The sequence below is a fragment of the Haliotis cracherodii genome, unplaced genomic scaffold (assembly GCF_022045235.1).
Source record: "Haliotis cracherodii isolate W230 unplaced genomic scaffold, xgHalCrac1.p SCAF_4, whole genome shotgun sequence".
Classification (NCBI taxonomy): Eukaryota; Metazoa; Mollusca; class Gastropoda; order Lepetellida; family Haliotidae; genus Haliotis; species Haliotis cracherodii.
Genome location: NW_027266297.1, coordinates 52159101 through 52303279, shown reverse-complemented (window position 1 = coordinate 52303279; position 144179 = coordinate 52159101). Strand labels below are relative to the sequence as shown.

The 144179-nt window shown below is 41.5% G+C and overlaps 6 protein-coding genes across 9 annotated transcripts in view; 4 read left to right on the top strand and 2 right to left on the bottom strand.

Annotated features, from left to right (window-relative positions):
• Positions 1-9768, top strand: part of LOC139478764 (protein SREK1IP1-like) — a 22400-nt gene extending 12632 nt beyond the window's left edge. Inside the window, exon 5 of the mRNA XM_071261378.1 lies at positions 7876-9768. Within this exon, the coding sequence (XP_071117479.1) occupies positions 7876-8125 (250 nt within the window). The 3' untranslated portion in view covers positions 8126-9768. The remainder of the gene's footprint in view (positions 1-7875) is intronic.
• Positions 2193-2856, bottom strand: LOC139480124 (uncharacterized). Its single transcript, XM_071263152.1, has 2 exons — positions 2571-2856; positions 2193-2352 (listed from the first exon to the last, which is right to left on the bottom strand). Exons 1-2 carry the CDS (start codon positions 2839-2841, stop codon positions 2210-2212), a joined length of 414 nt encoding a protein of 137 aa, XP_071119253.1. The 5' UTR covers positions 2842-2856; the 3' UTR covers positions 2193-2209.
• A 22601-nt stretch (positions 9769-32369) lies between the features above and the next one.
• Positions 32370-41630, top strand: LOC139479093 (alpha-(1,3)-fucosyltransferase C-like). 4 transcript variants are annotated; one of them, XM_071261852.1, is made up of 4 exons: positions 32370-32436; positions 33318-33800; positions 36333-37492; positions 39746-41630. In XM_071261852.1, exons 3-4 carry the CDS (start codon positions 36395-36397, stop codon positions 39800-39802), a joined length of 1155 nt encoding a protein of 384 aa, XP_071117953.1. In that variant the 5' UTR covers positions 32370-32436; positions 33318-33800; positions 36333-36394; the 3' UTR covers positions 39803-41630. The 4 variants fall into 4 exon arrangements, with proteins under 4 accessions (XP_071117953.1, XP_071117954.1, XP_071117955.1 ...); XM_071261853.1 differs by lacking the exon at positions 32370-32436 and having other exon boundaries at positions 33234-33470; positions 33595-33800; XM_071261854.1 differs by lacking the exon at positions 32370-32436 and having other exon boundaries at positions 33234-33470.
• A 24855-nt stretch (positions 41631-66485) lies between these two features.
• On the bottom strand, positions 66486-82108 carry LOC139479478 (mucin-3A-like). The gene is made up of 6 exons (XM_071262325.1): positions 82085-82108; positions 78002-78920; positions 76279-77744; positions 69056-69159; positions 67193-67281; positions 66486-66544 (listed from the first exon to the last, which is right to left on the bottom strand). The coding sequence occupies exons 1-6, from the start codon at positions 82106-82108 to the stop codon at positions 66486-66488; spliced, it is 2661 nt and encodes an 886-aa protein (XP_071118426.1).
• LOC139479888 (uncharacterized) lies at positions 68431-97569 on the top strand. The gene is made up of 2 exons (XM_071262808.1): positions 68431-68618; positions 93163-97569. The coding sequence occupies exon 2, from the start codon at positions 93163-93165 to the stop codon at positions 94624-94626; it is 1464 nt and encodes a 487-aa protein (XP_071118909.1). The 5' UTR covers positions 68431-68618; the 3' UTR covers positions 94627-97569.
• An 18393-nt stretch (positions 97570-115962) lies between these two features.
• Positions 115963-117216, top strand: LOC139479477 (uncharacterized transmembrane protein DDB_G0289901-like). Its single transcript, XM_071262323.1, has one exon. It carries the CDS (start codon positions 115963-115965, stop codon positions 117214-117216), a length of 1254 nt encoding a protein of 417 aa, XP_071118424.1.
• The last annotated feature ends 26963 nt before the right edge of the window (positions 117217-144179 follow it).

The window sequence follows — 144179 nt, the reverse complement described above, 5'->3', positions numbered from 1 at the left end:
TTGAGATCCCAAGCTGGGGGGCAGAACTTCTTAGTCTGGTCCTCCAGTCGAAAATCTTGGACCATTGCAAAAAGGGCTAGGGACAATGATAGCCTGGAACTTTTAGCGATTTTGAGGACAGAACTGAGCGTAGCAAGATAGGTCGCAATCATGGAACCAGCCAGGTGACAGGATTGGCAAAGGAAAACCAAAAAATCAGCCACTTGTGGAACGGTGGCCTCCACTGGAAAGATGTGCCTAGACAAGCAGAAAGCCTGGAACGACCGCCACTTGTCATCATATAGGGAGCAAGTGGAGGAACGATGAGCTCTGGAAACAGCCACCGCAGCAGGAGCTGAAAATCCTTTAGCGATCAGTGACTTCTGGAGACATGCCAAACGTGCAGACAGTAACCTTAGGGGTCTGGATGCGGTTGTCTGGTGTGAGGATTGAGCAGCAGATTTGACCACGCTGGGAGAAGCAACAGGGTTCTTCAGCGAGCTGAAGGAGCTTTGGAAACCAAAACCGGGCCGGCCAGTATGGGGCGACCAAAAGCAGATCCAGAGGACAGGTCCGGGCCTCCTTGTGAATGACGTGGGGGATCCACGTTAGGAGTCCCCAGGCGATTGCACAAGAATCGGAAGGCTTCCGGGTGGAGCATCCACTCTGTGGGGCACGGATGATCGGGTCTTGACAGGGAGTCGGCTAAGACGTTGCGACAACCTGGAATGTGACGGGCTCGTATCAGAAAAGGGAGACTGTCAGCCAGATGAAACAAGCCCCAGGAGAGAAGCAGATCGAGTCGACCCTTGCTTGCTGATGTAATACACCACCACGGAGTTGTCTGCCTCCTATGTCCACGACTGAAGTTAGTCACAACACCATAACTCTGTGGTTACGTGCTGTCATTCTTCAGGCTTATTCGATCGCAAATCTGGATCCACCGAAAGCAAATAATCCTCACAAGATCAGGGCGCTAGCCTCTACCATTACTCAGCAATTGTTCTATTAAAACAATCGTGGAAGTATGTTTTTGGAGGTCCGACACAGTTTTCGCCAGTCATTATCTTCACGAGACTCTCGAGGACGTAGAAGGTGTTCATAGTTTTGGGCCGTTGGTTCAAGCCCAGCAGGTTACCAACCCCCGATGCAAATAATGAACTCGGCCTATACAGAGCCATTCCAGTTTCCTGTGCAGTTGCTCAGATTTTACCAGTGGAAGAATATTAGATGTTTGGTTGTCTACAAGGGCGCTATGACGTCGTAAGTAAAGGTTTAGCTGGTGAGCTAGTTTTGTCTTTATTTGTTCCGATGTGCAGAGTGTAGTATATGGTATCTCTAGAGCTGGTTGAGGCCTATCTATTGTGTATGAAGAAGGGGAGGTATAAGCAGGTGCTGAGAGGGAGGTTGGTGAGAGGCAGCAGGAATGATGACTACATCACTGACTGATGCTGCTTCCTGTCCTTGGTACCTTCACCACCACCACAACCAATACCACCACCCCAGTCTGTTGCCCCACCCTGGTGTATACATGAGTGTCACTTTACCTGGGACCTGCATTCTGCTAGGGCTGGGCGCTCCACTTGGAGTCAGTGTTCTGCCTGGGACTGGTGTCTACCCAGGAATTAACATCTACATGGGAACAGCGTTCTGATCAGAAGCAAAACAGATAATCGACCATGGCGTATAGCCTGACATGTTAGAGTAAGGATGTGACAGGTGATATGGGATTAGTGAAGAGGGCACAGTCTAATCCAGATGAAATCTGGTGCTGGTTACAATAATGGACAGGACAACCCAGACAAGAGGTTAGTCACGTGATATGTTATTTAATGACAATTACAAGGAAAGTCGCTTGTGCATTTCTAGCTTTCTGACTATGCACACATTATTTGTGACTTTTGTACATTTGAGTCAAGATGAAACTTCAGTCAACTTCAGTGTATACATGATCAGATCTTATAAACCTCTAGTGACGTCACTCTATTGTCTCGCCAGGGTCTTCTTTTACCGACTAAACCTCTACTGGTAGTTTACAGGGCATTCCCAGGGTAAGCCCCGGGCTTTCTGCAAGAAATCCCGGGAGATTTTCTACTGAAAGCCTGGTTTTTGTCCCCAAAAATACCCTCTGTACCTTTCTGCATGAAAAAAACCCAACAGAACATGGCTCAACTATTTATTGATATTAGATGAAATTGAGTGTCACAGTTCGATTTAGTTTGTCTTCAGGTCATTGGTCATCTGCTCTTTTCGGATCAGCTTCTTCACGTGATGGCGAGTTCATTTTTTTCAACATACTAAGTATGTCAGAGACCGTTGCCTTTTGGTTGTCAGAAGTTCTCTTGTAATTTCGAACGGCGTCGCTCCGATGTCCTGAAACAAATTGTTCAGATTACTGAAAGTATTACACATACAGCATACAAATACACTTAAAAACTATTACAGATTCCAAAAACACCAATATTACCATATATATCATAAATAAAAAAGAGCATCTTACTGGTTTGGAAAAAATATTTCTTTGATATGTTATGACTTTTGCTGAATAACAATTTCTTATTACTGCAGGACTAAAATGTTTATCAACCTACCGGTAATTTCGCAAATCATTTGTTCATCAACGTCACCTTGATACAATCGAGTGGCTGCTGTGGCTCTCAGGGAATGGTTTATCTTCATGCCCTCAATACCGGACGTCTTGCACAGTCTTTTGACGGTAACTTGTAAGGTTATTTCACGCTCGGAGAGTGGATCTCCTAAACGGAATTTAAAGTCATCACTTTCCTTGTCTTCTTCAGCACAGGATGCCGATTCTTTAAAAACTGACTGCGTCAGAAATATATCGTTGTTGTCTGCGTCCATCCTCTTCAGTGGAATTCATTCGACTGGCTTGAACCACATGCGCTCATTGTTACAACGGGCCTGAATCACGTGCGTCACGTGCAGCGCGCGGATGTACTCCCCGCGTATTGCAGTTAAACTCTCAACAGTAAATATCAATGAAGTCATGTTAATACCAATTAGTAAAATTATTTCTAATTCATATTATTTGATCAGTTCATAAGTGAGATCAAAAACTTGCCCTCGGTTTTGTTTGGGAAGTATGCCCTTTCACTCCTCCGCGGGCATACTTCCCAAACAAAACCTCGGGCGCGGTTTTGATCCTACACGTATCATACGTGTATCTAAATAGGACTCCAGGACTCCAGTAAAACAGTTCCCAGTGGAACATTTGGTAGCTAACCTTGATACCTATGGTGGGTACCAGGGTAGGGTTTGTACTAGGGTACCAGAGTAGTAAATCTGGACTTAATTCCTAGTTGTTCCATGCTGTAAATAATCCTTGTTTTTTGTGCCTTTTGCTGTCCCCGAAGAAACTGGCCATAACTTCTCAGTAAATCTGGAGGCTTTAAACTTCTTGTTCTCTTTCAGATTAAATCCTCCTTGGGGCACTTATTGCATTTTCCTTGCTCAAGAAAATCTACATGACATAGTTGTAACCATTTTCCTTAATAAAACATGTTACCACACAAAAAACTTCGTTTTTGTATGATATACGACCACCCTTATGGGGCCTCACCCCCAACAGCGCCTCACGCCAGGGGGAGCAACTCTCACCCAAATCACTTTCCTTATGTCATGTGTAAGAGACAGACGTGTTGATTTTTCACACAAGACAAAAATAAGAGAAATCTATCGTTCCACAAGAACCATGGCTGACCAAACTGTATGTATGGTACATTTCTTTCATTGCAAAGGCGTAATACCTCGCATTGTGAAGTTATAGAGTTGTAATTATACGCCACGTGCATGGTACCTTTGAATTCAAATGGCCGTAATGGCGTCCATATTGTAGTTCCACGGGCTGATACATGTAACACCAAGGCCATTAAGAAACGGCTTGGGGTTATGTTATATCATACAGCATTGGTCTACATTTTTTTCCTTTACAAAACCCAAGGTGGTGTGTTAATTCATAAACTACACTTACCTTTTTTATGGGTTTTACACCTTAGCGCGTAACACGCCCCTTTGGTGTGATAATTATACTACGACATTGGCTATTAGTATCGCGTTACAAATCGCATTCTACATTACGCCTTTGCTTCTAGTTTCACAATTTATGCACATATCTTTCCGATCTTTATATCGCACTGATACACGTTATTACCCTTCCAGCCCACCTCAGAAATTATGGTCTTGTTTACAAGACCTTCTAACTGTGTACGGGTTGTTCTAAGACAGGCACGAACGCTGCCTAACATTGCCTTTAACCCCTGGGGCCCCCAAAAAGAGACAAGTTGACTTGTTCCACTTTAAAGAGGTCTATTAAAGGCGGTGGTAGATATCAGATCTACTAAGACATCCCCCCTCCCCATCTAAAAAGGTTAAAAAAAGCTGCTGAGATTGTCTCCCCCGCTCCCTCTCCGGGGGCCGGGGGCCGGGGGCCGGGGGAGAAGGCTCGAGGGTCCCCGTAGTAAGCACTGCACCCTCTCCTGCACTGTCTTTGGCAGACTTTTCTGCGTTACTTAAGTCGCCGATGGTGTCGATGATAGAGGAGGTGAAGTCTCGGCTCCGGCAGGAGCTACGGGCTTAGCCTTCCCCTTTGTTGGCGCCAGACAGAATCTAGTCTTCCTAGTGGCTAATTTCAACACGGTGAGAGGACGTGTATCTCTGTCACAAGATATCAAGTCCCTTAAGCGCAAGTCACACTGCTCGTACATGGCCCCAGTTACTGGACAACATGGCGGTGACAGTGGATTTGGTCTGGCGGGTGCGCTTTAGAATGAGTCCCATTCAACAAGCACTCCGTCGACTTTGGGCGAACTCGGAAGATCTCGTGACTGTGCTCGAGACTCCGTAGTGGCTCATTACACACCTCCAGTGTGGGACCGAGGTCGGGAATCTGTCTCGGGTACTTCCCCTGGACACTCCCGTTCCGTCTCTCTCAGTTCAAACAGACGCGTCACTCTCCGGCTGGGGAGGCGTTCTGAATGATCACACTGCCTCCGGACTATGGTCCCAGCCAGAGATCAAACTGCATATCAATGTGCTAGAACTGAGAGCGGTCAGGTTGGTGTTCCAACGCTTCCCGGATCTGCTTCGTGGCCAAGTGGTTCGTCTAGAGATGGACAACCAAACGGCGATGACTTACATCCGGAAGCGAGGGGGAACGGCTTCTCCGTCGCTTCGACGAAAGACGTGGCAGTTCCTACTTTAGTGCGACACTCACGATATCAGGGTGCTACCTGTTTATCTCCCGGGGGTGGACAACGTCCGTGCGGACGCTCTGACTTGCCGGATCCTCGCTCCTCACGAGTGGAGGCTTGACCCGGGGATATTCGGGATTTTCTCCCTGTTATACAGGCCGTTACAGGTGGATCTGTTTGCGTCTGGGGTAAATCACCAGACACCAACCTTCTGCTCCTGAGTCCACGACCCGAGGTCGGTGGCACCAGACGCCTTCCAGCTAGATTGGACAGACAGTTCTGTGGGCATTTCCCCCAGTACCTCTGATTTCCAAGGTCCTGTCTCAGCTAGGCACTCAGCCTGTGCGACTGATTGTGCTCCTGGCACCTCTTTAGTCGGCGCAGAGTGGGTTTCCAGTAATACTCAGGTTTCTGGCTCAGCCTCCTGTTATATTACCTTTACGACCGGACCTCCTATCCCAGAACGGGGCCCTCCACCCGAATCCCAGGATTCAATGGGTGGCTTGGCCACTGTCAGGAATCGCCTCCAGAAGAGCGGACACAATACTGGCTTTGCGGAGGGATTTGACAAACGTTCAGTACGATAGATAGGCCTGCTATGCGCCCTGGTGTGTCGATAGAGGGATTGCAGATCTTTTTTCTGCAGATCTCGTATCCGTGCTTGAGTTTCTCCAGTCGCGACTATATGACGGCCTGGCCGCATCAACAGTCCGAGGGTACAGCTATCGCAGCTTTTCACTTCCCTGTCGACGGGGCACTTCTGGGTGCACACCCATTAGTGCAGCGCTTTTTAGCAGATGTGGACAGGATCCGACCGCCTCTCCGGCGGATCAATGCCCCTTGGGACTTGTCAGTCATTCTCAATTGGCGTTCCTTGTGGTGGTAACGTCCGGCAGACGGGTAGGCGACATTCGTGTTATGTCAGCCGATCCCGAAATTACTGTCTTCCATGCGGTCGATAAATATCACCGGGACAGAGTCAGTTTTCGACTACCGGACTCTTACCGTCCTGGGGTCGCACACGATTCCACGTGAACGACTCCTATTGAGCTACCTGCTCTTTCACAGCCTTCCTCGTCGGGGACCACTGCAAGACATGCTCATGTCTTGGATGTCCGCACAACTCAAGGCCTATATCAACAGAAATATGGGTGTCCGTAAGGATAACCAACTATTTTGCTGTTACGGCGGAAGGAAGGTTGGCTCACCTGCGAGTAAACAATCTATCTCGAGGTGGATAGTTTCAACCATTTGTACAGCGTATACGCTTACAGACAGGGACCCCCCTACCAGGTTTAAGGCTCATTAGGTTAGAGCAGTGGCTGCGTCAAAAGCGTACGCCGCGGCTCTGCCCATTGAGCAGATCTGCTCCGCGGCTATTTGGAGCCAGCCGAGCACGATTCATCAAACCTTACCAACTCGACAAACACTCAAGCGAGCATACTCGGTTTGGTCAGTCAGTTCTCCGAACTGGGCAAAGTTCTAATCTCTAGCCGATTGAGCATTCGAGATTTTAGACAGTCCTCCGGTTATACTTCTCAGTAATGGTCCGGATTTTATCTTCTGCGGTCGATAAATATCAGTCCTTACTACTCGATAATACTCGTATTTTGCGCACGCACTCCTTCGATCCTCGGGGACCCTCTGGCCTAGCTCAGCGCTGGTTATAGTCTCTCGTGATCTACGCCCCTATATCACTTGTTCAAAAAAAGTGTGGGGGTGTGGGAGGTGTTTCGAGTTCTCAACTTATGACAAGCCGCAAAAACAGGCTTTATCATAATATATGGTCGACCACAGCCTGTCTCTAGCCCCTGCCTTTCGACAGTGGTGCCTCACGATAAGGTTGGTTCCATTTATTGAACTCAATTTTTTATTCTGTTGAATAATCAAATACGATGTATTTATTTACGCCTGTTGCTGACGGATGCCACTTCCTAGATTATCTTTGGGAGTCTGTCTTGATGCAATAAGTGCCCCAAGGAGGATTTAATCTGAAATAGAATTTTACAAACCTGTAGAGGTTTTGAATTCTCTGATGAAATCCTCCTTGGGGCACGGCCACCCACCTCCCCACATTCCGTCAGCATTTGACATATGGAAAGTGATTTGGCTGAGAGTTGCTCCCCATGGCGTGAGGCAACGTTGGGGGTGAGGCCCCATAAGGGTGGTCGTATATCATACAAAAACGAAGTTTTTTGTGTGGTAACATGTTTTATTAAGGAAAATGGTTACAACTATGTCATGTAGATTTTCTTGAGCAAGGAAAATGCAATAAGTGCCCCAAGGAGGATTTCATCAGAGAATTCATAACCTCTACAGGTTTGTAAAAGTTTTGGGAGACCCAAAGTGTTTCCACTCCATCTACAGTGATGGGTCCAGGTCTCAGTACTTGTCATGTCATGTCATGTCATGTCATGTCATACCTGGCTATGATGAAATCTTCTTGGTTGTGATTAGATCTGATTAACAGATTGAGAGGTGGTGAGTGTATCATTCGTTACATCCAACAGCATTCTAAGAACCTATCAGGCACAAACCTCTTATCTCTGTAGATGTTTATAAAGGATTATTTCTATTGACCATATGAGAAGCATGTGGTCTCTGCTAACTCATGGAGTGTAATGCACCTATTGGTCCATTCAGACAGGGAGGATATATTCATTGTTTCGTCAAATGTATTTTGCAGATCCAGGTCAAGATCTCCAGTCAGATCTAAGAAGAAGAAGAGTCACAAGAAGGACAAGAAGAGACACAAACACAGGCGGGACACTCGCTCGTACACAGACACTGATTCAGATTCAGACACTGACTCAGACACTGAACCTGACTCTGAGACGCATTTTAGAAAGTCCCACAGCAAGCACAAGAAACATCATAAACACAAACATGGCAAGCATATCCGGAAGTCAGCGAGAGACAGTTCATACAGTGATTGAGTGGGTCAGCACGTCCAGGTGCTACATGCACGTCAGACTGAGTCAGTGTCTCTTGGTGCTATGTACATGTCTGATTGGGTCGGTCAAACCAGGTGATGTGTGTACACCTCTGAGTGGGTCAGTGTGACCTGGTACTGTATACACCTCTGACTGGGTCAGTGTGTCCAGGTGCTGCGTGTACATCTCTGACTGGGTCAGTGTGACCTGGTACTGTGTACACCTCTGAGTGGGTCAGTGTGACCTGGTACTGTATACACCTCTGACTGGGTCATTGTGTCCAGGTGATGCGTGTACATCTCTGGGGCCTACTTGTCCTACTTGTTACCTAGTTGTTGGAGGACCAAGGAGAAATACTGCAGTGAGAGTGGAGATTATTAACATAAAATGCTTTACAATTACATTGTTTCAAGTTGCAAGGACCAATCATATGTTTTGTATTAGAAGTGATATTCACTGCCTCTGAACAATAATGTATGTCTGTCATGTTAATGTGGTGGGAATTGTAAAACATGTTGCTGGCTTTTTCACCAATTATTTCTAATCACATCTGTGACATGAATGAAGCCTTATGAAGACCAGGGTCTCAGCACTCCTCCCTGTATCAGATAGGCTCACTCAGATGTTACATCTCAGTTATTCACTGTATTGTTGCTGAGCATATTTTCTGGTGCATCACCCTGCGAATTTTGTCAGATTTATCTGAAGCGAACCAAAGGTTGTAGTGAGCCTCATGGCATGTTGTCCATACATTTGTCTTGTAGTAAACATTTCCCTTTACATCTCCTCTAGAACCCAGAAGCCTATGAAGATGAAACTTTTTGCAGGAGATGTAACATGAATTTATCATTTTTGCCCTTTATTATGGTTGGCCCAGTCGTCTAGGGGTATTCAACTCTCTGTGCAGAGTTGTGTCCTTCAGTTGAGCCAGAAACTTAAGCTCATGGGTTGAAATCCTAGTTGGCCCTTATTAAATTTCTGGGTATGCCAGCAGCATACCCATGCTCATGGGTTTCATCAAAGAGGTTGCAAGACCTGTATCACATTCCTCCAACATCAAGCGGACGTACTGTGATAGACATTAAATACTGTTCAGAGCAACATTAAGCCAAACTCTCCCGCTAATAGGTTTTGGTACCCTGGGATTTTTATTTTTATGGCATATTATTGTGAAGTATTTATGCTATTTTGTTGTATTGAAAGTACTCTTGATTATCATGGTTATTTTAGACCTAGTTTTACAGATATTCCATGAAACCTTTTAGTGAGCTGCAGAGCCTTGAGGCTCTATGTTGTTTGGCTCCAATGTCTGTTTTCCCAAGTATTGGCCGGGACTCTTTCTTGGGGAAGATTTAACTTTCAGATTATGTTTTCCTGAAAGTGACAGGAAATCTTTGCATGATATTGGCTGGCATAACTAGCAGGATCTATACAAGAAACATTCAGTGAAGGAACATGTTTGTACAATCACTTTCCATGTGTGCTGTTGTAATGTTCTCATGTTAAGTGTTATTTTTGCATTTTAGTTTCATTTTATGATAACATGTCATATATCTGCCAAGGTTTTAATATGATTTTAGTCAAAACTGTTGATTACAACAGAAATTAATTTTGCCACTTTTTTGACATTTTTCCATGTTACACTTACAGCTTTTAAATAGAAAATTATGTTTTATATGAAATGTGATTGCATCTCTTATCAAATAAACATTTGTCACATATAAACTTGATATTTGTTGTCCTTGCAAAGTTTACAGTGGAAGGATTACAGGGATAAATAGTCAAAAGGTAACATGGTGTATTTAGAACATGGTTTGAGAACATACGGGTCCACTTGCACAAAATGATCTTAGTGCTACAACAATCATAACTCCCTCACACTAACATTGACTTAAGATAGTCCTAGCGCTATGATTGCTTTGTGAACGTGGGCCCAGGAATGCTTTGTATCTAGTTGTTGATATCAGACATCCATTGAAACAGCAGGGTGGATCTTCCTTCAACCTAAGGCCTTCGATGGGTTGGTGGTCAATACAAAGTGAAAAAATAACATCTCAGAATTTTGATAAGCAGCATTTGTGAAATTTTGGGTTAGCTGATATGTTAACCAAGTAAGGAAAATAAACACACCTTAGTGTGTCTCTCACCAATACTCATAACATATTGGTTGAAACCTTCGCTTCTCATATTGAAGACCATGGTTTGATTTCCAAATGGGTACAATGTGTGAAGTTCATTTCCAATGTCATGTGGTGCAAATTTGTTGGAATATTGCTAAAAACAACATAAAAGCTTACTTACTACCAAACAATAGCCTTGCTGTCATGCTGGGAGTACTTATCTACTGTCATGCATGAAAAATCCCACATCCTGTTACAATCGCTTTCCTTGTAAAGCAGGTTTTGAAAAGGCTTATGACAGCAAGTTAGATTTCAGGTAAGTACAAACTTTAGGGCTTTAATCTGCCAATAAAACCAAGGAAGACCAAGAAATGCTTCTCATGACCTGAATACTAGTTTTTCTGGTTCAAGTCCATAACTGGATACATTCTCAAAGTAATAATGGGATTAGTAGGTCAATACTACTACCATTAAGGTTTTGTATATTTTGCAATTACTGGTGGAAAGATGACAATATGTTGTGTGTTTGCTGTCAAAACTTTTTCTGAAAGTCACCTTCAATGGAATAATATGGGATGTAAAGACACTTGATGATACATATGTCTGTGACGTGTAAGGATGTAAAGCCACTTGATGATACATAACATCTGTGACGTGTAAGAATGTAAAGACCCCTGATGATACATATACTGTGATGTGTAAGGATGTAAAGACAATTGATGATACATACATCTGTGACGTGTAAGGATGTAAAGACACTTGATGATACGGTACATATACTGTGACGTGTAAGGATGTAAAGACACTTGATGATACATACATCTGTGATGTGTAAGGATGTAAAGACACTTGGTGAGACATATACTGTGACATGTAAGGATGTAAAGACACTTGATGATACATAACATCTGTGACGTGTAAGAATGTAAAGACCCCTGATGATACATATACTGTGACATGTAAGGATGTAAAGACACTTGATGATACATACATCTGTGACGTTTAAGGATGTAAAGACACTTGATGATACATATACTGTGACGTGTAAGGATGTAAAGACACTTGATGATACATACATCTGTGATGTGTAAGGATGTAAAGACACTTGGTGAGACATATACTGTGACATGTAAGGATGTAAAGACACTTGATGATACATCTGTGATGTGTAAGGATGTAAAGACGATGATACATACATCTGTGACATGTAAGGATGTAAAGACACTTGATGATACATATACTGTGACATGTAAGGATGTAAAGACACTTGATGATACATATACTGTGACATTTAAGGATGTAAAGACACTTGATGATACATACATCTGTGACATGTAAGGATGTAAAGACACTTGATGATACATATACTGTGACATGTAAGGATGTAAAGACACTTGATTATACATATACTGTGACATGTAAGGATGTAAAGACACTTGATGATACATATACTGTGACATGTAAGGATGTAAAGACACTTGATGATACATACATCTGTGACATGTAAGGATGTAAAGACACTTGATTATACATATACTGTGACATGTAAGGATGTAAAGACACTTGATGATACATATACTGTGACATGTAAGGATGTAAAGACACTTGGTGATACATATACTGTGATGTGTAAGGACTGTGAGAGTGAATTAATGGAATTCTTTTCTCGTGAGATCCAGGCATTCCCTCCTCTCTCTGATTTTGGCTAATTGTGGTAGGTTACCCAGTGCAAAGTCTGACCGTTATGTATGCTTTGAAAAGCCAAATCAACAGGAACCACAGCTTCCTATGACTTGAAAGCTCTGGGTGGATCAGTTCTTGTCCATAACTTGCCTACTACTGAAATTCGCACATGCGATTACTTTGGTGACAGTGTTTTCATTCCATATCTCATGGGTCAGCTTCAGCATGCAAGTAGCCTTGGAATTCTGTGGGATGCCAGTCAAGTGGATGGGTGACCTGTGTGCTTCTCAGGATAGAGAATAATTATTTCAGTTCTTAACTTCAAATGTTGCAGAATAACTATGGTCAGAAGCCAAAGCTGTCTATTAACATCAGGAGCAGCTGTGACATTCAAGGGCAGCGAATCTCTCACCTTCATGACAAATTGTAATCACGAGGAAGCAGACACAAGGATTGTCATTCATTCTGGGCATGGTGCGACCTCACTGTAAATGCGTACAATGGATACAGATGTTTTTTCATCCTTACTGGAATATTTCATGACCTGATTGCACTATAATCCTACGCAGGTATATGGGTTGCCTTTGGAATGGGAAAGACCTTTGGCTACTTTCACATCAATCAAATGTGTTCTTTAGGGAGAACTACACCTCGTGCTCTACCAGTGTTTCATGCCTTTTGTTGGTAAAAAGTAAAAAGTTATTCTGGCAAGCTTTGTGGGTTCTAGATGAAGTCATGGAAACCTTTGTGCAACTAGCCCACCATTCATTTCAAATGCTGAACATAGATTCTGGTCACTTCCAAATGCTTGAGCGTTTTACATGTCCTCTGCAATTAATCAATAAGCTGAGAATTGACATCTTCTGCCACAAAATTCTACCGATGGACAAGCTTCTTCCAACTTAGGAAGCCTTGCTACACGATACAATTTCCACCCCCTGAAGGTTTTGGGTGGACAAAAGTTGGCACAACATGAAAACCAGTTTTGATGGATGTAACTCACCCAATGTACATGCAAACCTAAATAATTAAGTTTTAATATTGTATTGTAAAATATTAAGCCACGCCCACCGAATCGGACTACTTGTATTACTACGGAATGTCAGGGAATCCCTATATTACAGTCGATGGAATTCCCTTTCTGCTCACGTGTATCGTCATGCACAGGACATTCAGCAAAATCCATGCATGTGCATTGTCAAAACTACCCTTCGAGACCGAAGGCCGAGAAGGAATGAAACAGCAAACGTGCAGGCTAGCTCGCCTGGGTTCCACAAATCCCATGTCTTCGGGTTTCATTTCACACCCCATTTTTCCAACTTCCCGTTCTCAGGGAACTAATGTTTGAATCTGGCGGTAACTGACCATGTCATTGGAAACAGCCGCCTTTCGTTACAGTCTGACTGCTGCAGTTCTTCTTGCCCTGATTGACATGCCCAATGGGCATTGTTTTGATGTCACTCTCCGTTGATTGGCTACTGACTTTGTGGGTGTGTCAAGTTATGTGCACAAATTAAACAATCACCTGATTCATGTCACGCACACAGTATGAATTCCTACAATCAATCTCGTCATTTTTGTCTGCTTTGATATAATGCATCTCAAAAGAAACTGTTTTGGGTTAAACTATTGTAGATAGCACATGTTTTCGTTGTCGAATTTAATCATTATTCCTGCATCCTGCACATGTATGAATCTGCGTCGCAGATTCTGACAAAAGTTTGCACATCGGCTTTTCGATTCATACCTCAATGAACCGAAACAAATCCACAGTAACTCCTTAAATGCATTACTTTTAAATACTTTCGAGCTTATTTGGATTGCATACCACTTTGCAGATGCAAATGTTCTGAAATGTAGTCATACACTTGTGCTTCCTTAACATCCAAATGTATGACATCGTCTGTCTCCATTAGTTTTAAGTTTATTTGGTCTTTTTTACATTTTCTTTTTCCTCCTTTCATGAATGTGAATCATAATCTCATTATAAGTCAGAGTATGACAAGACCTTTTATTTGATATATAACATGTCACAATTGTGAGTAAGATTAAAGTTTTCATTAATCTTTACATTGCCGGGAAAGTGATTTGGTGGCCATTTTGGATTGTAGTGGCTACTGGAAGTTACAGATATATTTTAAGGTGGTTCCTACCACAAAACTATTCAGTATGGGTGGCTGTATCAGTGTGTCAAATTTGATGCTTTTATCCAGCTTGTAACCAAACCTTGGTTAAGTCCATTGATTAATAAGCATTTACCGCTCTAGCCATCAGTTTGGTTAGGGCTCTTTTTTTAGACATGTTGGTCATGTGACTAAAAGATGTTGAAACTAAAAGATCTCATTGAAGATATATATTGACGAAATATACAGTTTTAAATGGCGGAAATAATACCGACCTTATGAATCACATTATATTTGCTGGTAAAAAATATATTCATGTATCAAGTATTTAGAAAAGTTAGTTTTATTAAGATATTATGTGGTATATTCAAGACAGAAAGATGTATTGCCAATAGAAATCATTGTACTTAAATTGTGTGTAGGTGTATAAACTCAGTAGTGTTCATTCATCTGATACTCAATACATATTGACATAGCCAGAAGTCTACAGTGAGACGTGTATAACTGATACAGCTAATTCTCCATGTATACAGGGTTATTTTGCTTGGCATTAAAAATGTTCATGTATATGTTTTTCAAGTGACGAGTATGCATCTAATTTTTTTTCAATAGACATTCAAGTGAGAACTGTTTACATAATTTTGTTTGTATTGTAATGCAAAATATTACCTGAATATGGTTAAACATATAGCTATGAATTAGCTGTGTTTTCTCAGTGAGAGCCAATCCCTGCTGTAGTCGTAAGATATGTAAAAATTATTCACATTGTGTACTGTGTCATATAAAGCTTTACATCTGACAAAAAAGAAAAAAAGAAAGGAGAAAGAAGAATGGTTGTCATAACACTGTGTCACTCCTGCCCAGGACACCACACCTCATATGCTAAGGACACACAAAGACATATCAAAGAATACACATAGTATCAACTGCTTCTTCTACGGGGACTCTCGGTATTTCGTCAGAGTTATCACTATGTTATATTGTCGTGTATACAGTTAGATTCAAACTCAATTCCTTTGAGCAAAAATATACTTCCGAAATGCTGAGATACGCAAGTTCTGTTCCATGTTTTGTATTACCCGCCGTTCCCTCTTTTAGGCAATCCCGCATTCGATTTACAGACGGCCTTTTGTGACCAAATCTGAGATGGTCAGTTTAACTTTCCTTTCACCTGATTATGGGTTTGTTTTGGAAACGGCAACTCATTTTATAGGATAACAAGGCTGTAGTTTTTCAGGGTAGACTGGCGTTTTCGTTTGTTTATTTTGAATGCCGACGTCAGTGAAGTGTGTCCCATTTATAGTGTTGAGTTGTGCACACAACACCGGGTGTTATAAACAAGATCGAGCATGACCTTAGTGCCGTTACCCCGCCTGGATTTTATTTTTATAGAAAACACTTTTATTTGAATCATGAAAATACAAGTTGGGGACAAGTGATACTTGTACAAATATTTGCAACCTCCTACTCACCTACAGCAGCAGAACATCCATAGAATGCCATGGCCAGTAATGAGCCCAGACCTTTCACCCATTGAACATGTGTGAGTCAACGTCATCGGCCTCCAACCACGTTGGTCAGGTGCTACAATAGGAGTGGGACAGACTCCATCAAATCGTTATTGGGAGACTCATACGCACTATGCCTGGTCGAGTGAATGCATGTATGACAAATCGTGGCGGCATAATGTACTACTGATCCAAAAACATCATTTTGAAATTTCCCATCTTACCTCAATAACATCTGGTCATACTTCATTACCTGCTGTAATGTGTTCATTATTATCATACAACTTTTACTAGAAACTAATATTTCTTACAATTTTGGAAATTTTAAGTTTTTCTAGAAAACTATCTTCATATTGTGGACAATATAATAAAACATGCCTTTCCTATACTATAATTTCATCCGTACATAACGGTCAGATTCTCTCTGCAACTCTAAGAGGTGCTACACCACATATAGAACTTGAAAGGGCCTTTCTTGGAGTTCTAGCAAGGGTTTTGTTTGTTCTTTAACGCTGCACTCGGCAATATTCCAGCTATATGTCGGCAGTCTGTAAATAATCAAGTCTTGACCAGACAATCCAGTGATTAACACCATGACTACGCAATCTATGATGACATGATCAACCCATCTTCTCGAAGCAAGAGAGTTAACTGACTGTGATATATATACATTAGTCGGTTACCTCCCTTACCTCGGAAAGATTCCATGAAACCAAGTCAATGAACCTGACTACCTGATCCCGTTAGACAAGGGAGGATTTTGTGTACATATGGTTCAACACTGTTATTAGCTTGAAACATACAGTACGTCCTAATGTATAGCCACTCGTCCCAATATTAGTTCAGTTTAAATAAAGAAAGACTCCCCGAGCAAAACTGAATCGCTGCCGAGGTTATACATCTTCCAGAGGCAAGGGAGTAGTAGAGGTAATGGGGGTTCTGGCTCACTTCCACTGGAGCCAGATTCATATACCTATACTGCTACTACAGGTAGCATTTATTATGTGTAAATGATTATGTGATTCAATGATAGTCATGAGATTAAACTAAACTGGCTCTAGCTCACCAATACCTGGGGCCAATCATTGCTTTAGATGAGCCTAAATGGTAATAAAAATATTCTTCATTATTTTTATCGATAAAGCGATATTCAACATTTTTGTTAAGTTCTTCGTTCATTATACTAGGAGACCAGACTATATAACTACACTCTTCTTGTAAATTGATAAGAAACAATTGATAACCGTATTTGGTTTTGACATCACTGATATAATAAAAACCTTGTTGTAGTTCTCTCCATTTAATAGTTTTTTCCATTATTATATATATTTATGTAAGCATTTGTCTAAATGTGATCAAACGATAGTAAGCAATCTATTTTTAATCTCCAACCAGTTCTTTGGTTTTGGCACGGAATAATTGACGCGCTTGTTGCCTCCCCTGTTCTATGAACTTTTTTTTCTCATCCTCGCTAATACCATTGGTCTTACGAGATTTTGATCGAATCTCCTGCTTCATTTCATTGTATTTGGTGAGTTCCGAGAGCATTAAACGAAACTCATCCTCGGATAACTTACAATCGGCCATTGCTGTCGAAATATGATTCTCAATGCTGTTCAACTTTGCTTCGGCAAGTATTCGAAAACTATCGTGTTTTAATGCTTTCTTTTGCAACCTACGAGAAATGAATTTTATCGCTATTCCTGCCAGTCACGAGACTCCGGCGGTTATTTCCATGCCGAGCACGATAGGCGCGGCGATTATAGTTGATAGTAAACCGACACCGGCTACACCGAGTCCCATGCCAGCCGCTACAAGAGCGGTGTCAACTCCGTCCAGAGCATTCACGGCTCTGCGATACTTTTTATACAATCCAAGTCTCAACTCCCTATCCTTTTCTATTCGATGTTTTATGTCGCTTATTTGATGTAATCGAAATCCATCAACAGTTTCCATCTTTTCATCGAGCGCTGGATATAAACTCATAGTGTATATTACGAATATATAATAGTCTTTAATTTGTCTTGCTTAAATGTTTTGAGAGTATACATCAACCTTATCAAATGTATATTATACGTCAAGAATATCTTAGAAAGAGAAATACTACCACTTTTAATAATTTGAACCCCCTCGAGGGTTGTAACGGGTGATGCTCCAACATGAATAATACTGCAACGTTGACGCTCGTGTTTCTTGAGCCATTTAATCGATAGACCTGGTAATATTTCAAAGGCATCTACCGGTGTATCTCCGAACAAGACTTCAATAATAAGCGTAGAAATATTAGGTATTGCACTCAAGTTAACTTTAATATCATCGAATTCAGCAATCAAATTTAAACTAACATTTTGGATTGCCGGACGTCTATATAACATATGACCTGTTTTTTCTGGCAGGGGAGAGACTAACACACTTTTTCGTTTTGACGGGATATAGGCCGCGAGTACGATACCACTATTTATTATCTTAGTTAAATTATGTCCCTTACCCATCATCACATAAGGTCGGGTAATGGCGATATTCAGTAGCCACTTGGTGTTTGCTTCGACCATAGTCCATTTATTCTCACTGTTGAAAATAATATTGTACGGAGTGGTTTTAAGGAGTCTACTAACGTCGACATCGCTTAAATCTTCTAGATTTTCCGGGAATATAACTTCTTTCCGCTTGTATACATTATTGTGTAAGTGTAAAGCGTATAACTTACCATTGCTACCAGGTTTACCGAATCCTTCCGTGTCTCCGAGATCGAAAAGCGCAATTGTATTACATTGTCTTATCGTTCCATGGCCTGATGCATCAACCATTGTTTATAATATGGAGTGTTACACTTAAGTATCCTATATGTACAGGTTGGTGTTTTACATCTAATACAGAAATTTTGAGGTCTGAAATAATACCACGCTTTAATTTTTTATATTGTAATGACGAGAAAGATTCCGTTCTACCACTATTGTATTTTTCATTTTTCACTGGAACAGATCTGAGCAGAGTTGAAGGACTTTCTAGTTGAATATTATCCGTCGTGCTTATTTGGTCAAGATGGATGAACAACTCTTTATAGGGAACTAAATCGGGTAATGTATCTCCATCAGATGTTGTACTGAATAATGATAAACCCGATTGATCTAATACTACTTCCCGTGTAAACCCAAGCGTAAATGCTAATTCCATGTAAATCCATATAACTTTTTCTTCAGTGTCGATTTTCACTATCCCATTCGACTCATCTTGTGTTAGACTAATTCCATTAGGCTTAAAAATTTTATCATTGAGTGAACATATACTGTAATACCCATCAGGTTTATGATTGTTTTTTTCAATAAGATTTAGTTTATTTGTTATAGTCACATTATTATTACCTTTCGCAGCACTTATATTGGTCCACCTCGGGTAATATGTTATATCACATAGAGCTACTTCAAGTTGTCCATCCGAGTTATCGATTGTATGAAGCAGTTCAATAGACTGACCATTTGTTATTCCAGGGAGTGTAACATACATATTAAATATACAATGATGATATATCATAACTTAAATATGAAATCAACTTACATTACTAATCAATCGATTATAGTAACTGCCTCCGGTGCTGAGTTTACCGTTAAATTCCACAATATCTTTGAAAAATACAGTTTCACGGCAACTAATGATACAATGGTGGACGATTGGTTTAACCGTCCGATGCAATTTTGGCAGAATCAGTTAAACTTTGCTGTATGGTGTGCCACAACGGGATGTGGCGTATCTGTTAATGCCCCAGGATTTAAACTATATAAGTCTGTTATATTATTTCACGTGTACTATCAGATTAGACGTATACTTAAAGAAATTAATGCTCCATTACCACTGGATCCAGCATGGAATCACGCAAATAATATTTATGATAAGAGGGCCTTCGAACGTATTTGTAATGAATTTAATGTTTCTACGAGTAAAGATTGGCGCATTAAAGGACCTAGCCATGGTCTAGGTATTCCGTACTCTGGACAAAGAACTATTAAAGATAAAAGCGATTATTTGATTAAAGAGGGTGTGATCCCTTCAAGCTTTGCTCTCTCGGATAAACAGTTTAGAGCAGATCGTATGAACTTTGAGATTGGCATTCCTTATATTATAACAAAGTTTGTGCATCCAAACGATACAACAGACGCTTGGAATGAATTTCTTAATGATAAAACGGAAAATAATTTTACTAACCCAGGATTTGAAAGAGTTAATGAATCGATAAGAACTTATGTATGGGCAATTTCCGGTGCGCAATCGCAAACATGAATGTCCATTATCGGTATTGGGACGGCGTTCGATGCGCAAAAACAGTTTGTCGCAAACGTGGAGGACGCCATTAATTCACCAGTTGACATACCATCGTCTATAAAGCGTTTTCAAGATGCATTACAGTACGCTCAATCTAAAGTGGACTTTGTTTATGCACCGGGACTATACATGTCTCTGGAACTTAAGATCGGTCAAGTGATAGGCTATAATAATAAAATTGTTATCGCTACCGATCAACAAAAACCAGGTATAAATTCAGATATGAACGTCGAATTAATAACGCAAACATTCACGGGCGAAAAGGGAATAGTCAAGCCACAAACACTAACTATCGCACAAACATCTACTGATGCACAAGTGTCACCGCATATTGCGGCTAAAAATCAACAACATATCGATGAAAAAACAGCGCTTGTAGTGGGTGGAGTCTCGGTTGGTTTACTCATGATTTGGTTAAATAGTTCTTAGCGAATACGTACAACAACCCTGCAATTGCTACGATCAGCCCCCACAAGTTTTTACTAAGCCAAGTGGTGGTCTTAGCTAATAAATTCAATAGCCAGGAAACAACACTCCCTATTATACCGGGAAGTGCAGCCGCGGCTTTCTCAGCGAGCTTACCCAGTGCTGAACCTAATGCTTTTAAATGCTTTTTTATCCACTCTTTTATACTATTTTTATCACTAGGGGGTGATCCGCCTCCACCTGTACCACCTGTGCAATAAAATCCCAACGCGGTTAAAATACTGGCAATTGTTATTCCCTGTTCTCTGAACAATGTTTAAATATTATCGGCCAGTGTGTCGTCATCGTTGAGGACATGATCGATAGTTTCTCGAATACGACTGATTTGCGAACGAAGTGCCTCTCTATTAGTGGAAGCTGCTTAGAGGCGGGCCGATCTTTCCTCTTCTAGGTTACGCAATCTTTCCGCTACGCGGCGTCTATTAAACTCATCGCCCGCCTGTTCGAGTTTTGTTTTCTCATAAGCTATATGCTTGTCAATTTCGGATAGCTTGGCTGTATTATTGATGAGTTCTCCCCGCATTGTTCGCATTGCCTTGTCAAGACCTCGTAATTCCCTAATACTGAACTCTGAATGTGGTACCTGTAACGTGGAATTATCGTAATAGGTATCTAAGATTTCTCCGAGTCCGTTCGAGGCCACCATCGAGGCTGCTTCCAAATCATCTGTATTAACGAGTTCATCACGCACGGTTTGAAGAGCCTTAGTAGTCTTCCCGGAAAGCTTTGCTCGTCGGTAGTCCACAAAACCTAATTTATCACGAACAATGCCGATACAGTGTTTTGTGGCTATCGTAGACAAGGCTAGGGGCTTACGAGTACGAGAATGCATAAGATCAATATCCGGAGCGCCAAGCAGTCGCAATATTCCTTTACTATCTATCTCAAACTTTGAATATTCACGAAAAATAGGACTATCATCTTTAAAGGAATCGTAATAATCATTGACGGTTGATTGTAAAATTTCATCTTTAAGATTCGTGCCACCAAAGTTGGTTTCATCAGTATCTTCGATTGGATTCTGGTTATCAAAGTCATCAAAGGTACTTAGATCTAAGTCATTATGTTCAAAATTAGCCATTTTTATATTAAACATAGGGTACATGTTTTCAATATAACAATGTCTTCGCAATACGGATGCAAGTTAAACCCACAACGTAGACTTCGAGATCCATTAGGGGTCAAGGCAATTCGTCAGTCTGTTACTATAACTAATAACCCTAGTACCATCGATCAGAATCAAACGCTTCTGGTTCGCTTTCCTAATCTCGGCGCACACGATGTGTTAGTTCCGGGAACTGTCCGACTAGCATTTACGATTAGTTTGACTTCTACCGACGTTAACAGGGAGCCTGTTCAGAACATAGGTCATGCTATCGTTATTAAAATTAGCGGTAATGAGGTTTTGAGTATCGAAGATAGCGATGTATACTATTGTTACATGGATCTCTGGAGAACAGATAAAGAACGGGAAAACTTACAGTACCAAGGTATTTGTAATAAGAACACATTGAGACTGCGCGTAGGTGCTGAAAATGGTGTTGATACCAACGAAAAAGATAAGGCCGTTGCCGACGCATTAGGTAACCGATTCTATGTTCCCCTAGACTTTGAATTACTAGATTCTCACATGCCTTTTTATCAAGCATCCCTAGGCGATAGGTTAGAATACGAACTCACTTTTAACGACTACGGTAGAGTAATCAGAGCTGCTGAAGATGCTAGCTATTCCATTGACAACATCTCGCTGGAGTACGATATCATAAGGGATCCCGAATTAGCCAGACAAATTCGTAACTATTATTCGGGAAGTTTAGCCATTTTGTACGATCGCGTGCTGCGACACCGAAAGATCACGAGGGACAGAAAAGATATGATGTGGAATATCAATCTAAACATCCCCACGAGGTCGTTGAAGGGTATTTTAATGTTGTTCGAGGACCCCTCCGATGCGTTTAAAAGAAATACCGAGAAGTTCTACAATCCCAAGATTACAAAAGTAGAATTGACTATCGAGGGCGTTCCTAATCAACTATATAGCCAAGGAATGCTAGCATATCACGAGTGGGATGAGATTAAAAAACCTCTTTCTATAAAACGTTCTCCGGAAGTTAACGCGGTCGTGAAAGATCTGTCTCTCGGAAGTGTATCGATGGGTGAATACCTCACCACGAAGTACGCGCTATGGCTCGACATGCGAACAACGGATGATGACCAACTACACGGCAGTGGGAGGAGAATAGAAAATGCTAGCGAGGGTGCCACCATACAGATAACGAAGCTTCAGGAATCGGCTGGTATATTAAACATATATTTGTACGTGATTATGGATGCGCAACTTAATTTACAAAATGGGAGATTCGTGCAAGCAATCTATTGATAATCTTTTACCTAAAGATCCGCACTGCGCTATCATATGCGGGCAAACGGGCTGCGGAAAAACAGCTTTTATTCTAGATATTTTACCATTATCAATTACCAAAGTCATTATCGGGATGTTTTCGATCATATTATTATTCTGTGCCTAACTATAAGCGTTAATAAAACATACTTATCGAGAGATTGGGTAATGAATGACGACGGGGTACAAAGAGTCGATCCGGGCGATCGTTTACAAGACTGTCTCCGAGTATGTCACGAAAAATACAAAGGAGAATCAACCCTTTTCGTAATAGACGACTGCAGCGCGAGTAAAGAACTCACAAAAAAGAAAGATATGCTTTCGTATTTAGCATTCTCCGGTCGGCATACTCAACATAGCGTTTGGGTACTTACTCAAAAATACAACTCTGTCCTGAAAGATCTCAGAGAGCAGACCAAATGGGTAGCGCTGTTTCATTGCAAAGACCGAGATTCATTCGAGGAATGTTTACGCGAAAATGACGTCATTTATACCAAGGGTGAACGAGATAAAGTCAGAAAAGTGTTAGCGGCAACGAAGCACTGTAAACTCGTATTAAAAACCGATCAACCAGCTGCTTATGCAATTGCTTAGCAAAATGTAGCAAAAATGTAGTAAAAATGTAGCAAAATTATAGCAAAAATATAGTAAAATTATAGCAAATATAGCAAAATTATAGCAAAATGTAGCAAATTGAACATTAGCGGTTAATATTACATAAAATGTGGTTCAAAATCCTCATTCTTTCGCAACAGTTCATTATTATGGGATGTATTGGATATGTCATATTTCATTATGTTAGACTTAAATATCTCCTTAGGTATTACATTATGGAATGCGACGAACTCATCGAACAAATGCTCAAAGAGCCTGATGTAGATAAATCTTTAGATAAACATAGAGAAAGACTCGCGGCTTTGGTAGCCGGTGGAAAATGTTCCCAATATTTGGGAGAAAATTATACCATCGAAAAAATTGAAAACATGACCGACGAAGAGATTAAAAAACTGTACGTGCGTTACGAGTCTAGACTGGGGGCTACCATGACTAAAACGATAGGGTCGTCTATATTACAACTATACACAGTCGTAGCTAGTACGTTTCTCCCCATCCCGGCAGAACATCGCATGTATTTATGGGAATCTCTAGAGAAAGACCCATTCATCGAACACGCTATAAGCTCAGTGAGCTGTGAGTTTTATCATAGATTCGGAATGTTTTTAGCTCCGTTCACCACAGCTTTAATAACGGCTAGGTATTGTCAATTTAAACATACATGCTCACTTAATAATATAAAGAACGAAGTTCAAATAAATAATGGAGACTCAACAGGTGACACCACAACAGATTGTGAACACGCAACCACAAGTGAACGAGGAACAACAAGTGAATGAGGAACCACCTCATGTGAATGTGAATGCACCACAACCACAAAAACAACCCAGAGTTACTAAGAACCCCCAAAAAATAGCTGCAGGAAGAAAGGGAGGGCTGGCGCGCAAAGCGAAATTAATAAATAATTCAAATATTAATCCGATTAAAACATGGGCACTAGTAGGAATTGCAGGTATAGCGGCTGTATGGTTCTTTTATAAGACCGGAGAAGAGAAAACGTCACCCCCGCCGCAACAACAAGTTCAATTAGAGGTTAGCCCTCATATAATGCTGTAAGAAGCATGACTACTCCAGTTACAGACAGTAAAATGTTGGTAAACGCGACGTATCATTCAGCGGTGGTCACCGGCTTGGCCATAGGCTATGCCCGTATGGCTAAAATGATTACTAAAGCCACACCTCCCAAGCTAGATTTTAATGGATTTGATATAGGTATGATGGTTCTGGATATTGGATTAGCAATGGCAACGAAGGATATGCTCATCAAACTAGGACTTATCCCGGAAGACATAATGAAGTAATTAAACATTTGAATATTTATATTCATATAAACATTTGAATATTTTATATTCATATATTCACTATGGCAACAATTGCGATGATGGTCGGTGGAGCTGTTGTTAAGGCTCTAGCTTTTTCGGGGAGTAATTATTTATTTTCCAGTATGAGGGAATCAAACGCTAAAGAAGTTGAAGAGGAGCGTAAACGACATAACAAAGCTTTTGAACAACTCCAAGCAGCTCAGTTACAATATACGCAGCAGAGAATGAAGAGATTAGACTTTATTCATAAAAAAACTGATTAAGGAAGGACATTCAATTCAAACGTTTAAGGATGTCGAATCTGCCATGCATGAATACTACCTCGTTTATGGAAAAAAACTCGACCCAATACCGAGACCAACAATGAGTCAGTTTTATACACCGTCAGAGGAACAAAAGAACCGCGAGGTCACATTTGTGATTATTGGGTTAACTGCTGTATTGATTTTCAGCTATACAATAGCTTCGCAGTGACAGCTGTGGCTATGCATAATCCATGATCTATTAATCAATATCTCACCAGTGTAGCTGTGATTTGCATTTAGACAAATGATATGATAGATGTATAACCATGAATAACTGCAAGTTTACACTCATGGGGAAGACGACTCCTCAAGCGTGGACACATGGCTTTTGTCAGAGAGTTAAAAGCTATGGCAAAGCAACGTGGTCTACGTGGATATTCTCGTATGAGAAAAGCTGAATTGATTACCTTACTCGGTTTGGAATACAACAAACCCCAGACTGTTAGAGAACTCAAAGCTCAAGCGAGAAACAGTGGGCTGAGAGGTTATTCTCGAATGAGAAGAGCTGAATTGATCGCTTTACTAGATAATAATAATATTGATAATGATGATGTTATTCAACAACAACAAGAATTAATATTTGTACCCACATCCGCCGGCGTTGGTAAATATCTAAGAGGTTGGAAGATGGATGTTAATTCCAACATGGATGTTAACGATATTAAGCCCATCATATCGATTAAAATTAACGAGGAGTTAGATGATTTACATAGTATAAAATACCAGCTGACGATTATCAAGAAATCAAGAAGTTATAACCGAATCCGATACTATAAACGCATCATTAGATACATCAATTCAGAGGATACAGGAAACTTTAGAACGCTGGACTAATAGAGGTTCGGGTTGGGGTGTGGATAAAATCGATAGTTTATATTTAGATATAGCGAATTATATGCCTTTCAAAGGTGGATCTTATATAGATTTACCCCCGTATTATAAGAAGAAAAAAGCCATAATTAACGTAAAAAATAAATCCGATGATTGTTTAAGAATGATGATAAATTCTGCATTGTTCCCCGTAGACAAAAATCCGGGTAGACCTTCTAGCTATCCCCAAAACGATGGACTCAACTTTGATGGTATAGACGAACCTACACCAATATCACAAATTGATAAGGTGGAAAAGCAAAATAATTTAGCAATAAATGTTTTCAGACATTCTAAAGGAATTATTGTACACAGGATAAGCTCCGCTCCGGAACATATCCCCAGAATCAATTCATTTCTGATCGAAAAAGATGGAAAATATCATTATACATGGATAAAGAGTTTAAACAGGGTGCTATACGATCAAACAAAACATAAGGAAAAGAAATATTTCAGCGAAAGATGCCTGCATGGGTACAGCAGACAAGATATATTGGAAGCGCATAAAGAAGACTGTAGAGGTGTTGGACAGACTGATATCAGGATCGATATGCCTAAAGAGGGAAAAAATATATTAAAATTTGAACATTATTGTAATCAAATGCCAGTACCGTACGTAATTTACACCGACTTCGAAGCGCTTATCAAACCCATAGAAAATACCAACCAAGATAATAATCAAGGTAGTGGTTTTACGTACTTGGACCCGGCATGGTACTATTCCAGTCCCGGACTATCGTGGGATGAATTGTTGAAGAAGACCGGCGTAGAACTAAAACTACTCACAGATTACGATATGCACTTGTTTATTGAGAAAGGATTAAGAGGGGGTATATCGATGGCAGCGAAAAGGTATTCTAAGGCTAATAATAAATTAGTGGAAGGATACGATCCCAGTAAACCTGACATGCACATATTATATCTCGACGCTAACAATTTGTACGGATGGGCTATGAGTCAACCTTTACCCACCGGTGGTTTTGAGTGGGTCGATGATATTGATAATAATGATGAGAATAAAGGGTACATACTAGAAGTTGACTTGGAATATCCAAATTCCTTACATAAAGACCATAACAGTTATCCGCTAGCTCCCGAAAGATTAATGGTTAATAAAGACTGGATGTCGGAATATCAACACTCCTTGATGGGTAATAGTAGGTTAGCTAACGTAGAAAAACTCGTACCAAATTTGATGGATAAGACAAAATATATAGTTCACTATAGAAATCTCCAGTTATATCTATCGTTAGGTATGAAACTAAAGAAAATACACAGAGTTCTAAAGTTCGATCAAAGCCCTTGGATGGAGCCCTATATAAGGTTGAACACAGATTTAAGAAACATAGCTACCAGCGATTTCGAAAAGAATCTGTATAAGCTCATGAATAACTCGGTATTTGGTAAAACTATGGAGAAACTAAGGAAGCGTGTTGATATTAAATTAGTCAGATCTAATGAGGAAGAAAGACTCAGGAAACTCATAGCCAGTCTGGCTTTTAACAGAAGCAAGATATTCGATAACGACTTAGCCGCGTTGCATATGCAAAAGAGTAATATAAAATTCAACAGACCGGTGTACCTTGGTATGAGTATTCTCGAAACACTTAATGTATGACTTTTATTACAACGAACTTAAGAAGCAATACGGCGATAGATGTGAGGTGTTATATACCGACACAGATTCTTTGTTGATGGAAATACAAACCGAGGATGTGTATAAAGATATGGCAGAAAAAATACATATGTACGACACGAGCGATTACCCAAAAGATAATCCACTGCACAGCGTTGTAAATAAAAAGGTGTTAGGTAAGATGAAGGATGAATGTGCTGGGACCCCTATAGCGGAGTATGTAGGATTAAGACCTAAGAGGTATTCTATAAAGAAGTCCGATAATGGAGAGATAAGAAAAGCTAAGGGCGTTAAGAAGTATGTTGTAAAAAAGCATATCAAACACGAACAGTATAAAGAATCATTATTCAACGGTAGAATGTTCAAACACGAGATGAACTCTTTAAGAAGTTACGATCATAGGATATATGGATTAAGGTGAGGTGAGGTGAAATGGGGTTTAACGTCGCGTCCAAGATTATTGCACTTATATAGCGACGTGCATGTACGTGTGTGTTTGTGTGGCTGCTTGTACTAGTCCGGACTGATGCCGATTTATAGTACTAGCACACTGAGATACTATGCCGCAGTTTAACATGAATACACTACTCAGACACAGTATACTGACTCCGAGCCGACCAGTCCTTGTTTTAGCCCCTTAATGCCGAGCGCCAGACAGGGTAACAACAAGTACCATCTTTTAACGTCTTTTGGTATGACGCGGCCGGGGATCGAACCCCGGACCTTCCGCTCTCCGGGCGGACGCTCTACCACTAGACCACGGAGGCGGTTATGGATTAAGAATGAACAAGACATCATTATCCCCCTTAGATACAAAGAGATGGATTGATAATGATGGTGTAACTACCTATGCTTATGGTTATGGTGGTAATACCGTACCGACGGGAACTATGAACAATTCTTCTCGTACAAATGCCCTACCCGGTCCATCTTGAAGATAATAAAGAATAGGCTCTCCTTCTTTCGTAACCAATCTACTAATGTAATACGTCTTAAGGGACCATTTGGGATCGGTTGCGCGACGTAGGCCTCCTTCGAGTTCACCGGGCTGGTATAAATATCTTACCCTTACTCTATCCGGAAGTTTTCGTTCTTTGCCTCTCCTCGGTGCTGAAGATTCGGAAGTCAGGGATTTCATTTTAATCGCATCGGATGGTTTCTTCCCTATTAATCTCGTCACTGCATTATTCAGCGCTGATACAACGGCTGATAATCGTGTCACCCATTCGGTTGATCTCAATCGCTCGGATTTCATTTCGATATCATACTGATAGCCAAACAAACGTTCCGCTAGAGTCCGGTTAAGTCTTTCAACAATGGCTTGACTGCGGTGGGCCTCTCTTTCACCACGGACGATTTCGACGTTGTGCTTTGTTAACAGTTTAGTTATTGATCCCATAAACTCTCGACCGGGATCTACTTGAAATAGCTTAGGCCATTTTAGTGGTCCACGTTTATATATGTGACTCAGTGCATTAGCTACTTCTGTTAGCCTCTTTGTATCGACTAGCCACATCCACTACTGTTAAAACGTATTTATACGTTTTGCGTCTTACCTTATCGTGGGGAAGAAACAAGAGGTCAGCCTGATGAACTTCATTCGTCGTAAAAATATCAAACTTCTTTCTCGGTATATAACGCGGTGCCGGTAAATATATTTGCCACAACGCTTGTTTCTTTAACCAATCCTTGGCCACATCTTTAGATACCTTAGCCGCGGTGGCTAATTTTTTTATTGCTCCTATACCTTTCCAATATCTTCGTGGGCTATAGTAAATTTTATTCATTATTAATTAATATTGATGTTTCATTTAATACAAATCCGGCTCCAGTGGAAGTGAGCCAGAACCATCATTACCTATAAAAATTTATATCATAGACCCCAGGTGGTGGTGAGCTGGAGTCAATTTAACTTAATCTCATGACTATCGTTGAATCGCATAGTCATTTACACATAAAAAATGCTACCCATAGTAGCAGTATAGGTATTTTGAATCCGGCTCCAGTGGAAGTGAGCCAGAACCCCCATTACCTATACTACTCAAGGGAGTTAACTGACTATGAAAGTCCAGTTTCCAACCTTGCCGAAATAGGCAGAAATCAGGGAGTTCCATTTTGGCTGGACTAACGAGTCTATGCAAAGTCCAATCGAAATAGCGTAACGAATCGACATCTGGTTCATAAACAACATAACGACTACCGTGCATATTTCGGTCGACTGTAGGTTTTGCAGAGCATGTGTACCGTCAAATTGGCGTCCACAGATATTTTTTCCAAATATTTTCATGTGTTTTTTATTAAAGTGTAATTGATTCGATGGACTTCGCGAGAAAAGAACTGTTATTATGAGCTTGATTATCCATCAGATCGCCTGGACGCCATTTTGTATGAACAAATGGCCTCAGACCACAGTTATCCCCCCTAAGTTTTACCATGAACCGGAAGGAAAATAGGAGAATATAGTACCCTGTTTAAATGGGCTGTTCAGCCTGTGGCAATTTTTTTGGAGTGACTTGTGATAGCTTAAAGGGGCACTGATCTAACGCAATTCCCCGGACTGGTTGCTGCCTTTGTTATTGTTTTTTTCCCCGTGAGTACCCGGATGATACGCAACGCAACTGAGCGTGACCAGAGACTGGGCTACCGTCTGCAAGGACAGCTAAATGAACTTGGAAGCTGGAGGCAATATTTGTTTTACGCATTTTTGCATAAACACTGATTGGTTAACTGTGATCTATAAAGATTTCGACAAAGGGCGCATGTTAATTAATTTCTTCAGCCTAAACAAAGAGACAAAAAGAACGGCGGAGCTCATCGGATGTCGTAATTTGGAAATACCCCAGATGGTTATAGTTAATACTAAAAAAAGTATCCATGCAGTGAAAGCATTTTCGGGTTTTGGATTGCGTCGATAATACGATTACTACTCCCTTGTTGACATCCACGTTTTCTCGTCTAACCCTACACTTGTGTATTTGTCGTCATTCCCTTGATGCTCAGTTAATTAATTTATTACAGGTACAATTAGTGGTAACACCACTTAGATTACCTGACAAAGGTTCCCATTTGGCATTTATTGTGTCTGGGGTAATTATTCAATCTAAATCCAGGTTTGAAGCGAGGTGAAATGTGTGTTATGTAATATGCACGTGGCAGCCAAGCAAGAGATGAATGATCAGTTCATTTACTTTTTTAGTAAATCAAGGGATCGTTCCTGGTCATCAAAGGATTAATTAATCACTGTTATCTTTGGATATGTCAAAAGTGAGTGTTTACATGTCTAGTTTTACAAAAACAAAGGGAATACAATCATATCATGGCGTGAAGTGCCGATGTAAAAACAACATACTTTGTTCAAAGGGTTAACTGATTAAACGTTGATTGATTGATCATTGTAAATCTATCACTCAATGGAACCGTGGACGTTATGAAAATAGTTGTCACGTGGGCTTTATCACCCGACCCTTGAGACTTGACACCTATAAGAAACACCTGAAACAATCCAAGTGATCAGTTGAGAAACGAACACGGGTTATAATATCCCGAAACGATATATATCTTTTAAAATATTTGATTGTTACAGAGACACGTGGCATCGAATAAAATTCTTTGTACAGCTGCAGACGAGTGGGATATTGTTCCTTTGTGTGGATATTCACAGATACATTCCTGGAACAAGGAAGCTGCCTAAAATTTATACACATAAATTTGGTGGGTTGTAATTATGGTATTTGCATTTTGTTTTCCTTCATTTGAACCGATTCGTTCTTGTTTCTCTACGCCTTGGTTGGGAAATCCTTCAATGCGCGATAGACGTTATTTTCACCGGTCTTTTCCTTTGTAAGCGTGTATAGATTACCGTCAATTTGTAAAATGTGATTCCCTCAGGCAATTTATAAAATGTGTAAATATTTCAGCCATTTTGACTAAGAAATCTGTCCAGATTGATTAAGACGATCAAAAGGGCCTACAAACATCACAACAGATTATTATGTAGGATTAGAAGCCAAACAGCATAGAAATGTACTTTTCAACGAAATGTTTTTCAGTCACTTAAATATTTAGAAGTTTAATAAATATGTTACACATTTTGACAGTAAAAAAAATATGCACACTATAAAAAAGCAATGCTTAGGAGAAATATTTACTTCGTGTGGCAAGTAAAAATAGTAAAAACGAAAATCGCAAAATTACCAAGTGACTTATCAAAACTTCGTCACCATTACCGATGCTACCCCCAAAGATACCTACATTTCCTTATTATCTCGAAAACTGTATTTCATTTTGTTGATCAATGTGACCATACGCCCTTATTACTACCGGTATCCATAAAAGTGACCAATGCGCTTACGAAAGGCGCAGCAGAGGTCGCGAACTAGTCTAGATTTCTGCTATACATCCGGGTACTCACTGGGAAAAAACAATAACAAAGGCAACAACCAGTCCAAGGGAATTGCGTTAGATCAGTGCCCCTTTAAATGAAAGATAAGACATTGTAGTTTGCTGTCAATTTTTTGTTAGCCCCAATCTGTGAAGGTATTGATTCCAGCTTCCCATGATTTGACCCCAAGTTGAAGGCCGTTGTGTGTGTTTCGGCTCGAAACTTCCGGTGAGCATTGTTGACAGTGGTTACTGCGAAAGCGAGATGGTGAATGCTGGCCGAAACTTTGCATGTTAAGTGACAAGTGGCAGGTTGGTCTGCATGCAACAGGAGAACAGCCTACGACTGATAATAATTATGGTGGGCTGTCATGTCACTGTAGATAGCAAAGAAGGAAATTAATTGTGGTCTGAGGCCAAATGCATTATGCACCTGCTGACAGTGATATGAGAGGTGGTAGCTGATTGGGCAATAGGAGGGACATAGAAGAGACATAATTCGCCACTGGTGGCGCTACGATCGAGCCCAGAAATTCCAGCCTAGTTCGGTAAGTGTGGCAACTGGACCTTTACAGACAGTTAACACCCTCAATTCTGGAAGATGAGTTTATAAGAAAGAAATTTGTCTTGACATGAAAAAGAAAAGTACTCGCCCCGTAAACACAGGTCATGACAAGAAGAGACAGGAGCTATATCTTGTTTATTTTGAGGGCCCAAACCTAAACCAATTGTAAACAAACTGAGGCCAATATCTCTATTTTCAGTTAACAGCCAAATCTCATGAAGTATCAAACTGACGATTAAAAAAAAAATCGAGATATATTAAATTGAATATCCAGTTACGTGGAAAGCTGTTGTGCGTCGGAGATATTTCCGCATGACCTACATTGTTTATCACAGGAATTCGTGCAGCGCGTGACATTGATTTGGAGTGTGACAATTGTCACGAGTCCCCAGCACGAACTAATCCAATATTGTGTGAAATTATTATTCTCACAAGTTTTGTAATTAGATACTCCACAGTAAACGAAATAGTAGATCAAATCTTTTATTACACAATTACATTTCTCTCCTCTTAGATTAAAACAAATAACTTCCCCCCCCCCCCCCCCCCCCCCCCCCCCCCCCCCTCCCCCGACACACACACATCCTGATATACTTATAACTTATTTGGAAATAAATAGCCAGGCTTGCATTATGCACCTGCTGTTTTGACTAGATGATGATATAGCCGTGGGTGTATACCATATAAATCACTGAAGCTACATATAACACACATACATACACACACGAGCAACAGGTTTATTGCCAAGTAATCATTGTTCGCCTAAACCACAAACTCGTCATGCAAGCAGGCACTATATGAGCCGGGCGAACTTCGCTGAGTGGTATACAAACGTAAGAACTGACTATAGTATTCACTGCTCAGGTAATGTGTTGGCTGGCTCAAAGCGGATCGCAAGCCGAAGAGACATTGGAGAGCTACGTTGTGTACCTGCTTTATCAGAACTAACAGACACATGTCCACAGGAATACCAGTGATGCAGACGACACTGTGGCAAGCTCGCCGTGGAGTCTGACGGTTCGTGTTTCCCCCGTCTCTTTTGCCCCAGTACTGGTATTCAATATAGATATAATAGAAATTGCTCCGTTACGTTGTTAAATGAATATTATTTAGATGTCAACATTTGTATCTTCTGACCAAGGTCAACACGGCTGGCCACCTCGTATTTATCAGTTCTATGGCGAGCGCTTGGAGGAGGGCAATGGCGGTACAGTCGGTTGCTTTTGATCGATAGGGAACCCAATCGCTCATCATTAGCATCTCTGCTGCGGGCGAACTGTGTTGCCTAATCCACGGCCTTCTCGTCAGTTATATTAAACGGACTGCAGCACATTTCAGTAATGTCAGGTATGTGTTCAAGACTATTTCATAGACTCCTGAATTTATTCTGAACATACAGTAAGCTCAATATTATGTCAATGTAGGCGCTGGCGTAGCCTTGTGGTTATAACCGTTCGCTCGCCTCCCAGAAGCCCGGGGCGGAAATGAAATGTGAACCCAATATATCATACAGTGTTCGAGCTTAGCCTCTATTTTGTAACTGATATCTTTTCCCGTAAATACCAAGCCCCGTTCTCAAATGCGAGCTACAAACAGTAAATACAATCTGTTAGCTGATGACATATTCACTCTCTAGTCTCTGTCAACTGGATAAATAGGTTTCTAATGAAACAACTGTGTTTTTGTACTTTTATTAGTTTTTCAGGTTACGAAATATATTCACTGAATATTAATGCTTTTCACCTGGGTAATAAAGTTTATTTATTTCATGATGAGGACCATCTTTGATAAATCTTCCCAACTTTATGCATACCTGACAGGGACTACATGGGCTACCATAATGATACGATGTCTTACATTTCTTCTTAGGAGGAATACCATTATTCCTTCTTTTGTTTCTATTTTCCTGACTTTTTCGATGGCATAAATGCAAATATAATCACAAGTCGCAAAATTCTATGAGCGTTTAAAGTTCCACATAATATTAATGCATACACGAGCCTAATTGGTACAAATGTACTCTTGATATTTTCCACTTGAAAATTCGTTAGATTTAGAGGTATCAGAATTCCAATATGTTCATACCTTTCTTGACAAATCTCCAGTAAATTGTTTGATAGGCATAACTTAGAAGTTGACGGATGACACAGTAGACACAATTGATGGATAAGGGTTACTATTCCTAATTAAAACTAACAAACAAACATATTTGAGATGTAAGTTCTGATTTATTTAAGCGCAAATGTCTGTTCAGTGTGAAAACACTGACAAACTGTCTCCACACAGAGGCGACTATGCGTGTCATAAGAGGCGACTAACGGGATTGGGTGGTCAGGCTCGCTGACTTGGTTGATGCATGACATCGATCACAATTGCGTGGATCGATGCTCATGTTGTCAATCACTGGATTGTCTGGTCCAGACTCGATCAGGTTAAACCCCTGACACACAAATATGACCCTCAACGACATATTAGTCAGCACAAATTTAAACAAGCGGTGTTAAACTGCCCTAACGTAACATATCAGTAAGATACCAGATTTATTTATGTTTCTGGTCGCTCTGTGTGGGACCTCTTGGTCACTTCGAGAGGGAAACTGGGGACTGTCTTTTATCCAATTACAAACATGTTAACAGTTGTAGGTCCTCCTATTTGAAGTTGGATATAATAGGCTTAGTGATCAGTGATTGCAGGAAACATAGGAATTGGCCCCTCCTCCCTTTAAGATAGATGGAACCCATATCTTTGTGAATGACTTCTTGTGAGAGAATATTTTGAGGTCACGTGACTTCAATAAACATGTTCTCACATCCTGTACAGTGCATGGATGAAAATGACATATGTGGAAGTGGAAAATATGTGAAATCATAACACGTCCATATAGGATTTGCAATAAAAGGTTTATATGAGGTAGGGCTCCTGCGATACAACCTCCCTATTTATAACCTGTGTGAAAGCGAGGCTTGGTTTTCATCGATAAGCGGGAACATAGGCAGAGCACGCACACTGATATGCTACTTAAGCGCCTTATCTAGGATCAACCACCAGTCACGTTGAAATGTAGGTCACATTGTCTGTAAATCTACCCACTGACTTTAGAAAAAAAATGCGCAATTAATGTTACAGAAATAAAGTTTAATTGAAAATTGGGGTTTAAATATTTTCTTACCATGTCATATACAGTTCTATATATGATACATCAATTGCGTTAACTTGTAAACAATTTCTTGAGATTCATCCTGCATAAGTTTAATATATTTCAACATGTTTGGACACTTGTACGTACCAACAGGTAGGTAACGCTACCTGAACGTAAGGTATTTAGGATACACCATAACAACATGATACTTATCTTTTCTGGAATATTGCTTAAAGTGGCGTAAAAAACATACTCACTCACACACTCACTATCATGCTTCCAACAAAAACGCAAACATCCAAATTGTGCGTCGTGCATTAACATACGCCCTCAAAGTCGAGGACATGTCTTCATGGGTATGTATAGACTAAAATCTAGTCTCTGAAATGAACATATCGTACATAAAAACAGTTGTTCAGTTATCTTAATAAAAATATAATAAAAAGGAGCCCAGTGACTCTCCTGATACTGCAGTGATCTAGACTTGCCAAACATTATAGACTTGCATGGGCTGTATTTGATATATATTTGTATCAGGGTCTGTAAGACAGACTAGGGTATGTACATTGTATTGAAATGTATTGAAATGTATTGAAGTGCATGTAAGGTTTCTGTCGGGCTTCGGTTTATCTAGTTTCCGAGGTTTCATATGTAACATGGCCTACACCTAAAACGGTACAATGTATAAGTCGCTGTGTATGTTCAGTGTGTAATTTCAACACTGGTCGTTTATCTTTCAGTCACTGGTGGCCGAAGGTCGCTCAGTGTGACATGACGGCGCAACGTCCCCCTGTGTCGCGGCATGCTGACGGTATGGAAGAATCTTTTCCTCTCCCTGCTGGCCTTGACCTTCGCGTGGATGCTGGTCACATCTTTCCTACCTACAAGCATCGACCTGACAGTCGCCAACAGGGACTATGTTGCTGACAGCAGCTTCATCACCGTCTTACCTCACCGACGCTTCAGAAACACAACCAACAAGCTCATCCTGCTATGGACCAAATATTTCGGCAGCAGTGATTGGAACTTCCAACGCAGTTTCCTGCAATCATGTTCCAGATCAAGATGTGAAGTGACCACAGACCGGGGCCGCGTGGCGCAGAGTGACGCAGTGTTGTTCAACTCCAGAGATGTGGACACCTCCACGGTGTTTCCAGAAACACGGACACCGGAGCAAGTGTGGGTACTGCACAACTCGGAACCCCCGTACTATATATACTCTGACTTAGCTGCATTCAATGGAGTTTTCAACTGGACTAGTTGGTTTAGGCAAGACGCTGATATATATTCCCCGTATGGCGATTATAAGAAAGTTGATGAGCACAAGAACACTCTTTTGCCGAATTTCCACGCCAAAAAAAGTAACCTGTCTCTGTGGGTTGCAAGTAGTTGTACGGACAGAGCGCGGCGATACAGACTCGTGCACGAGATCGAGAAATACATGGACGTAGACACGTACGGTGCATGTGGGCGACACATATGTCCAAAAAGGTCGAAGAAATGTCCTGATATCTTTAAAAAATACAAATTTTTGTTTTCACTTGAAAATGGCCACTGTAGAGACTATATAACGGAGAAATTTTGGAGCGCGTTAAGACAAGATCAGATTCCTGTGACGTGGGGAGGCGCAGACTACAAGAAGATGGCACCACCTGGCTCCTACATCGACATCAAACACTTCCCCAGTCCACGGGCACTGGCGATGTACCTGAACCTCGTGGCCAACAACGCCAGCCTATACAACAGCTACTTCCAGTGGAGGAGTCGGTATGAGGTGACCCAGCACCAGGTGGTAGGCTGGTGCCACCTCTGTACAGCTCTCAACGACCCACGGCGACCTGCCCAGCTATATACAGACCTCCGTGGCTGGGTAGATGCGGACGCCTGTCGCGGTTACTCTGTAAGTGGTACACACATCCAGATGCTTCTTATTAGCACGTTAAACCCAGACTGATTAAAGTAAAGTAAATTAAGGTTATAACTAACGCAAAGGGACCACTTATTTCGTTCGTTATAATCGTAGTTCGTTATAAACATATATACAGCATAACTACAGTAAATAATCGGAACAAAAAAAGTAATATATCCGTTATATCCGCCAGTTCGTTATAAACCTAGTTTACTGTAATGGGACCATAATTAGCCCGCGGGGTTGTGATAGATTTGTTCTAATGTAGAACACGTAATTAATGCTAAAGTAACATCTGAACATCCATATTTGGGGACAGAATATACGCCAGCGACATGTGTGGCCTTGCTGTTTCTGTGTCATCGTATACGCGGAAGATCATTGGATACTGGTGTTTCTTGTTGAGACTCGATTAGATATTCAGGCCACCCTGATAACTCGTGGTAAATCGTGATGGGAAAGTTACGAAACGTCTCAGACAACAATTGAAAAAGAAGATAGCGCTGCGTATAGAGATATATAGAGAATCTCAACGAGTGTCTTTTGATATCAAATATATCCACACGATTTGAAAAAAGTGGAAAAGCTCCGAGGCTTGCCGAGGAGTTTTTCACTTTAATCAACGAGTAAGACACGAGGGTGAGATCTTATTTATCATCCAACATCATTCTTCCAACTTTTTCAGTTTGTAGACTGTAGTAAGCAGTGTCTTATGTGTGAAAAGTACTGCTAACAGCTTCAGTAGCAGAGCCATTAGTGATGTCATTTGATTGTGATTTCATGGTAACCAATGACATCACAATGGTCTGCACAGCATTGTGATGCAATTTTATTGCAGTGATATCTACATGTAGATATCGCTTGATCTCACCCAAGCGATATCTCCTGTGGGAGCCAGTTCTGGAGGATAAACTAGTATATTCCCTGTATACTTGTGTTCCCCAGTTGCATGAAGTGCCATGAAGTCTTGGCTTTAATGACTGAGCGAGAATGTAGGCCACTTAGTATAACTGGCCCACATATTCTCTATTTCCGCTGTATTTAAATATTTATATTTTTCCGGAAACTATCAACGACACATTTCTTCCCAAATCCTTAAGCGGCTCTATAGGCGTCTGCTTATGTTAACCAACCAATTAGATTCTAGTCTTCTCCAGTTTGAGTTTAAACTGACATATCCAACAGAAACTCAAACCCTTGTCGTGGAAATCCTGAATATCTCGAAACTGGCATCATTATGGACTTGCCCCTTGTTGTTAATTGAATGTCACATGAGTAAGAGTAATTGCTTCTAGCATTTATATTTTATATTTTAATCAAAATAGCATCTTCCCGAGGCGAGAGAGTTAGTTGACTATAAAAGTCCAGTTTCCACCCTTGCCGAAATAGGCTGGTATTACGGAGTTACATTTTGGCTGGACTAACGAGTCTATGCATAGTCCAATCAAAATCGCGCACCGAAATCGAAATCCGGTTCGTAAACTCTCGGTCGATTACAGGATTTGCAAAACATGTGCACCGCCAACTTGTCAGCAGATATTTTCCAAATCTTTTTAATCAAGGTTCTCACGTGATGTGACGCATTTCGCGATGTAAGACCCGTTTTGTCACAATATAGATCTTGATTATCGATCAGATCGTCCTGACTGGGCGCCACCATTTTGTGTGAAAGAAACGCAAGTGATACGACAGATGGAATCTGACTAGTCCATAGGAGAGGCTTATAGGGGACATAACTGGTAATAACCACTGGTGGCGCTACGATCGAGCCCAGTAATTCCAGCCGAGTTCGGCAAGGGTGGAAACTGGACTTTTAAAGTCCGTTAACTCTCCTACCTCGGGAAGATGTCAAAATAGTCGAGAACCTGTTTGACTTGGCAATGCATGTGGTGTTCGTCAGTTTTGAGTTATTCGTGGTGTCAGTGTGTCGCATGCACGTCGCTATGTTAGTAGATTTATCCTGGACGCGACGTCAAACCCCATTTCACCTCACATACCGCGAAAAAAGAGTTGCCTCCCTTAATGTTACCGGACTGATAGTCACGTTCACTGGATATTCCTGACATGTTGCAAGTATCATCACATTTTAACGTTAAGATACTTATATTAGAAATTGTTAAATGTATGAAATGTAAAGACGTGGGGAGGGGAGTTTTTCTACTTCTACAACGTCTACCGCGACGGTCTGACGTTAATAGCATGGCGCCAATACAAATATGTTTACATTTGTTCCTATCGTTGCAGGTTTGGGGCGTTATTACAGACTACATTGCCCGTGTTGCCTTTCTCATTGGCTTCTGATCACAGACAATCCTGGTCGCAGTTGTTGCCAGTCTTGCTGACTACAGATTACACCACTCCTGGCGATACGACTGCTATTTGAATCCTAGACAATCATGATCTCAGATATAGGCTCACTGCCAAGTCACAGACAATATAATCTTGTTGATAGGCTTAATGCCAAGTCACAGACAATGATATCTTGTCGATAGGCTTACAACCAAGTCACATACTATCATATGTTGTGGGTAGGCTTACTGCCAAGTCACATACAATCAGATCTTGTCGACAGGCTTACTGCAAGGTCACATACTATTATGTGTTGTCGACAGGCTTACTGCCAAGTCACATACAATCATATGTTGTAGGTAGCCTTAGTGCCAAGTCACATACAATCACATCTTGTTGACAGGCTTACGGCCAAGTCACATACTATCATATGTTGTAGGTAGGCTTACTGCCAAGTCACATACTATCATGTGTTGTCGACAGGCTTACTGCCAAGTCACATACAATCATATGTTGTCGACAGGCTTACTGCCAAGTCACATACTATCATGTGTTGTCGACAGGCTTGCTGCCAAGTCACATACTATCATATGTTGTGGGTAGGCTTACTGCCAAGTCACATACAATCATATGTTGTAGGTAGGCTTGCTGCCAAGTCACATACTATCATATGTTGTGGGTAGGCTTACTGCCAAGTCACATACTATCATGTGTTGTCGACAGGCTTACTGCCAAGTCACATACAATCATATGTTGTTGACAGGCTTACTGCCAAGTCACATACTATCATATGTTGTGGGTAGGCTTACTGCCAAGTCACATACAATCATATGTTGTAGGTAGGCTTACTGCTAAGTCACATACAATCATATGTTGTCGACAGGCTTACTGCGAAGTCACATACAATCATATGTTGTTGACAGGCTTACTGCCAAGTCACATACAATCATATGTTGTAGGTAGGCTTACTGCTAAGTCACATACAATCATATGTTGTCAACAGGCTTACTGCCAAGTCACATACTATCATGTGTTGTCGATTACTGCCAAGTCACATACTATGAAATGTTGTAGGTAGGCTTACTGCCAAGTCACATACTATCATGTGTTGTCGACAGGCTTACTGCCAAGTCACATACTATCATATGTTGTAGGTAGGCTTACTGCCAAGTCACATACTATCATGTGTTGCAGGTAGGCTTACTGCCAAGTCACATACTATCATGTGTTGTCGACAGGCTTACTGCCAAGTCACATACAATCATATGTTGTAGGTAGGCTTACTGCCAAGTCACATACAATCAGATCTTTGACTCCAATACAAATGTAAGACTTGTATATGTCTGGTGTCTGGTCTCAGACATACAGGACGCCATAATGGGTGCCATTTTCAAGATCAGACTTGCAAGACGGCATACCCGATGCCATGTTTGCCTTCAGCAAGCAATGTTTTTTCTCAAGGAGTCACAGCGCGTGACATGTTTACCATTTTACTGAAAGTGTCTGGAGGTTTCTTTGAGAGTGGTATCATTGAAAACATGTTGTTTATACTGTTACCATAGCATCATATGATACCACACGTTGGCATGATCGTTGGATCTGGACAAGACAGCGACTTTGTCCCTGAACTATGAGTGTGTGGTTTCACGACGCTTTGAACAACGCTTTTTTCATTGATATGATGGCGTGTCAGCTTGGAGTGGGAGGAAAGTCTGGGTGATGCGTTCGACACATCAAACTAGTCTTGTGGGTTTTCATAAGGGATATTTTTTTCTTGGTTTTAATAATCTATATTTTGTTGCCAAAATCAGTATTTTCTTTAAATAAAAGTTTAATTCGTGAGCTTGTTGTTTTGAATCTATAACATTCTAATCGACTAAAAAGTATGGTGATGGTTGACAATGGAGACTGACAACTGTACGATGTGTGGGATGATGGTTGACTCTGGAGACTTACAACTGTACGATGTGTGGGATGATGGTTGACAGTGGAGACCGACAACTGTACGATGTATGGGATGATGGTTGACAGTGGAGACCGACAACTGTACGATGTATGGGATGATGGTTGACAGTGGAGACCGACAACTGTACGATGTGTGGGATGATGGTTGACAGTGGAGACCGACAACTGTACGATGTATGGGATGATGGTTGACAGTGGAGACTGACAACTGTACGATGTGTGGGATGATGGTTGACTCTGGAGACCGACAACTGTACGATGTATGGGATGATGGTTGACAGTGGAGACCGACAACTGTTCGATGTATGGGATGATGGTTGACAGTGGAGACCGACAACTGTACGATGTGTGGGATGATGGTTGACAGTGGAGACCAACAACAGTACGATGTATGGGATGATGGTTGACAGTTGAGACCGACAACTGTACGATGTGTGGGATGATGGTTGACAGTGGAGACCGACAACAGTACGATGTATGGGATGATGGTTGACAGTTGAGACCGACAACTGTACGATGTGTGGGATGATGGTTGACAGTGGAGACCGACAACTGTATGAAGTTGGGTATGCTGGTTGACGGTGGAGTCAGACGACTGTATGAAGTTGGGTATGCTGGTTGACAGTGGAGTCAGACAACTGTATGAAGTTGGGTATGCTGGTTGACAGTGGAGTCAGACAGATGTATGAAGTTGCGTATGCTGGTTGGCAATGGAGTCAGAAAACTGTGTGAAGTTGGATAAACTGATTGACAGTGGAGTCAGAAAACTGTGTGAAGTTGGGTATGCTGGTTGACAGTGGAGACCGACAACTGTACGATGTATGGGATGATGGTTGACTCTGGAGACCGACGACTGTACGATGTGTGGGATGATGTTTGACTCTGGAGACCGACGACTGTACGATGTGTGGGATGATGGTTGACAGTGGAGTCAGACGACTGTGTGAAGTTGGGTATGCTGGTTGACAGTGGAGTCAGACAACTGTGTGTAGTTGGGTATGCTGGTTGACAGTTGAGTCAGACAAGTGTATGAGGTGTATGGTGATGGTTGAGAGTGCACCGCAGTGAGTTGTCTGTCCTGTCTGTGTGGCTGTCGACCCCCCTGCCCCTCCGCCCCTCCGTCCATCATCTGTCTGTGTGATGCAATGGCAACTACAGTAATAAATGACACAGAAGTAGAAAGGAACTCCGCATAGATTACAGGGAGACTGTCTATCAATTGGGATTTGGTGTTTGGGAGAAACTCCATTTACTAGAAACACTTAATTTAGCGATTGTCGGTACTACATGTATGTATTGTGCAACTAACTTTCATGACCACATAATGCTAGGCTATGAGAGTTGACGTATGTGAGCGGCCTATTGCTAGTTCAGGAAGCATTGCCCGCGAAACAGTACATTACATTATCACAGAATCTTTGGCAGTGAAGACCGTTATCAGCCCGTTACAATCCTGGTATGTACCCTCCATTCATATCAGTACAAATCTGGTATGTGCCCTCCATCCATATCAGTTTTACTCTGGTATCTACCCTCCTTCCATATCAGTTCTACTCTGGTATATACCCTCAATTCATATAAATACAACTGTGGTATGTACCCTCCATCCATATCAGTACAACACTGGTATATACCCTCCATCCATATCAGTACAACCCTGGTATGTACCATCCATATCAGTACAACTGTTGTATGTACCCTCCATTCATATCAGTACAACCCTGGTATGTACCATCCATATCAGTACAACTGTGGTATATGCCCTCCAACCTTGCCGTACACCCTAGTATGTACCCTCCATCCATATCATTACAACACTCATATGTACCCTCTATCCATATCAGTACACCCCTCGTATGTACCCTCCATCCATATCATTACAACACTCATATGTACCCTCTATCCATATCAGTACACCCCTCGTATGTACCCTCCATCACTATCAGTGCACCCCTCGTATGTACCCTCTATCCATAAGAGTACCTCGATCGTATGTACCCTCCATTCATATCAGTACAACCCTGGTATGTACCATCCATATCAGTACAACTGTGGTATATGCCCTCCAACCTTGCCGTACACCCTAGTATGTACCCTCTATCCATATCAGTACACCCCTCGTATGTATCCTCCATCACTATCAGTACACCCCTCGTATGTACCCTCCATCCATATTATTACAACACTCATATGTACCCTCTATCCATATCAGTACACCCCTCGTATGTACCCTCCATCACTATCAGTGCACCCCTCGTATGTACCCTCTATCCATAAGAGTACCTCGATCGTATGTACCCTCCATTCATATCAGTACAACTGTGGTATGTACCCTCCATTCATATCAGTACAACTGTGGTATGTACCCCTCCATTCATATCAGTACAACCCTGGTATGTACCATCCATATCAGTACACCCCTCGTATGTACCCTCCATCACTATCAGTACACCCCTCGTATGTACCCTCCATCCATATCATTACAACACTCATATGTACCCTCTATCCATATCAGTACACCCCTCGTATGTACCCTCCATCACTATCAGTACACCCCTCGTATGTACCCTCCATTCATATCAGTACAACCCTGGTATGTAACCTCCATTCATATGAGAACAACTCTGGTATGTACCCTCTATCCATATCAGTACACCCCTCGTATGTACCCTCTATCCATAAGAGTACCTCGATCGTATGTAACCTCCATTCATATCAGTAAAGCCCTCATCGTATGTACCCTCCATCTATATCAATACAACTCTGGTATGTACCCTCCATCCATATCAGTACAACTGTGGTATATACCCTCCATCCATATCAGTTCTACTCTGGTATATATACCCTCAATTCATATCAGTACAACTGTGGTATGTACCCTCCATCCATATCAGTACAACTGTGGTATGTACCCTCCATCCATATCAGTTCTACTCTGGTATATATACCCTCCATTCATATCAGTACAACTGTGGTATGTACCCTCCATCCATATCAGTTCTACTATGTATATACCCTCCATCCATATCAGTTCTACTCTGGTATATATACCCTCCATTCATATCAGTACAACCCTGGTATGTACGATCCATCCATATCAGTACAACCCTGGTATGTACCCTCCATCCATATCTGTACAACTCTGGTATGTACCCTCCATCCATATCAGTACAACTGTGGTATATACCCTCCATCACTATCAGTACACCCCTCGTATGTACCATCCATCCATATAATTACTACCATCGTAGGTACCCTCTCTATCCATAACAGTACCTCGATCGTATGTACCCTCCATTCATAAAAGTACAACTGGGGTATGCACCCTCCATTCATATCAGTACAACTCTGGTATGTACCCTCCATCCATATCAGTACAACTCTGGTATGGTATGTACCCCCGTCTATTTCAGTACAAGTCTGGTATGTACCCCACATCTATTTCAGTACAAGTCTGGTATGTATCCCCGTCTATTTCAGTACAACTCTGGTATGTACCCCCCGTCTATTTCAGTACAACTTTGGTATGTACGCCCCGTCTATTTCAGTACAACTCTAGTATGTACCCCCGTCTATTTCAGTACAAGTCTGGTATGAACGCCCATTCTATTTCAGTACAAGTCTGGTATGTACCCCACATCTATTTCAGTACTACTCTGGTATGTACCCCCCGTCTATTTCAGTACAACTCTGGAACGTAACCCCTATCTATTTTAGTACAACTCTGGTATGTACCCACCATCCATATCAGTTCTACTCTGGTATGTACCCCCATCTATTTCAGTACAACCCTCCCACACATCTTGTGTCTGTTTCCCAAAACTCCCCCATCCTCCCTAGTCGAACGTTTGATGATGGGGCAATCGCTAGGTATATGAGGGATACGTGGCGGTTAGGAAATAGCTTGACTTGTTTTGATTGAGTTTCTAGATATGAACACTGAACAATAGTTGTTTGTCTTCATTTGAACGTGGTAGCCGATTTTCAACATTCATTTATTTCATATGATATACAACGGACTAATCTCTGTTGCGTCATTGTGAGATATGTTACTTGCGTAAGAGGACAGCGCACTCCTGGCAACTGAGTTGTCATTCATTCCCTTTCTCAACATACAAACACAAAATAGTATTTTCTAGTCGCATTGCCGTCAACATGTTGTATTATTCATGTTTAAATGCTGAGTCCCATGAAGCTCCATCTGAAGCTTGGTCAGAACATGTGGGGCAGTAAGAAACAGATCGCGATCGCCGTTACGTTGTGAGGAATGATGAAAGGTCCCCGATGAAGCAAACGTAAAATATTGCTTTGCCTGCGTGTTGTGCAGCGTCCCTGTGCTCACTTTGTGATGCCTTAATGAAAGTGCGTCCGACTGTGTGGTACATTTATGATACCCTCTAAACAATTTCAATTTTAAAGGCTTTAATGGACATATTTCATAATTATTACTGTCCATACGTACCAAATCAGTCTTTTTTTTCATCATAAAGCACACACAAGAAATCATGCATTTGTTTACAGTAAACAGCACAAGCCACAATACTTTACATAATACTTTAACGGAACTATTGTCACACAAGAGCTATCTCCCCTTAAATTATCTCCCTTTATCTCCCGTAAGTGTCAAGCCCTTACACAAACATGTTGACGATATTTTGACGTTATTCCACAACAAAAGGCAAAATAATGACGGATAATCATTTATGGAGTTAATATCCCTTCATGGCGTTTGTTATTCTCCTGAAAATGTTTCGTTATAGACTGTAAATTTCTCATTTAATCGAGACTGTTCGTTTCGCAAAGCGCCATTTTTGTTACTTGACGAGCGTGTATTCTTTCGCTTCCAACGGCGGTCTCCAAGTTTTCGAGAATATTTTTTGTTAAATTTGATTTTGTTTTAAATCATATGTAAATGTATGATAGAGAATTTGATAATTTCCCATCGCTTTTAAAATATTTAATTTATCAAAATTAGAGAAATGGACATACATAGATGCATATATAGAGGTAGTTTCATCTTATACTGAAATTGGAATATTGTTTACTAGGACTTTGAGCTGGAATAAATATCTGGACTCTACATCTGTTAAAGCTAAGAAAATGTTGATGTCAATCCTACAAAGTTTGTTAAAATATGATAATCTGCCCTATGATTTATACTTTCAAATTTTTGATACAAAGATAATTCCAATTTTACTTATGAAATATGGGGTTATAGAAAATATGAGTGTATAGAAAAAGTTCATCTTTATGCGTGTAAACGTGTAATTGGGGTTCGTTCCTCCACCCCAAATGGTATTGTACTTGGGGAATGTGGCAGATATCCATTGTGCATATTTTCGCTTAAGCGCTGTATAAATAATTGGTTAAAACTAACTACTCTTCCATCCAGGCGATAACCTGTAAAAGCCTTTAACATGCTGTTCTATCTGGATCAAAATGCCAGTCACTCACGCAATAAAAGTAATTGGGCAACAAATATCAAAATCACCCTTTTCAAGATCAGTTTAGGCCTTGGATACGCATGGATGGATCAGGGTGTTGGAAATGTCAAGATGTTTATGTCATTATTGCTCCAAGGAGCTAAAGATTGTTTCCAGCAAATGTGGATAGAAAAACTAAGAAATAGCAAATTTACATATACCTATTCTCTCTTCAAACAACAATTTATACTGGAAGAATATCTGATATCTGTTACAATAAAAAACTTCGAGTATCGCTAGCGCAGTTCAGAGCAGGTTATTGTGATTTAAAGATCTATAAAGATATATGTAAAAAGTCTAACAATATCTGTACATCTTGTAACCTTAATGATGTAGAAAATGAGTATCATTTTATGCCTGTGTGTAAACTCTATCTACAATTAAGAAACAAGTCTATTCAAAAGAAGTTTACATTGTATCCAAATATCAATTCGTTTTACATACCGATGTCAACCTCAAATATTACTTTATTACCAAACATTGCATTGTACATACGTATACATCATGCATCGCTAGTTGGAAGAAACACCCTTACCTTGTAAATACGTTGAACTATGGGCCTATGGCCTTTCAGTTTGCAATGAATGAACAATTTGATAAAAAAATTGTGTGACCCTAAATATTTTTTGATACTTTTGTTTATGTTGTTTAAGATTTTGCAAACACGAAACTACTTTAAAAGTCGCAAATACAAGGGGTGGTGAACCGTCCCTGTGTGTTAGGTAGGGAGAATTTAAGGTTCAAGGTTTTACATTTACATGTCGCTTGAAATATGTTTCTCTTATCTCGTTACGTGGGAAAAGGAGATTTCTCTAGGAAAATATCTCTCCCCCCCCCCCCCCCCCCCCCCCGTCACTCGATGAGAGTAACATGATATTTCACTCGACACATGAAATACCCTCTATATTTTTAACCATATCATTATGTCCGTCTATTTACAGATAGTCACGTTGTCATGTTCAAGCTTTTACATTCTTTCATCACCCGGAGAGCGGAAGGTCGAGGTTCGATCCCCGGTCGCATCATACCAAAATTTTTTATAATATTGTACTTGTTGTTATCCTTCCTGGTGCTCGGGATTAAAGGGCGAAAACAAGGACTGTTGGCTCGGAGTCAGTAAACTGTGTCCGAGTGGGGTATCCGGCATGGTATCTCAGTGGGCTAGCACTATAATATCGGTATTAGTCCGTATTAGTACAAGCAGCAACACGCACGCACGCACGCACGCACGCACACACGCACACGCACACACACACACACACGCATGCACGGACACATTTATTCATTCATACCTTTTTGGGATATATTCGTAAATTTCTTATTATTATTTTTCAGAAATGTATGTTACATTTAAGTACCTAACATAAGAGTGTAACATATATCTATTACTGATATGGAAATATCTGTCACATCTGAATGAATCGCAATGTTCTGTGCAGAGTTGCGTCCCTTGGACATAACAGAAACCTCTGATTCGGGGTTCGAATCCCGGTTCGCCATGTTTATGTTTATAGGTTTGTCAGCACCATACCCCCGCTCGTGGGTATCATCAAAGTGCTAAACGTCTGTGACCTGCTTCACTTGGGGCTTTCCTCCCACATTAAGATGACACGCCATTATATAATGTTCAAAGCGGCGTTAAACCAGACCCACTCACTCACAAAATGGACAGGTGACATAAGAATAGATTCTCATACTCTTGCCTGTGACCTTCAGGTTCAACCAGCCATCGGTTTGGAATCAGAATCAGACCAGAATTCTATTCACTCAAGGCTATGAACATAGCATAATGAGAAGAAAGTATACGGAGGTCTATATTTGTGACATGGCGGCAAAACATACATTAATTGTTCTATTTAGATGTACAAAGTATGTGGCGGCAGAATTGAAATATTTTACTTTGAAATAACGTGGTCATTCTGAAAATTAATTAATTAATAGTCCATTAATATTATAACGAGATACGAACCTTCTTCTTGTTTCATTAAAATACACACAATTAAACCTGAATGGTATTCCTCTGCAGTATCATTTGATGGACATATTATACACTTTCTTTCCACAAGGGGAATCTTTTGCCATATACATATTTCAACATGTATGAATAACACTTATGTTCATTTCCGACTTTCTTGTCATCTGTTTCAGTAGGTAGACGGTGATAAGAGAGCCGGAAATGAACTGAACCAGGTTCACATTTATTAGATAAATCTTGAAGATAAAATTCAATGTCAGTATTTTCTTTCATTGTGTTGTAGAATCTGCATTTAGTTGTTGTTTCTCGGTGTTGTTGTTATCTGTCGTAATTAAAGCGTCATAAGTGCAAAAGAGCCATTTGTTTTGTTGATTTTTGTGTTTTATCTTTAGAGGTATTTTGAAGGGTATTATAGATAAGATGAGACAGCATCGATTTTTTTCTCGTTGTCAATTTTGCTCAAACAAGGATCATTTTAGTATAGATATCTATATATATAGGCTTTCTTCCCATTTCACTGTATAGCATAATTAGGAGCGTGTCTTTCTTAACACATACAACTTTCTTATGAACGTTAAGTGGATGTGTAAAATCATATTTAAGTTTTCAAATCCCCAAATTTCAGATCCGTACATTTCTTATTGAATACACCAACGAATGTATATTCATTTTATCTTGTAAGCCAAAATGATAATACAAATGTATAACTATATTCTCGTTTGTTACCATTAAATATGAAGACTTTCCATTTTCAACATTAATGATAAGTTTGAATAGATTGCAATAATCGCTAAATGCATTCAGTTCCTTCTGTAGATGATGATTAGAAATAGTTATGTCACTGTATCGTCAGCATGGAGCAAATCGAACAGCTTCACGTAGATATTTATGCAGTCATCGTTGTGTACAATCCCATCACAGTTATTGAAAGTGAAGTATTGCTCAAGGCCATTTAGAAATAGTGACAATAGTAGGGGAGAAAGATTTTCGCCTTGGCTTACACTTTTTAAACACTTGAAATATTCTGTTGAATGGCATTTATAAAACAGACATGATTTAATACTCTTGTACATAGATTGAATATTTCTGAATTTTTAGATTTAATCAACTTATTCCATAAACCAATTCTCCATACACTATCAAACGCCTTTTCAAAGTCAATAAAAGCAAAAAACTTGTTTTTCCTCTGGCTCTTCGACAAAAATGTACACTATTATATAGTGTAAATGTATGGTCGCATGTTGAATAGCCTTTTCTAAATCCAGTTTGGCAAGGTATGATGTGAATCTAGGCATGAGGTAAATCTGTTATTAACAACAGAAGTACATAATGTACTCATGCAACACAGTAACGTAATAGGTCTGCATGTTTTCGGATCAGTGGTATTATTGATGGGGCTTTCAACAAAGTAGCAATAGTATAAAATGCACTCTTAGCTGAAACATATTGCATTAAGTATGTCGTGGAAAGTGTGACGAATACAGGAAGGCCATTTTTGAATTTGAGCTATTATTCCACAGGTTCCGCTGACACAATGTCAGTCTGTATATGGGCTATATATTGTACTACCAGAGACCAGCTACGGCTACTGGTCACTTACTGTCGTCTTGATACATGAGAAGCATTTTATTAACGCTTGTAATGTGATTAAAAAACATGAACTTGAAAGTCACACATTGGATATAAGTACAGCTCTGATATGATTCATGATGGAAACAATATACACATAAGTATTATATACTATGAAATGATGTAACACCAACATGTCCAAGTTACAATCATATACACACGGATGCATAGCTTTGAATATGATATGTAAACAATATAGATAAATGATAACACACGGTGTTACATGAGATGATACATCACTGAACAATTTCTCACTTTGTGATAAGAGAAATAAGTTTCCTTTTATCGACTAAAGATATAAAAGTAGGTTCTATTCAGGTCCAACTGAAACAAGCTTTTTCAGATCGCAGTATGAAAAGGCAGAATATTTATTAGGGAATTTCATCTTCAACAGTGTGTATATTGAAAACTAAAACAATGCACCAATTCTTGAATTGATAAAACGCGATGCTGGTTCCCCTATATCTCTTGCTGGCACCATATTATTCCCCTGTATGTACATAATGTGACTTACCGGTGGGTTCTTAGTCTGTTACTGTTTTAATTATTTCTCCCCTCCCATAATGATAACAAATGATGTATTTTGCAATCATTTCATGTTTTTGCGTTGGGCTGAGTTGACAATATCTTTTATAACAAAGAAGTTCTAAACTAAACGCCTTAGAACGTTTAACTGTAATTTGATTTAACACTTGGCGAATTTAAACCGATATCACTTCTGACATTAATGTTTGAAGTATATTTATTTTTTGGGATTTTCCACACACATAACAAGTTCCATAAGATTTACGTATATCCCGAAAAACCCCACTATGAGCCAATTACCCAATACAACTGCAGCGTGAAAGTTCGTAAAGGTAAACTAGTACAGCTGTGGGCCCAGGTACACTGTCCACGTCCAATGTGTATGGAGAGTGACCACCTCTGTCACACACCCCTGTACCTTTATACAACATATAGACAGTGACCACCTCTGTCACACACCACTGTACCTTTATACAACATATAGACAGTGACCACCTCTGTCACACACCCCTGTACCTTTATACAACATATAGACAGTAACCACCTCTGTCACACACCCCTGTACCTTTATACAACATATAGACAGTAACCACCTCTGTCACACACACCACTGTACCTTTATACATCATATAGACAGTGACCACCTCTGTCACACACCACTGTACCTTTATACAACATATAGACAGTGACCACCTCTGTCACACACACCACTGTACCTTTATACATCATATAGACAGTGACCACCTCTGTCACACACACCACTGTACCTGTATACAACATATAGACAGTGACCACCTCTGTCACACACCACTGTACCTTTATACAACATATAGACAGTAACCACCTCTGTCACACACCACTGTACCTTTATACAACATATAAACAGTGACCACCTCTGTCACACACACCACTGTACCTTTATACAACATATGGACAGTAACCACCTCTGTCACACACACCACTGTACCTTTATACAACATATGGACAGTGACCACCTCTGTCACACACACCACTGTACCTTTATACAACATATGGACAGTGACCACCTCTGTCACACACACCACTGTACCTTTATACATCATATAGACAGTGAAAACCTCGCACATACAGAGATATCACTGTAATATCTGCAGTATCTAGACCGTCTGGGATTTTAAGGAATACGAAATATAAATTGTTCCAGGAAAAGCTTAAAAAAATATGCTTCAGAAAGTTGAAAACAAATAGATTATTTCCCCCCGTGTCCTCATAATACATTGTAGTAAGTAGTTTGTTTTCAAAATTATGTTTAGGCTCATAGTTTTTATCAAATAAATATGTGCTCCCTCTCCACCACGCGCGCACGCGCGCACGCACGCACGCACGCACACGCACGCACGCACGCACGCACACACACACACACACACACACAAACACACACACATAGGCGCGCACGCACACTCCCGCGCACATACACAGAGTATATCAAACTGTCGGTCCCACAATATACCGCGCATGTGATTATGTTTTATTAAGTCAACTGACATACAATACAAAGGGAAAAGCACCAATATTCATAGAAGCGGACGTTAAATATTCCCTATAGCCCGTCACCAGGTGATCATCACACACTGCTGCCTCAGCTACCAACAGCCAAAACAACGGGGACATTTAGAACAAAATATACAGTTCCTCGACGGAGTGGGATTCAGTCCTGATAAGGAGCGTTGTGTCGCGTGTTTAGGATAGCTGTCAGACGCTCGCCAGCATGCAGGATTTATGTAATTGTCATTATCTCACAGAGAGTTGGCTTCATATCCTGTTTTATCAGGAAAAGGCTCTGGTTTCAGTGTTACAATGTATGGAAACGTGTACTGAACATAAATCTTGTGCGAAATGCTATATTAAGTGTTTAAAATCTCTTAACAGATTGCTCGCAGCTATTGCCCCATGTAAGGATATATAAAAAATACAGACATTACTGGTGCAAGATAGCAAGTTGCCATACATTGTTGCAAAATCAATTGTGGCGTGGGTACAACAAAATTAGATAAGAAGCTAAAGATTGAGGGCTTTAAAGTGAAGGGTGTCAAGTCGGGGCAGCTTAACATGCCACACGTCACCACCAGCGCACCCCCACTAACACATCACCACCAACACGTCACCACCAACATGCCACACGTCACCAACAACACACCACCAACAACACGTCACCACCAACATGCCACCCTTCTTCACCAACACACCACCACTAACACGTCATCAACAATACACCACCACCAACACGTCACCACCAACACACCACCACCAACACGTCACCACCAACACACCACCAACACCACGTCACACCCAACACACCCAACACACCACCAACACGTCACAACCAACAGATTACCACCAACACGTCACCACCAACAGATCACCACCAACACGTCACCACCAACACACCACAAACACGTCACCACCAACACACCACAAACACGTCACCACCAACAGATCACCACCAACACGTCACCACCAACAGATCACCACCAACACGTCACCACAAACACGTCACCACCAACACACCACCAACACGTCACCACCAACAGATCACCACCAACACGTCACCACCAACAGATCACCACCAACACGTCACCACCAACACACCACCACTAACACGTCACCACCAACAGATCACCACCAACACGTCACCACCAACACACCACAAACGCGTCACAACCAACAGATCACCACCAACACGTCACCAAACCCAACCACCCACCCAACCATTCCCTCACTCACTCAAAACCATTATCAATGATATAAAATATCATTACCACGTATGTTGTTACTATTGTCCAATGCCCATGCCGATGTACACCCCCATTTCAGTGTTTATCTGACCTCAGATGATCCAAGGTGTCCCCGGCCGAATGCTCTGACCACCACCACCAGATCAAAACAAAGAAACCAACACATAGGCTTTCCGACTCCCGAATGCTAACGACCCAAAGAAGCTTCCATACAAGGACATTCGATCAACACGCCTCTTTATTCCTATTTTTGTTAAAGATTACGATGGACAGATAAAATTAATGTCAAAATTGTTTATATTTGAAAACGAGTTGGTGTCGTTTTCACAAAATTGGAAAATGAATGAGACTGTTAAAGTGAGGTGAAACATGGCCGCTATACCAGACGTCTCGGGCGTAGCCCAGGCAGAAAGCAATCTCTATGTGCACTTTAAATAATGTGTCATTTACTTTTTTTAATCGTTACCCTTCACCGACTCACTAAAGTTTTAACAGTAATCAAATCCGTTCCAAATTCTCGCGCTTCATCCTCCCCCAGGTCCGCGTAGTTTACAGTTATATAAGGATAATGTAACTTTAAACCAGAACTCTGGTATCAAACCGCCATCGGATATCTGTCCAGGCACTGTCATCGCGTATGTTGACGGGGGAATTAGCTCAAATTGAAGACGAAGAATAAGTTAAGTCCAACTCCTTTAGTCGGTAATAAAAAACCCAAATAATTACCAACAGAAAGAAGTCGAGCGGTGATTCAAACTCTACTGAAACAAGTCCAGTCCAGCAAGAATGCATATCCTACTAGCGGCTGAGCATAGAGGTGCAGTCGGAACATCAGACTAACAGTTAAGATATAAACATATATACACTCTTTAAAAAAAGAAACGCACAAGTATATTTTAGTAAATTTACTGTACCTAAAAAAGTCGATATATTTAATTTAATGTATTTTATATTGCCGTTGTACAAAGGTATTGAAAACTGTCCATTGTCAAGTCACATAAGGCCACAAGGTTGCACTGACCGCCCCGGGCAGCAATAACGGCTCTGCATCTCCTCGGCACTGACCTGGATAAGTGTATATATTCTGTCCTGCGGAATTCTGCGCCATTCTGCTTGTAACGCGTTGGCCAGTTGTGGGAGTATCTGCGGCGTGTTCTGACGTCGACGTACACGTTGATCGAGTTCATCCCAGAGGTGTTCGATTGGGTTGAGATATGGATATCTCGACGGCCAGGGCAAGACGTTGACGTTGGCATTATGAAAATTGGTAGTCTACCGTGATACGAGCTGTGTGCGGTGGAACGCTGTCCTCTTGAGACAGATCCCTCTAGCGGTCAATGATTGGAAAAGGGTGAGGTTGAAGAATTTGATTCATGTCGCGATTTGCTGTCAAATTTCCCTGAACCACAACCAAGTCAGATCTCGTGGTGTAGGATTTGGCCCCCCACTCTATGACACTACCGCCACCGAATTTGTCGAATTCATTACACAATGTGGGGCAAAACGCTAATTTCGACGACGATAAACACATTGTCTTCCATCTCGCCGGTGAAGAAGAAATCGTGATCCATCGCTAAACCACACTCGTCTCCAGTTTCTCAAATACCAAGGCTGTAAGGTATGGCACCAACGCAAGCGTCGCTGTCGATGGATCTGTTGCAAACAGGGACGATAACTGGTCCTCTGTTTCGGATTCCAGCCTCGCGAAGATGGTTCCTGACAGTCTGGTCCGATATCCTCCTCAAACCAGGGATGCGTCCTGCAGTATTCGTAGCTGTGGCATTGCGATGACGTAGGTGGAACAGTCGAATGTAGCGATCCTGTGCAGGGGTGGTAACTCTTGATCGTCCGGTTCTCGGACGGTCTGCAGTGGAATTGAATTGTGTGTATCGGTCACAAAGGGGGCAAATGGTGCTGTGGTGGACGTTGAAGTGGGGTGCAACAGAAGCCTGCGATCCCCTCTTTGGATACGTCCTATGACGATGTTCCGATCGGCAGCGCAGAGTCTCGGCATTTTCGAACTTGAAAAATGTTCACAATTGAATGAAAAACTATTGGCTTATGCTTGCCTTTTTATAGCCACTACCACGAGTTAGTGGCCATAACTTGCACAAGAATTTTGCTTTACTGTTTTCCTCCATAACATTTTTGAACAAGTGTGAAAACAATGCCGTTTAAGACATTGAAAATCGACAATGGCTGCGTTTTGACGCACCGTTTGTCGAATATCAAGCCACCAACATTTTACAATAAGATATATCCAATCTATATACCGGATTTTTGTACAGTCAGGTTCAATGAGCTACATACTACATGTGCGTTTCTTTTTTTTTTGAAGAGTGTATACACTATAGGACAACCTTGGACAGACGAAGAGACAGTGACGTTGCCCTGGACATGGGACTTTAGGATGTGATTACCGACACGGCCGAGGGGGGAATGGATTAAGGCTATAAATGTCATAATTTAAATGTGAAATGCTGTGTTAGACAATGGCACAACTGACCGCTGTTACGCATGGATTACATCAAGTTAACTAGTCCAGACTTCATCAGCGATATGTACTCAACACTGTACAAAAGGGAAGTAGTTCAGAAGCTATAATTCTTAAAAGATAACACGTTGTCCAAACAGAGTGCTATTAAGTGAGCCTGTGACATCAATACACAGTCGTATTGTAATGGTTCTGTGTTTTGCTCACTGATACTTGGGTACGCCCGGATATAACTGAAATACTGTACTGATCAAAGCGGCGTTATTCCCAACTCACTCACACGATTTGTTTTACTTTGTTGCGCGAAACATAATCTATATACCTGTAGTGGGGCGTGTTAACGCAAAACCAAAGTTGTTTTGATACACTGTCGAAGATCACGCCAAACCATACTCGGCAGTGTTTATTCGTGTTGTTTTAGTGTACATGACTTCATTAGTTAGGTATTCAACAACACTGAGTGTCAGTCCATGTGCTGGTAGTTTGAGCAACGTTCGATCAGGACTCTGGAAACTTACGCTCGTCTCTTTAAAGATCAATCCAAAAAGCGTTTTCATCCATTCGTAAATTCAATGACCTACGACCATTGCCGCTGATAAGGGTCAAGATTGATTTGGTTTCCCAATGACAGTATGATTGCAAAAAGAATCCCACAGTGAGCACTTGCATTAAATTACAGGATTATTACAGAAATGCAGGGGGACAATTGTAGACTTCACAACTAGTTTCATTGAGGTTGTGGAACAGATTCCGCCCTATAGTTCATAACTAGATCTAAACATAGTTTTGTAAAATGACCTTCTACCCACCGAATCCATATATTAGTCGTGTCACTGGAAAATCCTGAAGAAATGGTGATGTCCTTTACCCTCGAATGTTCACAGCACGTGAACTGTAGCAATAGTTTCATTTGAAGCGTGTGGGGATTCCGTAATGAAATCATGAACACTGGATAAGTATTTAGAAGGACAGTAACACCAGCAGCAGTAATGAATGAGTTGGGTCTGATGCCGAGTTGAACAGTATTTAAGTTCTATACTAGCATGTCAGCTTAATGTATAAATAAATCCTACATTGACCCAGGAACATCCACGAAAAAACATAAGAGTACTGGGATCATAACCAGCACGAATCTGGGCTTCGAACCGATGATCAGCGTATCCATGCGTAACCAAAGGGACGCAACTCAGGACAGCGAATTCCATGATCTGTGTATTCTATACTCTGAGTATAAAATACTTCTGAAACTGACATTTCCCCCATGGATGTTTGGATAGAGAATTAGTTTTTAAAGGCATCGAGGGGTAAAAGTGACCCAGACAGTCGACATAGCTCCGAGTAGACTGAATTTTGTGTAAAACATCCCAGCAGAGGTTGATCAGTAATGGGAAATAACTTACTTCGTATTGTTTGATGGATGTTCTATGTTTGTAGGAAACAATTAATTAAGGTATGTTGTACAGCTATATATGCTTTACGTTCATTGTGCCTAGAGCATCTGTCCTAAGCGAAAAGTAATGAAATGCCTTTGAAGTGGTGACTGGAATGTTCTAAGAAATCTTTTTATGTAATTCCGGTGTTAGGCAAGGTTGATTGTTTTCACCCATTGTGTATGAGCCCAGGATTTCTGGTTGAGATACACATGTATGCACGTGTTACCTACTACAACCCTGGTCGAGCTGGGGTTCAGTGCCCAATCACAGAAATACAGTAAAACACGTTTATAACACCGTAGACCATGGTCGCGAGTAACGAACTTCGGATATAACGAACTGATGGTTGTGGTCCCCTGGAGTTCGTTACATCCAAGTATGCTAGAACGCTAGTTTGATATCTTGTCATTCCATTTTTTATACATTTCTATCACATGTTCATAACACTACGATCATGGTTAAAAACTATACGTCATGCAAACACTATGGTTGTGAAAACCTGTCTGTCTTTGTCCGACTGTTTGTTTGTTGTACCGGCAAATGTCAAACATGTGACAAGGTTGGGAGTGTTTTGCATCCCGGCTCGGTCCCGAGACGTGGACATTTATCAAACCCTGTATGAAAATGAACTATTAGAAAACGCGAATGAATTCGAACTCTTAGTCGTAATATATTCAGATTAAAGTGCATCCACCAGCCTTTGTTTTAATGGCACACAAGGGTGTAAATCGTGCATTCTGCTAATCGGAGAACATCTACATTATTAACGCAGTGCTGTTCAAGCTGTGGGCGTGCCGTGATGACAAACTAACACACTGGTGTCCTGCTGCTGCTGCTGCTGCTGCTGCTGCTGCTGCTGCCTCGCGTCACACGTGCGGTATAGGTCTGCAGCAACCCATGCTTGTCGTAAGCGGCGACTAACGGGAGCGGGCTGTCAGGTTCGTGGACTTGGTTGACGCATGTCATCGTATCCCAAATGGGTGGATCGATGCTCATGATGTCATATCTTATATTTACAGACTGCCGTCATAGAACTGGAGTATTGTTGAGTGCGGCGTTAAACAACAAACAAACAAACAAAAGTGCGATATATCCGTGATCTGTCTCACAAATATCGTCCTTCTTGCAGACTCCAAAAGATACGACATAAAACAATACCATTCTCACCCCTTATCAGCTCTAGAGTTCGTATCTACGGTTGTTAAGGATTAACGTGAGTTGACCGTCATATGTTGACTTGGCTGTACACAAAACAAGTCTGTCACTAGTAGTGATATGCTGTCCCAGGTTGACGAGAGACGTGTGTAGATGTATGTGGAGGTGGAAACTACCTCAATGTTGTGTCTGATAATCAAAACTGAGTGCACGTGACCTTAAATAACGTTTGCACTCTTTGTCCCTGATGCATTCTGAGATATGCCACGATTCTAAAGAACAGTCGTGATAATCACGTGATATTTCGAATCCTCCACTTCTTGCTACATGCACTAGTTGTTTATGGTTCCATGCACACCGACAATCAAGAAACATGCAGTGACACAGCACTCAGTATAACACAATATGGAGTAAAAGTGGGGATTGACGAGTAAACTGTCCTTGGTATCAGCCACATCTAGGACTAGGCGACTCTCCAGGTGAATCAGCTCAAGGCACTGTCCTTGGTCTCAGCCACATCTAGGACTAGGCGACTCTCCAGGTGAATCAGCTCAAGGCACTGTCCTTGGTCTCAGCCACATCTAGGACTAGGCGACTCTCCAGGTGAATCAGCTCAAGGCACTGTCCTTGGTCTCAGCCACATCTAGGTCTAGGCAACTCTCCAGGTGAATCAGCTCAAGGCACTGTCCTTGGTCTCAGCCACATCTAGGACTAGGCGACTCTCCAGGTGAATCAGCTCAAGGCACTGTCCTTGGTCTCAGCCACATCTAGGACTAGGCGACTCTCTAGGTGAATCAGCTCAAGGCACTGTCCTTGGTCTCAGCCACATCTAGGACTAGGCGACTCTCCAGGTGAATCAGCTCAAGGCACTGTCCTTGGTCTCAGCCACATCTAGGACTAGGCGACTCTCTAGGTGAATCAGCTCAAGGCAATGTCCTTGGTATCAGCCACATCTAGGACTAGGCGACTCTCCAGGTGAATCAGCTCAAGGCACTGTCCTTGGTCTCAGCCACATCTAGGACTAGGCGACTCTCTAGGTGAATCAGCTCAAGGCACTGTCCTTGGTCTCAGCCACATCTAGGACTAGGCGACTCTCTAGGTGAATCAGCTCAAGGCAATGTCCTTGGTATCAGCCACATCTAGGACTAGGCGACTCTCCAGGTGAATCAACTCAAGGCACTGTCCTTGGTCTCAGCCACATCTAGGACTAGGCGACTCTCTAGGTGAATCAGCTCAAGGCACTGTCCTTGGTCTCAGCCACATCTAGGACTAGGCGACTCTCTAGGTGAATCAGCTCAAGGCAATGTCCTTGGTATCAGCCACATCTAGGACTAGGCGACTCTCCAGGTGAATCAACATGCGATTCCATGCTAATATGCCACAGGGCAGTCCCAGTCAGGAATACAGTTGTACAGGTTCAGTTTCCATACCTTTGCAGTCAACTCATCCACCATTTCAAAATTTGGATTCCTTCCAGGACAACATAACCTGGTTGTGGAAAAGTAAGAACTATATGGATTTACGACAGCGGAGTGGCCCAGAACCTCGCGCTACGCATTACCTGTCTTTATCTACCTTGATCTGGGTGCACTGCCCGATCAACATGAGCGGAATGTATCAACTGACACTGCCTAAAGTCATTGCAGGCACCGTCTCTGTGGATACATTAGGCCGATATCTATGCCAAATCCCCTTCAAATTCTTGTACGTTCCTAAATACTAAAAAACCTCATGGATAATATCCTGTTTAACAGATGAAGTAGGTTTTGAAGGTTTGGAAATGGGCCTGGACATTCCTATGTCGACTGTCTGTCTGTCTTCAGTGATAGCACACATGTGCTGCTCGTTACTGTAGATAGTGACTGAAGTGTATTGTGTGGGGGTAGATAGGCGAACGTGATATGCTGAAGATAAGAACATGTCGTCCGCCATAGTCGTGCATAAATATCCGCCGCTCTCACACTCATCGCGTCACTTTTTTTTCCCTGTGCAAGAAAAACGTCGCAGCCTTTCTATGTTGATAGCGTGTCGTGTCTAGGTGAGTTAAGTGCATGCCTAGTATTGCATGGGAAAGCGGGAGATATAACCACCAAATGTCTCCGTCATTAGGACAAAATGTTTACATGCTGAATAAACACATTAGCCCATCCAGCAGAGTAATGACGCTTTCGTCCACACATGTGGCTATACCCGCTAGATTAAGACTTATATAAATACTGACAACAGATAAAACAACACATCGGGAAATGAAAAAAAGTGTTGTTTTTTTATATCTTTTCGCAGTTTGTATTGATAAACATTTCTCATGTTCTCAAGACTGCCGTGATGTATGCGTGGGGATCACAGATCAAATCTCCTTACAACTCCTGCAGCCAGTAAATATTACAAGGGTGAAAGCGATGCCACCGAGCGAGACTCTTCAAGAACCCCAGTATCACCGTGTTCTCCTCCCCCTCCTCGTGTAGTGGCGAGTACCACATGAGTTACTGTTGTGTGGACACATATTTAGACGTTAAACGGAAATATGCAATCTTTGATACAGACATGTTGCCTATGTTGCCCCGATAATACTGCGCAAACAGGGCGTGGTAACTTAACGTTACTGTACATATATTGGATGGGCTTAGTGCAGGTACTGAATGAGTTCTGAGTGGGCAATGTGCAAGTACTGAATGTAAGCTGTGTGGGCAATGTGCAGGTACTGAATAATATCTGAGTGTACAATGTGCAGGTACTGAATGTTATCTGAGTGGGCAATGTGCAAGTACTGAATGTTATCTGAGTGGGCAATGTGCGGGTACTGAATGTTATCTGAGTGGGCAATGTGCAGGTGCTGAATGTAAGCTGAGTGGACAATGTGCAGGTGCTGAATGTTATCTGAGTGGGCAATGTGCAGGTGCTGAATGTTATCTGAGTGGAAAATGTGCAGGTACTGAATGTAATCTGAGTGGACAATGTGGAGGTACTGAATGTTATCTGAGTGGGCAATGTGGAGGTACTGAATGTTATCTGAGTGGGCAATGTGCAGGTACTGAATGTTATCTGAGTGGACAATGTGCAGGTACTGAATGTAATCTGAGTGGACGATGTGGAGGTACTGAATGTTATCTGAGTGGGCAATGTGCAGGTGCTGAATGTAAGCTGAGTGTACAATGTGCAGGTGCTGAATGTAAGCTGAGTGGGCAATGTGGAGGTACTGAATGTAATCTGAGTGTACAATGTGGAGGTACTGAATGTTATCTGAGTGGGCAATGTGCAGGTGCTGAATGTAAGCTGAGTGGACAATGTGCAGGTGCTGAATGTTATCTGAGTGGGCAATGTGCAGGTGCTGAATGTAATCTGAGTGGACAATGTGGAGGTACTGAATGTTATCTGAGTGGGCAATGTGCAGGTGCTGAATGTAAGCTGAGTGTACAATGTGCAGGTACTGAATGTAAGCTGAGTGGGCAATGTGGAGGTACTGAATGTAATCTGAGTGTACAATGTGCAGGTACTGAATGTAAGCTGAGTGGGCAATGTGCAGGTGCTGAATGTAAGCTGAGTGTACAATGTGCAGGTACTGAATGTAAGCTGAGTGGGCAATGTGGAGGTACTGAATGTAATCTGAGTGTACAATGTGCAGGTACTGAATGTAAGCTGAGTGGGCAATGTGCAGGTACTGAATGTAATCTGAGTGTACAATGTGCAGGTACTGAATGTAAGCTGAGTGGGCAACGTGCAGGTACTGAATGTTATCTGAGTGGGCAATGTGGAGGTACTGAATGTTATCTGAGTGGGCAATGTGCAGGTGCTGAATGTAAGCTGAGTGGACAATGTGCAGGTGCTGAATGTTATCTGAGTGGGCAATGTGCAGGTGCTGAATGTAATCTGAGTGGACAATGTGCAGGTACTGAATGTAATCTGAGTGGGCAATGTGCAGGTACTGAATGTTATCTGAGTGGGCAATGTGGAGGTACTGAATGTTATCTGAGTGGGCAATGTGCAGGTACTGAATGTAAGCTGAGTGGACAATGTGGAGGTACTGAATGTTATCTGAGTGGGCAATGTGCAGGTACTGAATGTAATCTGAGTGGACAATGTGCAGGTACTGAATGTAAGCTGAGTGGGCAATGTGCAGGTGCTGAATGTAAGCTGAGTGTACAATGTGCAGGTACTGAATGTAATCTGAGTGGGCAATGTGCAGGTACTGAATGTAATCTGAGTGGGCAATGTGAAGGTGCTGAATGTAATCTGAGTGTACAATGTGCAGGTACTGAATGTAATCTGAGTGGGCAATGTGCAGGTGCTGAATGTAAGCTGAGTGGACAATGTGCAGGTACTGAATGTAAGCTGAGTGGGCAATGTGCAGGTACTGAATGTTATCTGAGTGGGCAATGTGCAGGTACTGAATGTAATCTGAGTGGACAATGTGCAGGTACTGAATGTAAGCTGAGTGGGCAATGTGCAGGTGCTGAAGGTAAGCTGAGTGTACAATGTGCAGGTACTGAATGTTATCTGAGTGGACAATGTGCAGGTACTGAATGTAAGCTGAGTGGACAATGTGGAGGTACTGAATGTTATCTGAGTGGGCAATGTGCAGGTACTGAATGTTATCTGAGTGGGCAATGTGCAGGTGCTGAATGTTATCTGAGTGGACAATGTGCAAGTACTGAATGAAATCTGAGTGGACAATGTGGAGGTACTGAATGTAATCTGAGTGGGCAATGTGCAGGTGCTGAATGTAATCTGAGTGTACAATGTGCAGGTACTGAATGTTATCTGAGTGGGCAATGTGCAGGTGCTGAATGTTATCTGAGTGGGCAATGTGCAGGTGCTGAATGTTATCGGAGTGGGCAATGTGCAGGTACTGAATGTTATCGGAGTGGGCAATGTGCAGGTACTGAATGTTATCTGAGTGGGCAATGTGCAGGTGCTGAATGTTATCTGAGTGGACAATGTGCAGGTACTGAATGAAATCTGAGTGGACAATGTGGAGGTACTGAATGTTATCTGAGTGGGCAATGTGCAGGTGCTGAATGTTATCTGAGTGTACAATGTGCAGGTACTGAATGTTATCTGAGTGGGCAATGTGCAGGTACTGAATGTAAGCTGAGTGGGCAATGTGCAGGTACTGAATGTTATCTGAGTGTACAATGTGCAGGTGCTGAATGTTATCTGAGTGGGCAATGTGCAGGTGCTGAATGTTATCTGAGTGTACAATGTGCAGGTGCTGAATGTTATCTGAGTGGGCAATGTGCAGGTACTGAATGTAAGCTGAGTGGGCAATGTGCAGGTACTGAATGTTATCTGAGTGGGCAATGTGCAGGTACTGAATGTAATCTGAGTGGACAATGTGCAGGTACTGAATGTAAGCTGAGTGGGCAATGTGCAGGTGCTGAATGTTATCTGAGTGGGCAATGTGCAGGTACTGAATGTTATCTGAGTGGGCAATGTGGAGGTACTGAATGTAATCTGAGTGGGCAATGTGCAGGTGCTGAATGTTATCTGAGTGGGCAATGTGGAGGTACTGAATGTTATCTGAGTGTACAATGTGCAGGTACTGAATGTAAGCTGAGTGGGCAATGTGCAGGTGCTGAATGTAAGCTGAGTGGACAATGTGCAGGTACTGAATGTTATCTGAGTGGGCAATGTGCAGGTACTGAATGTTATCTGAGTGGACAATGTGCAGGTACTGAATGTAAGCTGAGTGGGCAATGTGGAGGTACTGAATGTAAGCTGAGTGTACAATGTGCAGGTGCTGAATGTAATCTGAGTGGACAATGTGCAGGTGCTGAATGTTATCTGAGTGGACAATGTGCAGGTACTGAATGTTATCTGAGTGGGCAATGTGCAGGTACTGAATGTTATCTGAGTGGACAATGTGCAGGTGCTGAATGAGTTCTGAGTGTACAATATGCAGGTACTGAATGAGTTCTGAGTAGACAATGTGCAGGTGCTGAATGAGTTCTGAGTGGACAATGTGCAGGTACTGAATGTTATCTGAGTGGGCAATGTGGAGGTACTGAATGTTATCTGAGTGGGCATTGTGCAGGTGCTGAATGTTATCTGAGTGGGCAATGTGCAGGTACTGAATGTTATCTGAGTGGACAATGTGCAGGTACTGAATGTAATCTGAGTGGGCAATGTGCAGGTACTGAATGTTATCTCAGTGGGCAATGTGCAGGTGCTGAATGTTATCCTAGTGGACAATGTGCAGGAACTGAATGTTATCTGAGTGGGCAATGTGCAGGTGCTGAATGTTATCTGAGTGGACAATGTGCAGGTGCTGAATGTTATCTGAGTGGACAATGTGGAGGTACTGAATGTTATCTGAGTGGGCAATGTGCGGGTACTGAATGTTATCTGAGTGGGCAATGTGCAGGTGCTGAATGTAATCTGAGTGGACAATGTGCAGGTACTGAATGAGTTCTGAGTGTACAATGTGCGGGTACTGAATGTAAGCTGAGTGGACAATGTGGAGGTACTGAATGTAATCTGAGTGGACAATGTGGAGGTACTGAATGTTATCTGAGTGGACAATGTGGAGGTACTGAATGTAATCTGAGTGGGCAATGTGGAGGTACTGAATGTAATCTGAGTGGGAAATGTGGAGGTACTGAATGTAATCTGAGTGGGCAATGTGCAGGTACTGAATGTAATCTGAGTGGGCAATGTGCAGGTGCTGAATGTAATCTGAGTGGGCAATGTGGAGGTACTGAATGTAATCTGAGTGTACAATGTGGAGGTACTGAATGTAATCTGAGTGGGCAATGTGCAGGTACTGAATGTAATCTGAGTGGGCAATGTGCAGGTACTGAATGTAATCTGAGTGGGCAATGTGGAGGTACTGAATGTAATCTGAGTGGGCAATGTGCAGGTACTGAATGTAAGCTGAGTGTACAATGTGCAGGTGCTGAATGTAAGCTGAGTGGGCAATGTGCAGGTGCTGAATGTTATCTGAGTGGGCAATGTGCAGGTACTGAATGTAATCTGAGTGGGCAATGTGGAGGTACTGAATGTAATCTGAGTGGGCAATGTGGAGGTACTGAATGTAATCTGAGTGGACAATGTGCAGGTACTGAATGTAAGCTGAGTGTACAATGTGCAGGTGCTGAATGTAAGCTGAGTGGGCAATGTGCAGGTGCTGAATGTTATCTGAGTGGGCAATGTGCAGGTACTGAATGAGTTCTGAGTGGACAATGTGCAGGTACTGAATGTAATCTGAGTGGACAATGTGGAGGTACTGAATGAGTTCTGAGTGGACAATGTGCAGGTACTGAATGTTATCTGAGTGGGCAATGTGCAGGTACTGAATGAGTTCTGAGTGGACAATGTGCAGGTACTGAATGTTATCTGAGTGGACAATGTGCAGGTACTGAATGTTATCTGAGTGGACAATGTGCAGGTACTGAATGAAATCTGAGTGGACAATGTGCAGGTACTGAATGTAATCTGAGTGGACAATGTGCAGGTACTGAATGTAATCTGAGTGGACAATGTGGAGGTACTGAATGTAATCTGAGTGGACAATGTGCAGGTACTGAATGAAATCTGAGTGGAAAATGTGCAGGTACTGAATGTAAGCTGTGTGGGCAATGTGCAGGTACTGAATGTAATCTGAGTGGACAATGTGCAGGTACTGAATGTAATCTGAGTGGACAATGTGCAGGTGCTGAATGTAATCTGAGTGGGCAATGTGCAGGTACTGAATGTTATCTGAGTGGACAATGTGCAGGTACTGAATGTAATCTGAGTGGACAATGTGCAGGTACTGAATGTAATCTGAGTGGACAATGTGCAGGTACTGAATGTAATCTGAGTGTACAATGTGGAGGTACTGAATGTTATCTGAGTGGACAATGTGCAGGTACTGAATGTAATCTGAGTGGACAATGTGCGGGTACTGAATGTTGTCTGAGTGGACAATGTGCAGGTACTGAATGTAATCTGAGTGGACAATGTGGAGGTACTGAATGAGTTCTGAGTGGACAATGTGGAGGTACTGAATGTAATCTGAGTGGACAATGTGGAGGTACTGAATGAGTTCTGAGTGGACAATGTGCAGGTACTGAATGTAATCTGAGTGGACAATGTGGAGGTACTGAATGTTATCTGAGTGGACAATGTGCAGGTACTGAATGTAATCTGAGTGGACAATGTGGAGGTACTGAATGAGTTCTGAGTGGACAATGTGCAGGTACTGAATGTAATCTGAGTGGACAATGTGGAGGTACTGAATGAGTTCTGAGTGGACAATGTGCAGGTACTGAATGAGTTCTGAGTGGACAATGTGCAGGTGCTGAGTGGGAACTATGCGGCTACTGTGCAGATATTAGTGGATATTAATATGCTAGTAAGGAGGTATTAGGTTGGTAGTGAGTGGGTACTAGGTGGGTAGTGAGTGGGTATTAGGTGGGCAGTGAGTGGGTACCATAGGAGGGCAGTGAGTGGGTATTAGGTTGGTAGTGAGTGGGTACTAGATGGGCAGTGAGTGGGTATTAGGTGGGCAGTGAGTGGGTATTAGGTGGGCAGTGAGTGGGTACTAGGTGGGTAGTGAGTGGGTATTAGGTGGGCAGTGAGTGGGTACCATAGGAGGGCAGTGAGTGGGTATTAGGTGGGTAGTGAGTGGGTACTAGGTGGGTAGTGTGGGTATTAGGTGGGCAGTGAGTGGGTACTAGGTGGGTAGTGAGTGGGTATTAGGTGGGCAGTGAGTGGGTATTAGGTGGGCAGTGAGTGGGTATTAGGTGGGCAGTGAGTGGGTATTAGGTGGGCAGTGAGTGGGTACTAGGTGGGTAGTGAGTGGGTATTAGGTGGGCAGTGAGTGGATACTGTGAGTGGGTAGTGAGCGGGTACTGTAGGTGGGTAGTGAACGGATATCAGGTGGGCTCTGAACGGGTACTGCAAGTGGGTTCTGAGCAGGTATTTGGTGGGTTGTGAGCGTGTACTGCAAGTGGGTTCTGATCGGGTATTATGAGGGCTCTGAGCGGGTAATGCAAATATAAGTGGGTTCTGAGCAGGTATTAGGTGGGTCGTGAGCGGGTACTGTATGGGGGCACTGGGCGGATACAGAGCGAGCATGACTTTGGTAGTGAGTGTGAACTGTCATGTTATTCCGTAGAATGTAAGTAAATTTGAAGTTCAGACTCATCAACACAGACATACAGATCTGGTTACCACTTCCTGTAATCATCATCGTACATCCCCCACACACGACCTGTGTGGCAGCAGCAGGGGTATTGTTGGAAACAAGCATGTGTAACCCACACCTCATACCAGCTGGGCCAGATGGTGTTATGTAAACTAGAGTTACCTCCCTTCTATCTATTCCTGGTTTCTGCGACGGATTTTGGCCGAGAAAATGGCGTCTTGAAGTTCTAAGACAAGACGGATGAAGATTGCTTGTGATACTGTCTAAGGTAAGTGTGACTGTCTGGATCTTCCCACCACATCCCAGTCCAACTTCCCCCCATCAAGCAATTCTTAGATTGGGCTTTTGTTTGACAAATAAATATGTAACACCCGAACTGTGACCCAATGAGACTTCTTTGTTTACAAACAAAACTGAGGAAGAAGTTTGTAAAGTCTGCAACTGCTAGCTCCAATGGCCGCCCATCGCGATTCCAAATGTCCCATCAAGTACTGAATGAGAATGTTGAACCAGGGTTAAGTACAGACGCAGATGTCTGCTGATTTAGACACAGCACGCCGTTCTTCACTAGGTTACACCAAATTTACTTTCCATCTACAAGGAAAACAAGGAATCCTTAAAATAAATATGACAATTCGTATATGATATAGGCAATATTTGAGACGTAGATTCACATACGGCCGAATGCCATCGCACGAATGTTACCCAATGTAAAAGCAGTCATTGTGTTCCTCCGCCATACGGCACGTGATTCTGTTGCACTGCAGAGGAACTTGAGACGAACTGACCTTCCGTTTGATGTGACCTTTCTAAAAATACACAAAGGGAGAAGAGTAGCTGATGATATTCTTGCGAGCACACGTGTTTTCTATAAACACGAAAGAGGGACTACGCAGGATGAATATACACAGGGGAACTATCTTGTGTGATGTTAGCACATATCCTTCGTATCGGCAAATCACAGGAAACAGTTTGACAACGCATGATATACATCCGCGAGCCGCACCATCTGTTAGATGGTGCTATTATAATGCAAGTTCGCAGGTACGCGCCATTAGATGCTGTTATCATAAATGGACCGACTGAAGTTGTAAATATCAATTTATTCTTGAGAACACGTGTTATCTGAAGCATTAGCCAGTAGATAGTAGATGGTAGATAGTAGATAGGAATCACCCGGTACTGCACACACAGGGACTGACAACTTTCAAGGAACCGCTTGGAATTCTGTTTATTATATTTATCGTTATTCTAAGCTGATCCTCTCTAAGACCTGCTTAGAGTCGATGTAGTAGCCATAATAACACGGGAACAAGTCTACGCTGATGGCTGGTCTTCCGTAGGCACCATCAGATATGAATGAAGACGCTGCAGGCTGATCTGATGGTTGTGTGTGGGTGATCCGTAAGGGTATAAGAACTTTAACTTGGCAAAATGGTCATTCATAATATGCTGGTGAACGATTTTCAAGACAATGTAACTATGTGTCATCGCCCATTCCCCACTGAGGTGAATCCACATCATACCATTGATGGTTTTTATTTGGTACGAAGGTGCTCCCGCCGCATTCAATAGTATTTCAACTTTCTCTCTGCATGAACGGGTAATTAGGAAAGCCCCAAAATGCCAGGTCATAGCCGCCGACCAATGGGACTCCACGATCACGGGATGGTGCAGACAACCCATGGATCGTAATCAATGCGAATCTATAGTTCAAATCCTGGCACGACTAAGGGACGTAACTCTGCGGCACTTTTTTACCACAGCACGTGTCCCCTGAAACACACGCGAAACACTTCCATGTATTTTTTGAAGAAATAAGACGCTCAGGATACCAAACATTATAATACGATGTTTTACATGATGTTAATAGCATTTCTTCACAACAGGAAATAAAAGATCAACCATCTTATTTACTGAACAGGGAAGTGGAGATGCTAACCCACGATGTTTATGTTTGAAGTACAAGCATCCAGACATGCATTGTTTCCCTGTTCGTGTATTTGGCATAAAGTGTTTAAAGCTAACAAAGTGTACAAGTAATGACAACCTTATCATCAGAGTGCACAACACTCGCCTGTGAAAAGCGTGGGTCTGCTGTGGCAGATGTGCGTGCGTGTGGGGGATGAGACCTCACAGGTCTACACGACATTCCCCCGACGTATTACATACGTACAGATTGCTACCCCGGTCTGGTGAGCGGGCGGAGGTATGGGCTAACCATGTGCTAAACAACTGCATGTCTCTCCGCCGGTAACAATGTTAGGTAACACAGACGCCATATCGGTTCCCTGGCTGACAAGTTAAAGAGTTCATTTGAAGTGTTTTCACTTTTTCCAAGTTACAATAGAATATGTGGGATTTCCCCATGTTTTGTTTGGATGTCTGTTTCAAGTGTATGTTAAATGGAGGTAGCATAATGAGTTTTGCTATCTCTGCTGTGCTGTTCATTGTCAATGAAGTGAGACCGCAATCAATCGTGGCCCCTGGGTTTGGAATCGGAAAAGAGTACATGCGTCTCCTACTCAGGAAATGATTTTTTAAGATTACAAATGCCTTGAATCCAGTAATTTGCACAACGTCCTGATCGATGGCAACTATACATGACATATAACCTACACTTGTGTTGTAGAGAACACAATGTCCTGATCGATGGCAACTATACATGACATATAACCTATACGTGTGTTGTACAGAACACAATGTCCTGATCGATGGCAACTATACATGACATATAACCTATACGTGTGTTGTAGAGAACACAATGTCCTGATCGATGGCAACTATACATGACATATAACCTATACTTGTGTTGTAGAGAACACAATGTCCTGATCGATGGCAACTATACATGACATATAACCTATACTTGTGTTGTAGAGAACACAACGTCCTGATCGATGGCAACTATACATGACATATAACCTATACTTGTGTAGTACAGAACACAATGTCCTGATCGATGGCAACTATACATGACATATAACCTATACGTGTGTTGTACAGAATACAATATCCTGATCGATGGCAACTATACATGACATATAACCTATACGTGTGTTGTACAGAACACAATGTCCTGATCGATGGCAACTATACATGACATATAACCTATACGTGTGTTGTACAGAACACAACGTCCTGATCGATGGCAACTATACATGACATATAACCTATACGTGTGTTGTACAGAACACAATGTCCTGATCGATGGCAACTATACATGACATATAACCTATACTTGTGTTGTAGAGAACACAATGTCCTGATCGATGGCAACTATACATGACATATAACCTATACGTGTGTTGTACAGAACACAATGTCCTGATCGATGGCAACTATACATGACATATAACCTAGACGTGTGTTGTAGAGAACACAACGTCCTGATTGATGGCAACTATACATGACATATAACCTAGACGTGTGTTGTAGAGAACACAATGTCCTGATCGATGGCAACTATACATGACATATAACCTATACTTGTGTTGTACAGAACACAATGTCCTGATCGATGGCAACTATACATGACATATAACCTATACGTGTGTTGTAGAGAACACAATGTCCTGATCGATGGCAACTATACATGACATATAACCTATACGTGTGTTGTAGAGAACACAATGTCCTGATCGATGGCAACTATACATGACATATAACCTATACGTGTGTTGTAGAGAACACAATGTCCTGATCGATGGCAACTATACATGACATATAACCTATACGTGTGTTGTAGAGAACACAATGTCCTGATCGATGGCAACTATACATGACATATAACCTAGACGTGTGTTGTACAGAACACAACGTCCTGATCGATGGCAACTATACATGGCATATAACCTATACGTGTGTTGTAGAGAACACAATGTCCTGATCGATGGCAACTATACATGACATATAACCTATACGTGTGTTTTACAGAACACAATGTCCTGATCGATGGCAACTATACATGACATATAACCTATACTTGTGTTGTAGAGAACACAATGTCCTGATCGATGGCAACTATACATGACATATAACCTATACTTGTGTTGTACAGAACACAACGTCCTGATCGATGGCAACTATACATGACATATAACCTATACTTGTGTTGTACAGAACACAATGTCCTGATCGATGGCAACTATACATGACATATAACCTATACGTGTGTTGTAGAGACCACAACGTCCTGATCGATGGCAACTATACATGACATATAACCTATACTTGTGTTGTACAGAACACAATGTCCTGATCGATGGCAACTATACATGACATATAACCTATACTTGTGTTGTAGAGAACACAATGTCCTGATCGATGGCAACTATACATGACATATAACCTATACTTGTGTTGTAGAGAACACAATGTCCTGATCGATGGCAACTGTACATGACATATAACCTATACTTGTGTTGTACAGAACATATGTTCTGTAAAGTTTAAAGAAGCTTGTGTAAATCCGACAATACGACTGCATAATAAAGCGGGCATCATGTTTCAAATACTTAGCCGCGTAGACTCAGACTATCTCGCCATCGCCTGTCCCTTGTTTCTGTGATGTGTGAGGGCAGGCGGATGTATATTGTAAACAGGAGCTTCAGCTGATACAATTAATCAACATCCCAGTGTGTACAGCCTTGAGCCATGAGGACAAAGGGACACCACCGTCACGGGGTTAGTCTGAGATGGATGATGCTCGTTCCATGATCACCTCGAATCTTTGATAAAGTTATTAGCGACTACAATTATCCTTTGCAATTCGGAAACACTTTTAATCACCACAGGGATCGTCTTCATGATAGATCTGTGGCATAGCGACTTGACCTTCAGATCTTGCACGTTTGTTTTGAATAAACGACAAGGGGGGACTACTCGGCTGGAAACTTACAACGCTACTTACAAGGGCAGACGTTGTTGAAGAACCCACAGGGAGATTGGAGATATGTAACTGATTGTTTCGTTAATGATGTAAATGGAGCGAGAAGGGACAAGAAATATTTAAGTCGTGGGACTGTTTCTGTCTGTGTCATTGCGTGTCAGGAGTACACTCAGCGGTCGGCGCACCTCGCGAGGGATGCGGGGCCATTGAGAGAACTCAACGCCGATGATATAACGATGCGAAAAATTACCTAGAAAAAACATGGTTTCGACACTTCCCTAGGTGTACCATTTATCTATTTCACTGTCATTTCTTCACCGCTGACTAAAAAAACTGCCATGTAATCCCGAATGATAGTGAGGCAATATGTCATCTCTACGCCTCGCCGGAACCGACAGACAATGGCGCTTGTTTGCTGCCGCGCGGCACTGCAGGAAAAACCAAATAGCGTCCTGATGAGATACGCGCTCGGGCTATCCATCTTGAACATTATAAGCCCTACAATTGCATTGTCGAGAGACTGACGCCAAGTTCTGGTGTAAGTCATACGTCTCTTGTAATAGTTACTGAAGCAACCAAAGCTTAATTATTTTGGATCTAAGGGATCGTTTTTGTTATTCGACTCATAGTGATAGTATTGTTGCTGTACCTTATTGGGTTTCTAACATTTTGGTTTCCCGAATATCAGCTATTCCGGCAACTAATATATTTGAATATAATCTCTGATAAGAACAAGGGGAAATCCATTGCCTGAAATTAACATGTGATTTTTTAAAGGAAGTCATGAAGACAAGATGTAATGCGTTTTGACATGAGTGTTGGCGTGGTCGTGTATATGTCATGTAGTATACGAAAATGTTTTATGGGTGTTCCATCCTTCCAGCCAGGCTTAGCGGAGGAGAAAAGTAGTACTGTGGGTGACGAAGTGCATCATATTTTTGAGTGTAGTTATTTATCAGCTAAAATAAGTTTATTCTCTACTAGTCATTGTTGTAGTCTCCCCAACTTCTATAAGCTTCACAGTAACCAGTAACACTAAGGTATTATGTCACTTGAACACATTTATCAAATGCATCTTTGATAAGTTCAAATGTTTTTACGAAAGGTCGAATTATTATGTAGGTCATAATGTTTCCATCGTTTACAGCTTTACAGTATAATTGCCTCACACTGTTATCTTTATCCTAGTATTATATGTACTGTATGTCACTGGTTTATGGTGAAATAAAGAACTGGAAGTAGCAAGACGAGAGTCACGTGACGTCGACAAATAGAGTCCGGAAGGGCGGAGGGTTATCAAGATAATCAGGGGTACATCGAACACCCCTGGAGAGAGAACACAGACAGTTGATTCAAAGCCACAAAATGTACAATAGAAGGGACTGAACTATGCATTAAATCAACCTGGTGTAATCGTAGTGGTGAATCTTGAGAAGGAAACCATATTTTAGCCTGAAGCAAATATAAAATTATTGTTGGCGATCAGCTGATCACAACCTTATACGTATAGCATTAAAATAATCAGGGGTTATAGTTGAACGCATCTTTTACAGTCCGTTTTCTCTTGGGTAAATATGTTTTGTCAATGACATTTTAATTGTTACTAAACAACACTACCCCACCCCATACCCCAACCTAACAACCGGTGCTGCTCGTGCTTACAGCCGCTAGGTAACTGGGGAATAATGGATGATACCCTGGACTCGAACCAGATAACAATCCACGGAATCTAAGAGAGAGCATTAAAGGTGGCTGTTGACCGCGACAATACACTCAGCGCAAGCCGGCAGTAGAGCCCTTATGTTACACAGATACCGACTACTCATTTTCTAGGTGTGTGAAACATCGAAGCACACTCAACGTAATTGTCCAGTCAACAGACTTGGAGGCGCAAAGTCATTTCATTTCGGTCACGTACGGGAGTGTATTTACCCAAGTTTAACTATTTACAGGGGCGTACCATATTGTACAAGGGAGACAATTTGGTTTTCGTCATATCCATACGGTTTTTATTCACTAAACAATTTCTTTGTCGTCACGATGTCGCGAATTGGTTTGAATTATTGAAACGTGAATGTATTGAACAGACGCTGGATCCAGTTTGCCTTCTCTACTATACTCGACAGTTAAAGCAATTTCTTTAAGAAGTTCCCATCTATGTTAGAAAATACATATCTGCTTTTGCCCGAGACCACTTGACGCTGATGTATGAGTGAATTTACTAAGAAAATAAGTTGAATCGATCCCTTTCGATATGGCTGAAGTCCAACGCACCGTGTTTGCCTCACGACTAGTGACGCGTGACAAAGTCCAGTACCCGCTTAGTCCCGCGTCAAGCAAGTATTCTTGATTCCTACGTACACATCACTACCGCGAAATACTTTCGCAAATCAAACTATTTGTTTGATGAAAGCAAACATTGGCTTCTTTTCTTTTTTATGTCAAGATGTTAAGCTCTTTTTTTTCTCTGGGTGATGCTACTTTCCTTCTTTCTGAAACCCGGCGCATCTCCGACCAGGCATGACGGGCGTCCCTGTCAGGGGGACTTAAGTCGTCTACATGTACGAGCGTATATCCTATTTTACTTATCTTCAGCGTTTGGTAGAGATCAGGAGGATCGGAAAAAAGTGGGGCAATAGTTTTACAAAATAATAAGGAAATGTTTTAAAAAGTACGTGAAGAGTTTGTTGAGTGCACGTGTTGGGAGAGTCAGGTACACAATGTTATCCTGCGGTCTCGGTCGTTAGGGAACTATTACTGTCGGGACATGAGCTGCAGCGCTGTTTTGGCTGTACAGATATCGTGCGGTTTTAAATATAGATCCTGAAAAACGCACAGGAGTTTAATTGTACTGGATGTGGAGTAGGGAGGGTTATGCTACTGTTGCTGTAGATGGTGTGAGTGAGTGAGTGAGTGAGTGTATGGGTTCGCGTGTTTTAGCAAAAGCAGGAGAAGAATGGACTTAACACTCGGTACCCAAGTGGGATCAAACCTGAGTCTTCAGCGTGCAACCACCTCAACCACTCGGCAACCCTACCTTGTGGTTGTTGTGGCTGTGGTGTAGATATAGCGGTTGTGACGGTGGTGTGGATGTGGTTGTTGTGATGGTGGAGTAGATGTAGTTGTTGTGATGGTGGTGTAGATATAGCGGTTGTGACGGTGGTGTGGATGTGGTTGTTGTGATGGTGGAGTAGATATAGTTGTTGTGGCTGTGGTGTAGATATAGCGGTTGTGACGGTGGTGTGGATGTGGTTGTTGTGATGGTGGAGTAGATGTAGTTGTTGTGATGGTGGTGTAGATATAGCAGTTGTGACGGTGGTGTGGATGTGGTTGTTGTGATGGTGGAGTAGATGTAGTTGTTGCGATGGTGGTGTAGATATGGCGGTTGTGACGGTGGTGTGGATGTGGTTGTTGTGATGGTGGAGTAGATGTAGTTGTTGTGATGGTGGTGTAGATATAGCAGTTGTGACGGTGGTGTGGATGTGGTTGTTGTGATGGTGGAGTAGATGTAGTTGTTGCGATGGTGGTGTAGATATAGCGGTTGTGACGGTGGTGTGGATGTGGTTGTTGTGATGGTGGAGTAGATGTAGTTGTTGTGATGGTGGTGTAGATATAGCGGTTGTGATGGTGGAGTAGATGTGGTTGTTGTGACGGTGGTGTGGATGCAGTTGTTGTTGTGGTGATGTGGATGTGGTTGTTGTGATAGTGGTGTGGATGTAGTTGTTGTGATGATGGTGTGGATGTGGTTGTTGTGCTGGTGGTGTGGATGTAGTTGTTGTTGTGGTGGTGTGGATGTGGTTGTTGTGATGGTGGTGTGGATGTAGTTGTTGTGATGGTGGAGTAGATATAGTTGTTGTGGCTGTGGTGTAGATATAGCGGTTGTGACGGTGGTGTGGATGTGGTTGTTGTGATGGTGGAGTAGATGTAGTTGTTGTGATGGTGGTGTAGATATAACAGTTGTGACGGTGGTGTGGATGTGGTTGTTGTGATGGTGGAGTAGATGTAGTTGTTGCGATGGTGGTGTAGATATAGCGGTTGTGACGGTGGTGTGGATGTGGTTGTTGTGATGGTGGAGTAGATGTAGTTGTTGTGATGGTGGTGTAGATATAGCGGTTGTGAGGGTGGAGTAGATTTGGTTGTTGTGACGGTGGTGTGGATGCAGTTGTTGTTGTGGTGATGTGGATGTGGTTGTTGTGATAGTGGTGTGGATGTAGTTGTTGTGATGATGGTGTGGATGTGGTTGTTGTGATGGTGGTGTGGATGTAGTTGTTGTTGTGGTGGTGTGGATGTGGTTGTTGTGATGATGGTGTGGATGTGGTTGTTGTGATGGTGGTGTGGATGTAGTTGTTGTGATGGTGGTGTAGATATAGCGGTTGTGACGGTGGTGTGGATGTGGTTGTTGTGATGGTGGAGTAGATGTAGTTGTTGTGATGGTGGTGTAGATATAGCGGTTGTGATGGTGGAGTAGATGTGGTTGTTGTGTCGGTGGTGTGGATGCAGTTGCTGTTGTGGTGATGTGGATGTGGTTGTTGTGATGGTGGTGTGGATGTAGTTGTTGTGATGGTGGTGTGGATGTGGATGTGGTTGTTGTGATGGTGGTGTGGATGTAGTTGTTGTTGTGGTGGTGTGGATGTGGTTGTTGTGATGGTGGTGTGGATGTAGTTGTTGTGATGGTGGTGTAGATATAGCGGTTGTGACGGTGGTGTGGATGTCGTTGTTGTGATGGTGGAGTAGATGTAGTTGTTGTGATGGTGGTGTACATAGCGGTTGTGATGGTGGAGTAGATGTGGTTGTTGTGATGGTGGTGTGGATGTAGTTGTTGTTGTGGTGGTGTGGGTGTGGTGGTTGTGACGATGGTGTGGATATGGTTGTTGTGATGGTGGAGTAGATGTGGTTATTGTGGTGGTGTGGATGTAGTTGTTGTAATGGTGGTGTGGATGTGGCGGTTGTGACGATGGTGTGGATGTAGTTGTTGTGATGGTGGAGTAGATGTGGTTGTTGTGATGGTGGTGTGGATGTGGCGGTTGTGATGGTGGTGTGGGTGTGGTTGTTGTGATGGTGGAGTAAATGTGGTTGTTGTGACGGTGGTGTGGATGTAGTTGTTGTGACGGTGGTGTGGATGTAGTTGTTGTGACGGTGATGTGGATGTAGTTGTTGTGACGGTGGTGTGGATGTAGTTGTTGTGATGGTGGTGTGGATGTAGTTGTTGTGAGGGTGGTGTAGATGTGGTTGTTGTGATGGAGGAGTAGATGTGGTTGTTGTGATGGTGGAGTAAATGTGGTTGTTGTGATGGTGGTGTTGATGTGGTTGTTGTGATGGTGGAGTAGATGTGGTTGTTGTGATGGTGGTGTGGGTGTGGCGGTTGTGACGGTGGTGTGGGTGTGGTTGTTGTGATGGTGGAGTAAATGTGGTGGTTGTGACGGTGGTGTGGATGTAGTTGTTGTGGTAGTGGGTTGGATGTAGTTGTTTTTGGTGGTGGGGCGGATGTAGTTGTTGTGGTGGTGGGGCGGATGTAGTTTTGGTGACGGTGTGGATGTGGATGTAGTTGTTGTGACGGTGGTGTGGATGTAGTTGTTGTGGTAGTGGGTTGGATGTAGTTTTGGTGATGGTGTGGATGTGGATGTAGTTGTTGTGGTGGTGGGGTCGGTGTGGTTGGGAGTTGTCCTTCACTACAGTACTCTATAGCGAGGGGGCGTCCTTAACTATAGTACGCTATAGCGAGGGGGTGTCATTCCCTTGAGTACTCTATAGCGAGGGGGTGTTCTTCACTACTCTATAGCGAGGGGATGTCCTGCACTACAGTACTCTATAGCGAGGGGATGTACTGCACTACTCTATAGCGAGGGGTTGTCCTGCACTACAGTACTCTATAGCGAGGGGTTGTCCTGCACTACACTACTCTATAGCGAGGGGATGTACTGCACTACACAACTCTATAGCGAGGGGATGTATTGCACTACAGTACTCTATAGCGAGGGGTTGTCCTGCACTACAGTACTCTATAGCGAGGGGTTGTCCTTCACTACAGTACTCTATAGCGAGGGGATGTACTACATTACCCTATAGCGAGGGGATGTACTTCACTACAGTGCTCTATAGCGAGGGGTTGTACTGCACTACAGTACTCTATAGCGAGGGGATGTACTGCACTACATTACCCTATAGCGAGGGGATGTACTGCACTACAGTACTCTATAGCGAGGGGATTTACTGCACTACAGTACTCTATAGCGAGGGGCTTTCCTTCACTATAGTACACTATAGCGAGGGGTTGTTCTTCACTACAGTACTCTATAGCGAGGGGATTTACTGCACTACAGTACTCTATAGCGAGGGGCTTTCCTTCACTATAGTACTCTACAGCGAGGGGTTGTTCTTCACTACAGTACTCTATAGCGAGGGGTTGTCCTTTACTACAGTACTCTATAGCGAGGGGTTGTCCTTTACTATAGTACTCTCTAGCGAGGGGTGTCCTTCACTATAGTACTCTATAGCGAGGGGTTGTTCTTCACTACAGTACTCTTTAGCGAGGGAATGTACTGCACTACAGTACTCTATAGCGAGGGGGTGTCCTTCACTACATTACTCTATAGCGAGGTGGTGTCCTTTTCACTACAGTACTCTATAGCGAGGTGGTGTCCTTTTCACTACAGTACTCTATAGCGAGGGGGTGTCCTTTTCACTACAGTACTCTATAGCGAGGTGAGGTCCTTTTCACTACAGTTCTCTATAGCGAGGGGATGTATTGCACTGCAGTACTCTATAGCAGGGGGGGGGGGGGATGTTATGCACTACAGTACTCTAAAGTGAGGGGTTGTCTTTCACTACAGTACTCTATAGCGAGGGGAAGTATTGCACTGCAGTACTCTATAGCGCGGGGATGTACTGCTCTACAGTACTCTATAGCGAGGGGGTGTACCAGACTACACAACTCTACACCGATGACGTTCTACAGACATGGCGTTCTGTCGGGAAGGTTGTTTGTCGAGGACATCATGAACGTCTGTGCGAGGTGACGGAGCATGTTGAACGCATATGCACTAATTGAGAAAACCGTCTCTTTTCAGATAATTTCATTGCCGAAGTGTCTACAATTATGCTGACAGATAAGCTCGAAATGTAAGAGAAGACGAACAGTCTTGGTAAATAGATAACGCACATTTAGTTTTGCGTTTTGAAATAAAGCCGACAAATTTTCACTTAGAAAACATATTGAATTTAGCTTAGCATTGAAAAAAAATTACATTTGCCAATTTCGTTCCATGCTGTTTGCAAATGTTGACGAGGTGATTCGCCAGAGGGCGGTATTATCGCAAAAGCCCGGATGAAAGAAATTGCCTTATCACGTGCTTCCCCTAGGATGGCGACAGAGTAGAAAAGCGCTGCGTGTGTTCGGACCCGCTTAGATGATATCAAATATCTATCACATGGGCTTCTATCTCACCCGTGAACAAGTATTTAGTAGCTCGTCGCTTGAGCGTCTTTAAATTACCTGTAAACTGTTCATCGTACTTTTTACACCAGACGAGCGACTCTTGTACGAAATTCAATCATTACTCATTTCCCGCCTTGAATACAAATTAGGCTTTTTATTGCTTCTTTTATAGACAGACCACATGACAGCTGCTTGTGCTCATGCGCATACTTCGGTCATGCGCAGTGTGGGTCAGTGCGAGGATGTAATAACGACTCTAATCGGTGCTCAGTTACTTAAACCATTATATACCAGCTGGGTAACATATAAGAAGTTATGGGTATTGACGTAACTACCCTTTCCCTATGTTGCTGGCGGTTGTTGCCCACATTGTCCAAAGTTTTATAATCGGACACTACAACTTTTCCAGTCGCAGAACAAAGACATAAAACTTCCTAACCTAGCTTCATCTAGTTTCCATTTATTCGTCATTCCAACAAAATAAACAAGTGTCACGTGGCGCTCAATTTCCATTTTCAAAGTTGTTGCAGTAACCGCCTCCTGATAAAACGAAGCCTTATGAAATTACAACCATGTAATGGATCCTGTGGGAGAAGGCATCACGGGAGCTATTCATTGTTTCACGGATGTTTTCGGCGTCTCCTGGTGGCTTCATCATACAAATACATTAGTACCTTTTCCAGGAACCTTAATTCATTTGATGTATTGTAATCTGTTTAGACAGCGCCGTGGTGTGAGACGGCCGAGAGACGAGGGCCGCTGGTTTAATGACCTGTATGATATATGCCTAAAGGGAAGCGATATTTGACGGTCATAAATTCTATGCCGCCCCTGTGTTTAATATTTCATAATCATTACGCCACTCTGGCGACGATATTAATTGATAAAAATAATCTGCTCTGTAATTATGTAACACGTTCATAAAGATTACCCAGCAAGCCCCATGGTGACGTCAAGGGGACTCGGACCGCCTCCCATGGCTCGGTGCTTTCGAAGATCAAAGCCGGGTTATGCTTCAATGCAGGCTCACATGGTTTCTGAGTTAATTGCCCGTCTATATCACCCGTAGTTTGTAATAATGTATACTCCCTGATGTCATGCAACTTCTCTCCTTAATAGATGTTTTTCTGCTTAAAATATGATCAAGTAATCGATTTCCTGAAGAATTTTTTTATCGGCGTGAAACTCCAAATGGTTACTCATTCAGCTGTTAGGACTTGATTAATTTACATTGACGTTTGTTTGACTGTTGGGGCAGAAAACTAAACCGTCCATGGACTCAACCGTTCTTCTTCATTAAAGGAGGGGGTCTCTCGCGGTTAATGACGGCTAATAGGGAAACAGGTAGATGTGAACTGGTTGTGGCGCTGTTGCCAGAAAGCTGCTTCGTGATATCCTAATCACATACCTTGTCCATCTCCCACACCTTCATCACAGATCTTGGCCGTCTCCCACACCTTCATCACAGATCTTGGCCGTCTCCACACCTTCATCACAGATCTTGGCCGTCTCCCACACCTTCATCACAGATCTTGGCCGTCTCTCACACCTTCATCACAAACCTTGTCCGTCTCCCACACTTTCATCAAAGATCTTGTCCGTCTCTCACACCTTCATCACAGATCTTGTACGTCTCCCCCACTTTCATCACAGACCTTGTCTGTCCCCAACACCTTCATCACAGATCTTGTCTGTCTCTCACACCTTCATCACAAGCCTTGTACGTCTCCCACACTTTCATCACAGACCTTGTCCGTCTCCCACACCTTCATCACAGACCTTGTCCGTCTCTCACACTTTATTCACAGAGCTTGTCTGTCTCTCACACCTTCATCACAGACCTTGTCCGTCTCCCACACCTTCATCACAGACCTTGTCCGTCTCTCACACTTTATTCACAGAGCTTGTCCGTCTCCCACACCTTCATCACAGATCGTGTCCGTATCTCACACCTTCATCACAAACCTTATACGTCTCCCACACTTTCATCAAAGATCTTGTACGTCTCGCACACCTTCATCACAGACCTTGTCCGTCTCCCACACTTTCATCACAGACCTTGTACGTCTCTCACACCTTCACGACAAACCTTGTACGTCTCTCACACTTTCATCACAGACCTTGTCTGTCTCTCACACCTTCATCACAGACCTTGTCCGTCTCCCACACCTTCATCACAGACCTTGTCCGTCTCTCACACTTTATTCACAGAGCTTGTCCGTCTCCCACACCTTCATCACAGATCGTGTCCGTCTCTCACACCTTCATCAAAAACCTTATACGTCTCCCACACCTTCATCACAGACCTTGTACGTCTCTCACACCTTCATCAAAAACCTTATACGTCTCCCACACCTTCATCACAGACCTTGTACGTCTCTCACACCTTCATCAAAAACCTTATACGTCTCCCACACTTTCATCACAGATCTTGTACGTCTCCCACACCTTCATCACAGACCTTGTCTGTCTCCCACACTTTCATCAAAGATCTTGTACGTCTCCCACACCTTCGTCACAAACCTTGTACGTCTCCCACGCCTTCATCACAGATCTTGGCCGTCTTCACACCTTCATCACAGATCTTGTCCATCCCCAACACCTTCGTCACAAACCTTATAACTCTCCCACACGTTCATCACAGATCTTGTACGTCTCTCACACCTTCATCACAGATCTTGTCCGTCTCTCACACCTTCATCACAGACCTTGTCCATCCCCCACACCTTCATCACAGACCTTGTCTGTCTCTCACACCTTCATCGCAGATCGTGTCCGTCTCTCACACCTTCATCACAAACCTTGTCCGTCTCTCACACCTTCCGTCTCTCACACCTTCATCACAGATCTTGTCCGTCTCTCACACCTTCATCACAGACCTTGTCCGTCTCCCACACTTTCATCACAGACCTTGTCCGTCCCCAACACCTTCATCACAGACCTTGTCCGTCCCCAACACCTTCATCACAGATCTTGTACGTCTCCCACACCTTCATCACAGACCTTGTCCGTCTCCCACACTTTCATCACAGACCTTGTCCGTCTCTCACACCTTCATCACAAACCTTATACGTCTCCCACACTTTATTCACAGATCTTGTCCGTCTCCCACACTTTCTTCACAGACCTTGTACGTCCCCAACACCTTCATCACAAATCTTGTACGTCTCCCACACCTTCATCACAGACCTTGTCCGTCTCCCACACTTTCATCACAGACCTTGTCCGTCTCTCACACCTTCATCACAGAGCTTGTCCGTCCCCAACACCTTCATCACAGATCTTGTACGTCTCCCACACCTTCATCACAAACCTTGTACGTCTCCCACACTTTCATCACAGATATTGTCCGTCTCTCACACCTTCATCAAAGACCTTGTCCGTCTCTCACACCTTCCGTCTCTCACACCTTCATCACATACATTGTCCATCTCCCACACTTTCATCACAGACCTTGTACGGCTCTCACACCTTCATCACATACATTGTCCGTCTCCCACACTTTATTCACAGACCTTGTACGGCTCTCACACCTTCATCACATACATTGTCCGTCTCCCACACTTTATTCACAGACCTTGTACGTCTCCCACACCTTCATCAAAGACCTTGTCCGTCTCCCACACCTTCATCAAAGACCTTGTCCGTCTCTCACACCTTCATCACAGATGAATTATACATTGCCTGAAACGTGAGCAGTAATACATGTTTAAACATATTCCATAAAATGTAAATTATAAAGGACACCAGTTCAAAATCTCCAAGCGTTGACGTATTGTAAGGCCACCTGGTGCCACACTATCTAACGCATAGTAAGGACACCTGGTGCCACACTATCTAGCGCATAGTAAGGACACCTGGTGCCACACTATCTAGCGCATAGTAAGGACACCTGGTGCCACACTATCTAACGCATAGTGAGGACACCTGGTGCCACACTATCTAGCGCATAGTAAGGACACCTGGTGCCACACTATCTAGCGCATAGTAAGGACACCTGGTGCAGAATCTGCAAGGGTTGATGTATGTTAAGGACACCTACTATAGAATCTGCAATGGTTTATGTATGATAAAGACAACTGGTACAGAATATGGAAGGGTTGGCGTATAGTAAGGCCATCTGGTACAGAATATGGAAGGGTTGGCTTATAGTTAGGCCACCTGGTACAGCATAATGAAGGTTTGGCGCATAGTAAGGCCACCCAGTACAGGATATGGAAGGGTTGCCGTATAGTAAGGCCACCTGGTGCAGGATAATGAAGGCTTGACGTATAGTAAGGCCACCTGGTACAGGATTATGAAGGCTTGACGTATTGTAAGGCCTCCTGGTACAGAATATGGAAGGGTTGGCGTATAGTAAGGCCAACTTGTACAGAATATGGAAGGGTTGGCGTATTGTAAGGCCACCTGGTACAGGATATGGCAGGGTTGACGTATAGTAAGGCCACCTGGTACAGAATATGGAAGGGTTGACGTATTGAAAGGCCACCTGGTACAGGATATGGAAGGGTTGGCGTATAGTAAGGCCTCCTGGTACAGAATATGGAAGGGTTGACGTATAGTAAGGCCTCCTGGTACAGAATATGGAAGGGTTGACGTATAGTAAGGCCTCCTGGTACAGAATATGGAAGGGTTGACGTATAGTAAGGCCTCCTGGTACAGAATATGGAAGGGTTGGGGTATAGTAAGGCCTCCTGGTACAGAATATGGAAGGGTTGACGTATAGTAAGGCCACCTGGTACAGAATATGGAAGGGTTGACGTATAGTAAGGCCTCCTGGTACAGAATATGGAAGGGTTGACGTATAGTAAGGCCACCTGGTACATGATATGGAAGGGTTGACGTATTGTAAGGCCTCCTGGTACAGAATATGGAAGGGTTGACGTATAGTAAGGCCTCCTGGTACAGAATATGGAAGGGTTGACGTATTGTAAGGCCACCTGGTACAGGATATGGAAGGGTTGACGTATAGTAAGGCCTCCTGGTACAGAATATGGAAGGGTTGACGTATAGTAAGGCCTCCTGGTACATGATATGGAAGGGTTGACGTATAGTAAGGCATCCTGGTACAGAATATGGAAGGGTTGACGTATAGTAAGGCCTCCTGGTACAGAATATGGAAGGGTTGGGGTATAGTAAGGCCTCCTGGTACAGAATATGGAAGGGTTGACGTATAGTAAGGCCACCTGGTACAGGATATGGAAGGGCTGACGTATAGTAAGGCCTCCTGGTACAGGATATGGAAGGGCTGACGTATAGTAAGGCCACCTGGTACAGGATATGGAAGGGTTGACGTATAGTAAGGCCACCTGGTACAGGATATGGAAGGGTTGACGTATTGTAAGGCCGCCCGGTTCAGAATCTACAAGGGCGGTTACCGTGACGCCTTGCCCCTTCTGCTAGGAGACATTAAGCATCGCTCGGTTCTCGATTGAGGCAGATCACCAACAAAGTAGCCGCCTCAGTAGTTACATGCTAAACTGCGTCTGCAGTACGTCAGTCCCAGATGTACTTATAGCTTTGTCAATGGTGCATGCATATTCGATGCCCAATTTATGTATTTGCTCAAGTTTCTGTCGAGGAAGATTTCCGCCTAACATCACATTGGCTCCCTAGAAATATGTTTAGACATCCACTAAAGGTACAAAGGGTATGATTCATTCTATTTACCACAGAAAAAGCCGTTTCCTTCTAATAATCTTTAAAATCAGAAGTCAGGTGCACACGAGATCTCAGCGTGGGCATAGCCGCCGCCATCTTGATTGATCGTCGGCATGGCGACACCACGCTGAGTGAGCATTGCTTCTTTGTTTGTCGACTTCAGCATGAGATTTGGAAATAAAATTTCTATCCTGTTTAAAGCATCATCCTTCTGTGGCGCTGTGAGTGCAAGTATGCCCATCATGGCGCCTGTTGGAAGACACGGGCTGAATGACTCGCAGACACTGCGATCTAATTTTGCGAGACAGGTCATGCAGAGACTCCTTTCAACGTGGGGATCATGTCCATGCAAGATGCGACCATTTTACGGATGTGCGTCACGCAAATGTCTTTGTGTTTTCTGCGATTCTTGGGGAATTATTTCAGATTTAAGAGTGTTATGATGGAAAATTTGCCGGTATTGTTTTTCGTTTAGAGATCATTTCCTGGAACAAGGACATTTAGTACATTTTGTTCAAATTAATGACATTTTGGTTCCAGGCGAGTCATCCGTGGCTGTGTGAACGTAACCACGCCGCAATATAGTCTCATAAAGGGAATCATATATAAAATGTAATCATAATTTCTTCTCTTCAAAGGAAAACGTTTTGGTCTACTACTCACTTAGGGCCTGACTGTAGTCTGCAGTATCGTTTATATATGCAACTGCCGTTTAGTTATTACAGCAATGGAAAGAGCCGCATAAAAGCGATATGGGGGGGGTCCAGAAAAAAAAGTTGAATCGCTGCAAGTTAAGACGTTAACATTTCGTCCTGGGGTTCATGTTTGGTTCAGACTTGAGTTGGACTTATTAATATATTGTGTTGGGTGGTAGTGCTAATGTGCGAGTATGTCATCCTACCCCGTGGTCGTGTGACTGTTCTCATTCACTGTGTGGCTTGACTGCAGGGCTCAATTACTGAGGATCTGCTTATGGATAATGATTGCATTGGTCTTAAAACTGTAGATATTTTTATCAAGTTGCTAAAATATTACTCTCAGCGGATGATAGATTACGGGTTTAGTGGCAGACATGTCCGTGAGCAATGACATACACTGCCGGCAGTACTAGCTTGCTGACAAACCACACCGTTTGATAAACACGACCAGCCTCCATTGTATGTTGCAGGAGTAGGGACCGGTAAAATACATAGTCTTATCCGATATTGCCTCTCTTCATACTTCGACTTAAGCAAGTTCAAACAATGATATAAAGGAAGTCGCGATATATCGAGCTAATGTAGTTTTCGTGTGTCTCTACAGTGTATATTTTTCATACTTATTCCTTATGTCGTGTATTTAGGTCATTATCTATATTATGCGAGAAAGATCTTCTCAAGATGGATTTACTGTAGTTCCATGAAACTTGGCACATGTCATCCGTAACATTGTTAGGCTGAAGGTCAATATCAATGTGAAGGTCGCTCGTAAAGAATATGTAGGTGTTTCGAGTACTTCGCTTTTCCTACATACACGTGTAACGTGTGTTGCATGTAGTGGTTAACTCATTCATTGGATGTTATAGTGAATGTGGGTTTACGCCCCATTTACCACTACTTCAGCTGCGGCGGGGACGCCTGGACTGACCCCGAGTGTGAGACAACAACCGTTTGTCCACTCGGCTGTACATACAGAACTTGTCAACAGTAACGCGGTACCTGTTACGTGTAGATGCGGGTTGTTCTGTTTCCCCTTAGTGCTTGTAAATGCAGCTCATCTTCCTTTTGTTTATATCAAAGGTCACATTTACACCCAAGGTCACACTCTCAAACATCTGTTACCTATCAGTAGTAGATCCTAGTTTGTATCTCATGTAAGATATTCGCCAATTTGTCCAAATGTTATTAGATCATTTCTATTCTTTGAGGGAATCTCTCATGCGATGAATCCAATCAGCATAGTAGGCACCGGTAATCGTCTTTTGACTTTCTAAGCAATCAACAAGGATCACACCCTTTGCACCCCAGAATACAGTGGCCATAACTTTCTTCACTGATCTTGAAGACTTGATATATTTTTGGTGCCGGAGAAGTGGAATGGTGCCATTCTATGGATTGACGTTTTGACTCGGGATCATAGTGGTAGAGCCATGTTTCATCACCCGTTACTAATCTCTTTTGAATTTGACTACATCCTCCTCAATTAGCTCTAAACTTTCCCTGGCAATGTTAGATCTTTTTTCCTCAAGATCAGAATTAAGTAACGTTTGCACCCAAAGAGCATATAACTTATTCACCTGTAAATGTTCACGAATGACAGTTTCAATGGATCAATGGCTTAGACCTGTGTCTTCCTCAATTCAGCTATGGTAACACGTCTATTTGACAGTGTAAGTTTTTCTATCTCCTTGTTTGAGGGACGTCCAGACCTCGGGTCCTCATCAATGCTTGATCTACCAGGCTTAAACAAAGCTGGCCAACGTTTAACAGTGGAATAGATAGGGCACTTATCCCCATACTCTTGTGACATGGTCATGGATTTATTGGGGAGTACTTTTTTCTAAAGTATAAAAAATTGATGACTGCTCGGTACCCGTTCTTTTCCGTTTCTGTGTCCATTTGGACCCCTATAACGTTCAACTGTCTCTCACTAATATACAAACGGCCTCAACAGACCAAATACACTTGCAATGAACTACTGAAACGATGTAGTACATTGACTAGTTCACTTTGCTATGGCCCATAGTTGACAGTTAGTCAGGCTTAGAACTTTTTACCAGCCCTCGTACATCACAGTCGGACAACACTCGGAACAAATAAGGGTCTATTCCGAGCAAAGTACATTAATTTCCATAAGGGACAAAGGTGATCGTAATGCTAAGATGTGTGTTCGTGTTTTTACTACATTCAAGTCGTGTACACACGCTCTAAAGACATCCGCAGGCTTTGTGAACGTGCGCCCAACCCGGCAGCTAGGCAGCAGTAACTGTGTCTCAACAACCCATCTCTCGATCAATCCAGTAATCGCTGTAATTCCACTATTCCTTTCACTGGGTTAAATGATCCGTGCCAGATTAGTAATCCATCAGATGAATATTTACAAGTTGTATTATTTATTTGATAGATTTTTTCTCAAGGTGCTACATTATTGATGTGTTTTACACAAACACTGCGTAATGTACCAGGAATCAATTCATTCCTAACGCTATAAAATTTAATTTTTAATTTGGTATTTGTTTCATCATCAAAGCCTTAGCTTAGTCCAGTGCAGGCCCAACGGGCTAGCGGTGATAGTGAACATGGCGAACGTAGTTTTAACAAGGGAGAGATATTTCCCCAATGTATTGTAACACCAAGAATAATGCAAAAGCTATAGATTCCATGAAAAACTCTTGAAAGGAAACATGGTAATAAAACGCAACGAGTATCGCAGGTAATGGCAGAGAATGAGTCATTTACACTGCCAAGCATGTCAAAGACCGCTTAAACGATCGATCTCAACTGCCTATTGCATAATGATATAGAGGAGAGCGTTTTCATCATAACAGCACAAAATCCTGAAACTCCACGCCAAGTGCCTCTATGAACTATCATATTATATTACTCTGAAATCACGAAAACTGTTGCCCGATCAAAGGCGTGGAAAACAATCATATTGTCGGATGAGTGTAATAGGGCCATTGCTCCAGGCAAGAGGGATTCAATCGGTATACAATTCAACTGCTAAATATATGCGACTTTTTTATACTATCGATATCAAAGAACAGCAAATGCTAGCTTTTTTAACGTGATAATGTTTCATCGAGTGTTGTGTTGGCGTGCAACCTTAATCCCAGCGATAATTCTTACGCAATGTAGCAGACAATAAAACTAATTTGCAATATTTTCTCCTTTGATAGAGCCGTGTAATAGCATTTAAAGACCGACAACAAGTTTGGATTGAAGCATCAGTTATTAATGTCTACATGATAGGACCCCATAAACAGAGGAAATATTCCCCGTGTTCCATGTTGCTGCAGAACGGGTCACCGGGGAGACGTTAATCCCGACCTCCAGGTCACCATCCTCTTTTGATGTTCTCATCCCTCCCAGGAAACAGCTTTTGGTCAGGCGTATTAGCTTATTACGCAACGTTACGCCTATTAGCTGGGAGAGTTGCCCAAGTGGGTATTGTTGGGAGAATATACTTCTCCAGTATTACATAAATACTTCTGCAATGACAGCAGTTAACAGCAATGATTGTAACAGTAAATGGATTCTCCAAGATATGAAAGAATTATCCCAGAAGAAGTCTGAAAGTCGGGTGTATTACTGCAACTCCAACGCACTACTTCTGGTGTGAGTACTTGTACAATAAGGCTCAGAGCTGGAACAGAGCAGAAGACACATGGACTTTCTTTACTAGTATGACATGTTTCATGTTTTGACAACTCCTACAGAAATGTCAAAGCGCAGATACCGCCTTCCCAAAGACTACCTGAGCGGTAGGGAAGACGTGTTTCAGTATCAATCAGTGAATCGCGATCCCTTAATAACTGGATTTTAAATACTAGTAACTCTTCATAAATTCCAATTTCTCCTTGAAACAAAGACAAATATATGACCACGGTCAGGCCAAATGTGAAACATCAATTGTCAGAACATAGGAACGGAACGAGGGGAATGAGGCATGTGTTTTTATCAAATACCAGGAATTGCACCAGCTTACCATGTGCTGTTTTATACTCTTTACTCATACAAGGCCTTTCTGTTTCCGGGGATGTGTTCCACAGATATCGCAGACCTGATGTGGCGTGTGAATAGTCCCTCATGAACGACGGGTGAAATCCCATCACCAGCCAAACCGGTGAATACTGAAATGCTCAAAGTGACCTCAATAATTGCCTGGTACTAGTCTCAGCTGTAACAAAATAATAGGTTACCTGAATTAATATGACCTGGGTCGGGTTTCTGAACAAGAATGTCATCATATATTGAGATAATAAATACATTTGCATCTTGTTGTAGAAACCAGTTATAGTAGAAACATATCTAGAGACAGGTAGCGTCGTTTCGCCAGCTAACATGGTCAGAATAAAGGTGTTCAGGAGAAAAGATTTTGTTGGTATACGTAGAATCAATCTTTACTCAATGGATTAATGCCCATTTGTTACCGCATACCGAATTCGTTGTCATCTGTACGTGAAGATGGTATGCTTGTGTCTAAATCGTTATATAAACTGACGGCCAGAAAGATAGATGCATGAAGTAAAATGTATTGAAAAGATATTAAAAAAACTCAACGAAATTAACATTTAACACGACAGCCATACAGCATCCGATATTGGGATGGCAGTTGTACAAATTGAGGTTGGGGTAGCAAAAACAAGCTTTCAACATCATGGACAAAGGGCACACACAAGTAAGATTGCTCAAGTTCAATGACACGTCACATTAATAGCGTGTATGACCACTCCCTGCTACAAGACACGCAAAAACTCTCCGGCGCACAGAAAAAGTCAGTGGACGTCAAGTGGAATACGTCGCCATTCTTCTTGGAGGGCCTGGATCAGTTCTTGTCGATAATGGAGGATGTGGTCGCTGTTGAACACGACTATCCATGATATCCCAGGGGAGCGAGCGTTGTTGGCTGCGAGGAGGTTCAGTGCGAATCGAGCTGTATAGGGTCGTACATGCTGATAAAGGATACCAACGTGTCAGCTCTAGAAATGGTAGAACAATTGCACGAAGAATGTCATCCTTGGAACGCCGAGCTGTCATATTTTCGTTAAAGATGACCTGTGGTGTTCTCTCCTGTCCACAAATTCTTCCCCATGCCACAACACCCCCTCCACCATACGACCCGACCTCCTGAACGCAACATACCGCCGTTCGTTCTGCCCTTCGGCGGTAAACACGTGCACGCTGTCTTCCATAATCTCTGAACAGACAGAACCGGCTTTGATCAGTGAACACGACGCTCTGCCGGTCACGTCGCTGCCAACGAAGTACAGTCTGGGCCCATCTCAATCTCTGACGACGATGTTTTGCTGTCAATAACTGTCCTCTGTCGACTGATCGTATGCCCTGAGGCATTCGTCGCTAATGACGTCAGTGTCAGGAATCTATTTCGGAAATGCAAAGTAGGCAAGTACAGATTTTCATTGGGTGTAGTTACCCTGGGTCTCCCTTTTCTTGGCATGTCTTATGTCTGCCCGGTCTGACTGTAACGTTGCATCAGGTTAGTTACAGCAACACTGACCAAACGGCATGCGTGATTCCAATCTGTATTATACCCTAGGCCCGCTCGCGTTGTTATGGTGTCAGTCATGGGATTTCTGTGGTGGTGGTGTCGTATCAGTGCGCATGTCCGACATGGTGTCCGTTTTGTTTACATACTCTTATTGTACGTGTAATTTCGTCTGCCCAAGCGGCACTTGTTTTTCACTTTTTCGCATTTTCTACATTAAAATGTGCCGTGGACGTGCATCACTTTCTGCATGATTGTTATGTTTGGACGACTTGTTATGCATTGATTTAGTTTGAACTTGTCTTTTTCAATTTCATTTTTAAAGTGGTAAAGTTTCTTTTGGCAGTCAGTTTATTACCCTTAAGATTAGGGTGATAGTGTTTCATAACTTTTCTATGTGTGCACATGTTTATCAATTCTCAATGCTTATTGGTCCATTTAGCGATTCTCAATGTTGATTGGTCTTTTGCCCTGCAGTTTATGTAGAATAACCTATTGGAAACTCGGAATTATGGAGTATCTGTCCGAAGGCTCGGAACTTAAACCATTTCTTCACGAGGGCCAGCTACTTTGTAATTCCTCGTAGCTCGATGATTATGCTCTAAGTTTATATTGCAGATGCACGTCGTACAGCGCCGCTATGTGAGGAAGTACCGACTGTCGGACTCGGACTACGACGACCACGACGACCATGAGGAGGAGGAGGAGGATGACGGAGAGTGTCCGAGGTTCCTGACACCTTTGAAAAGAGACTGGACCGGCGTCCCTCAGATGCTGCTGGAAGACATCTTCACCCTGCTGACTCCCAAGTACCGTCACGTGGCTTCCCAAGTGTGCTACACCTGGCGCTCCACGTTCTACTCCCCCCGTGTGTGGGAGACTTTCACTTTGCTAGAGAGAACCTTGACCCGCCGTATCTTCAACCTCTACAAGGGCTACCAGCGAGACCTCTGTTGTAGGAAAACCCAGGTGTGCCTGTTAAAGGTGGGTGCACACTTCAAGAAGATCATCATAACGCCGATTGACAACTTCTTCAGTTTGTATGAGTTTCTCAGAGTACTGAACTGCTTCTTTGAGTTTTATGAAGAGTTTCCGATGCCCAAACTGCATACTTTCTTGTTCACGTTCTCGTGCGAGAGCCGCGGCATTGCCGGTGTGAGGATCCACGGAACTGGTGGTAAAATCCTAGATATCCTCAAGCTGACGCTGAGAAACATCCGCACTCTGAAGTCACTGAGGCTGAACCAACTCCTCCTGGACGAGTGCGAGGTTCCAGGCCTCATTGAGTCCATGATAGGCAGCTGCCAGGAGACCATGCGGACACTTGAACTCCTCAACCTGTCCAAGGTCCCAGTTCCACTGCCAGAACTAGCCAGGTTCTCCAACCTGTTCCGCCTGACTGTCAGCCCCCAGCACCTGGACGAGGAGATGCTGCTGCTGCTGGGCGGGATGGGGCTGGTGTATCTACACATACTGCAGGACCCCTATACATGCGACTGTGAGGCAGTGTCGTTCGAAGCATGGAAGCTCTTGAAGGAGATTGCTCCACAACTGAGAGTCATTTTGGAGATACAAGGCTTCACAAAGAAAGATCTCTTGTTCCAACCAAGAGCTCCTGTTGTGGAAGTACGGTTTTCTACGCCTTATTCGAAGATGACAGCCGACATCGCCAGTACTGTCGTAGAGCACTACAGTAAGACTCTGGAATTGTTGGTACAGAAGCACCTTCCTAGAATTCAAGGCCGTAGGTCTTTCCACGACCGAGGTGACTCCCACTTCCTGTTTATTGTGCAGCACTGCCATCGTCTGCATTCACTTGTGATTCGGGAAAGGCTGTCTAATGCCTCACTCATTTTACTGGCAAACAGAAGCAAGAATCTTAAGTCGCTGGTTGTTCGCCAGAATGCCCTCCTCAAGAAATGCGACTGGCCCAAGTCTCCAGACTGGTCAACAGAATTTCACAGACACCTGAAGAAGACAGCAAGGTCGTATGGAGATTCCAAAATAGAAGTAGCCAAAGTGATGGGTCATTTATGGAGGCCATTGAGAGATGACGAGTTCATGAGATTGTATTCCCGATAACGGATTGCTATGTTTCTTCTGACAGTGTACTCCGGGGCAGGGTGTGTGGTATTGTTTGCCCTGAACAAAAGGTCGTGACTTGCCAAGCTGGGCACATGTATGTACAGTACACAATGTTCAATGTCTCTCGAGTTTGTCACTTTGAATGCACTTTTGAAAACCATCGAGGGATATGTGTGATTTGACGGACAATAGCATTGTAAGCAATGTTGAATAGCCTATGAACCATTGTGTGTCTGGTGGGGATGTTACTGGAAGGAAAGAAAGATGACGACTGCATGTCCATATGTTCTTATTCTAAATGAAATTAGACTTTTTGTAATGTTTACATATGTAACATTTTTTAAATTATATTTTGCGTTGAGCTATATGCTTTCAATATTGCTTTTCAGTGGGTTAATCCGTTATTTTTATTTGTTCACCTAGCTGAAACTAAGTGAGCATATATGCGTCGTCTGCCGTAAAACAACAATGTCTTCAGACCACTATGATGACGCTGAACCTTCTCGTTATTGTCCCCACCAATGTCACCACATGCTTGATGACGCCCCGATTTCTTCTCATGATTCTGATCCGATTTCCAACATGGCCACAACAACAATCATATTGATAAACCTATTTAAGGCCATAATTCAGTCGTTTTTATTCAAAAGATAATGAACTTTTTCTACACGTGTAGTCGGCAGCGGCGCTCAACACGTTTTATTTGTGCAATATATTTTTACATTTAATTCTCTCAAAATGCATTGCTCTGTAAATATGTCTCCAGAAACCACGACACTCAGTTCCAAGTATAATCCTATCTGTTATAAATTTGGTAGATGTGGCGTTCATCACATATGTTACGGGTTTTGCGATATTATAATTTTGACATTGTTTAGATCTCTGCCATAAAATTCTCTCAAAATTCACTTTTTGCTCGTGTGTCTCGTCTTATAATGACAATATATGTTTTATCAATTTGTCTCCACGAGGTTGAATTGTTATAAAATATGAGTTACATTTGAATGTAATTTACATGTTGTAGATTAACAAGGAGTTTCTAAATGTAGTTACTTGTTTGATATATTTGAATTCGTTCTCATTTTTATGCATAAGATATTTGGCCACCACACAGTAAAGTAGACCTGTACATTGATTGCTGCGGGTGGATTATTTACAAACTAGTGGTTTATGTTCAATTTTATATTCAAGCAATAAAACACTTCTTTGTTACTGTAGGACGCATGTACATTCTGTCTATTTGAGAAAGGTAAGAAGAACTGAAGAACTATAGAAATGGAACGCGGATATGGTTTGTGTAACATTCTAAAGACTGAGAACCGATGTATGGGCGTACATCCAATGAGTGCAGTTATGAACACATAGCTTTCTGGTTCACGTCATGCTGGAACATGAGTTGAGTGAGCTCTCCTGTGTATATATTTCAATGTGTCGATGCTCGGCTCACCTTGACAAATGTGGCAAGGTTTGTGAGGTAACTGCTCACTACTGTGACGAAAATGGACAAATAATAGGCCGTCAACTCGTGATAGTGTGGCCAGTTACATATGTCTTTGGTTTTCCACAGCCTTTTCCAGTAATTTTCAATATGGCAACAAACGGAGAAACATCTTGTGTTTCCAAATTTCAGATTTTGACAATATTCCCAGAATTTGGAAACTAATTTACCTCGAAATGAGCTTCCTAATTATAGAGTTATGTGTTTTAAAAATGTTTCCAAGCTGTTTCTGTTTTTCTACGGAGAGTAAACGTCTGTGTGTATTGTACTTCTATGCATGTCTGTTTCCTGTCAAGTAGTAGACGACTATTCATGGGGCAACCCTAGAGCGGCAGGGAGTGTTAACTTACCAAACTATAAACTGAACAGCAACATAAACTATACCTCTCAGCTTTATCGTATGTTTGAGTTGCAATAGAAAATATCTTAAGTTAGCGATGACCTGTAGTGGTGCTTAGTCAGCACTGAAAGAATACTTCCACATGGTTTTTTTTGTTTTAAAACATAATTTGATTTAAAACTTTAATAAATTGAAAACTAAATCGCATAATACACAACTGTTGATGGGTATCTTAGACATCTTATCTTTGAAAATCACATTTACATGTCAAACATGGCAGGGGTCATGTTACAAATTCATTTCTTACCCCCGTCTTCAATGAATCAATTTAATATTTTTACACAACATTACACAGCCAGAGATTACTTTTTTTCAACAGTTGCAGGAATGAGTGGTGGTTAAATAGACATGCTCAAAACTAACAACAGTTCTTTCAGTTTTCAGTTACATAAAACACAAACTCGGTATACTTTCTTTTGCCTCTCAGTTAACATACGCCTACATACACAGGGCACATTTTATTGACACCCCTCCAAACATTACATAGTTGATCTGGTAGGGAAGACTTATTCTAGCATTCTCTGTATAACGATTGAGGTAACTTCATACTGTATAAATCAATAACGTGGAATATACGTTTGTGTTATTAAATGCACAAATACTGCGGCCACTGACATGATGCATGCTGTTTAAAATATCCTGGCATATGCCGAACTCAGATACTCCGAGCTGGCTGTGTTCTCCTCAATTCCACTGATCCCCTAAATGATGTTTTGACAATACATTTGTGTTATGTATATATTTGAATTGTCGCATTTTGATATGCTATTGTTTTATATGTGATTTCCAGTTTTTATTCTTTTATCCTGATACTTCGGCTGCTAAAACTAATACCGTTGTAGTTGTATTGCGCCTTTCCATGACCGATGAAACTGGTAAAAATGAAAACTTGGTGACTCGCATTTCACATTGTAAATAGAAATCAGCGACACTGTTTGTGGAGTTGTGTATGGATATTAGAGTACAGCGACTGAATGTCCAGGATCATGTGATGTATATGCACTGTCTGAAAATGATTTTAAAATAAAACTTGTGCAGCCTACTCTCACGTTTTCATGTATTCGTGTGTGTGGGTGGGAGCCTCCCTCAACTTGTTGTCAACAAATATCCAATGTGTTCTGTCTGCTCAACTCACCGACTGACCCTAGGACACCAAGAGCTGTATGTGTCCAACACTCGAGAGTCACCTGTAACTCCATGTGTCCAACTCACCGACTGACCCGAGAGTCACCTATAGCTCCATGTGTCCAACTCACCGACTGACCCAAGAGTCACCTGTAACTCCATGTGTCCAACTCACCGACTGACCCGAGAGTCACCTATAGCTCCATGTGTCCAACTCACCGACTGACCCAAGAGTCACCTGTAACTCCATGTGTCCAACTCACCGACTGACCCGAGAGTCACCTATAGCTCCATGTGTCCAACTCTCCGACTGACCCGAGAGTCACCTATAGCTCCATGTGTCCAACTCACCGACCGACCCAAGAGTCACATGTAACTCCATGTGTCCAACTCACCGACTGACCCGAGAGTCACCTATAGCTCCATGTGTCCAACTCTCCGACTGACCCGAGAGTCACCTATAGCTCCATGTGTCCAACTCACCGACTGACCCGAGAGTCACCTATAGCTCCATGTGTCCAACTCACCGACTGACTCGAGAGTCACCTGTAGCTCCATGTGTCCAACTCACCGACTGACCCGAGAGTCACCTATAGCTCCATGTGTCCAACTCACCGACTGATCCTAGAGTCACATGTAGCTCCATGTGTCCAACTCACCGACTGACCCGAGAGTCACCTGTAGCTCCATGTGTCCAACTCACTGACTGACCCGAGAGTCATCTATAGCTCCATGTGTCCAACTCTCCGACTGACCCTTGTCACCTATAGCTTCGTGTATCTTGTCTGCTCGACTCACCGACTGATCCTAGTCACATGTAGCCTCATGTGTCCAACTCACCGACTGACCCGAGAGTCACCTATAGCTCCATGTGTCCAACTCTCCGACTGACCCGAGAGTCACCTGTAGCTCCATGTGTCCAACTCACCGACTGACCCGAGAGTCACCTGTAGCTCCATGTGTCCAACTCACCGACTGACTCGAGAGTCACCTGTAACTCCATGTGTCCAACTCACCGACTGACCCGAGAGTCACCTGTAGCTCCATGTGTCCAACTCACCGACTGACTCGAGAGTCACATGTAACTCCATGTGTCCAACTCACCGACTGACCCTTGTCACCTATAGCTCCATGTGTCCAACTCACCGACTGACCCGAGAGTCACCTATAGCTCCATGTGTCCACCTCACCGACTAACCCGAGAGTCACCTAGAGCTCCATGTGTCCAACTCACCGACTGACCCGAGAGTCACCTACAGCTCCATGTGTCCAACTCACCGACTGACCCGAGAGTCACCTATAGCTCCATGTGTCCAACTCTCCGACTGACCCGAGAGTCACCTGTAGCTCCATGTGTCCAACTCACCGACTGACCCGAGAGTCACCTACAGTTTAGTCGTTTGTCCCGGAATCCTCATGGCGCAAAATGATACACAAGCAAGTGTTCCCGGCTCGGTGTTTATAGCATAGATCCATACCTTGGACAAACTATTTCCTTGATTATAAATGCCGCGTTTCCTGGGGAAAACCACCTTTATATCAATGATTAACGGTAAGTGTGCTCGTTAATGCTGACCATGCAATTATCACTTATGTCACGATAACTGGTCGGGTCGAATCAATAGTTTGGTTGTAAAAGATTCCAAGTTTCCGCTTCTTGAAATAGATACGGCAGTCCCCTAGAGTTTGGATGGACAACAACAGGAACATTCTGTAGTGTGATCAAATCGTTCCAGATTGAATTTGAACAACTAACTCTTTTGACCACGTTAGGTTTATTAAAACCAGGATGAATACCCTCGTCTGTTCCTGTCAGTTGACCTTGCCCTTCTCCTTGTAACGTTATTTTAAGTTTCATTTACATGTCACAACACATGCCGTGTGGGGAGTCTCACTGAGAAGACTATTTCCTGTTGGCTTCTGTCAATCTCAGAGTTTCCTGGAACCTGGTGCCGACCAACATTACTTGCAGGGTATACTCGAGCTGCTCTGTGCTGCTAGACGGCTGCTGGGCACAATAGTAACATGTTACCTTATCCTTTTCCAGTCAGATTTGGGCATATGCAAACGGCTGTACGGAAATGTGAGAATGGTTTATAAGTTGTGAATATCAGTTTTCTTCAAATGTAAAGGTTTCAAAAGCAGATGAGTGACATTGTGACATTTGTACCTACCATGCCATGCATAAGGGACCGAAGGTGTTTGGCGGAAGAAAGAGCCTGAATTTCTTTTAAGAAATATACATCTTGCAACAATATAATTTTGTCGCTGGTAATTTCTAAAAAAATTCGGAAGAATGATTATATATCAAGTATTTTCGGTCATAATTTATTGTTTTAGATAAAACCCCAGGCTCACAGAATATCAAATGGTCGGTCCCTAAGAAAACTGAAGTAGCGATCCCTAGTCATAGTTACACAAATACATCATAGTGAGTGAGTATTGTTTTACTTCGCAGTCAGCGCTATTTCAACTACAGTGTACATCAAGACGGCCGGTAAATAATCGAGTGTGAGCAGGCACACCGATCTGTGTGAGAGGATATACCGTCACCCGAAGCTATGAGCCAGTAATACCACTGGACCACCAAGGGTCGGCACATTGGGGTCAAGTTGTTATCCAAAATGAATCTTCGGCGCGACGAACGAACGCTGTAAACGCAGTTGTACTTGCCTTGCGATCGCTTCTACCCACATTACGCAGCAAAACAAACCAACAGGTATAAGGACCACCAAGATTCCTTATAGATGCAGGTCCAACATTACCTTGACGTTTGAAATCTCGTGCTAAATATGTTCTGTCATTGTATTGTTACAAATATATGATTCACGGATCTTAAAACCTCCCTCGAGACTACATTAGTGGCAGGTGACACACCGCGACACCAGTTTAAGTATCGTTGATCTAGGGTAGAGGGAGATTAAGTATTGAACAAACAGTCTAACCAAGTAGGCATGGAAAACACAAACAATACCCAATTTGTCAACATTTGAGGTAGAGTATCCGGGTTGATTACAACACCTGTGTGTTTGTGCCCGTCAATCATGCAGTCACACAGCTTACTTTAACACCAATGTAAGTGCTCGTTAAATGTTTGTGGAGTATTTGAATGATTGGTTGATGTGTACAATGGCGTCTAGGGGATTACACCGCGGACCTGAGTCAGGGCGACCACCTGGGCCAGAACTAGGACCACCAATCAGATTCACAAATATCACCTTCTCGAATTTACTTTAGTAAAGTTGTATAATAAAACGTAGCCATTAATACTGAATGGTATATCAATATAGAGGCTACTTGTATAAATTGCCTGCGTGTTGTGTAACAGTAGATGGTGTCCAGTCACCAGGAGGCAGCTTTCGCGGACGCCAGAGAAAAGATTTGCAGTTTATTCTGGCAGCAGGGAGTGTGTGTGAGAGATGAGCTTGTTATTGATTGATGCCTTTGTCTCAGTTGCAGCAGCCCGCTACACCGTCTCGCCGTGTTTACCTGACTAGGTGAGGCAATTAATACCGAGCAGCACACGATTAATTGTCATTGATTAGATGTTATCAAATTAATAACGTACGTGACCTTATGCTGACACGTGGTGTGCACGTGCATGTCAATTTCAATGATGCATTTCCTGCTTGACGAGGTATGTGCGCAACTCCAATTTCAGCTAAACAGTCATATTTCAAAGCTATTACATCACAATTGGCGAATGCTCCTGTCTGGTCTGACCGATCTACAACGTTTATCAGGCACATTAACTCCGCATCCAAGAAAACCTAGTGCGGTACATAATAGTAGCCTGATGTAGTTCCTAGTAGTAGTCTGATGTAGTTCCTAGTAGTAGTCTGATGTAGTTCATAGTAGTAGCATGATGTAGTTCCTAGTAGTAGCTTGATGTAGTTCCTAGTAGTAGCCTGATGTAGTTCCTAGTAGTAGCCTGATGTAGTTCCTAATAGTAGCCTGATGTTTGTTTGTTTGTTGTTTAACTCCGGACTCGGCAATATTCCAGCTATATAGCGGCGGTCTGTAAATAATCGATTTTAGACCAAACAATCCAAAGGTTGAAATCATGAGCATCGATCCACGCAATTGGAATACGATGACAAGCATCAACCAAGTCAGCGAGCCTAACCACCCGATCCCGTTAGTCGCCTCTTATGACAAGCATGGGTCGCTGAAGACCAATTATAACCTGGATCTTCACGGGACTGTAGTAGCCCAATGTAGATCATAGGAGTAGCCTGGAGTAGTCAATAGTAGTAGCCAGATGTAGTTCGTAGGAGTAGCCAGACGTAGTTCATAGTAGTAGCCTGATGTAGTAGATAGTATTAGTCTGCTGTAGTTCATAGTAGTAGCCTGATGTAGTAGATAGTATTAGTCTGCTGTAGTTCATAGTAGTAGCCTGATGTAGTCCATAGTATTGGTCTGTTGTAGTTCATAGTAGTAGCCTGATGTAGTCCATAGTATAAGACTGCTGTAGTTCATAGTAGTAGCCTGATGTAGTCCATAGTATAAGTCTGCTGTAGTTCATAGTAGTAGTCTGATGTAGTCCATAGTATTAGTCTGCTGTAGTTCATAGTAGTAGCCTGATGTAGTCCATAGTATTAGTCTGGTGTAGTTCCTAGTAGTAGCCTGATGTAGTAGATAGTATTAGTCTGCTGTAGTTCCTAGAAGTAGCCTGATGTAGTAGATAGTATTAGTCTGCTGTAGTTCATAGTAGTAGCCTGATGTAGTAGATAGTATTAGTCTGCTGTAGTTCATAGTAGTAGCATGATGTAGTCCATAGTATTAGTCTGTTGTAGTTCATAGTAGTAGCATGATGTAGTAAATAGTATTAGTCTGCTGTAATTCATAGTAGTAGCCTGATGTAGTCCATAGTATTAGTCTGGTGTAGTTCATAGTAGTAGTCTGATGTAGTCCATAGTATAAGTCTGGTGTAGTTCATAGTAGTAGCCTGATGTAGTCCATAGTGTTAGTCTGGTGTAGTTCATAGTAGTAGCCTGATGTAGTCCATAGTATTAGTCTGCTGTAGTTCACAGTAGTACCTAGATGTAGATCATAATAGTTCAAGAGAGTCCACAGTACCGACACGAAAGAGTCCACAGTACCGACACGAGAGAGTCCACAGTACTAACACAAGAGAGTCCACACTACCAACACAAGAGAGTCCACAGTACCGACATGAGAGAGTCCATAGCACCAACACGAGAGAGTCCACACTACTTACACAAGAGAGTCCACACTACCAACACAAGAGAGTCCACACTACCAACACAAGAGAGTCCATAGTACCGACACAAGAGAGTCCACAGTACCGACACAAGAGAGTCCTCTTTACCAACACGAGAGAGCCCACACTACCAACACAAGAGAGTCCACACTACCAACACAAGAGAGTCCACACTACCAACACAAGAGTGAGTGAGTGAGTGAGTTGGGTTAAACGCCGCTTTTAACAATATTCCAGTTATATCGCGGCGTGTCAGCTTAATGTGGGAGGAAAGCCCGAAGTGATGCAGATCTCAGACGTTTACCACTTCGGTGAAACCCACGAGCACGGATATGGTGCTGACAAACCTAGAAACATAATCGGGGCGTACCAGGATTCGAACCCACAATCATAGGTTTCTGGCGTGCCCAAGAGACGCAACTCTGCACAGCGAATCGCGGCGCCTTAGACAACTGGGCCACCCGTGCCCCCACCAACACAAGAGAGTCCACAGTACCAACACAAGAGAGTCCACAGTACCAACACAAGAGAGTCCACAGTACCAACACAAGAAAGTCCACAGTACCGACACGAGAGAGTTACAGTACCGACACGAGAGAGTACACAGTGATCTGTACAACTATAGGTTACAACATCATCCGTACAACTATAGGTTACACAGTGATCTGTACAACTATAGGTTACAACATCATCCGTACAACTATAGGTCACACAATGATCTGTACAACTATAGGTCACAACATCATCCGTACAACTATAGGTTACACAGTGATCTGTACAACTATAGGTTACAACATCATCCGTACAACTATAGGTTACACAGTGATCTGTACAACTATAGGTTACACAGTGATCTGTACAACTATAGGTTACAACATCATCTGTACAACTATAGGTTACACAGTGATCTGTACAACTATAGGTTACAACATCATCCGTACAACTATAGGTTACACGGTGATCTGTACAACTATAGGTTACAACATCATCCGTACAACTATAGGTTACAAAGTGATCTGTACAACTACAGGTTACAACATCATCTGTACAACTATAGGTTACAAAGTGATCTGTACAACTACAAGTTACAACATCATCCGTACAACTACAGGTTACAACATCATCCGTACAACTATAGGTTACAACATCATCTGTACAACTATAGGTTACAAAGTGATCTGTACAACTACAGGTTACAACATCATCTGTACAACTACAGGTTACAACATCATCCGTACAACAATAGGTTACACAGTTATCTGTACAACTATAGGTTACAACATCACCTAAACAACTTTTGGTTACACAATGATCTGTACAACTATATGTTACAACATGATCAGTACAACTATAGGTTACACAGTCATCATAGTTTACACAATGACCTGTACAACTATAGGTTACAACATCATCTGTACAAGGTTACACAATGCTCTCTACAACTTTGGGTTACACAATGAGCATTACAGCTATAGGTTACAAAATGATTTGTACCTATAGTTGTACAGGTCATTGTGTAACCTATAGTTGAACAGGTCATTGTGTAACCTATAGTTGTACTGAGCTTTGTGTAACCTATAGTTGTACAGGTCATTGTGTAACCTATAGTTGTACAGGTCATTGTGTAACCTATAGTTGTACAGGTCATTGTGTAACCTATAGTTGTACTGAGCTTTGTGTAACCTATAGTTGTACAGGTCATTGTGTAACCTATAGTTGTACAGGTCATTGTGTAACCTATAGTTGAACAGGTCATTGTGTAACCTATAGTTGTACTGAGCTTTGTGTAACCTATAGTTGTACAGGTCATTGTGTAACCTATAGTTGTACAGGTCATTGTGTAACCTATAGTTGTACAGGTCATTGTGTAACCTATAGTTGTACTGAGCTTTGTGTAACCTATAGTTGTACAGGTCATTGTGTAACCTATAGTTGTACAGGTCATTGTGTAACCTATAGTTGTACAGGTTATTGTGTAACCTATAGTTGTAGAGGTCATCGTGTAACCTATAGTTGTGCAGATCATTGTGTAACCTATAGTTGTGCAGATCATCGTGTAACCTATAGTTGTACAGATCATCGTGTAACCTATAGTTGTGCAGATCATTGTGTAACCTATAGTTGTACAGGTTATTCTGTAACCTATAGTTGTACAGGTCATTGTGTAACCTATAGTTGTACTGAGCTTTGTGTAACCTATAGTTGTACAGGTCATTGTGTAACCTATAGTTGAACAGATCATTGTGTAACCTATAGTTGTACAGGTCATTGTGTAACCTATAGTTGTACTGAGCTTTGTGTAACCTATAGTTGTACAGGTCATTGTGTAACCTATAGTTGTACAGATCATCGTGTAACCTATAGTTGTACAGGTCATTGTGTAACCTATAGTTGTACAGGTCATTGTGTAACCTATAGTTGTACTGCTCATTGTGTAACCTATAGTTGTACTGCTCATTGTGTAACCTATTGTTGTACAGATCATTGTGTAACCTATAGTTGTACAGGTCATTGTGTAACCTATAGTTGAACAGATCATTGTGTAACCTATAGTTGTACAGGTCATTGTGTAACCTATAGTTGTACTGAGCTTTGTGTAACCTATAGTTGTACAGGTCATTGTGTAACCCATAGTTGTACAGATCATCGTGTAACCTATAGTTGTACAGGTCATTGTGTAACCTATTGTTGTACAGATCATTGTGTAACCTATAGTTGTACAGGTCATTGTGTAACCTATAGTGGAACAGATCATTGTGTAACCTATAGTTGTACAGGTCATTGTGTAACCTATAGTTTTACTGCACATTGTGTAACCTATAGTTGTACTGCTCATTGTGTAACCTATTGTTGTACAGATCATTGTGTAACCAATAGCTGTACAGGTCATTGTGTAACCTATAGTTGTACAGGTCATTGTGTAACCTATAGTTGTACTGAGCTTTGTGTAACCTATAGTTGTACTGGTCATTGTGTAACCTATAGTTGTACAGATCATCGTGTAACCTATAGTTGTACTGGTCATTGTGTAACCTATAGTTGAACAGATCATTGTGTAACCTATAGTTGTACAGGTCATTGTGTAACCTATAGTTGTACAGGTCATTGTGTAACCTATAGTTGTACTGAGCTTTGTGTAACCTATAGTTGTACAGGTCATTGTGTAACCTATAGTTGTACAGATCATCGTGTAACCTATAGTTGTACAGGTCATTGTGTAACCTATAGTTGTACAGGTCATTGTGTAACCTATAGTTGTACTGAGCTTTGTGTAACCTATAGTTGTACTGAGCATTGTGTAACCTTTAGCTGTAGCGATCTTGTTGTAACCTTTAGTTGTAGCGATCATGTTGTAACCTATGTTTTTACAGATGATGTTGTATCCTATAGCTGTGCAGATTATTGTGTAACTTATAGTTGCACTGACCATTGTGTAACCTTTAGTTGTAGCGATCACGTTGTAACCTTACGTTATAGCGATATCGTTGTAACCTAAAGTTGTACAGATCATGTTGTAACCTAAAGTTGTACAGATCATGTTGTAACGTATAGTTGTACTGCTCATTGTGTAACCTTTAGTTGTAGCGATCATTTTGTAACTTTTAGCTGTACAGATCATTGTGTAACCTATAGTTGTACAGATCATTGTGTAACCTATAGTTGTACAGATCATTGTGTAACCTATAGTTGTACAGATCATTGTGTAATCTATAGTTGTACTGATCATTGTGTAATTTATAGACAGTTTCCCTGATAGACCCTGGACGGTAATCTATTCTGATTAGGCTGTATGGAATAAACCCTTGGCAGAAGACTATCCTACTAAGACTGTGTGGAATACACCCTTGGCAGAAGACTTTCCTACTTCGACTGTGTGGCATACACCCTTGGCAGAAGACTATCCTACTTAGACTGTGTGGAATACACCCTTGGCAGAAGACTATCCTACTAAGACTGTGTGGAATACACCCTTGGCAGAAGACTATCCTACTCAGACTGTCAGGAATACACCCTTGGCAGAAGACTATCTTACTAAGACAATATGGAATACACCCTTGGCAGAAGACTTTCCTACGAAGACTGTGTGAAATACACCCTTGGCAGAAGACTATCCTACTAAGACTGTGTGGAATAAACCCTTAGCAGAAGACAATCATACTAAGACTGTGTGGAATACACCCTTGGCAGAAGACTATCCTACTAAGACTGTCAGGAATACACCCTTAGCAGAAGACTATCCTACTAAGACTGTCAGGAATACACCCTTGGCAGAAGACTATCTTACTAAGACTGTGTGGAATAAACCCTTGGCAGAAGACTATCCTACTAAGACTGTGTGGAATACACCCTTGGCAGAAGACTATCCTACTAAGACTGTGTGGAATACACCCTTGGCAGAAGACTATCCTACTTAGACTGTGTTGAATACACCCTTGGCAGAAGACTATCCTACTTAGACTGTGTCGAATACACCCTTGGCAGAAGACTATCCTACTCAGACTGTGTGGAATAAACCCTTGGCAGAAGACTATCCTACTAAGACTGTGTGGAATAAACCCTTGGCAGAAGACTATCCTACTTCGACTGTGTGGAATACACCCTTGGCAGAAGACTATCCTACTAAGACTGTGTGGAATACACCCTTAGCAGAAGACTATCCTACTAAGACTGTGTGGAATAAACCCTTGGCAGACGACTATCCTACTTAGACTGTGTGGAATACGCCCTTAGCAGAAGACTATCCTACTAAGACTGTGTGGAATACACCCTTGGCAGAAGACTATCCTACTAAGACTGTGTGGAATAAACCCTTAGCAGAAGACTATCCTACTTAGACTGTGTCGAATAAACCCTTGGCAGAAGACTATCCTACTAAGAATGTGGAATAAACCCTTGGCAGAAGACTATCCTACTAAGACTGTCAGGAATACACCCTTGGCAGAAGACTATCCTACTTCGACTGTGTGGAATACACTCTTGGCAGAAGACTATCCTACTTAGACTGTGTGGAATACACCCTTGGCAGAAGACTATCCTACTTCGACTGTGTGGAATACACCCTTGGCAGAAGACTATCCTACTTAGACTGTGTGGAATAAACCCTTGGCAGAAGACTATCTTACTAAGACTGTGTGGAATAAACCCTTGGCAGAAGACCATCCAACTAAGACTGTGTGGAATAAACCCTTGGCAGAAGACGATCCTACTAAGACTGTCAGGAATACACCCTTGGCAGAAGACTATCCTACTAAGACAATATGGAATACACCCTTGGCAGAAGACTTTCCTACTAAGACTGTGTGGAATACACCCTTGGCAGAAGACTATCCTACTAAGACTGTGTGGAATAAACCCTTAGCAGAAGACAATCATACTAAGACTTTTGGGAATAAACCCTTGGCAGAAGACTATCCTACTAAGACTGTCAGGAATACACCCTTGGCAGAAGACTATCTTACTAAGACTGTCAGGAATACACCCTTGGGAGAAGACTATCTTACTAAGACTGTGTGGAATACACCCTTGGCAGAAGACTATCCTACTAAGACTGTCAGAATTACACCCTTGGCAGAAGACTATCCTACTTAGACTGTGTGGAATACACCCTTGGCAGAAGACTATCCTACTAAGACTGTCAGAATTACACCCTTGGCAGAAGACTATCCTACTCAGACTGTGTGGAATACACCCTTGGCAGAAGACTATCCTACTTAGACTGTGTGGAATACACCCTTGGCAGAAGACTATCCTACTTAGACTGTGTGGAATAAACCCTTGGCAAACGACTATCCTACTAAGACTGTGTGGAATACACCCTTAGCAGAAGACTGTCCTACTAAGACTGTGTGCAATACACCCTTAGCAGAAGACTATCCTACTAAGACTGTGTGGAATAAACCCTTGGCAGACGACTATCCTACTTAGACTGTGTGGAATACGCCCTTAGCAGAAGACTATCCTACTAAGACTGTGTGGAATACACCCTTGGCAGAAGACTATCCTACTTCGACTGTGTGGAATAAATCCTTGGCAGAAGACTATCCTCTTAGACTGTGTGGAATACACCCTTAGCAGAAGACTATCTTACTAAGACTGTGTGGAATACACCCTGGGCAGTTTTATCTATCATACAAAGACAATATGGAATAAACTCTTGGCAGTAGGCTATCCTACTAATAATGTATGGAATGAACCCTGGGCGGTAGACTATCCTACTAAGACAGTATGGAATACAAACGGGACAATAGACGATCCTACTAAGACAGTATGGAATAAAAACGGGACAGTAGACTATCCTACTAAGACGGTAACGTGAAACCTTGGGCAGCAGACTATCCTACAAAGACGATACAGTATAAACCCTGGACAGCAGACTATCTCACCTAGACGGTATGGTAGTACACAATCGCGCTAACAACAGTTAACGAGGGTTTGGACCGCATTGCCACTGTCACGCGCATAATATTCGACTCTGTCACTTCAGACATGTATCGCCTGAAACACTAAACACCGACCTTAAGAAAGCAGGGCATTTACCAACTACCAGTGCAGCACTGTAGGAATCAGCACATGACACTACAGTACCTAGACTTGTATCTACGTATATCAGAATTCGGATTACATTTTATTTTGCCCCATGCGTAACTAAATGTTTAATCCCGGGGCCATGAATTGTTTGCAGTAGAATGCCCTGAACTAATATGTGTGTTAAATCTGTTCCAGGGATATACATGGGTTCATTCACATATGAAGTGCATACGCGTTCAACGCTAGACGCCACACTTCTTCCACAGTGCATCAAAACTGGCCAGAAGTTCTCAGTCACCGAACTTCACTGAGATCAACGTATAAGAACAATCACGGTCACGCAGGTTAGTCAGTCGTGATCGGTTAACCAATCATGATTCAGCCTGTGCCGTATTCCTCTACTGTTCCACTAGTGGTGGTAATCAGCATTTTATGTCTAACATTTTTCAAAAATAAGACTGCAAACCAGACTGCGTGGCACTGTTGTTCCATTCCTGGAATTCAAATGCAGAATAAAAATATTTCTCAAAACAGAATGAAATAAGGACGAAATTGATGTTTCGGAGATCATTTGACATCGATCGGGGAGGAATCAGTAAGAGACATACAGTGTATAATTCACTCATGATTGCCGACGTAGACAGAATTTACATTTGAAAAGCAACTATATTGTCAGTGAATGTTTGCTCGGCATTGAGTAAGAGCCGGGCTGCCTGTTGGATATGGTCGTATGGTACGTACAGAAAATATAACAACCCACGTACCGATGAAGAAGTCGAGGAACGCGCTTAAATATAGCATTATCTACAAGTTATCTTCACTAGTATGAAAGTGGTGTGAATATATACACTAACTGTACACTTAAATGGTAAAAATGTTGTGAATATACACGCTAACTGTACACGTATATGGTAAAAGTGGTGTGAATATATCCACTAACTGTACACATATATGGTAAAAGTGGTGTGAATATACCCACTAACTGTACACATATATGGTAAAAGTGTTGTGAATATACCCACTAACTGTACACATATATGGTAAAAGCGTTGTGAATATATCCACTAACTGTACACATATTTGGTAAAAGTGTTGTGAATATACCCACTAACTGTACACTTATATGGTAAAAGTGTTGTGAATATATCCACTAACTGTACACATATATGGTAAAAGCGTTGTGAATATATCCTCTAACTGTACACATATATGGTAAAAGCGTTGTGAATATAGCCACTAACTGTACACATATATGGTAAAAGCGTTGAGAATATACACGCTAACTGTACACATATATGGTAAAAGCGTTGTGAATATAGCCACTAACTGTATACATATATGGTAAAAGCGTTGTGGATATAGCCACTAACTGTACACATATATGGTAAAAGCGTTGTGAATATACCCACTTACTGTACATTTATATAGTAAAAGTGTTGTGAATACTAGTATATACACTAATTGTACACTTATATGGTGTTGTGAATAAACCCACTAACTGGACTTATGTGAACTCCAGAGAATCAACTTTTGTTAAAGTAACTGTGTCATGTAAAGCGGCGTAAAACCATACTCACTCACTCACTCACTCACTCACTCATTTTAAGTTTCGAATATACTCGCCGGAAGTGGAGAGCAAGCTCCACACGGCGATTGCCCGTTCGCGGAGCTCCCTATACTATCGCTGCCTCCAGCCAAAACTCCCCACTGTGATGGGTGGCCAAAACCATGCATGGAGTTGAACTCGCAACCGACTGACCGTCATGTTTGCAAACAAGTTATGACTGCCGTGACGCCTAATACTCTTAACCCAGCTTCATTATTTTCTTTGTTTGTCAATTTGAATTAATATTTCATTTCATATATCATGTAACTTACAAATATACGTATCAGTGCAAAGCTGAACTTGAACATACTGTTAAACGTATCCATTAGCACACCCAAGTTTGTCAGCAGCAGGACATGTCAGCTTGTCTCGAGGCGATATGTAATGCATCCTTTGATCGACGAACTGGATAAAGTTACGATCATAATGAAATCATTTATTTTGTTTTCTTGTAAAGTCGTCTAGTGAACCGTCCCTTCACAAATGCCAACATTAGATAGGTCTCCCCCTGCGGATGGCGTTTCATCTTTATAAGTAATACAACGACTACATGTTGAATAAACCATCTGATAATCAAACTCCATTTTAGAAATCCAGTTTCCTGTTGTGCATGCCTTGTTCGGGTTCGGTCGACGTCGGTGTAGGCTTGGGTCACAGCGTGGCGCACTCCATATCATCATTGACTCTATATGTGACAAGATGAAAGCCAACATATGAACGCTAGTGATTCAAACACTCCCAGTGTCTCTGAACCCTTAGCACTGATATGGGAGAATATTGTGCTTGTTTCTCCTTTCTGCGGATAATCGCGTATTTGATATGCAAATAGCAGTACAAAATATCTTAATGTTAAAGTTCAACAATTCATTACATATGGATGTAGCAAATTTTGCTTGCTCACAATATCGATATAATGCTAGATGATAGGAGTGTTGTCAGTGCTGAATTTGGATGTGATCGAATGATCTGTAAGTTGGCAGTGTTAGCTTACAGATTGTCTCATGTGAGAAACAAAGATTGAACCCTTTGAGAAATCTTTGATGAACAAAATCTGGCTCCTTCTCCAATTTATTATAAATCTACTCTGTAGTACGTCCCCTACACAGTCGTCAATGTCCAAGTGTTCTTCCAATCCCCAGTCGTTAATTACAACTGTATTACTTCAGGAAAAATAAATACAGAACAAATGAAATGTCATTCACTTTACGAGTTTCAATTACAGCCTGTAGATGTTCCAGGAGGCAATATACGAGTGATGTGTCCCGACCCAGGGCTCGGTCTCCCAGTGTCAAGACGCAATCTGGCCTCATCCATTCCTCCAGCTAGACAAGATCAATCCTCATTTATAACCTTCTACGGTATCGGGCACATTTCTAATGTCCAGAAACAAAACAAGATAAAATTGCTTCCGTTTTTGCACAAATATTATTCGAGAAAATTTAGATTTCTTTTCAATTATGTTCCCAACATAGACATGATGTAATGACCAAATAGTGATGGATAACTCTCGGACAACAAGGCAGGAACTAGCAAAGGAGAAGTATATATAATGTGCTGGCTTGAAGCTGAACTCGGGACTTCCTGGAGAAATTGGTGCAGCTGAAGAGGATGGGGATGTGGATGGAGGAAGGGCAATAAACAATATTGCGTGAACAAACGCATGTCGTCAGATGTTGTCAAGCTATGTTTGACATTAGTGTAGCACCGTTTTAGGATCAGATAAAGCGATAATGGCGCAACAGACGAGAGTTTTATAGCTCGTCTCTTTTCAATACTATCCATGCAATGTGTTAAAAAACCCAACTATTTATTCATCTTTAATATGTTTGTCATACAACAGTGAGAAACTTTATCTACTTATTAACTTGGTATGGAGGAGATGGGATTTAGTAGGCCAAAAACTGCCAGCAGATAGGTTCCCCAGTTAACTCAAGTACTTACTTTTCCCCGTGGTATGTCGTGTACATACCATTACGTTCCTCTCAATCAGCCAGTACCTAGCCATGCCTCCGGTCAGGTTAAAAACATTCAGTATTAATGAAATTGTTAAACCATGTTTCTTAAGAATGTATTATTACGCAAATATTCCCCTAAATTGCCCTTTATGTGGGTTTACTAATGGCAGCAATGTTTATCAGCAATACATAACAGGGTGCAGTTGCTGTATGGAATTCGCGCGTGCAAGGCAAACAACCTCGAGACACAAGTCTCACATTCCGTTGGGAAGACGAGAGCACTTACTTAGTAATAGATGCGACATTCATTGTTGTAAGCGCTGTATGACATAAGCATGACCATTTGCATGATGATATCAATTATGATTATGATCGGTCAGAAATGTCATATAAATTAAATGGTCTCAAAATATGTTAAATGGTTGCATTTTCTTAGGACAGAAGATGGCATGCACGCAAAGCATGTTTGCATTTTCTTTCTTCCGTTGTGTAGCCATCACACCAGTAACACGCATCCGTCGCCGTAGTAGAACCTGCAGTCGCAGCAGTAGGCGGCACGAGATTGGCCCGTGCTGTTATTTCTCCGCCAGGCACTTACCAGACATGGCCAAATTGTTTAGGAAATTGATCCATCAAGAACGGTAAAGAAGGGACCTCTTAGCAATCTCAAAGAGACTTTTTGTCAGAGACACAACTGTTTAAAGCCGTAAGTGTTACGTAAAAAGATCTTAACGGGATCCTGAGTTAATCGGCCGATAGCTTCAACTTGTGACATATGTCAGTATTCTCCGCACGCAAGATGGCAGTAAAGTGTCGCTTGCAGAACATGGAATAAAGGTTACGCCTGATGTTTGGAAACAGCTTTTCAAAGACTTGTAGACTATCTACCTTTTGTGCCTCTGGTTCCGTTATATGGTGTAGTGATTATCTCTGTGGCGTGCCTTTCCCGTGAAAATTTAATCATGTATGAATTGTATTATTGGTTTATATGGCTTGAAGATGTTTGTTTCAGTAGCTTTGTTGCACAAAAGCAGGAAAACGTTGGACAGCGTGTATTGCTTTGCTGACATCATAAAGACTGTTGCCATCATTCACACCACTGCCCAGGGTAGAGCACGTGCGACTACTTTAGGAAACTAAAAGGGTGAAAATACCGAGGAGAGACAAGACAAAAATGCGCGCCACTACTTAAGAGTGAGTGAGTGAGTGAGTGGGTGAGTGAGTATAGTTTTACGCCGCTTTTAGCAATATTCCAGCAATATCACGGCGGGGGACACCAGAAATTGGCTTCCCACATTATAGCCACGTCGGGAATCGAACCCGAGCCCCACTACTTAAAACAGGACCCATGAAGATCCAGGGTAGAATAGGTCTTCAGCAACCCATGCTTGCCGTAAAAGGCGACTGTGCTTGTGGTAAAAGGCAGCAAACGGGATCGGGAGGTCAGGCTCGCTGACTTGGTTGATGCATGTCATCGATCCCAATTGCGTGGGACCGCCGTCATATAGCTGGAATATTGCTGAACGCGGCGTTAAACAACAAACAAACAAACAAACATAAGACAGAATATGCGTGCCACAACCTAAGAAAGAATATGCGTGCTATTACTTCTTTATCAAAGCAGTTTTGCCAGTGCAAATGTAATAAAATAACTCCTTTTTGTCTATTTAATCACTCCATCACTACACTTATTCTTGTTCTCGGGATGCCAGAGCATGTGGACGGTAGGTAGTAAGGGCATGGATGATCAGTGCGTACATCAATAGACGTTATGTCGGCGACTTGGTAATTGAGAATACCTCATTTAGAAAAAGTACGAACATAATTACTTGTAAGTACTCCAATTTATGAAACAAACCCTACCTGCATAGGGCATTTTGTATTCTGTCAGGTCTTTGTAAAATATCAACTTTCGATTTAATATTTACCAATTAGCCTCTACCTCGCTCTACCCCATGCGCATTCGCCACCACAGCCGTGTTACTGTACAATAACATAAGACTTGGATGTAAGAACAACACGGAGTACATTCACCTGAATATATTCAAGCAAGGTTACAAAGGCCAGTTGTAGCTTGAAGCTGTCAGCGGTAATCGTTGTCCAATATGGTTCGTTGCCGGAAACCTCCTGACCTATCCCACAAGGCCATGGTAGACAATGCATCTCGCCCTCCTGCCATTGCTACCATGATACAAGCAGATATTCTATTATGACATCACGCGGCTGCCGTGCTCTTTGTGAACAATTTCAATTCAAATCTAAAATTGTACTGCGCTCTCGACACTGATTTATCGAATCTAGTATGGCTCTGGGCTGGTAGACGATTCAATTTGTCTGGGGAAAAAATGAGATAAATTGGCCCCAAAACTTTGTGAGTGGAAAATGATATTTCCAATCAATAAAAGGTTTCTGCGGACATAGAGTCCAAAGCAGCCGAGGTCGCCATTACGTGGACAGTGAGGTGCTGCCGGTGGACACGTGGGTATTGATGGTGTGTATACTGGTGCAGACAAGGGTGCTGCTACACACGTGGGTATTGATGGTGTTTATACTGGTGCAGAAAGGGGTGCTGCTATACACGTGGGTATTGATGGTGTCTATCTGGTGCAGACAGGGGTGCTGCTACATCCGTGGGTATTGATGGTGTCTATCTGGTGCAGAAAGGGGTGCTGCTATACACGTGGGTATTGATGGTGTCTTTACTGGTGCAGACAGGGGTGCTGCTACATCCGTGGGTATTGATGGTGTCTATCTGGTGCAGACAGGGGTGCTGCTACACACGAGGATATTGATGGTGTCTATTACTGGTGCAGGCAGGGGTGCTGGTGGACACGTGGGTATTGATGCTGTCTATACTGGTGCATAGAGGGGTGCTGCTACACACGTGGGTATTGATGCTGTCTATTACTGGTGCAGACAGGGGTGCTGCCACATCCGTGGGCATTGTTGGTGTCTATACTGATGCAGAAAGGGGTGCTGAGACACACGTGGGCATTGATGGTGTGTACACTGGTGCAGACAGGGATGCTGGTGGACACGTGGGTATTGATGCTGTCTATACTGGTGCATAGAGGGGTGCTGCTACACACGTGGGTATTGATGGTGTCTATACTGGTGCAGACAGGGATGCTGGTGGACACGTGGGTATTGATGCTGTCTATACTGGTGCATAGAGGGGTGCTGCTACACACGTGGGTATTGGTGGTGTCTATTACTGGTGCAGACAGGGGTGCTGGTGGACACGTGGATATTGATGGTGTCTTTACTGGTGCAGACAGGGGTGCTGCCACATCCGTGGGCATTGTTGGTGTCTTTACTGATGCAGACAAGGGTGCTGCTACACACGTGGGTATTAATGGTGTCTATAATGGTGCAGACAGGGGTGATGGTGGACACGTGGGTATTGATGGTGTCTATAATGGTGCAAACAACGGTGCTACAACACACGTGGGTATTGATGCTGTCTATACCGGTGCAGATAGGGGTGCTGCTACACACGTGGGTATTGATGGTGTCTATACTGGTGCAAATAGGGGTGCTGCTACATCCGTGAGTATTGATGGTGCCTATAATGGTGCAGACAGGGGTGATGGTGGACACGTGGGTATTGATGGTGTCTTTACTGGTGTGTACACTGGTGCTGCTACATCCGTGGACATTGATGGTGTGTATACTGGTGCAGACAGGGGTGATGGTGGACACGTGGGTATTGATGGTGTCTATAATGATGCAGACAGGGGTGATGGTGGACACGTGGGTATTGATGGTGTCTATAACGATGCAGACAGGGGTGATGGTGGACACGTGGATATTGATGGTGTCTTTACTGATGCAGACAGGGGTGCTGCTACACACGTGGGCATTGCTGGTTTCTTTACTGATGCAGACAGGGGTGCTGAAAAACACGTGGGTATTGATGGCGTCTATACTGGTGCAGATAGGTGTGCTGCTACACAGGTGGGTATTGATGGTGTCTATAATGGTACAAACAACGGTGCTACTACACACGTGGGTATTGATGGTGTCTATAATGATGCAGACAGGAGTGATGGTGGACACGTGGGTATTGATGGTGTGTATAATGGTGCAGACAGGGGTGATGGTGGACACGTGGATATTGATGGTGTCTTTACTGATGCAGACAGGGGTGCTGAGACACACGTTGGTATTGATGGCGTCTACACTGGTGCAGATAGGGGTGATGGTGGACACGTGGGTATTAATGGTGTGTATAATGGTGCAGACGGGTGATGGTGGACACGTGGATATTGTTGGTGTCTTTACTGATGCAGATAGGGGTGCTGCTACATACGTGGGTATTGATGCTGTCTATACTGGTGCAGACAGGGATGCGGCTACACACGTGGGTATTGGTGGTTTCTATACTGCTGCAGATAGGGGTGCTGGTGGACACATGGTTATTGATGGTGTGTATACTGGTGCAGATAGGGGTGCTGGTTGACACGTGGGTATTGGTGTCGTCTATATTGATGATGTGGTTAACAAATTTGGTCGCTTTCTTCTTAATTTATGTTAGGTATATAACCTGTATATCATGAATGGCAGAATGAATGGCGACAGAAGTGGTGAACTAACATGTGTAAGTAGTAATGGCAGTAGCATTGTTGACTATTTTATAGCATCAGCTGAATTCTTCAGATTTGTTGATTGCCTAACTGTTGGGGAGAGCACAGGCTCCGATCACTCTCCTTTAGAGCTACAGTTTGCATTTTATAATCCTGTATCGGAACCATTATCAGAGGATATATTTTCTGACAGTTTTAGATGGAATGAATCTAAAAAACCTGACCTTTTACGATGTCTAAGCAATACTTTTGATGAGGTGTCTGACACCCTGTTTCATACTTTGAGGAGTAATATGCATGATGCGGTCGATCTCTTTATAAACATTCTTTTAGAGTCCGGCAAATGTATGAAACGACGCTCGTGTTCAAATTTAGTTCCTAAAAAGCTGTTCAGTTTAAACGGTAAATGTAAAGAACACAAGAGATCAGCCAGAAGAGCCCTTCGCAAGTTTCGTCGCAATAGATCAGAACTAAATAGAAGAAATTATTGTAAACTAAGAAACAAATATAAAACAGAATGCAGACAACACCTTAACTCTTTAAGACATCTGAAATTGGGTAAATTAACCAACTCATTAAAGAACTCAAAGCATTTTTGGAAAGAGATAAAATCTCTACGTAATCCAGTCATTGCACGTAATAATATTACAGGTCCCGAATGGCTTCTCCATTTCAAACAGGTTTTTGGAAATAACCATATTTTCGACGATAATATCCATGATGTTGTTAATGATGTAAATTTATCTGATGTTGAGCGAGATATTTTAAAATCGGAAATTGAAGTCGCTGAAATACACGATGCCATTAATTAATACACTTAAATCAGGTAAATCTCCAGGCCCCGATGATGTCCTAGCTGAAATGTTAAAAAGTTCAAAACATATCATTACTTCCTTTTTTGCACAAATGTTTTAACGAAATATTCAGAAAGGGTATATTCCCAAATGGATGGTCTAGATCTGTCATTGTGCCTGTATTTAAAAAGGGAGACGTGACCAACCCCGATAACTATAGAGCAATGTCTCTAACAAGCATCTTAGGTAAACTGTTTGCTATAATTCTAAACAATCGTCTTACTACCTGGGCTAATGTTTTTGACAAAATCTCACCAACTCAAGCTGGCTTTAGAAAATCATATTCACCTGCTGATAATATTTTCTCACTTTATGCTATTGTTCAGAGATATCTCGGATGCCGAAAACGTAAACTTTATATTGCCTTGTAGATTTAAAAAAAGCTTTCGACACTGTTGACCGATGTAAACTTTGGGATTGTCTAAGGGCAGCTGGTGTTGGTGGGAAAATGTTTACTATTTTAAAATCAAGGTATGAAGTTACATAGGAGTTAAACAAGGTTGTATCTTGAGTTCTCTCCTATTTTCATTCTTCATCAATGAGCTTTCCTTTGATGTTCAACAAAACGGTAAACACGGAGTGCAATTATACCCTGACCTTTATGAATTACTTATATTACATTTTGCAGATGACGTGATTCTAATCTCTGACTCTATTATCGGACTCCAGAAAGAAATTGATATACTATACAGTTACATGGAAGCTATCTGTTAACTTGGAAAAAACTAATATTATTGTATTTAGGAGATGAGGTCCTCTTGCATCGAGAGATAAATGGTTCTTTAATAACCACCCTATAAATGTTACAAACATGTATAAATACCTCGGTGTTGTTTTACCGTTTAACCTTAATCTTAAACATCTAGTTAACGATCTCGCCCTACGAGCAAAAAAGGTCCTACTAAATCTATTCGTCGTCCTAGATAAATAGCGTGTTATCTCACGTACTATGTTCTTCCAAATGTTTGCTGCTCAAGTTGAACCAATCTGATTATATGGATCAGAGGTCTGGGGTTTTGAAACCTATTACAATATTGAAAAGGTACACTTAACTGCATGTAAAAGATTTCTAAATGTTTGCTGCTCAAGTTGAACCAATCTGATTATATGGATCAGAGGTCTGGGGTTTTGAAACCTATTACAATATTGAAAAGGTACACTTAACTGCATGTAAAAGATTTCTAAATGTTTGCTGCTCAAGTTGAACCAATCTGATTATATGGATCAGAGGTCTGGGGTTTTGAAACCTATTACAATATTGAAAAGGTACACTTAACTGCATGTAAAAGATTTCTAAATGTTTGCTGCTCAAGTTGAACCAATCTGATTATATGGATCAGAGGTCTGGGGTTTTGAAACCTATTACAATATTGAAAAGGTACACTTAACTGCATGTAAAAGATTTCTAAATGTTTGCTGCTCAAGTTGAACCAATCTGATTATATGGATCAGAGGTCTGGGGTTTTGAAACCTATTACAATATTGAAAAGGTACACTTAACTGCATGTAAAAGATTTCTAAATGTTTGCTGCTCAAGTTGAACCAATCTGATTATATGGATCAGAGGTCTGGGGTTTTGAAACCTATTACAATATTGAAAAGGTACACTTAACTGCATGTAAAAGATTTCTAAATGTTTGCTGCTCAAGTTGAACCAATCTGATTATATGGATCAGAGGTCTGGGGTTTTGAAACCTATTACAATATTGAAAAGGTACACTTAACTGCATGTAAAAGATTTCTAAATGTTTGCTGCTCAAGTTGAACCAATCTGATTATATGGATCAGAGGTCTGGGGTTTTGAAACCTATTACAATATTGAAAAGGTACACTTAACTGCATGTAAAAGATTTCTAAATGTTTGCTGCTCAAGTTGAACCAATCTGATTATATGGATCAGAGGTCTGGGGTTTTGAAACCTATTACAATATTGAAAAGGTACACTTAACTGCATGTAAAAGATTTCTAAATGTTTGCTGCTCAAGTTGAACCAATCTGATTATATGGATCAGAGGTCTGGGGTTTTGAAACCTATTACAATATTGAAAAGGTACACTTAACTGCATGTAAAAGATTTCTAAATGTTTGCTGCTCAAGTTGAACCAATCTGATTATATGGATCAGAGGTCTGGGGTTTTGAAACCTATTACAATATTGAAAAGGTACACTTAACTGCATGTAAAAGATTTCTAAATGTTTGCTGCTCAAGTTGAACCAATCTGATTATATGGATCAGAGGTCTGGGGTTTTGAAACCTATTACAATATTGAAAAGGTACACTTAACTGCATGTAAAAGATTTCTAAATGTTTGCTGCTCAAGTTCAACCAATCTGATTATATGGATCAGAGGTCTGGGGTTTTGAAACCTATTACAATATTGAAAAGGTACACTTAACTGCATGTAAAAGATTTCTAAATGTTTGCTGCTCAAGTTGAACCAATCTGATTACATGGATCAGAGGTCTGGGGTTTTGAAACCTATTACAATATTGAAAAGGTACACTTAACTGCATGTAAAAGATTTCTAAATGTTTGCTGCTCAAGTTGAACCAATCTGATTATATGGATCAGAGGTCTGGGGTTTTGAAACCTATTACAATATTGAAAAGGTACACTTAACTGCATGTAAAAGATTTCTAAATGTTTGCTGCTCAAGTTGAACCAATCTGATTATATGGATCAGAGGTCTGGGGTTTTGAAACCTATTACAATATTGAAAAGGTACACTTAACTGCATGTAAAAGATTTCTAAATGTTTGCTGCTCAAGTTGAACCAATCTGATTACATGGATCAGAGGTCTGGGGTTTTGAAACCTATTACAATATTGAAAAGGTACACTTAACTGCATGTAAAAGATTTCTAAATGTTTGCTGCTCAAGTTGAACCAATCTGATTACATGGATCAGAGGTCTGGGGTTTTGAAACCTATTACAATATTGAAAAGGTACACTTAACTGCATGTAAAAGATTTCTAAATGTTTGCTGCTCAAGTTGAACCAATCTGATTACATGGATCAGAGGTCTGGGGTTTTGAAACCTATTACAATATTGAAAAGGTACACTTAACTGCATGTAAAAGATTTCTAAATGTTTGCTGCTCAAGTTGAACCAATCTGATTACATGGATCAGAGGTCTGGGGTTTTGAAACCTATTACAATATTGAAAAGGTACACTTAACTGCATGTAAAAGATTTCTAAATGTTTGCTGCTCAAGTTGAACCAATCTGATTACATGGATCAGAGGTCTGGGGTTTTGAAACCTATTACAATATTGAAAAGGTACACTTAACTGCATGTAAAAGATTTCTAAATGTTTGCTGCTCAAGTTGAACCAATCTGATTACATGGATCAGAGGTCTGGGGTTTTGAAACCTATTACAATATTGAAAAGGTACACTTAACTGCATGTAAAAGATTTCTAAATGTTTGCTGCTCAAGTTGAACCAATCTGATTACATGGATCAGAGGTCTGGGGTTTTGAAACCTATTACAATATTGAAAAGGTACACTTAACTGCATGTAAAAGATTTCTAAATGTTTGCTGCTCAAGTTGAACCAATCTGATTACATGGATCAGAGGTCTGGGGTTTTGAAACCTATTACAATATTGAAAAGGTACACTTAACTGCATGTAAAAGATTTCTAAATGTTTGCTGCTCAAGTTGAACCAATCTGATTACATGGATCAGAGGTCTGGGGTTTTGAAACCTATTACAATATTGAAAAGGTACACTTAACTGCATGTAAAAGATTTCTAAATGTTTGCTGCTCAAGTTGAACCAATCTGATTACATGGATCAGAGGTCTGGGGTTTTGAAACCTATTACAATATTGAAAAGGTACACTTAACTGCATGTAAAAGATTTCTAAATGTTTGCTGCTCAAGTTGAACCAATCTGATTACATGGATCAGAGGTCTGGGGTTTTGAAACCTATTACAATATTGAAAAGGTACACTTAACTGCATGTAAAAGATTTCTAAATGTTTGCTGCTCAAGTTGAACCAATCTGATTACATGGATCAGAGGTCTGGGGTTTTGAAACCTATTACAATATTGAAAAGGTACACTTAACTGCATGTAAAAGATTTCTAAATGTTTGCTGCTCAAGTTGAACCAATCTGATTACATGGATCAGAGGTCTGGGGTTTTGAAACCTATTACAATATTGAAAAGGTACACTTAACTGCATGTAAAAGATTTCTAAATGTTTGCTGCTCAAGTTGAACCAATCTGATTACATGGATCAGAGGTCTGGGGTTTTGAAACCTATTACAATATTGAAAAGGTACACTTAACTGCATGTAAAAGATTTCTAAATGTTTGCTGCTCAAGTTGAACCAATCTGATTACATGGATCAGAGGTCTGGGGTTTTGAAACCTATTACAATATTGAAAAGGTACACTTAACTGCATGTAAAAGATTTCTAAATGTTTGCTGCTCAAGTTGAACCAATCTGATTACATGGATCAGAGGTCTGGGGTTTTGAAACCTATTACAATATTGAAAAGGTACACTTAACTGCATGTAAAAGATTTCTAAATGTTTGCTGCTCAAGTTGAACCAATCTGATTACATGGATCAGAGGTCTGGGGTTTTGAAACCTATTACAATATTGAAAAGGTACACTTAACTGCATGTAAAAGATTTCTAAATGTTTGCTGCTCAAGTTGAACCAATCTGATTACATGGATCAGAGGTCTGGGGTTTTGAAACCTATTACAATATTGAAAAGGTACACTTAACTGCATGTAAAAGATTTCTAAATGTTTGCTGCTCAAGTTGAACCAATCTGATTACATGGATCAGAGGTCTGGGGTTTTGAAACCTATTACAATATTGAAAAGGTACACTTAACTGCATGTAAAAGATTTCTAAATGTTTGCTGCTCAAGTTGAACCAATCTGATTACATGGATCAGAGGTCTGGGGTTTTGAAACCTATTACAATATTGAAAAGGTACACTTAACTGCATGTAAAAGATTTCCAAATGTTTGCTGCTCAAGTTGAACCAATCTGATTATATGGATCAGAGATCTGGGGTTTTGAAACCTATTACAATATTGAAAAGGTACACTTAACTGCATGTAAAAGATTTCTAAATGTTTGCTGCTCAAGTTGAACCAATCTGATTATATGGATCAGAGGTCTGGGGTTTTGAAACCTATTACAATATTGAAAAGGTACACTTAACTGCATGTAAAAGATTTCTAAATGTTTGATGCTCAAGTTGAACCAATCTGATTATATGGATCAGAGGTCTGGGGTTTTGAAACCTATTACAATATTGAAAAGGTACACTTAACTGCATGTAAAAGATTTCCAAATGTTTGCTGCTCAAGTTGAACCACTCTGATTATATGGATCAGAGATCTGGGGTTTTGAAACCTATTACAATATTGAAAAGGTACACTTAACTGCATGTAAAAGATTTCTAAATGTTTGCTGCTCAAGTTGAACCAATCTGATTATATGGATCAGAGGTCTGGGGTTTTGAAACCTATTACAATATTGAAAAGGTACACTTAACTGCATGTAAAAGATTTCTAAATGTTTGATGCTCAAGTTGAACCAATCTGATTATATGGATCAGAGGTCTGGGGTTTTGAAACCTATTACAATATTGAAAAGGTACACTTAACTGCATGTAAAAGATTTCCAAATGTTTGATGCTCAAGTTCAACCAATCTGATTATATGGATCAGAGATCTGGGGTTTTCAAACCTATTACAATATTGAAAAGGTACACTTAACTGCATGTAAAAGATTTCCAAATGTTTGATGCTCAAGTTGAACCAATCTGATTACATGGATCAGAGATCTGGGGTTTTCAAACCTATTACAATATTGAAAAGGTACACTTAACTGCATGTAAAAGATTTCCAAATGTTTGCTGCTCAAGTTGAACCAATCTGATTATATGGATCAGAGGTCTGGGGTTTTGAAACCTATTACAATATTGAAAAGGTACACTTAACTGCATGTAAAAGATTTCCAAATGTTTGATGCTCAAGTTCAACCAATCTGATTATATGGATCAGAGATCTGGGGTTTTCAAACCTATTACAATATTGAAAAGGTACACTTAACTGCATGTAAAAGATTTCCAAATGTTTGATGCTCAAGTTGAACCAATCTGATTACATGGATCAGAGATCTGGGGTTTTCAAACCTATTACAATATTGAAAAGGTACACTTAACTGCATGTAAAAGATTTCTAAATGTTTCTAAATCGTCTCCAAATCATATGGTCTATGGCGAATGTGGTAGACACCCGTTATATATTTGTTCATATTTACGTTTACTCAGATACTGGTTCAAAATAACAGAGATGTCGCGGGAACGAATCCCAAGAAAATGCTACGAAATGCTTGTCTATCGTGATAGTGTTGGTTACGTAACCTGGTCATCAAACATTAAGCATTTACTCTTCTCTCACGGATTTGGATATGTTTGGCTTAATCAAAGCGTTGGAGACAAAATGTGTTTTCTTAGCTCTTTCAAGCAGGGAGCAATTGATATGTTTACTCAAAACTTGAGGTCGTCACTAGATAACAGTACACGCTACGACGTCTATAAAACCTTTAAATATTGTCTAACACCAGAGGTTTACCTGCATACTATAACAGAGAGAAAGATTAGAGACACATTTATTAAACTTAGGCTAGGGTTAAATGATTTGATGTGCAACAGGGGTCGCTTCTCCTCTATTCCTAAGGATATGCGTTTTTGTCAATTCTGCGAAAACCATATTGAAAACGAATTACACTTTTTGTTTATACGTCCAATTTACGACAGCCTAAGATTGAAATATATGCCTGATATCACTAAGAACCACTATTCCATGAACAAAATATTATTTTTTAATGGTATCCCTAGTCAAAAATTAACTAAGATATTACAATACATCTATCAAAGTCTACGAGTGCGTAGTAAATTACTTAGTAAATCCGATATGTCCAGAAATAATTAGTTGTTTTGAAACTTTCGCATCTAGATCAGGAGTATCTACATTTAATTTTTGTCTGTTTGTTTCTACTAGAAATGCATATGTCGCAAGCTCCGATCGTAAACGTGTAGGCCTGTAAATAGGCCTAACTTATGCATCGCCTACTGACCACTGACAGTTATCGCCATTTCTTCCGTGTTATTTCGGAAATCATTACTATTCAAAGTTTACTTGTACTAATCTTCGGACTTTGATTTTTGTGAAACAATCTGGCTCATTCAGGCCATGGGAAAGGTTTAGTAGATTTCTCTTATACAGCGAAGAGAGGGAATCAAAACAATGGAAGTATTTTCAGATCGACTCTCTGTAGGCTACTAGTTATAGCCTTAGTCTTAATGCGCTCAATGATGTTATGAAAAATTGTATTTTCGGGAAGAGACAGAAACATACTTGTTGTTTCCGAAAAGGCCTAATTAGCACTGACTGAAGTAGCCTGAATGTGGACCATCAGGTTGTTGGTGCTGTCTATAAATTTTATTTTAGCAAGGCTCTTATCATGGTGTATTTTTATTATTTCCAAAAAAGAATCAATTCATCATTTTCCGATAACTAGATCTATGTCCGACTCCCTTCTAATGAAAACGAGCAAAAGAAAAACGAGTCTCTCGTCGCGCGCTATAATGGGGTGTTTGCGGTATTGTCATATTGGTGATGATAAGCTAGTCGATAGTCAAAAGTTAAATATCACCATATATTGTCAGTGAGTTGGTCATCGTTTGTTGATTATTAAGGTGAGATAGGTGTAGCCAATGTGCACCAATGAAAAAAAATACAATGGAATTGATAGCAACCATTTGCGTTCGGTTTTCGATCTCCATGTTTTGCTATGTAGGCTACCATACTACAGAATTATATTTAACGATATTGAACTGTATTATGTTAATAAACGTAGTAACAAATAAATTTCAAATATTTACAGAGCTGTTTCAACTTCGTCTGGTATTGTATAAGCTATTGCATTTTGTTAATTTTCCCATGTTTCTATCTTTGTAAATATTAGAACATAGATTCTATATAAATATCCTGGCATATTAATATGAAAAATATTAAGGTTAGTATTAAAAAATATAATCACAATTTTAGTTAGGATAAATACCCCTAAGTGTTAACACTTCTATTCATAATTCATATTCAACATTCATGCTTCAAATATGGGAACTATTTATTTTATTTGGCAATATATATTTTTCATTTATGCATATATTTTTCAAATAAAGTTTTAGAAACTTGGCCAACATATTCACTTGAATCACTAGTTTGTGATGTACAGAAGAAAGGTAAAGTTACTGCTTTTGAATAACTACAGATGATCTATTGACTGATAAAACTATTTGCCAATACTACCACCAGTTACATCATACTCTAAGTAAATGTGATTTATCTATACAGTACTGGTTTATTTAAAAATGTGATACTTTGTGGTTTCTGTTTTTCTTTCAGGTGGAAAACAGTATTGTGGGAGCATATTTGTTTAAAGTACATCACTGACAAAAAGGTATGTATGATGCAATAATATATACAAACATCTTCAAGAATTAAAATTTAGATGATTCTTATTTAATTATACCCACAATCTAAAAGGGCGGGGGTATAAAGTTACACCAATGATTCAGTGCTAAAAGCTTTTCTGCCTATGTATGATCCAAGAGCATCATGGTATTACTGTCAGCACCTTCTTCGCACTTTCAGCAGTTTTTAACTGTTTAAAGACTGACATCAGACATGAAAATATTATTTTGAGGAATGCAACCATTATTTTGTTATGTCAGAAATATGTCCCTTGCCTTGCCATTTTATAACATTTGTGTTATTTTTTATTCAGTTACCAATGCGTAAGGAGAGACTATGGATACAGTTGAAGATCATCCCTGTGACTTTTCATTTGAGGACTGAAAAGGCTCCTCAGCCACTCAGCCCAAGTTCTGACTTGTCATTTAATAAAAAAATAAAGGTCACCTCAACCAGAATTCTATTGTCATTTCGTTGCTGGGAAATGGATCTTAGGACATCAGATGCATAGACTATTCTGTTTGTCACAGCGTTGCTCTCAATGCTGAATGTATGGCGTAAGGCCAAGAAAATTTAAATGTTTTAATTTGTGCAGGGCTTATTGTTTGATGGTTTTTAATTTGCAAATTCGTGGGAAAATCAAATATCTTTTAATTGTGTTGAAACATTTGTGAACAATTTGCACATAGCCTTGAAAACTGTTTGGAAAAATAAATATTATATAACCAAATTGTACATGTAATTTAAAACATTTAGATTTTTATCTTGGCCGTATTTCAAACTCTGCCAAAAGAGAGTGCATTTCATTGACTTGCTGTTTCACGGATAGGGTTAAAGTGAATTCAGTTTGCAGAATGTATTGCCTGGTACAGAGAAATGTTTCATGGATGTTACAGAGGAGAGATTACTGTTTCAATGATGTCGCTGAGGCCAGACAGCTGTGTCATTGACAGAGAAATGTTTCATGGATGTTACAGAGGGGTGATAACTGTTTCATTGATGTCGCTGAGGCAAGACAACTGTGTTATTGACAGAGAAATGTTTCATGGATGTTACAGAGGAGAGATTACTGTTTCAATGATGTCGCTGAGGCAAGACAACTGTGTCATTGACAGAGAACTGTTTCATGGATGTTACAGAGGGGAGATAACTGTTTCATTGATGTTGCTGAAGCCAGACAACTGTGTCATTGACAGAGAAATGTTTCATGGATGTTACAGAGGAGAGATTACTGTTTCAATGATGTCGCTGAGGCCAGACAACTGTGTCATTGACAGAGAAATGTTTCATGGATGTTACAGAGGGGAGATAACTGTTTCATTGATGTTGCTGAAGCCAGACAACTGTGTCATTGACAGAGAACTGTTTCATGGATGTTACAGAGGGATGATAACTGTTTCATTGATGTCGCTGAGGCCAGACAGATGTGTCATTGACAGAGAAATGCTCATGGATGTTACAGAGAGGTGATAACTGTTTCATTGATGTTGCTGAAGACAGACAGATGTGTCATTGACAGAGAAATGTTTCATGGATGTTAAAGGGGGGAGATAACTGTTTCAATGATGTCGCTGAGGCCAGATTGACAGAGAAATGTTTCATGGATGTTACAGAGGAGAGATTACTGTTTCAATGATGTCGCTGAGGCCAGACAGCTATGTCATTGACAGAGAAATGTTTCATGGATGTTGCAGAGGGGTGATAACTGTTTCATTGATGTTGCTGAAGCCAGACAACTGTGTCATTGACAGAGAACTGTTTCATGGATGTTACAGAGGGATGATAACTGTTTCAGTGATGTTGCTGAGGCCAGACAGATGTGTCATTGACAGAGAAATGCTCATGGATGTTACAGAGAGGTGATAACTATTCCATTGATGTTGCTGAGGCCAGACAGCTGTGTCATTGACAGAGAAATGTTTCATGGATGTTAAAGGGGGGAGATGACTGTTTCAGTGATGTCGCTGAGGCCAGACAACTGTGTCACTGACAGAGAAATGTTTCATGGATGTTGCAGAGGGGTGATAACTGTTTCATTGATGTTGCTGAAGACAGACAACTGTGTCATTGACAGAGAAATGTTTCATGGATGTTACAGAGGGGAGATAACTGTTTCATTGATGTTGCTGAAGACAGACAACTGTGTCATTGACAGAGAAATGTTTCATGGATGTTACAGAGGGGTGATAACTGTTTCATTGATGTTGCTGAAGACAGACAGATGTGTCACTGACAGAGAAATGTTTCATGGATGTTAAAGGGGGGAAATAACTGTTTCATTGATGTCGCTGAGGCAAGACAACTGTGTCATTGACAGAGAACTGTTTCATGGATGTTACAGAGGGGTGATAACTGTTTCATTGATGTCGCTGAGGCCAGACAGATGTGTCATTGACAGAGAAATGCTCATGGATGTTACAGAGGGGTGATAACTGTTTCATTGATGTTGCTGAAGACAGACAACTGTGTCATTGACAGAGAAATGTTTCATGGATGTTACAGAGGAGAGATTACTGTTTCAATGATGTCACTGAGGCCAGACAGCTGTGTCATTGACAGAGAAATGTTTCATGGATGTTACAGAGGGGAGAGAACTATATCATTGATGTTGCTGAGGCCAAATAACTGTGTCATTGACAGAGAATTGTTTTATGGATGTTAGAGGGGGATAGTACCTGTTTCATTGATGTTGCAGAAGCAAGACTACAAGGTCATTGACAGAGAATTGTTTCCATGATGTTGCAGAGGGGAGATAAATATTCCATTGATGTTGCAGAAGCAAGACTACAAGGTCATTGACAAAGAACTGTTTCATGGATGTTGCAGAGAAAAAACAAATATTTCATTGATGTTACAGAAGGGAAATAACTGCCTCATCGATGTTACAAAGGGGAGATAATTGTTTCTATGATGTAACAGAGTGAAGATAACCGTTGCATTGATGTTAACGATGGGAAACAATAGTTTCATTGATGTTACAGAGTGGAGATAGCTGCTTCATTGGTGTTACAGGGGAGAGACAAGACAATTACTATTTGTGGCAGGCTGTTGTGGTTAACGGATTTGAAATGAGACTGATTTCTCCAACCCCGCGATTCTTGCTAAGGTTGATCCCAGAGGGACAGGCAATAGTGTTTTCCGTAAGCTACTTAGTAATCTTATCACAAGTGCGATCCGCGCATGTCACGAGCCCAGTCTAGTGAGAACTCTTGACACCACACACTGACGGGATAAAGATCTGCGATACCTCCATCATCCGGGTCTCTCTGTCTCTTGAGACGTCTTGTTTTCTCCGATAGCTGTCCCTTGGGCCCCACTCCCCAATACAATCACTATTTCCATGCATTCCCTGTGCCAATTATAACAACATGTCGACAGAACCAGGGCTATATCATTAGATAGTCTTACACTTTACCTTTTCTGTCGTGGGAGATGGTCTGGGAGGGAGATTTGCACTGCAGCAGAACACGGCTGTATTGTTCTGACAGTGCTCCTGCATGCTCTGATCACCAGCTGAACAGCACTTCTTTGTTCCCGGTAGTATTTCTGTGTTAGTCCTAAATATACTTTCAACAGATTCTCATGGTCAATAAAAAGATAGAGATTCTAAATTATCTCACCTTTTAACATGTAGCGCACGCACGCTTGATGAAAACAGAGTTGATTTAGAAACAAAATAAAAATATTTATATATTTAACACTGACGTATATGAGTATAGACTTCAAATAAGTTCTTCTTGGATGGTAATGGCGTGACTACCCACCCACCCCAAACCCTCCCCCACCCGATACCTAATACCGTCCGTTGAACGTCCCCGAGCACTCCAACGAAAGCCTGCGTCTTCGTGGAGGCTAATACATCATGCGGACATCAGTGTAAAGATACCTATCACATATCTTTAACAAAATCATGTTTATGAGACCAGATATTTAATGGTTATACAGCATTCAGTCGCTGATATCGGATATGAACTGAAAGACTGGTTCATCGTGATTTTATGACACCGGAAATATGCCGACTATTCAACATGGCGTCGCGCGAGGAGTCGACGGTGCTGGGAAATGCAAGAGTCACCGCGGTACAAGACTTTTCGATTTATGGGAGCTTGAAACTCCAATGATGTGAAATGTTTCACGGTCATTTTATGGCATCATAAAATAAACTTACATATGTTTAATTGCAGGCGATATGTTTTTTTCCTTAAGCGATATGGTTTTTGCATCCACTCACAGGCAGTTGCACATGTCGGTTCCCATAAACCAACAGCACCAATCGTTTCTGCCAGCTATCTGGTTTTCTAGGTCCTCCATGAGATTTTGCCATAATTCAACTCGATTTGTTGATAAAGACGATGCGTGGCCAGAAAACGTCACTACCCCTCATATTTACAGCACTGATAACGACTCCTGGCAAATGCCATTCATATTAATCAGTTCCGTTCCCGCATGTGTATTCTATACACGAGCTACCAGATAAGACGTTTTATGATAAATGGGACTGCTTCACTTACATTATATGTTGCATTAGCATACATAAATAAAGCACATTCACGCTAATCTCTTCTGGTTATGCACTAAGGTGCAAATCCGTTCCAGGGGATGTCTATGTTGAACATCGACAACACCCCAGGATGTCCTATACTCCATCCCTCGGACATAGCGTGGATAGGATGCAGGTATACCATAGCCTGCTACAGGTATATACTTGTAATCAAGATGAACATCAGTGTTGTGGGGAGTTGTATTCTGTGAAACAAAGCAACAAATACACTTTTTTGTTATTTTTATATCTCAACTTATACTACATATTGCCGACAGTAGACTTCCCGAAATGTTTGCTTAGAATGCCGGAATGTGAAGTCACCATTTTCAATGTCGAAAGACTATTGTATGGAATTCATTTTTTTTCCTTTCATATTGCTAAAGGAATTCTGTAACTGTTTACAAAGGGTATATTGGTATCCCAGGCAGTACTGAAAGATAAGTCCATGGATATATCATAGGCTAGTCTAGATAAGTAGACTGTACACTCTAAGGACGCCAGTCTCTTATATGGGACAACCTTGTCTTATCATTTATATAGTCTAGAAATTATTTATTTGAACTAATAATTGTGCAAGTCTAGGCATATGAACACAAGTAACAATATGTCATCCAAAACGTTTCGCGAATAGCTAACAACGAATATAGCAAACAAATTTGAGCAGTTCCGTGAAATTCACTTTAAATCTGTTTTACTGCATATTCACTTTAAATTTCATTCTCCACCAATGAATACTATTAAGGATACTATTACCATTAAGTGAGACTTATTTCCAACTGATTCTATCGTGCCCCCATTATCTGGACATAGCATCTATTATCCTATATGTTCTACATCTCGGTCCTGGCCCCGTATTTTGATATGTACGGCGCACGTACTTGTACATCATTACGTTGATGTGTTTCTAACATTGAGATTGATCTCAAGATAACCGAGGTTCTATGCATCGCGTGATCGATCCCACCATGAATGTCTGCATCCATAACGAGTGAGCGGTCGTATTGTTTTGACCCCAGTGTCCAGCGACCGGCCATCAGGTGGTCAGTAAACTGTCCTTACGCGCCCTGCTTCACCCCTTCTAGCCAGAGTGACATTCCATCTTGTAAGACAGCTTCCAAAACTTCTCTAATTTAAAGGAAATCACTGCCTTTCTGTCAAAATGACAGTGAGGGTGTCAGCAAGAGAAAGGAAATGTGCAGCCATCAAACGACTAATGGTTGACAGATCCCGACAGCCCTTTATTGACAAAGAAAGTCAAAATTATGGAACTTGGGAGAAATCGGCCGACGCTACTGACAATAATCCCTGCTATTTTACTTGTTTTCACTGTATAATTGTATTACATGCAGGAAAGGTCACCATGACGTTTCCTCCAACACCTAACCGTAATGGCTAACATTTTTGTCTTCTTGATTTCCGTTTTTGCCAGCCTTGCTTTTCTGGCCCAGACTCGAGGCGCCATGTAGTGGCAGTGACGACCACCTCTATCACTCCATCGCCGTGAGTAGTGTACAAGGTAACTCTACATTTACACACTGCTGGTGACGCTAACATAGACTAGGAGACGTGCTAGAAAGGCAGCAGCAACTAAATACTGAAAGCATTTGACAACATTTTAGCACACTCTGTAAACGTCGAGAGTTGTTATCCATGATGGTCAGTGGACAGCCATTAGTCGGTGATCGATACCGAGATCATATATTGAAGGACACTGCATATGCCAACATTCCCCATTCTAGTCGACTTGCACGTGTGTTCCATATCTCATGCACGGTTTGGCTTGTAGAAATGTTACGCGTTGATTCCCAAGTTGAAACGCGAAGGTTTACCCAGATATCGGTACCTACAGAACTACATGGTGAAATCAGTAAGTGACCACACACGATCAAGGCATCATTAATAAATCATATTGAAACACGAAACAGGATTAGATTTTCAATCGAAAAAGGCAACACATGGGTCAGATATGTTGCAACAGAAGAAAATATATGATAGGCTCTATAATAAGTGTTAGTGCACTCGCGGATGTCAAGAATTTGCCACAATGTCTTGAATGGGGCATGATCCCTGTCCTTGAATCCCGGAAACAATGTTGGAACCAGCAGATAAGTCGGTTATTTCAGGTGAGTATTCCATCCACACTGGACAAGTAGATGAGCCGCAAGACAGGTCGTAGATGGCCTCGACTCGCCCTCGTATTTCTCTTAAATAGGTTCAGACAACTTTCTAGAAACTGTTTCCTCGTGAAACCTCTTGAACAATGTAGTCTATCCCAGTGCCGATACACAAAGGTAGATAACTCACAAATACCCACATGTCAATTACAAAATATAGTTGACATTTTAAGAGTGCTAAAACCTGCTGCCACCAACAATCATCAGAAATAAACTTACTGCCAAGAAACATTAAACTAATACAAATTAATCACAACCGGACATTCAACATGTGTTCTCTGTTGAAGTGAATCGAGACAAAGCGACCCGTGTGTTGATGAAAGGCGTTCTTTTAAGAACAACATTTAAGAACCACGATATTTAACTGGTTGTCAGTCCTTGATGAATACCAAATCTTTAAGAGCAGCTATGCCCCATTCTCCTCCACACGACTAGATCAACAAGGCCTTGTTATCTGTACACTCACTACTGCGCTGAAATGACCTCATCTGATAGTGTCAGCAATAGTTTGCTCGCCTCAGGAAGATTAACTGTTCGACACACAAAATTGAAAAGCATGAATAACAAGCAAATGTTCATCCTCTAACCCCTAACGGAATACATCCCCATGTAAGTCATTTCCCCGTCAACGTATCACCAGGGAAGCAATAACACATTGCACCAATTAGAAATTTAAAATTACCTTCCATGGAAATATCAGTCGTCATTGGTCATCTAAAATCCCAGAGGGAGATAAGCCAATCAGGGAACAAGAGGAAGCACTTACGTAGCAGTTCCATATAAACTTGATTGTGGCCAAGAGGGACATGTTCGTTGTGGAACAACGCCGACAACGGTGCTTGAGGTCGGCAATGCCAGGTGGCGTCCCCGGGGCATCATGTGTTATTACAGGGCCATGGTATATGCATGCTCCACTAGCAGAGATGGAAGCCGGAGAAAAGCGCGTACAGGCGCATCAAACGTTGTCATATTTTAACAGTTTCAATTTCTATTTTCTTTCAAGGGAGATTTAATCGGGAGTTTATAAGTTTTGGAAATTCGATCTTTGTGTGTTTTCCCTATGGTCACCTGGGCAGGGCCGGGATGCGTTACATACTGGCATCTAGCGGCAGCATATGTATGACCACATGGCTGATGCTGAAGGCCATACGTCGCTAATGACTGCTTTACCTATAAGGGTTATAACGGTTTATGGTTATGGTATGCCACCGTGCATACGCACATAACGCGAGGTGTGCACATGCGGCATGCTCGGATCCCAGTTTGCTTTCGTTGTTTAACGCCGCAGTCGCAATATCTCAACTGTCACGGCGGCCGGTGTAGTGTGTCTGACCAACTCGTGACTAATGTGATATGAGAAACGCCGGCGGGGTAAGATGACCTCGCCATCAACCAAGACACCGATGGACCTGGATGAATTGATGCTAGTTTGAACACACTGACCTGCATGAATTACAGCTAGTTTACACACACAGATCTGAATGAATCACTGCTAGTTTGAACACGCTAACCTGGATGAATTACAGCTAGTTTACACACAGAGATCTGGATGACTTGATGCTAGTTTAAACACACTGACCTGCATGAATTACAGCTAGTTTACACACTCAGATCTGAATGAATTACTGCTAGTTTACACACACAGATCCGGATAAATTACTGCTAGTTTACACACACAAACCTGGATTAATTACTGCTAGTTTACACACAGAGATCTGGATGAATTACAGCTAGTTTACACACACAAACCTGGATGAATTAGAGCTAGTTTACACACACAGATCTGGATGAATTACTGCTAGTTTACACACACAAACCAAGATGAATTACTGCTAGTTTGAACACACTGACCTGGATGAATTACTGTTAGTTTACACACACAGATCTGGATGAATTACTGCTAGTTTACACACACACAGATCTGGATGAATTACTGCTAGTTTGCACACACAAACCAGGATGAATTACTGCTAGTTTACACACACTGACCTGGATGAATTACTGCTAGTTTACACACACAAACCTGGATGAATTACAGCTAGTTTACACACACTGACCTGGATGAATTACTGTTAGTTAACACAAACAGATCTGGATGAACTACTGTTAGTTTACCTACACAAACCTGGATGAATATACAGCTAGTTTACACACAGAGATCTGGATGAATTACTGTTACTTTACACACACATATGGATGAATTACTGCTAGTTTGCACACACACACCTGGATGAATTACTGTTAGTTTGATAACACCGACCTGGATGAATTACTGCTAGTTTACACACACAAACCAGGATGAATTACTGTTAGTTTACACACACAAACCCGGATGAATTACTGCTAGTTTGCATATACACAGATCTGCATGAACTACTGTTAGTTTACACACACAAACCAGGATGAATTACTGCTAGTTTGCATATACACAGATCTGCATGAACTACTGTTAGTTTACACACACAGATCTGGATGAATTACTGCTAGTTTGCATATACACAGATCTGCATGAACTACTGTTAGTTTACACACACAAACCAGGATGAATTACTGCTAGTTTGCATATACACAGATCTGCATGAACTACTGTTAGTTTACACACACAGATCTGGATGAATTACTGCTAGTTTGAACACACATATCTGGGTGAATTACTGCTAGTTTGAACACACTGACCTGGTGCAACTACTGATTGTTTGAACACACTGACCTGGTTGAACTACTGCTAGTTTGAACACACATATCTGGGTGAATTACTGCTAGTTTGAACACACTAACCTTGTTGAATTACTGATTGTTTGAACACACTGACCTGGTTGAACTACTGCTAGTTTGAACACACTGACCTGGATGAATTACTGCTAGTTTGAACACACTAACCTTGTTGAATTACTGCTTGTTTGAACACACACACCCGGATGAATTACTGCTAGTTTGTACACACACTGACTTGGATAAATTACTGCTAGTTTGAACACACTGACCTGGGTGAATTACTGCTAGTTTGTACACACACTTACCTGGGTGAATTACTGCTAGTTTGTACACACACTGACCTGGGTGAATTACTGCTAGTTTGTACACACACTGACCTGGATGAATTACTGCTAGTTTGTACACACACTGACCTGGATGAATTACTGCTAGTTTGTACACACACTGACCTGGGTGAATTACTGCTAGTTTGTACACACACTGACCTGGGTGAATTACTGCTAGTTTGTACACACACTGACCTGAGTGAATTACTGCTAGTTTGTACACACACTGACCTGGGTGAATTACTGCTAGTTTGTACACACACTGACCTGGATGAATTACTGCTAGTATGCATATACACAGATCTGAATGAATTACTGTTAGTTTACACACACAAACCAGGATGAATTACTGCTAGTTTGTACACACAAACCAGGATGAATTACTGCTAGTGTGCATATACACAGATCTGGATGAATTACTGCTAGTTTACACACACAAACCAGGATGAATTACTGCTAGTTTGCATATACACAGTTCTGCATGAACTACTGTTAGTTTACACACACAGATCTGGATGAATTACTGCTAGTTTGAACACAGATATCTGGGTGAATTACTGCTAGTTTGAACACACTGACCTGGTTCAACTACTGATTGTTTGAACACACTGACCTGGTTGAACTACTGCTAGTTTGAACACACATATCTGGGTGAATTACTGCTAGTTTGAACACACTAACCTTGTTGAATTACTGATTGTTTGAACACACTGACCTGGTTGAACTACTGCTAGTTTGAACACACTGACCTGGATGAATTACTGCTAGTTTGAACACACTAACCTTGTTGAATTACTGCTTGTTTGAACACACACACCCGGATGAATTACTGCTAGTTTGTACACACACTGACTTGGATAAATTACTGCTAGTTTGAACACACTGACCTGGATGAATTACTGCTAGTTTGTACACACACTTACCTGGGTGAATTACTGCTAGTTTGTACACACACTGACCTGGGTGAATTACTGCTAGTTTGTACACACACTGACCTGGATGAATTACTGCTAGTTTGTACACACACTGACCTGGATGAATTACTGCTAGTTTGTACACACACTGACCTGGGTGAATTACTGCTAGTTTGTACACACACACTGACCTGAGTGAATTACTGTTAGTTTGTACACACACTGACCTGGGTGAATTACTGCTAGTTTGTACTCACACTGACCTGGGTGAATTACTGCTAGTTTGTACACACACTGACCTGGGTGAATTACTGCTAGTTTGTACACACACTTACCTGGATGAATTACTGCTAGTTTGTACACACACTGACCTGGATGAATTACTGCTAGTTTGTACACACACTGACCTGGGTGAATTACTGCTAGTTTGTACACACACTGACCTGGGTGAATTACTGCTAGTTTGTACACACACTGACCTGGGTGAATTACAGCTAGTTTGTACTCACACTGACCTGGGTGAATTACTGCTAGTTTGTACACACACTGACCTGGGTGAATTACAGCTAGTTTGTACACACACTGACCTGGGTGAATTACTGCTAGTTTGTACACACACTGACCTGGGTGAATTACTGCTAGTTTGTACACACACTGACCTGGGTGAATTACTGCTAGTTTGTACACACACTTACCTGGATGAATTACTGCTAGTTTGTACACACACTGACCTGGGTGAATTACTGCTAGTTTGTACACACACTGACCTGGATGAATTACTGCTAGTTTGTACACACACTGACCTGGGTGAATTACTGCTAGTTTGTACACACACTGACCTGGATGAATTACTGCTAGTTTGTACACCCTTACCTGTGTTGGCCACTCGCTTGTATGCTGCAACCAGTGCCTGTGTAAAACCGAATGTTTTGACATTGTCCAGACTCAGCACGTGCTGCACACACCAGTCACAGTGACCTGTCATCCCTCAACGAACATGCTGATTAATTCATTTTAATGGAACGCGTGCTCACGGACTCTAACCCACTCGGAGTCCGGGACACTCGCGCTCAACACATACATTAAAACACAAGGTCTGGTTCGGTACAGCAAGTCAGGACAAAGTACAAAGTATAAGTAAGGTCGAGTTTTGACCCCATAATATCAACACTTTATATGTTTCGGGAAAAAATGAAATACTGTTCGGAAAATTAAAGATCATATTCAAATTACTGACAAGTCATTTTTCTACGACAAAATGAAATACAGAAGAATGACAGAAATGAGTGACAAAGAAATGAGTTGCAATCATATCTACAGACACACCCAAACAGTGGGCAAGCCCATCATATACTTACTAGGAAAGTTAGTTAATAGACCATTTAGCAAGCAGACATTGCATACGGGGCTTGAGAGAAATTGCTGCTAGGTGACCCCTGTTGCAAATTTATCGGGGTTTATGGGATTGATTTATCGCATCGACAACACGAGTCATGAAATGATGAAGACACTCTGTTGTTAGGGAAGAGCTTTCTCATTTAAGCTGCTGTCTGGATAACTGAATACATTCATTGTATACATAGACACATCATTCTTAGGTACCGTCTCTGTTCTTTTCTAAAAATATATTTGTTACATGGAGGATGAAATTCTAACCAATCACACATGGAACTCACGATGGTTAGTCTTTACTAGCAGATGAGTAGACGGGATGGAGGATAACAAAGCTTCAATGATAATAATATGATATTGTAAAGATAAAATGATAGCATCGGCTGACACTGTTGTTTGTATATTCACAGCTTACCCTCTCAAACAAGACAACAAGACACATCGTGTCCCACGTGGTGCCACCTTATAGTTGTGTAATGTACAGGGGAAACAGCAAGTATTTTATCACACAAGTACCTGGTGTTGTATCAAGATCGCCATTTTCAGCTGTTTTACCAACAAAGACATCGTTATCTGGTAGTTTACTTGCATGACCAACATCATCATTATCAGTAGCAGTAGCAACATCTGTCTGTGATCTGGCATTCATTCATTTACAGATTTCAGTTATTTTCCATTTAAGTCTGTGATTTCAGGACACTGTTGGTTCTGAAGGTGACCCAGGTATCAACCTAGCATTCATTTGCCCCGTGAAGCTGTGTCTTCCATGTTCTTGTGATGCGCCAGTGAGAACTGGTGTGAGACATTACAGGTCTGGTAGGAGATGGGATTTATATCTACCCAGCTGCCAGTGCGATTGATGATACTGAAGCACAACATATAGCGTGATGCATCGTATTATCTGGTGGGGCAACTTTGTGAAGCCCGCTTATGAGTTTCTCTTAAAGAAGGTTGTGCTTTTATGTTCATTAGAGCTAGTATTTTGCCTTGTCCTAGCTCGCAGAAGGATTTGCGTGCTAAGTGATAATATATATAGTATCTCTGCCGCCTAATGATGCAAATAGCCTGCGGTTGTAAGGTAATAGTTACTTGAGTGGATTGCTATCTCTCTGGACATTGCCTCCAATGTATATACGGCAGTAGACCAGGAAACAACGTGGGCGCATGCGGCCTACTGCAGGGCGGCTCGCTAGATATACATTATTGAATTAACCTCCTTACGTAGTAGTCAATTGTAAAGGCCGAAGAATACGATGTTGGGAAACATTTAGGGGGATTACAGCGAGTTATGTGCTGTGGATGACTGAACTCGTGTGAGGATACATATAAGATGGGGATCTGCTCGATGCTGCCGGTGTGGTGTCAACTGCCTTACATGATGGTCTATTTTTGCAACGATCATGTGACCTTTATTAAAATGTGACCAACCACGAGATGAGGAACATTATGGGTGAAAAATCACAGTTTGACTTTTCATTATGTTTGAAAAATACACCATCTTCGGAACACAAAAATACAATTCACAAGCTTCAATTCATATATTTTCCGAGATATATTACATGACACATGACGATCTTCACTGAAGTAAGTTGCCGTCAAAAGTCTTTATGACGTCAAGGCACAAAAGAGCGAACGGCTTGTTGACAACTTCAGACAATGATTACAACTACAGATAATGGTTGCAGCTTGTGGACAACTACATACAATGGTTACAACTACAGACAATGGTTGCAGCTTGTGGACAACTACATACAATGGTTACAACTACAGACAATGGTAGCAGCTTGTGGACAACTACATACAATGATTACAACTACAGACAATGGTTGCAGCTTGTGGACAACTACATACAATGGTTACAACTACAGATAATGGTTGCAGCTTGTGGACAACTACATACAATGATTACAACTACAGACAATGGTTGCAGCTTGTGGACAACTACATACAATGATTACAACTACAGATAATGGTTGCAGCTTGTGGACAACTACATACAATGATTACAACTACAGACAATGGTTATAGCTTGTGGACAACTACATACAATGATTACAACTACACACAATGGTTGCAGCTTGTGGACAACTACATACAATGGTTACAACTACAGATAATGGTTGCAGCTTGTGGACAACTACATACAATGATTACAACTACAGACAATGGTTGCAGCTTGTGGACAACTACATACAATGATTACAACTACAGATAATGGTTGCAGCTTGTGGACAACTACATACAATGATTACAACTACAGACAGTGGTTGCAGCTTGTGGACAACTACATACAATGGTTACAACTACAGATAATGGTTGCAGCTTGTGGACAACTACATACAATGATTACAACTACAGATAATGGTTGCAGCTTGTGGACAACTAAATACAATGGTTACAACTACATACAATGATTACAACTACAGACAATGGTTGTAGCTTGTGGACAACTACATACAATGGTTACAACTACATACAATGATTACAACTACAGACAATGGTTGTAGCTTGTGGACAACTACATACAATGATTACAACTACAGATAATGGTTGCAGCTTGTGGACAACTACATACAATGGTTAAAAATTCAGACAATGGTTGCAGCTTGTGGACAACTACATACAATGGTTACAACTACAGACAATGGTTGTAGCTTGTGGACAACTACATACAATGGTTACAACTACAGATAATGGTTGCAGCTTGTGGACAACTTCAGACAATGATTACAACTACATACAATGGTTACAACTACATACAATGGTAACAACTACAGATAATGGTGGCAGCTTGTGGACAACTTCAGACAATGATTACAACTACAGACAATGGTTGCAGCTTGTGGACAACTACATACAATGGTTACAACTACAGATAATGGTTGCAGCTTGTGGACAACTACATACAATGATTACAACTACAGACAATGATTACAACTACAGACAATGGTTGTAGCTTGTGGACAACTACATACAATGGTTACAACTACAGATAATGGTTCCAGCTTGTGGACAACTACATACAATGATTACAACTACAGATAATGGTTGCAGCTTGTGGACAACTAAATACAATGGTTACAACTACAGACAATGATTACAACTACAGACAATGGTTGTAGCTTGTGGACAACTACATACAATGGTTACAACTACAGATAATGGTTGCAGCTTGTGGACAACTACATACAATGATTACAACTACAGACAATGATTACAACTACAGACAATGGTTGTAGCTTGTGGACAACTACATACAATGATTACAACTACAGATAATGGTTGCAGCTTGTGGACAACTAAATACAATGGTTACAACTACATACAATGATTACAACTACAGACAATGGTGGCAGCTTGTGGACAACTACATACAATGGTTACAACTACATACAATGATTACAACTACAGACAATGGTTGTAGCTTGTGGACAACTACATACAATGGTTACAACTACATACAATGATTACAACTACAGACAATGGTTGTAGCTTGTGGACAACTACATACAATGATTACAACTACAGATAATGGTTGCAGCTTGTGGACAACTACATACAATGGTTAAAAATTCAGACAATGGTTGCAGCTTGTGGACAACTACATACAATGGTTACAACTACAGACAATGGTTGTAGCTTGTGGACAACTACATACAATGGTTACAACTACAGATAATGGTTGCAGCTTGTGGACAACTTCAGACAATGATTACAACTACATACAATGGTTACAACTACATACAATGGTTACAACTACAGATAATGGTGGCAGCTTGTGGACAACTTCAGACAATGATTACAACTACAGACAATGGTTGCAGCTTGTGGACAACTACATACAATGGTTACAACTACAGATAATGGTGGCAGCTTGTGGACAACTACATACAATGATTACAACTACAGACAATGATTACAACTACAGACAATGGTTGTAGCTTGTGGACAACTACATACAATGGTTACAACTACAGATAATGGTTCCAGCTTGTGGACAACTACATACAATGATTACAACTACAGACAATGATTACAACTACAGACAATGGTTGTAGCTTGTGGACAACTACATACAATGATTACAATTACAGATAATGGTTGCAGCTTGTGGACAACTAAATACAATGGTTACAACTACATACAATGATTACAACTACAGACAATGGTGGCAGCTTGTGGACAACTACATACAATGGTTACAACTACATACAATGATTACAACTACAGACAATGGTTGCAGCTTGTGGACAACTACATACAATGATTACAACTACAGATAATGGTTGCAGCTTGTGGACAACTACATACAATGGTTACAACTACAGACAATGGTTGTAGCTTGTGGACAACTACATACAATGATTACAACTACAGACAATGGTTGTAGCTTGTGGACAACTACATACAATGATTACAACTACAGATAATGGTTGCAGCTTGTGGACAACTAAATACAATGATTACAACTACAGACAATGGTTGCAGCTTGTGGACAACTACATACAATGGTTACAACTACAGACAATGGTTGCAGCTTGTGGACAACTACATACAATGATTACAACTACAGACAATGGTTGCAGCTTGTGGACAACTACATACAATGATTACAACTACAGACAATGGTTGCAGCTTGTGGACAACTAAATACAATGATTACAACTACAGATAATGGTTGTAGCTTGTGGACAACTACATACAATGATTACAACTACAGACAATGGTTGTAGCTTGTGGACAACTACATACAATGATTACAACTACAGATAATGGTGGCAGCTTGTGGACAACTACATACAATGGTTACAACTACAGATAATGGTTGCAGCTTGTGGACAACTTCAGACAATGATTACAACTACATACAATGGTTACAACTACATACAATGGTTACAACTACAGATAATGGTGGCAGCTTGTGGACAACTTCAGACAATGATTACAACTACAGACAATGGTTGCAGCTTGTGGACAACTACATACAATGGTTACAACTACAGATAATGGTGGCAGCTTGTGGACAACTACATACAATGGTTACAACTACAGATAATGGTTGCAGCTTGTGGACAACTTCAGACAATGATTACAACTACATACAATGGTTACAACTACATACAATGGTTACAACTACAGATAATGGTGGCAGCTTGTGGACAACTTCAGACAATGATTACAACTACAG

Bases quoted from the DNA above. Each gene is read 5' to 3' on its own strand.
- LOC139480124 (XM_071263152.1), bottom strand. From the start codon at position 2,841: ATGGACGCAGACAACAACGATATATTTCTGACGCAGTCAGTTTTTAAA. The intron at 2,353-2,570 runs GTAGGTTGATAA...AATTTGTTTCAG, and splicing joins AATGATTTGCGAAATTACCG to GACATCGGAGCGACGCCGTT.
- LOC139479093 (XM_071261852.1), top strand. From the start codon at position 36,395: ATGCTGACGGTATGGAAGAATCTTTTCCTCTCCCTGCTGGCCTTGACC. The intron at 37,493-39,745 runs GTAAGTGGTACA...CTATCGTTGCAG, and splicing joins ACGCCTGTCGCGGTTACTCT to GTTTGGGGCGTTATTACAGA.
- LOC139479478 (XM_071262325.1), bottom strand. From the start codon at position 82,108: ATGAAGGTGTGGGAGATGGACAAG. The intron at 78,921-82,084 runs GTATGTGATTAG...CCCTCGCTATAG, and splicing joins AGGTGTGGGAGATGGACAAG to AGTACTGTAGTGAAGGACAA. The intron at 69,160-76,278 runs GTAGGGTTGCCG...GTGTATTTTTAG, and splicing joins ACAGCCACAACAACCACAAG to AAAGGTCACATCAAACGGAA.
- LOC139479888 (XM_071262808.1), top strand. From the start codon at position 93,163: ATGCACGTCGTACAGCGCCGCTATGTGAGGAAGTACCGACTGTCGGAC.
- LOC139479477 (XM_071262323.1), top strand. From the start codon at position 115,963: ATGGTGTGTACACTGGTGCAGACAGGGATGCTGGTGGACACGTGGGTA.